This window comes from Bubalus kerabau, chromosome 11 (assembly GCF_029407905.1).
Source record: "Bubalus kerabau isolate K-KA32 ecotype Philippines breed swamp buffalo chromosome 11, PCC_UOA_SB_1v2, whole genome shotgun sequence".
NCBI lineage: Eukaryota > Metazoa > Chordata > Mammalia > Artiodactyla > Bovidae > Bubalus > Bubalus kerabau.
In genome coordinates this window covers 101,497,183-101,608,070 of record NC_073634.1, presented here as the reverse complement: position 1 = coordinate 101,608,070, position 110,888 = coordinate 101,497,183, and the positions used below count along the sequence as shown (strand labels likewise).

General features: G+C 50.8%; 4 protein-coding genes and 2 long non-coding RNA genes across 15 annotated transcripts; 3 read left to right on the top strand and 3 right to left on the bottom strand.

The window, feature by feature from the left end:
• Window positions 1-1,674: 1,674 nt before the first annotated feature.
• Window positions 1,675-5,688, bottom strand: LCN2 (lipocalin 2). 2 transcript variants are annotated; one of them, XM_055541275.1, is made up of 7 exons: window positions 5,512-5,688; window positions 4,845-4,981; window positions 3,372-3,451; window positions 3,048-3,167; window positions 2,720-2,821; window positions 1,978-2,007; window positions 1,675-1,810 (listed from the first exon to the last, which is right to left on the bottom strand). In XM_055541275.1, exons 1-6 carry the CDS (start codon window positions 5,647-5,649, stop codon window positions 1,985-1,987), a joined length of 600 nt encoding a protein of 199 aa, XP_055397250.1. In that variant the 5' UTR covers window positions 5,650-5,688; the 3' UTR covers window positions 1,675-1,810; window positions 1,978-1,984. The 2 variants fall into 2 exon arrangements, with proteins under 2 accessions (XP_055397250.1, XP_055397249.1); XM_055541274.1 differs by having other exon boundaries at window positions 1,679-1,851.
• Window positions 5,689-13,207: 7,519 nt separating this feature from the next.
• On the bottom strand, window positions 13,208-22,791 carry LOC129622620 (uncharacterized). Of its 2 annotated transcripts, XR_008700083.1 has the most exons (5): window positions 18,499-18,513; window positions 17,880-17,915; window positions 14,644-14,736; window positions 13,556-13,639; window positions 13,208-13,468 (listed from the first exon to the last, which is right to left on the bottom strand). It is a non-coding gene; the product is annotated as an uncharacterized LOC129622620 (long non-coding RNA). The 2 variants fall into 2 exon arrangements; XR_008700082.1 differs by lacking the exons at window positions 17,880-17,915; window positions 18,499-18,513 and adding an exon at window positions 22,646-22,791.
• A 1,181-nt stretch (window positions 22,792-23,972) lies between these two features.
• PTGES2 (prostaglandin E synthase 2) lies at window positions 23,973-30,480 on the top strand. Its single transcript, XM_055541266.1, has 7 exons — window positions 23,973-24,274; window positions 25,573-25,770; window positions 26,451-26,509; window positions 26,876-27,025; window positions 27,291-27,491; window positions 27,784-27,901; window positions 28,895-30,480. The coding sequence occupies exons 1-7, from the start codon at window positions 24,005-24,007 to the stop codon at window positions 29,015-29,017; spliced, it is 1,119 nt and encodes a 372-aa protein (XP_055397241.1). The 5' UTR covers window positions 23,973-24,004; the 3' UTR covers window positions 29,018-30,480.
• Window positions 30,481-39,067: 8,587 nt separating this feature from the next.
• On the bottom strand, window positions 39,068-75,614 carry SLC25A25 (solute carrier family 25 member 25). Of its 6 annotated transcripts, none has more exons than XM_055541259.1 (11): window positions 75,280-75,614; window positions 46,836-46,962; window positions 46,659-46,746; window positions 45,942-45,977; window positions 45,558-45,669; window positions 44,102-44,260; window positions 42,700-42,852; window positions 42,245-42,352; window positions 41,978-42,145; window positions 41,238-41,388; window positions 39,068-41,134 (listed from the first exon to the last, which is right to left on the bottom strand). In XM_055541259.1, exons 1-11 carry the CDS (start codon window positions 75,532-75,534, stop codon window positions 40,950-40,952), a joined length of 1,542 nt encoding a protein of 513 aa, XP_055397234.1. In that variant the 5' UTR covers window positions 75,535-75,614; the 3' UTR covers window positions 39,068-40,949. The 6 variants fall into 6 exon arrangements, with proteins under 6 accessions (XP_055397234.1, XP_055397238.1, XP_055397236.1 ...); XM_055541263.1 differs by lacking the exon at window positions 75,280-75,614 and adding an exon at window positions 56,073-56,339; XM_055541261.1 differs by lacking the exon at window positions 75,280-75,614 and adding an exon at window positions 49,283-49,539.
• An 876-nt stretch (window positions 75,615-76,490) lies between these two features.
• NAIF1 (nuclear apoptosis inducing factor 1) lies at window positions 76,491-82,185 on the top strand. 3 transcript variants are annotated; one of them, XM_055541257.1, is made up of 4 exons: window positions 76,491-77,238; window positions 79,185-79,711; window positions 80,638-80,868; window positions 80,953-82,185. In XM_055541257.1, exons 1-2 carry the CDS (start codon window positions 76,728-76,730, stop codon window positions 79,655-79,657), a joined length of 984 nt encoding a protein of 327 aa, XP_055397232.1. In that variant the 5' UTR covers window positions 76,491-76,727; the 3' UTR covers window positions 79,658-79,711; window positions 80,638-80,868; window positions 80,953-82,185. The 3 variants fall into 3 exon arrangements, with proteins under 3 accessions (XP_055397232.1, XP_055397233.1, XP_055397231.1); XM_055541258.1 differs by lacking the exon at window positions 80,638-80,868; XM_055541256.1 differs by having other exon boundaries at window positions 80,638-82,184.
• Window positions 82,186-91,572: 9,387 nt separating this feature from the next.
• On the top strand, window positions 91,573-108,085 carry LOC129622619 (uncharacterized). Its single transcript, XR_008700081.1, has 3 exons — window positions 91,573-91,716; window positions 106,847-107,187; window positions 107,321-108,085. It is a non-coding gene; the product is annotated as an uncharacterized LOC129622619 (long non-coding RNA).
• Window positions 108,086-110,888: the final 2,803 nt, after the last annotated feature.

Here is a 110,888-nt window from a genome sequence, read left to right as displayed (position 1 = left end):
ATCCCGTCAGGGGAACCAGGCAGGGGAGGCCCTTGGCCTGTCCTCTTAGAAGCTGGACTCCATGGAGAACTGGGCATGGCCCCCACCATAGTATTCAAGGAGTGGCCTTTCTTCTGGACCTGAGTGTATGCCTGGGGCCTGGGGCTAGAGATCTGGGAAGAGGGAGGCAGGTGGGAGGAAAGGAGAGGAGAGCCCAGCCAAAGCCTCACCCCCAGGCAGCTGAGTGAGGGTGGGAGGATGGGGAGCTGGGTAGTGCAGGTGATGAAGCCAAGTACCTGGCAGGCCCCTTCTCTACTCCCAGAAGCCAAAGCGAACCTGGACCCTGCCCACGCCACTCCTGTGGTCAAGGTCCACAAACCAGACCACAGGACAATGCAGCCGCTACCCCAGCCAGCCTCGATCAGAGGTGGGGACCTGTCTCTAGGGTCCCCGTTCATCTCTCACTCCCCATCTCACAAAGTCTGTCATCATTCTGTCCCAAGCCCAGTGTGGCAGGCTGAATAATAGTCCCCAAAGACAACTGGGTCCTAGTCCTTGGACCTCTAGAGTCCCTTAAACAGCACGGAGATCAAATCAGTCAATCCTAAAGGAAATCAACCCTGAATATTCATTGGAAGGACTGATGCTGAAACTAAAGCTCCAATGCTTTGGCCACCTGATACAAAGTGCCAACTCATTAGAAAACACCCTGATGAAGGGGCCTTTGCAGAGGTGACGACCTTAAGAATTTGAGAAAGAGCTTATCCAGGATTATCACAGTTTCAAAAGGTGACTGGGTAGGTGTGCAAGTCTGAGGGTGGAGAAGCCTGGGTTTCTTCAGAAGCCTGCCTCTCCAGCCTCTGATCTTGCAACTGGAAGAAGAGGCAGGGAGGGGATTCCTGATGCCAATAAGGAGGGGTTCCAGCTCCAGCTTATGGGTGAACAAGGGCTTGTCAGGCCCAGCCAAGTGGTGGGTGCAGGCCTGGAGCCCTTGAGTCTTTAGAATCTGGATTCCTGGTGGCGTATTCGCCTCCCTGTCGCCCCCAGCTCTGCCCCTGGTGGTCTGGAGGTCATTATGGAGGGGAGGTGTGGGTGAGGACAGGATGCTCAATGGGCTCAGCATGGTCACAGCCACCCACCAGTGGGAGCCAGAGAGTGATCCCTGGGCCAACCAGGGGCAGGGAGGTTTGGCTATCAGAGGGGCAGGGGACCATGCCTGGAGACCTTCCTTCCCCTGGCACAGCCTCAGGCTGGACGTGCCTCTGCCCCACCGACTGTGCACCCCTCCTGGCCTAGCTGCCATCTTCCAGCATCCACAGGGGTCCTGAGGAAGTTGGGGGGTGACAGCACCTCAGCCCTTGCAGCCCCCCTCCAGCTCCCCAGCCCTGGCTGAGCCTCTGCGGTGATGCCTATTGCAGGTGGCCGAATGTGGAAATGAGCTGTGGCCCCTTCAGTGTTTCTGCTGGGCCAGTCACTCCTTGAAGTCAGGGTCATGTGAGGCCTGCTGCTGGCCTGGGGTGGGGGGCTAGGAATGGTCCAGCCAAAGCTGGCCATGGGTCCTGGGGCCACCGTCTCTTGTGAGGACCCCAGGGGCTCCGGGAGCCATGCCAATGTGAGCCCACCCTTTGCCTGTCGTCCTCCCATTGGCCCAGGAATCCAGGAACACAGAGTCAAGCAGCACAGACTGGGGACAGGGCACGTGTTTATTTAGCAGGCAAGGCAGGGCTGCATCTTCGGGGCTGCAGGACCCAGAGAAGGGTCTCTGGGCTCTCTCCTGTCACTGGTGTCCAGGCTGGTGCGGGGGTTAACTGGGTGCTGTGCCGGGCAAAGGCTGGCGTGAGGGGGGTGGGAGCAAAGAGAGACAGGAGGCACCTGAGAGGGAGACGGGAAAGTAGAGACAGCAACTGTCCTGGGTGGGGGGCGCAGAGGTAGTTTGAGACCCCGGGCCCACTGCACCCCCCTGGCTCCCATCCTCCTCCAGTCCCCAGCCATACTCACTGCAGGCTCACTGGTCATCGATGCACCGGTCTGTGGGGGAGAGAGTCTGTCAGAATGTGCAGGTGTGTGTGTGTGACTTCTGCCCACTGGGACGCCTGCCCTGCCCCTGGGCACCCCAGGCCCTAGCCTGGCCCAGCAACTGCAGATCTGGGGGATGGGAGCAGGGGTTTGGGAGGAAGGCCTGAGGATGAGCAGCTCGGGGGGACCCCGTTCTCCAGAGCAGGCCAGTGAGGCCCTGCCACACATCTGCTCGGGCACCAGGCTGCCGCCTGTTTACCTGCTGAGCCCTGGCAGTCTCCCAGCTCTGGGGGGCTGCTGGCTCCCTGGGCGGCTGGCTGGAGCCCCCTGCCCAGGCAAGGCCGCCTGAAGACAAGGCTGCCTTTTAAGTCAGTGGTGAGCAGGCCTCAAGGGAGGAGGAAAGGGACCCCAGACAAGAGGGAGGGAGGAGGAAGTGGCCAGATGGTGAGGGCCTGGGTTGTAGGGGGAAGGGGCCCTGGGGCTGAGAGACTGGGAAAATGTGGACCTGGGCCTGAAATCCTCATCTGTCAAGGAGGAACACTTGGGGCCCAGATCCCTGGGTCCCCCACAGATCCCTGGGTTGGGGTAGGGTCTTCCTGACCCAGAGTGGCTCCCAGGGAGGGGCTTCAGTGACTGAGCAGAGGGCCAGGCCCCTCCTCCGCCCCCCTTTCCCCGGGAGGTGGGGGGACAGCAGCAGGCCTGGACAGTCCGCACTGGCCATTACCAATCGGGACAGTGAAGACGATGTGGTCATCGGTGAGGCCCAGGGACTTGGCGAAGTTGATGAAGTTTTCCCTCACTTCAGGGGTCAGCTCCTTGGTCCTCCCTGTGGTCAAGGTGGCCGGCGAGTGGCCAGCAAACACTCTATAAACATTGCTGAACATATGAACAAGGCCTCTGACCCCTTCCTCATGGAGGGTCTGCAGAAGGGCCTCCCTCCCTGGACTCCTGCAGGGGCTTGGAGCTGAACTGGAGAGGACCTCTCCTGAACCAGAGAGGACCTGGGGGGCTAGGTGGGGGTGGGTCCCCAGGGTCACAAGGGAAGGACCCACCATAAAGGGTGGTCTTGAAGTACGTCTTTTTCCTTTGAACCTTCTTGAAGTACACTATGGCAAACTGGTTGTAGTCGGTGTTCACCACCCGCACGGTGTAGCTCCTTATCCCCCGGTAGCCTGCGGGGAAGATGGGAAGGACAGGGAGGGGTCAGCCCTCCCTGGGAGGAGGGAGCTGCTTTGTTCCCCACCTGTCTACAGGGGCTCTCCACGCCGAACAGCATCTGTGTGGAGGGGTGGGCAGGTCTGTGCCCCTTCTAGGAGGACCCTGCCCCCCCACCTCCTGGAAGCCCAACCCCAGGGCCCACCTCCCTCAGGACTCACTCCTAATATTGCCCAGGGTGAACTGGCCAGGCTGGGAGCTTGGGACAAAAGTTCTGATCCGGTAGTCACAGAGGTCATCCCTGTGGGCGAGAGATGGGTAAGTGAGGGCAGAGGGGACAGGGGCTTGCGCTCCTGGCGCTAGACATGGTGGGGGCCAGGGTTGCAGCTGGAGGAGCTGGGATTCTGACGCCCCTGGTCTGGCCCAGCCCAAGACAGCCCATCCCCCACCACAGCAGGAGGTCCCCTCCCCACCAGCTCAGATGGGCCTCTGAGCCTACCCATGTGTGTCCCTGCCTGGTCTGCCCTGGGCCACCTGACCCTGCTCAGGTCCTCCCTTTAGCACCCACTGTCCTTTCCTCTTCAGGGCTGTGTCCCCTTGGTGGTCTTCCCTACCCCCACCCCATTCCTCAGGCATTTATCCCCTACTCCTATCTTCCCTCTGCTGCTTCTCCTGGGGGACTCACCCTCCAAGATTGCAGTCTGTTCCATGCCAAGGACTCCTCTAGCTCCTGGATCAACCCTGACCTGAGTTCCACCCTCTCCCCTGGTATTTCAGAGCGTATCTCCCCAAACCCATTCTCCCTCTGCTTCTTGCTGCACACATGCTCCAGCCTCAGTCTCCCTGGGTGCCAGAGGGGCTGGGTGTTCCTTGGCAGCCACCTTTTCTCTCTCCACCACACCCAGAGGGACCCTGCTCAGACCCACTCCTCCCCAGATCACTTCTGCGCTGGTGTCTGAGGACCCTGGCAGCGTGCGGGCTGCCCCCGCTGCCAAGCCACTCATCAGCTCCTGCTGGGTAGCTGGATGATGACTTGCTGCTTCCTGAAAGAGTGCTTCCCTCTGACTCAGAGTCCACCAGCTCATGCTATGGATGCTCTGTGCCTCCTTCCAAGGCAGAGTGGCTCCTTCAAGGCCCAGTTCTGGAGCCTACCTCCCTGTAAACACTCGATGAAGACTTGGGTAGGTCTCCAGGCTGGATTCAGGGACCCTCTTCTCCATCCAGGAGACCCCTGCTCTCTGTGTCTTGTTTCCTGATGCCTGTGTCCATGTCTGCACTGAAATGACCAATAAATGTTGATCTGATGAAGGAAGAGGGCTTCCCTGGTGGCTCAGCGGTAAAGAATCCACCTGCCAATGCAGGAGATGCGGGTTTGATCCTTGGACTGGGAAGATCCCCTGAAGAAGGACGTGGCAACCCACTCCAGTATTCTTGTCTGGATAATCTCATGGACAGAGGAGCCTGGAGGGCTACAGTTCAAGGGGTCGCAAAGAGCCAGGCACTACGTAGCGACTAAATAACAATAATGCAGGAAGAAATGAACAAATATTAATATCTGAATCCACTGCTGAGCAGAAGGATGAGTGACTGCCTCTCCTCTGGTCAGCCCTTGACTGTGACATGAATCTGCCTCTAGACACTCAAGCAGCCCCTCGAGTCTCCCCCACTTTCCCCAAGGACGTGACAGCTCTCACCTTAACAGGATGGAGGTGACGTTGTAGCTGCCATCTTCCTTCAGCTCGTAGTTGGAGGTGTACATCTTAAGCGGGTCTTGCTCGTCCTTCTTAATTGCATTCCCCGCCACGCCTACGGTGTACCACTTCCCTTGGAACTGTAATAGGGGGGCTGTAATAGGCGGAACCTACAAACCACCCTAGGGCCCCTCTACAGCACTGTCCCTGCAGGAACCCCTGGCAGCTTGCCCCCAAGCCAGGAGCCCCTCTCACTGAGCAGCAGGCCTGGGACTGGGCATTCAGTTCCTGGATTGGTGAAGCCAGTGGGAGCTGGGGGAGGCCAGGCCAGGAGGGAGCCCTGAGGATGGTAGGGATGGGGTGTCCTCCCTGGGCCTCAGTTTCCTCCTCATGCAGAGGACTGAAGGTGTTCCCGTCATCCACTCACTACAGAGATGATGGGAGAGAGTGTGGACCTAGAGAAGGTCTGTCCAGGCGATCTTGCCAGCAAGGTCAGGGTCAATGTGGGGCCATGGAGCCTGGCTTCCATCAGAGGGCCAGAGGGCAGGCTGAGCTGAATGAAGCCTGGGCATCCTGCCCTTGCAGGTTCGCTAAGACCCTTCACCTCCCATCCCCTCTGCTCACACGCTTCCCTGCCCGCCCCCTGCTGCTGTCCCTCCGGGGCCCTTACCTGGTCAGCCTGGAAGTTGGGCTGCAGCGGGATCCTGGACAGAGGTGGGGCCCGCAGCAGTCTGGGGGAGGAACTCCGGGCCTGGGTATGCAGGGCCCCCAGCAGGGTGAAGCCCAGCCACAGGAGACCTACGGACATGGTTTCGGGGCAGAGGAGGCCGGCGGTCCAGGCAGCAGCTAAAGGAGGAAGCGAGTGAGCAGGCTCCCTGGGGGGACCCTATTTATGGCCCATCTGACCCGTGGCCCACCCCAGGGTGGAGTGATTCAAATTTTGCCAAATCCCGGAAGGGTGAGGCAACTGCCAGCACTCCTGCTGAAACACCTGGCAAGATTTCTGCCTCTTTCCCCGCTGGTCAGGATTGGGCAAGACCAGGGGCAGAAGGCCAAGGGGTGGGGAGGGGACCTTCCCCGGAGCTCCGCAACTTCTGGCAGGGACAAGGGCTCCCTGCACACCCGCTCTGTGCCCCTTCCCTTCACTCTGCTTGGCTCTGTCCATGGTTGGTGGTCCCCGATCCAGACGAGCTGTCATCTCTGGCTTCCAGGAGGCCCAGCTCAGCCCTAGCCCAAGTTGGGGTATGTGTGATGAGACTCCTGCTTCCAACCCCCCAGTGAAAATAGAGAATTACTCACCCTCGTAGCCCATGTAGTCAATTAGGCCTGGTTCTCAGAAGGGACAAGGAAGAGTGGGGCAGCTGAGAGAATTCTGACCAGGAAGGACAGAGTGTGCGGTGTGAGCCCTGAGCTCTTGGAGCCCAGATCCTGCCCGCTGACCCCCCACCCAGGGAGCCCCACACCAGGCCAGAGGCTGAAGGACACGCGTCTTCCTCGAGTCGGCCCTTCTTCTCCTCCAGCCCCTAAAGGACTTGGCCCCTGCTGTGGGTCCAGTAGATGAGACCCCCAAGCTGGACACCAGAGCCCCACATGTGGATGCTCAGCAAAGCAGAGCGTGGATGGTACAGCAGTCCAGGCACCATGCTGCTGGGGGTGGGGACAGCACAGGGTGAGTTTCTGCACTGAGTATGGGGGCGGGGGGCTGGGGCCTGAGGGCAGGCTAGCCACTGGGCTGCTCCGGACACCAAGTGCTTTGAGTCACAGGGAGTGCAAGGACTTGGTCTTGTCTTTTTATTTTGGTTAAGATTTTTTTTTTAAGGTGGACCATTTTTAGTCTTTAAAGTCTGTATTGTAACAAACAGTCACTTGTTACAATACTGCTTCTGGTTTATGTTTTGACTTTTTGGCTGAGAGAGGCATGCGGCACATGGGATTCTAGCTCTCCAACCAGGGATCGAACCCCCACCCTCTGCTTTAGAAGGTGAAGATTTTTTTTTTTTCATTTTGGCCACACTGGGTCTTCTTGCTGCTCAGGGACTTTCTCTAGTTGTAGTTAGCGGGGGCTTCTCTTTAGCTCTTTCTGTCACAGTGGCTTTCCTTGTTGCAGAGTGCGGGCTCACAGGCTTCAGAGAGCAGGCTCAGAAGTTGTGGCGCTTCAGCTTGGTTTGGTTGCCCTGTGGCATGTGGGATCTTCCCGGACCAGGGATGGGACCTGTGTCGTCCCCTGCCTTGGCAGGCAGATTCTTAACCATGGGACCACCGAGGAACCTGGAAGGTGAAGTCTTAACCATTGGACCGCCAGGGAAGTCCCCTCAGCCTTGTCTTTGAGACGTCATTGAAGCCATGTGCAGTCTCTGGCCTGGGACCCCAGAAATATCCCTGCCATGGCTGATCCCAGCTTTGTCCTTAGAGGGAGGCAGTTTCCTTCCTGGGGGCCTGGCCATCCTTGGGAGGCAGTGGCAAGTTCCAGCCCCTGGGCAGAGTCACCCATATTGCTCACCGTGAGGGCCAAGGCTGTCTAGAGGCCTGATCTGTGGCTGAAACTGAGGGTCCGCTGGCCCCAAATGAGACTGACAGGGGCCTCATTGACTCTTCCCACCTGCTGCTTGGGCACCAGCTCCCCCGACCTCGGCTCTGGGGTGCCAGGCCCCGAGGGAAGAGGCTTTGGAGGGGTCCTGAGCTGGTGGGTGGCTTGTATCTTCCTGAGGCAGAGAGGCCCCCACAGGACCCCTGCCCCTCAGGCCCTGCCCTGTCCGGTGGTGAAAGCACAGGAAGGAGAGATGAGCAAAGCTTCTTCAGGATGTTACCACCGAAGCCCGCCCGCACCCTCCGGAGGCGAGGCCATCCCACCCTTTTCATCCCTGCTCGCCCCCAGGGCCTCTGCCGCTGCTGCTCTCTTTGACCTTAAAAGGAATCCTCAACTCTGTGGTTGGTCAGTTACTAAGTCTTGTCCAACTCTTTGCAATCCCAGGGACTGCGGCATGTCAGGTTCCTCTGGCCTCCCTGTCTCGTGCAGTGTCCTTAAATTCATGTCCATTGAGTCGTGGTGACTGCTAGATGCTGGGGAGGCTGATGGATGGAGCGCCAAAGAATTTGAGTAGGAGAGGGGCGGTGCCTTGGATTACCAAGGAGCCACTGCAAGGAATATTCTAGTTTCTAAAAACTCAGGTTACTCTTAAAAAAAAAAGGAGTGGGTCCTAAGAAAAAACTAACCGAATGAGACAGAAGGAGGGGTGACCTGTTCTCTTCATTGTTTTAAGATTTACCATTGATGTTGATAACCAGTAAATGAGAAGACCTGATCTGATTGAGTAATCTCCAAAAAAAAAAAAAGTCAGGGTGAGGGAATTCCCTGCTGGTCCAGTGGTTAAGACTGGGTGCTTTCTGGGTGCTGCAGGTCTGGGTTCAATCCCTGGTCTGGGAACTAAGATCCTGCAAGCCTGGCAGCATGGCGAAAAATGAAAAATAAATAAAAGTGAAGGTGGCCAGTGCTCCCTGGGTATAAATTGGGGAGGGGGTTTGGGCTGGGTCTGCCACATGTGAAAACCAGGACCAGCTGCAGGAGTGGGGACGGGCCAGTTGCCCAGCTCAGGGGCCCCTGTTTGAATCCTGACTCCTCCAGGCACTTGCAAATCTCTGTCCACTTACCCTGACACCATCAGTTTCCCTTTCTGGAAAGAGAGCTTCCCAGCAGATCCTGCGAGGTCACGTGGCCAGTGCACATATACGGGGTCACCTCTGAGTTTCTGACCAAACCCTTGCGGGGCCCATCTCTCTGTGCTGGCTATAGGCCTTTTCCAGACCCGCTGGCCTTCTCTGTCTCCCTGTCCTTATTTCTGTGTGGTCTCGGCCTTTGCTGACACCTGGTGATGGCCATCTCATTACCCCTCATCACCTGGCTGCCACTGCCTTCTCCCCTGGCCCAGCCCTGGAGGTTGGCCTGGTCCAGGAGCCAGGGGAAAGGTGAAGTGGGTGAGGCTTGTCCAGAGTCTCAGCAGTGTGCCACAGTGCCAGCCATACCTCGTGGGGGGCCTAAGGATGGTCGTGGCCTTGGCCAGAGCAGAGGTCAGGCCAATCCGAGCCAACAGGAGGTGGGTTTGGGGCTGTGTGGAGCTGAGGGGGCGCAGGGGATCAGCCAGGATGCTTGCTGCAGTTTGACTCGGGAAGGGAAGGGTCCTGCAAGCTGGGCTGGGGATAAAGGCCCTGCCCACCCTATTCGGAGTCCAGCTGGGCTTTGGGGACGGGCCAGCTCAACATGCACACCGCCTCACATGAGCTGCAGACCCAGGTGCTAGGAGGGTTGGGTGAGGATCGTGGTGTAAACCTGCTGTTTAGACTTGGACCCTGGAGGCCTCGTTCCTCACGCAGCCCCCTCCCTCTGAACCTGGGGCTGGCCAAGGAGGGCACTCGCATGTCCACATTGCCCAGAGCCGGGAGCAGTTCTTGAACTCCAGGGCTTCAGAAAGTTCTGCACTGCATGCCTGGTCCCATGTGGGCACCCCAGGTGCTTGCTTGACTTCCCTTGGCCCCTGTCTTGGTTTCCCCCATGGCTCCTGGGCTGGTCCTACAGGGCCACCCTTGCTGGCTTTCCCCACCGTCTCTCTAGGAGCTGCAGATGTCCTGAGTGAGGCCATGACCGGCACACAGGAGTCTCGGGGCCAAGCCCCTCTTGGGAGAAGCCAGGGCTGGACCTGCTCTCTGGACCTGGACCAGGGCTGGGTCTCTTCAGCAAAGGCAGGAACTTAAAAACCACCCACACCTGGCTCTCTGTGGCAAGAGGCCAGGAGAACCGTGGCTGCTCTGAATTTGTTGTGGCAGGCGGCTCTCCCCTCTACATGCCCCAGGGAGAAGCTCCCGGGGGCTGCTGGTGGCCTGACCTTCCAAGGAGCAACCCAGTCTAATCCAATCAGGAAGTCAGTCAAATGCTCTCTGACAGGTTTTGCATCTCAGGAATCCAGTCTAACCCCTTGGACTCGTTTCTGGAAGCTAGGGAGCCCGTGTTCAATCCAATCTGGGATGTTTGGGGGCAAAAACAGCCCTGTCTCCCCGACTTGAAGGGCTGAGCGGTAGGACCCCGGGCAGGGGCCACGAGGCTCCCGAGAGCGGGGCCACACCTGGGAGCAGCTTGCAGGCACGGTGCCCCCAGGAGGCCAGTCGTGGGGGGCAGGAACTCTTGGGGTCCATCAATGGACCCTCCTTTGCCACTGCGGGTCCAAGATGGAGGAAGGGCTGTTCAACGTGAGGGGCCTGCTCCTCCCAGGACTTGACTGGAGTCTCGAGATTCCAGAAGCAGCTTTCCAACCCCCGTCACTCATCTCTCAGCCAGGGCTCACTGGAGGATCTCCTGGTTCCTGCCCTCTCCACCTACCAGAGATCCTACCTGTGGCAAAGCTCAGAAAGGCAGCCCATACTGACACCCCCCACCATACGCCCCCAGATTCCTCCCTCTGGGGAAGTCCGTGGGGTCTACGAGCAGCAGTGAGGTCTGGGCCCAGGCCCTTCTGCTTCTGGTCCTCAGGCGCCTGGCCCACGCATGCGCCTTAGATGGGTGGTCTTGCTCTTCAGTGCAGGGCCTGGACTCTCATGCGGGCAAGAGGGACTACGATGACCACTAGGGGGCCAGTGGACTAGAGGCCACCGCTCTGAGCTTCCCTGGTGGCTCAGTGGTAAAGAATCCGCCTGCAATGCAGGAGATGTGGGTTCGATCCCTGGGTCGGGAAGATACCCTGGAGGAGGGCATGGCAACCCACTCCAGTATTCTTGCCTGGGGAATCTCCATGGACAGAGGAGCCTGGTGGGCTGCAGTCCATGGGGTAGCAAAGAGTCAGACACGACTGAGTGACAGAGCACACACAGACACTCGCAGGGGACTGGTGGACTGAGCCACTGCTCCGAGCAGGATCTGCAGGAAGTAGCAAGCATCCCACAGGTGGTGGGTGGATTCTGGGCTCCCATGGAGCTGGGCAGGGGCACCTCTATTCATAGGCCTGGCTTGATCCTGACAGCGGACAAGATCTGCTGTCCCCAGCTCAGGACCCCTCCAGCCATGAGCAAGACTGAGTGAGGACAAAGTCAGGCTCCAAAGGGGTGGCGTGTCCACTCTTATAAGGACAAGGGGCCAGTGGACAGTGGGGTGAGGGGCCAGGGAGGATGGTACAGGGAGCAGAGGAGAATAAAACCCTGAGAACACCCACTAAGGCCTTGGCCTGGCCACTGCCCCTCTGTAGTCTGATTCTCAGGGAGACCAGGTAGGGATCTGGGAGAGGTGTGAATTTCTGGGGACCTCAGCTGGAGGGAGGACCCTACCCTTCCCCCTTCTCATGACTCTCAGAATCATCTCAGGAGTGGGAACCCTCCATAGAGGCATGCTGGGCAGGCAGAGGATGCAGGGCACAGGTGTGGGTGCTCCCTCTGGGCACAGAGTCCCTCAAGCCTCAGATGGATACTAGCCTCTCCAGGGTCAGTGCAGCCTAACTGCCCTCCTAGGAGCCAGCCTGGGTCTGTCAGGATTGAGTGAACTATGACTCCTTGATCTCTATCCACACCCCTGGGAACCCCTGTCCTGAGACACTGTTATGAACTGAATGTTCATGTCCCCCCTGAAATTCATGTTGAAATCCTAATGCCCAGTATGATGGTATTAGGAGGGGACACCATTGGGAAGTGATTAGATCATGAGGGTGGAGCCTTCATGAAAGGGATTACTGCCCTTATAAGAGACCCCAGAGAACTCCATTGCCCCTTCCACCATGTGCAGACCCAGGGAGAAGATGGCCATCTGCAAACCAGGAAATGGGTGGAAACGGGCCCTCATCAGATACCAAATGGGCCCTCATCAGATACCAAATCTGCTACTCCCATGATCTTGGACTTCCCAGACTCCAAAACCATAAGAATTAAATTTCTATTATTTTGAAGCCACGTAGTCTATGGTATTCTGTTACAGGCTGATTCATCCTCCTGTCCACACCGCTGGGTCTCCCTGTCCTGGGCCCCCTTTCCCCTACATCAGGGGTCTCCTGCCCAGACACACCTTGGGCCTTCTCTCCAGAGCAAGGCTTCCTGATAGTGAATTTCATACTTTCAGCATCTTCTGCAATCTGGATAGGCTGCATACATGTGTGATTAGTCACTCAGTCATGTCTGACTCTCTGTGCGACCCAATGGACGGTAGCCTGCCAGGTTCCTCTGTCCATGGGATCTCCCAGGGAAGAGTACTGGTTCAATTCAGTCACTCAGTCATGTCCGGCTCTTTGTGACCCCATGGACTGCAGCACACCAGGTCTCCCAGTCTATCAACAACTCCTGGAGTTTACCCAAACTCATCTCCATTGAGTTGGTGATGCCACCCAACCATCTCATCCTCTGTCATCCCCTTTTCCTCCTGCCTTCAATCTTTCCCAGCATCGGGGTCTTTTCCAATGAGTCAGCTCTTCACATCAGGTGGCCAAAGTATTGGAATTTCAGCTTCAACATCAGTCCTTCCAATGAACACTCAGGACTCATCTCCTTTAGGATGGACTGGTTGGATCTCCTTGCAGTTCAAGGGACTCTCAAGAGTCTTCTCCAATACCACAGTTCAAAAGCATCAATTCTTTGTCGCTCAGCTTTCTTTATAGTCCAACTCTCACATCCATACATGAGTACTAGAAAAACCATAGCCTTGACTAGATGGACCTTTGTTGGCAAAGTAATGTCTCTGCTTTTGAATATGCTATCTAGGTTGGTCATAGCTTTTCTTCCAAGAAGCAAGCATCTTTTCATTTCATGGCTGCAGTTACCATCTGCAGTGATTTTGGAGCCCCCGAAAATAAAGTCTGCCACTGTTTCCACTGTTTCTCCATCTATTTGCCATGAAATGATGGGACCAGATCCATGATCTTCATTTTCTGAATGTTGAGCTTTAAGCCAACTTTTTAACTCTCCTCTTTCACTTTCTTCAAGAGGCTCTTTAGTTCTTCTTCACTTTCTGCCATAAGGGTGTCTTCATCTGCGTATATAAGGTTATTGATATTTCTCCTGGCAATCTTGATTCCAGCTTGTGCTTCATCCAGCCCAGCATTTCTGATGATGTATTCTGCATATAAATTAAATAAGCAGGGTGACAATATATAGCCTTGACGTACTCCTTTCCTGATTTGGAACCAGTCTGTTGTTCCTTGTCCAGTTCTAACTGTTGCTTCCTGACCTGCATACAGATTTCTCAAGAGGCAGGTCAAGAGTACTGGAGTGGTTGCCATTTCCTTCTCCAGGGGATCTTCCTGACCCAGGGATCAAACCCAGGTCTCCTGCATTGGCACGAGGATTTACAGTCTCAGCCACCAGAGAAGCCCCTAGATAGGCTGAGAATTTCTCAAATCATTGAGTTACTACAACAAACAATCATTTATTGGCTTAAAACAACACATTCCGAAGGCCAGAAGCCCCAAATCAGAGGTTCACTGTGCTGACTCTAAGGTGTGGGCAGCCACACGCCCTCGGGAGTCTCCAGGGGACTGGTCCTTGCCTCTCCAGCACTCATGCATGGGTGGCCTCACTACTCCAGTATCTGCTTGTCTTCTCATCGCCTTCTCCTTTGTGCATAATCTCCCTCTGTTTGTTTTTTTTTTTAACAAAACATTTTATTGCTAAAAAAAAAAAGAATAAATTATCTAAGTCTTCAGTGAGTCATAATGTTTTTGCTGTTGAAGGATTTGAAATATTTCAAAAATTACCAAAACCTGACGGAGACATGACGTAAGCAAATGCTGTTGGAAAAACGCCTACAGGCTCGCTTGATGTAGGGTTGCCAGAAGCCTCTGTAAAAAAATAAAGATAAATGCACTATGCCTGTTATTACTTTTTAAGCGAGGCCTTCCCTCCGGCAACCTATTTAAATTGCAACCACACTTGTTCCCCACCCAGCAAGCACTCTATCCCCTTTTTCTTTGTCGCCCTTTTATTGTTTATCATCTGTATCTGTCCGGAAGAAGGTAAACTCCAGGAGGGCGGGGATTTTTGGCTATTTGGTTTTTCACTGCTCTATCCAGAGCCCTGTTAACAGTGCCTAAATGTAATGTTGGCACTCAAAAATGGCTGTTGTCCCCGGTGGTCCAGTGGCTAAGACTCTGTGTTCCCAGTGTAGCGGGGCCCGGTTCTATCCCTGGTCATGGAACTAGATCCCACATGCCGCAACTAAGAGTTCAAATGCCAGAACTGTTAATAAGAGATCCCTCATGCTGTAATGAAGGTTGAAGATCTCACGTACCATAACTAAAGGCCTGGTGCAGCCAAATAAATAATTTTATTTATTTTTAGGTTGCACTGGGTCTTCACTGCTGCATGAAGGGGCCAATCTCTGGTTGTGGTGCCCATGCGTAGCTGCCCTGAGGCATGTGGAATCTTCCCAGACCAGGGATGGAACCGGTGTCCCCTGCATTGACAGGTGAATTCTTAACCACCCAGGAAGTCCAATAAATACATTTTTTAAATGGCCGTTGAATGAATGGAGATGTGTATACCTAGGACCCTCTGGATGCTGCAGCCCTTAACATGGTACTGCCTCCGAGTCATATTCTATATTTTAAAACCCTTGAACCTGCAACAGATATTGCAGTCACCGTCTATTGTTTGTTTGTTCAGTCACCAAGTCGTGTCCGACTCTTCAAGACCCCATGGACCGAAGCAGTCCAGGCTTCCATGTCCCTCCCCACCTCCTGGAGTTTGCCCAAGCTCGTGTCCTGTCTATAGGAGGACCTTTGGGAGATGTTAGTCCTGTGCTACCTGGGCATGACATCCTGTAATATAACCATCCTTTACTTACCTTAAAAACAGTTACGGGACTTCCCTGGTGGTCCACTGGTCAGGACTCTGTGTTTCCACTGCAGGGGCACAGGGTCAATTCACAGTCTGGGAACTAAGATCCACATGCCACGTGGCGCAGCCAAAAAAAAACAAAATAAAACACTGTTCTCATTCACTAAAGGGATCAAATCAGAATGTATCTCTTGAGTGGAAGCCGGGACTGCTCACACAGTTGCCAAATAAAATATGAGATGCACTGAATGCCTAATTAAATTTTGATTCCGGATAAACAACAAGTAATTTCTTAGTATAAGTACAACCCATGCAGTTATTAAGTGGGTGTCTTGTGTTTTTATTTGCTAAACATGGCAATGCTATACTGGCGACCGTCTTGTCCGAAAAGTTCTAGATTGGCTTCTCATGGCCTTTCTACAAGTTATTATCCTCGGGGAAGGTGATGGCAGCCCACTCCAGTGCTCCTGCCTGGAAAATCCCACGGACGGAGGAGCCTGGTGGGCTGCAGTCCATGGGGTTGCGAAGAGTCGGGCACAACTGAGCGCCTTCACTTTCACTTTTCACTTTCATGAGTTGGAGAAGGAAATGGCAACCCACTCCATTGTTCTTGCCTGGAAAATCCCACGGACGGAGGAGCCTGGTGGGCTGCCGTCTATGGGGTCGGACAGAGTCGGACATGACTGAAGTGACTTAGCAGCAGCAGAAATGGAGGCAGGGAAAGAGGAGGAGGAGACGGCCAAAAGAAATTAGCGAGAATGCGACTCATTCTCATGGCCTCTGCTCATCTTATGAGAACACTCATGATGACATTTGGGCTTCCCTCATAGCTCAGTTGGTAAAGAATCTCCCTGCAGTGCAGGAGAGCTGGGTTTGATTCCTGGGTCAGGAAGATCCCCTGGAGAAGGAAATGGCAACCCACTCCAGTGTTCTTGCCTGGGAAATCCCATGGACAGAGCAGCCTGGCAGGCTACAGTCCATGGGGTCACAAGAGTTGGACACGACTTACCAACTAAACCACCACCACCACCACCACCATGATGACATTTAGGGCCACCTGGATAATTTGAAAAACTTTCATATCAAATCCCATTTAATTAAAAATTTTGAATTGCAATATTCACTTTATTGAGGTGGTCTGGGAAGACCCCAATTTATTTAAAAAGCAAAGAAGTAAGGAAAGATGGAAAGAAGGAAGAGGCTGATCACCAGGTTAGGACACCTGTCTTCTACTATTCAAATATTGGTGAATTGTGAAAATAATTTTATTCTTTTAGAAATCTGAAAATAGAATGCAATTGATCATATTATGAATCAGGAATTAGGATATTGTCAATCTGCATGAAAGCAAACAAACAAACAAACAAATAAAACTGGGCCATACCAAGCAAAAAAACAGCTTGTTTTGTTTGTTTTTGAAGAGAGTAACACATTTTATTTATAAACTGTAACAATCAGACATTGCTGCTACTGCTAAGTCGCTTCAGTTGTGTCCAACTCTGTGCAACCTCATAGAGGCAGCCCACCAGGCTCCCCCGTCCCTGGGATTCTCCAGGCAAGAACACTGGAGTGGGGTGCCATTTCCTTCTCCAATGCATGAAAGTGAAAAGTGAAAGTGAAGTCGTTCAGTCATGTCCAACTGTTAGCGACCCCATGGACTGCAGCCTACCAGGCTCCTCCGTCCATGGGATTTTCCAGGCAAGAATACTGGAGTGGGTTGCCATTGCCTTCTCCTACTAGATAAAAAATTTTTAAGTAGTAATAAAGAAAAAAATATTTAACTTAGTCACATCTGCAAAGCCTTTTTTCCAAATAAAGTTACATTTACATTTGCAGGAATTTAGACATAAATACCTTTGCGGGCGGCAGTGGGGGAGAGGGGGGGTGGTAGTTTTCAGCCTATCAGAGTCCCATGATCCATATAGATCTCTTTTCCCCACAACCCAGTCCTCATCTGTCCTGAGCCATCCACACCCCAGACTTGCTCACAAAGAGACTTGGGTTCATCTCAGGCCCTGGCAGCCTAGTCTGTGTAGCTGCAGCTGGACTGCTGAGGAGCTCCAGGACTCAGCTCTGTCCAGGCAGGGTTCCTGGATGCCCTGGCAGGTGCTGTGGACCTGTGGCTGGAGCTTGGAAGCCCTGTCCTTCTGCCACTGTCTGCGCCTCCTTCTGCCTCCCGATGTTCCCTTTCCTGCATGGCTGAGAGTTCTCACAGGCCCCTGGGGCACACCAAGTGTTTCCTCCCAGTGTGTGCTGCATTAGGAGAGGTAGGATAGGCTCCTCTGCAGACGACCTTAAAGTCCCCCCTTTCCCGATCAGACCCCTCCCATTTTTATCTATGAATTATCCCTCCCAGGGGCAGGGAGGGGAAGGGGCTGTTTCCACCAGCTCCTGCCCAGTGAGGGCTATTTTGGAGAATCACTGGAGAAGGTGCAGGGCCGATTTCTGATCTTGGAGCTTGTGGACTGGAGTTGGGCTACTGCCATGAAAAGTCAAAAGGCAAGGATGGACAGGATCAGACACTGCTGGAGAGCAGAGAAGGGGAGGCTATTAAGGGCAGGCAGGGAGGGGTGCCTGGTTCTCCTGTGGCCCGAGTGGACGTTGGGGTGTGCACCTTGGGGGAGGGTCCATTTGAAAAGCAAACCTGGTGAACGGCAATCTGTACACAGTGAAGGGCCCTCACTGCCAGACAACCAGATCTAGTGTGAAATAGACTCTTAATGCCCTGCTGGGCTCACAAAAATCAAGGAACATTCATGGCCTTAAGGATGTGTTTTAGAATAATTAGAAAGGCCCCAACATCATGAGCAAATTGTCCAGAATAAAAATGTATGAAAGAAACCACATAATAAATCCAAAGAAAACAGAAGGAAGGAGAAAGTAAAGTTAAGAGAAGAAGTTAATAAAATATAAAGATACAATAGGAATATCAAAGCTAAAAAGTTGATTCTTGGAAAAGACTAATAACGGACTTCCTGGTTAAGACTGCTCTACTACTGCAGGAGGTGTGGGTTTGATCCCTGGCTGGGGGGGTAAGATTCCACATGCCTCACGGCATGGCCAAAAAACAGGAAAAAGACTAATAACAGAAATTTAGAAAAATTTCTCAAGACAGAAAGATATAAGGCACAGATAAACAGAAATAAAAGAAGGATATAACTATAGATTCTATACAAATTATAAAAGAACAGGCAAATGCTACAGATAATGAAATGGGAAATTTCCCACTAAATTGTAACTTACCAAAATGGATTCAAGAAGAAGAAAATCTGAGTTGCCCTATAGCCATCACAGAAATCAAATCAATCATTAACAGATCTTCCCACAAATATCAGACAAGCAATATAAACTATGCATGTTCAAAGTGCACAATTTGACAAGTTTTTAAAAATAAAATTTTAAAATAGTTTGATTTACAGAAAAATTGTAAAGAGTTCTCATATATCCTGCACCTAGTTTTCCATATTATTAACCTCTTATATTGATATGATACATTTGTTACAGTTAACAAACCACCAATTATACATTATTAACTGAAGTCCATGCTTTATTCAGACTTCCCTTGGTTTGTCCATAATGCCTTTTTTCCTATTTCATGATCCCATAGTACATTTAGTTGTTATGACGCCTTAGGTTTCTTTCTGCTCTGACACTCTCTCAGATTTCCCTTGGTCTTGATGACCTTGATAGGTTGGAGGAGAACTGCTCAGGTAGTGTTGAATGTCCCTCCACTGGGATTTCTCATGTGTTATCCTCATGGTTAGATCGAGTTTAGGGAGGAAGAGCAGAGAGGTCAAGTGCCATTTTTGAATCACATTCTATCAAGGGTACATACTATCAACATGATCACCTTGATGCTGACCTTGGTCACCTGGCTGGGGGTGAGTGTCGGGCTTCTTTTCTGCAGCTGCCCTTCATGCTCCTTCCCACGCCGTCCTCATGGGAAGGAGTCAACCCGCACAGCCCGCACCTAAGGAGGGCGGAGTTTTTCTCCACCTTCTTGAGGGCAGGATGTCTACACAAATTATTTGGAATTCTGCACAAGGGATTTTTCTCTTCTCCTCTATTTATTAATTCAATCATTTATTTATATCAGAATGGATTCATGGATATTTATTTTGTATTTTGGGTTATAATCCAATACTACTTAATTTTGTTTATCAAATTGTTCAAACTTTGGCCATTGGGAGCTCTGAAGTCCTCCTGCCATACCCCATTCATTGTGGTTTTTGAGCAGTTTGTTAAGTTATGATATATATATATATATAAATACCCCATAGAACCACTGCGGAGGGCATGGCAACCCTCTCCAGTATTCTTGCCTAGAGAATCCCATAGACAGAGGAGCCTGGTGGGCTACAGTCCATGGGGTCACAAAGAGTCGGACACGACTGAAGCAACTGAGCGTGCATGGAACCACCACCAGAATCAACAGTGAACGTATTCGTCACCCCCCAAAGATTCCTCATGCTCTTTCCCTCCCGCCCTTCATCACACACTCCATACCCCACCCCCAGGCAGCCCTCAATATGTTTTCTGTCACCAGAGATTAGCTGGCATTTTCTAGTTGTATATAAAAGTGGAATCAAACAGCATATATACCCTATTGCCTGGCCTCTTTCATTCAGCATAATTATTTTGAAATTCATCTCTTTCCTAGGTTTTGGGTGAGATGAAGGGGCAGTGGGACACATGGGTAGAACCCACTGGGGTGGCAGAGAAGGGTAACTGGCAGGGTCAGAGGAGGTGGCAGAACAGAGGCTTGGCAGTCATGGAGGGTGAAGAGGTTGGCAGGACTCTTGCATTTTCCCTTGATGATAGAGGCAGGAACAGAAGAGGAAAAAATGGTTAGGTGGGAGAGATAGCCCGTTGGGTGCTTGTGCCAGGATGAAGGTGGGGTTCCTGGGGGACATCCTGGCTGTCCCAGAAGCAGGGACAGGATAGGACTGCCCTGAAACCCCAGGCTGGGCATTCACAACACAGATGGTAACAGAAACCAGGGGAGCAAAGAAGTGGCCGAGTCCATATGCCTGGGACCTAGAGAAGCCAGCACAGAACCCTGAAGAACCAAACTCTTGGGGGAGGGTGCTGCAGAAGAGAGGGTGAAGAAAAACAAAAAGGGGTGGGGTCTCAGACCCACAGAGGGGCATGTGTCCGTCCAGAAGACTGGTCACTAGGGCCAGATACCAATGTGCCGGGAGCCACCACGGGAGATCCCACCCATGACAAGGTCATGTGGAAGAGATCTGATGAGCAAGGCTGATCAGAACTCAAGGGACCCCCTGAATCTGCTTGAGTATCTACCCCAAAACCAAAATCTGTCTGTCTTACTATTTTGTGCCTTTCACCAACTCTTCTGACATTAACAGGGGGCAATCCCCGACCACCTTTCTCTGGAAAAAGTCAACTTAGGGGTTTAGTTAATAAGTCTCCTGGACATGAAAGGAATATTTCTATTTTAACCCCTCTGTTGGCATTCTAGCTTGCCTGACAGGTTTATCCATACTCTTGCAATTAACACACAAGATTGTTCACAACTCCCCAAACTTGAAAGGCATGGTAAGCCAAAACATTCTAAAAGTCCTAATGAGCATAGAGTCCTTTAAGGGATGAAAAATTATTAGAATAGATAGTACTGGTAAAGGGCTTCATTATTGGGCCAATGCTTGCTGCCAAGTTCCCATATCCCTTTTCCATTGTGCACCTGGGAGTGCATTAGTTAACATAGTTGGAATATAAGAAAAACAAGCAGTAGCCTTGGAATTAACCACATCAGACCTTTGAGCTAATTGGTTCTTTCTTTGTTGTGACCCACTGCACCTTTGCTCCGTGAGAATGTAACTCTGTTTAGTACTTTCTGAGGCTGGGAGAAATAAAGAAAAAACACTTCAAAGGAAAATAAGTTTTCTGGCTGAGCAGCCCTTATCAAAAAAGGGTCATAAAATGTTCACAGGCCTCCAAGGCCAGAAGATAATGTACACAACATTGTTTATGGGAAAGGTACGCAGAAAAAATCCTGGTTTCGATAAAGACAAAACAGATGTAATGTTTGGGCTGACTCTGTATGACTTTGCATCTTTCATTTCCCTCTATGTACAAGTCAAGGTATAAAAGTTCCTTTTGAAAATAAAATTATGGGCCTCGCTCACTGAAGCTTGGTCTCCCCGTGTCGTTCTTTTTTTCCTTTTCTCTCTTTTTCTCTCTCTGTTCTTCTTTCAGGATGACTCCTTGGAACACAGTAGCTTTATTGGCTTTCTGTGTTAATCAAGGAAGATCAAGCCTCTGATCTCTCCGCTTTGCTATCCTTATCGCCTAAGCCATCATCCTGAGGGTACCCCTGATTCCTGCTGGGGCAGGACCCTGGCACCAATGGGAGGTCATGAAGGCTGGATCCTGGAATGGGGCTCCTGGACTGGCAGGATCTGGGCTCTGCCTGAACAGAGGCTCTGTCTTCTCTGCATGAGAGGCCTGGGTCTTGGCTACCTGTCCCCAGATGTTCCACAGCAACAAGGAAGAGTATGGCCATCCCCGGGACTTGCTCAGACTTGGGCTTAAGGATCCATCCAAATAAGTGACAGAGAGGAAGCTTTTGGCTGGAATGAGGTAAGGAAGAGGCAGTGTAGGGACCCAGGGCAGACAGCACTGGAAGACGGGCCATGAGATGTGGGTCTGCCCTTACGTCCTGCCCAATCTTGGCCAGGAGAACAAAAGGCGAATTTGCCAAGTATTTTGGTGGAGGACTGGGTTACTGGGTTTCCTTCTTATATTTGGCAAAGGTGGAACAAACTGCCAGGTGGGCAAAAAATGCTGCTACTGCTAAGTCACTTCAGTCGTGTCCGACTCTGTGCGACCCCATAGATGGCAGCCCACCAGGCTCCCCTGTTCCTGGGATTCTCCAGGCAAGAACACTGGAGTGGGGTGCCATTTCCTTCTCCAATGCATGAAAGTGAAAAGTGAAAGGGAAGTCGCTCAGTGGTGTCTGACTCTTCGCGACCCCATGGACTGCAGCCTACCAGGCTCCTCTGTCCATGGGATTTTCCAGGCAGAGTACTGGAGTGGGTTGCCATTGCCAGGGGTCTCTAAAACACTGGCCTCTCAAGCTTCCAGACTCTTCCCATTCATTTCCCCATCTCAATGCAGGAGACACTAACCATTATCCTTATTTTACAGATGGGGGAACCGAGACTCCAGAAGGTGAGAAGGGAGCTGATAGTTCTCTCTCCTGACCCTCCCTCCTTCCTTTCCCCTGCAGTGCTGTGCAGGCAACAGGATGTTTTGTAAGCAAGTCACATTTGCCAGGGCTCCAGACCACTACCAGCAAAGGTGGCTAGGAATGCTGACGCCCACCCAGATAGACGCTCTGGCCGAGCAAAGAGGGTCCACGCCCAGCCCCGTCCCCTCAGGAGCCTCCGTCTCCACCGGGGCTGAAAAAAATGGCTGAAGCAAATCCCAATCCCAAAGGGCGAGTGACCCTGTAGCGGCCTCAGTATCCCCAGCGGTAAAACGGGGCCGGTTCTCCCATGCTGCGGTTTCCAGGGACCTACTCGCAGGTGCTCGCCCCAGAAACTCCAAAAGGGCGGAGGCAGCCCCAGACCCACCCTGGGGCGGGGGATGGGAGGGCTCTGGGGTTCTTTCCCAGCCTCGATTCCCCTTCCCAGGAGGGCATCCCCGAAAAAGCAAAAGTCGCTTCAGCAGCACCCAACCCCCCGCATCGAGTCACCGGCTTCCCTGAAGCCGTCGTCCTCGCCTTGCGCGCCCGCCTCCACCGGCGTGCCCAGGTCCCGACACTGTAGACACGGACGCCACAAGGGCCCCGCGAAGATGGGACACGGCGACTGTCGCACAGAAAGGCCGGCACGGGGCAGAAGGTGGGGGCTGTGGACCGAACGCTGGACCAGAGGGGCGGGACGCCGTAGAGGGGCCCCCGGCCTCACCCCCACACGCTGGCAGACTCTGCCCCGGGTCGCCACCCCACTCAGAGCCGCGTCCCTGTCCCTCCAGCGCTTTACCCAGTTAGCCGAGCTCTCTGCGCAGGCCGGGTCTTCAACTCCGCCTTGCCCCGCCCACAAGCAGTTCAAGCCCCGCCCCTCATCGAGTCCCGCCCCTTTCCCGGTCCCCGGGAGGGGCCAGCCCTGGGCTGCCTGCTGAGAATTCTACCTGGTGGAGGCTCCAGCCCTCAGCTTGGGTGAAAGAGCCCGACAGAGGGGCGGGACAGCTTGGAACCCCCCATTCCGCCCCATCTTGCCCCTGGGGACCTGGGCAAATCGGCGACTCAGCACCTCCGGCTGGGCGAAATCCGAGACACTGGGTTTCTAAGGCCCCACTTGTGTATGGAAATTTTTATGGTTCGGATCACAGAAGAAACAGTGCATCGGCGCGGGAGGGCAGAAAAAAAATCCTAGAGGCGGGGGAGGAGGTGGTGCGGAAATCCCGAGTCAAGGGAGTTCACCTACTACTTGTCGGGCTGGGCAGTTTCTGCCGCTCTCAGGGACCGGATGCCATGACGCTTTCCCTGATACTGTGAAGGGTTCAGTCTCTTTCGATTGGGTGCCTGTTATGGGTGACACTAAGGGCCACATATTAAAAAGCAGAGACATTACTTTGCCAACAAAAGTCCGTCTAGTCAAAGCTATGGTTTTCCCAGTAGTCACGTATGGATGTAACAGTTGGACTATAAAGGAAGCTAACCGCCGAAGAATTGATGCTTTTGAACTGTGGTATTGGAGAAGACTCTTGAGAGTCCCTTGAACTGCAAGGAGATCCAGCCAGTCCATCCTAAAGGAAATCAGTCCTGAATATTCATTGGAAGGACTGATGCTGAAGCTGAAGCTCCAATACTTTGGTCCCCTGATGCGAAGAGCTGACTCATTTGAAAAGACCCTGATGCTGGGAAAGATTGAAGGTGGGAGGAGAAGGGGACGACAGAGGATGAGACGGTTGGATGGCATCACCGACTCAATGGAGATGAGTTTGAGTAAACTCCGGGAGTTGGCGATGGACAGGGAGGCCTGGCGTGCTGCAGTCCATGGGGTTGCAGAGTCGGACGTGACTGAACTGAACTGAGGGCTACATGGCGAGCTGCATGCCTTAGTTCCTGCATTCGGCTCCGGGTCACCACCGAGACCAGTTACGTCTACACTCTAGAAGCCGGGGGCAGTTAGCAGATATCCTCAGGTGTTTCTTCGGCTCTGATGGGTGTTTTAAAAGTTGGGCGCCGGGGACTCAAGCTCAGTCCCACGAGGGCTGCCCCCGCCCCGCTCGGCGTCACCGTCACCCCTGGCAACCGGCTGGCCCCGCCCCTTCAAGGGGAGCCAGAGCCAAGGCAGTCTTTGTTTCTCGCGCCCTTCCGCGGCGCTGGAGGAGCAAACATGGCCCACGCTGTACGGGCTCTGTGGCCCCACGGGCGCGCTCTGGCCTGGAGGCTGGGCGATCGGCCGGCGCTGGGACTCCACGCGCAGAGCCGGGCCGGCTTCACCGGGGCAGCGGGAGGCTCGGGCCCCGCCGCTACGGCCCGCAAGGGGGGTCCACGGCTTCTGGGGGCGGCGGCGCTGGCCCTGGGTGGCGCCCTGGGACTATACCACACGGCGCGGTGGCACCTGCGCGCCCAGAACCTCCGCGCAGAGCGCTCGGCCACACAGGTAAGCCCGAGGTAAGGGCTTGGGTAGCAAGCCGCACAGGTAAGGACCGAGCCTTGGGTAGGGGCCCTGGGGTGAGCGCGGAACCTCGGGACTTCTGGGAACCGGCGGCGTCAGAAATCACCTCCTCTGTCGCCTCTTGACCTTGAGCCAGTGACCTGGTTTTAAGCCCTCCAGCCCTCAATGTCCTCATCTGTGAAATGGAGCCTTAATGATGCCGCTAACTGGAACTGCCTCTGTTTTAAAGTCGTTTTACAAACGTGTTTTAAGACTTTTTAATGGGAAGATTTGTAAATCACTGAAAAGGGCAAGTCTCTTGCACGGTTTATCACTTTCCAAACATTTTTCGCCTCCCTACCCCTGTCTCCAAATCCTGAGGTTGTGTATTTATTAGTATTATTAGTGTTCTATTTTTACGAAACTGATGATGGTAGATTCCAGGCCCTGAGACAAGGAACAAGGGTATGTCCCCCCAGGCAAGGGGATGATCCAGCTGCCCTTTGCTATGCTTTGTGCACAGTGCCAGCCCCCACCCCCACCACACATCCACAGGTGCCTCTTTCCTGAACCCCTGGGAACAGGATCAGGTAGATGGGGAGTGGAGTTCTCTGTGTCTCCCTGCCCACCCACCTCCATGGCCCAGCCTCAGTCTCCCATCTCTGAACAATGGGGGAGGGGGACCGCAGCTGTGACTTTCAAACATGAGTATGCGGCAAGCTCATCTGGGGCTCTCCTGCTCTATGAAGGCCAGGGGCCCAGATACCACCCTCTCCTGTTGGGCCTTTGTACATGAGTTTGTGCAAACTCTGGGAGATAGTGAAGGACTGGGAAGCCCAGCATGCTGCAATCCATGGGGTCACGAAGAGTCTGACACGACTGAGCGACTGAACGACCACCACCACCACTCGGAAACGCTGGGCTCTGCCCCCTCATCCAGATATGCCTTGGGTCGAGGGAGTAGGGGTGGGCACTTCCGAGTTGAAACAGTTGCATCTGGAGGCACACACCTGCCGTGTCTGACATTCCCCTGGGACCGGAAGGAGCAGAGCGATGTCTGTCTAGCATTGGACAAAGATGAGAAGATCCCTCCTACACAGAACAGACTTTCTGCCCGGGGACCCCCCTGGACGGGCTTGAGCCTGAACTGTCTGCTGCAAGAGCCCTTCCCCACCTCCCTGCCACCCATCCCCCATTCCTCCCGAAGTTCTCAGAGACTCTGGAAAACTCCCCTGGGAAAGGTTTGCTTGGGGGCGGGGCCTGGGCACCCGGCTTCAGAAGTTCCTTCTCTGCTCCTTGTCCAGCTCTCCCTGTCCAGCCGCCTGCAGCTGACGCTGTACCAGTACAAAACGTGTCCGTTCTGCAGCAAGGTCCGCGCCTTCCTCGACTTCCACGCCCTGCCCTACCAGGTGGTGGAGGTGAACCCTGTGCGCCGGGCCGAGATCAAGTTCTCCTCCTACAGGAAGGTGCCCATCGTTATGGCCCAGGAAGGAGAGAGTTTGGTGAGCCTTGGGGAGCTGCCCCCTGCCCCAGTGTCCTGGGTTGTCCTGGGACACCCCTGAGTCGGGCCCTGCTCTGCAGCCCTGGGAGGAACGTGGGCTCTTTGAATTTCCGCTGAGGATTATAAACCAGTGAGTCTAAGGGAGGCAGAGTGCCACAGAGCTTCAGTGGGTTCTGAAGTCTGGGTGGACTGGATTCAAGGAGGGGCTCTGCCACTCCCTGGCTGTGTGACTTAGGACCAGTCACTTAGCCTCTCTGACTTGGCTTCATTGATCAACAGAGAACCGTACCCTCCGGGGTGTAGGACTTGGCTCCTAGTCTGTAGCTTCTGAGTCTACCCAGCCCCTCAGAGCCCAGGAGGTCATGTGGGTGAGGGCAGGGCTCAGATGCTGGGTCCTTCCCACCTCCTCCTGTCCATTAGCCACACTTGGGTCTCCCTTACACAGGACAGGCTTCCCTGATAGTGGGGACTGTGACCTGGGGGGAGGTAGAACTCAGTGAGCATCAGTTTTCAGGGCAAACCCCCAGGGACAGGGACACAACACCCAGGATCCCCTGACCAGTTCCTGCAGAATGTCTGGGTGTCAGGATTGTAGAAGAGCCCCTGGTGATCCGGCCAGTGGCCAGTCAGCCAGTCTCCACCGCCCCTCCCAGCCCTGATCTAAACCATTCTCTTCTCCAGCAACAACTGAACGACTCTTCTGTCATCATCAGTGCTCTCAAGACCTATCTGGTGTCAGGGTAAGGAGCCCCTGCGGCCAAGGCTGGCACTGTGTCTCATGGCCTCTCCTGTCTCAGGGAGGCCTCCCCTGGGCTCCTCCATGGGAGTGGGGGTGGGGCTGCAGCTTAGATTTCCAGAATGGGTTGTGGGTGTCACTCTGAGATCCCCCCTTCCTCTCCTACGCACATCTCCCTCTGTCCGGGAGGTGCTTCCGGAGTCTGCCCCAAATCCCTCTTGCTGCAGGATCTCCTGTGTCACCCACAAGAGAGTGGGAAGCTTCTGCAGGTTGACTCAGGTCAGGGAGGTATTATTCATCCAGAGGAGGTGAGGGCTTAGGCTCCGTGAGGAAAAGGGAGTCGGGGTAAAACTCTAGATGTCTCCCAAAGGCAACCCCTGGCGGACATCATCACCTACTATCCACCCATGAAGGCGGTGAACGACCAGGGCAAGGAGGTGACTGAATTCTGCAACAAGTACTGGCTCATGCTGGATGAGAAGGAAGCCCAGCGGATGTATGGGGGGAAGGAGGCCAGGACGTGAGTGGGGCCGGGGCTGGCCCTGGGGATGTGGGGAGGGGGTGGTCTCCCCTCCGAGGGGACCAGGCTGAGCAAGATGCTGTAATCTGTGAGGGCTGGGGCTGGGCCACAGGTAGGACTAAGTCCCCTTGTGCCTCCCCCCATCCTGGGCGCTCGTACAGGAAGCCCACCAAGCCTGCCCTCTGCCCCCCTTGCCTGCAGGGAGGAGAGGAGATGCTGGCTCAGGAAGCCCACCTGGCCTGCCCTCTGTCCCCCTCGCCTGCAGGGAGGAGATGAAGTGGCGGCAGTGGGTGGATGACTGGTTGGTACACCTCATCTCCCCCAACGTGTACCGCACGCCGGCCGAGGCCTTGGCCTCCTTTGACTACATTGTCAAGGAGGGCAATTTTGGGACCGTGGAGGGCGCCATGGCCAAGTACATGGGCGCAGCTGCCATGTACTTCATCAGCAAGCGGCTCAAGCGCAGGTGATGGTGCATGCGTGAGTGTGTGGGTGGGTACGCGTGCATGCACCTGGGGGCTTCCCATCCCCCAGCATTAGCCCATCTGAGACTCAAACCCCAAAACTCCTGATTGCCTCCCCCACCCCAGGAGAAGCAGGGCTGGCCTTGGAGTCCAGTTCTGGGTCCCTGTCTTGTACCTTCCTCGGTCCCCCTCACTGGCCCCGAGAGCTGCGCTGGTCCCCAGGCCTTCCCGCGCTCCCCACCCATGCCAGAGTTTGGAATCCCCCTGATGGACTTCTTCTCCATCCCTGCCCAGGCACCACCTCCGGGATGACGTGCGGGAGGATCTCTACGAGGCTGCCAACAAGTGGGTGGCAGCTGTGGGCAAAGACCGGCCCTTCATGGGGGGCCAGAAGCCGAACCTGGCAGATCTGGTGAGTGTGGTGGTGGCAGGGGGTGCACATATTAGAGGGTCTCTCCCTGGGGGCCCAGGCTGGGAAAACCCAGGTGTGGGCAATACCTGCATCTCACAGCTCCTCCATCCCAGGGGCACCTGGCTCTACTGATTGTCAACGGCCTAAGGAAAACGAGTGCTCCAGGCTTCTACCTAGCAAAAAGTACTGCGACAGGGTCTTGTTAGCCTGACCTTAGTGCCAATCCTTGAAGTAGTTCTGCCAGGGTAGAATATGTGGCTTGCAAGGTTCAGGTCTTGGAGTAGGTGATGGGGTCCCCTCTTCTAAAATCTCAGGAACTGAGGGTGGGGGAAGGGCATTTTCTCAAAGGAAACTCTGAATCGGGGGAGGGGGGTTGGTTTGTTGCCCAGAAAAGGGGATGTAGGTGCAGGACAGGCAAAACCTGCAACCAGCCCACACACTTCATTCAAAGCCCCACATGCAAAGCTGGCCCATTAGCGGGTGTCTCGCTAATCCTGCTGACTACGCCAATTGTATCGCTGATCCTGTTTGTGATGCCAATTGTCTTGCTGTTCACACTGCACTGTTTGCTGAGCCCAGGGGAGACAAGGCACGAGCTGAGAGGCTGGAAGAAAGCTCAGAGAGCCGTAGGAACTACAGACGCGTTTATTCTCTCCTGGCTGGCACAGCAGCCGTAGCCGCAGACATAACATAAGCTCACATAACACAACACAACCTCTGGGGCGTTCCAGGTGGAGCTTATATATGCTTACAGAACAAAAGTAGCCCGTGGCCCAGCGAGTACCTCGTGAGGCTCACGCGCAGTGCTGTAAGTGATCTCGGCCATTACATATTGATTATTCACAAAACATGGGGCAAAGGCGAGAGAGTGCGGGGCAAGAGAGCCTGACCACCCATCTTGGCTAATTTGCTGTTTCCCTAGAGTAAGTCATGGGGCTCTCAGAGAGGGGAGGTGATGGGCCGGTGTTGACACCCCTCTGTACCCACCCCCAGGCAGTCTACGGCGTGCTGCGTGTGATGGAGGGTCTGGAGGCCTTCGACGACCTCATGCGTCACACTCACATCCAGCCCTGGTACCTGCGGGTGGAGAAGGCCATCGCCGAGGCCCCCCAGTGAGCTGAGCCTCGTGATCCCTGCCGGGGGGCGGGGGCAGAAACAGCAGAAGATGCCAGCTGTGAAGGACCAGGGCCGCTGGGGCAGCACTTGGCGACGCTGAGGCACTGTGCAGTGGGGGACAGGATCATTTGGCCTCTTGCGCACCCCGCCCTGCCAGCCCCCTTGCTTCTAACACTGGACGTCTGCTGCGGCCCTGGGGGACAAAGCCCAGACTTGGTTTCCATCCATGGGGCATGGAAGGCTACCTCCCTCCACACCAACCCCAGGGGCTGACCCTCCCCGACTCCCTCCTGGGCCTCCCTACTCTCAGCCTTCTCTGGGGCTCTCGAGGCTGCCCTGTCTGTGCTGCGTGGCGGGAGTCAGGTTGGGCTCCTGCCCTGAGCAAGGGAAGCGGGGACCCTTTGGTTTTGGGAGACCCCCGTCCTTGGCTCCCTCTGGGTCCTGCAGTTCCCAGGTACCCCACCCCCACACTGGGACTGTATATCATATTTGCAATAAAGAAAAGGTTTGCGGCTCCCCACATGGTGGCACTGTAGTGGAGGTCAGTGCAGGTTAGGGAAGGCCGCCCTGGCCGTTAATACTGTTTGTCCAGGGCTTAGCAAGGGTCAGGCCTGGGTGAAAGGCTCAGTGGGCTTTGTGTCCTGGAATCCCTGGGTTCGTGGCCACGGAATGCTCAGCAGGGAGGTGCAGAGATGGCCTGGGGCATGGGTCCGGTTTTGCTCCCCACTGACTGTGGGACTCTGGGCAGGGCAGCAGCACCCCTCTCTGAGCCCGAGCCTCCCCCTCTGTCAAGGGGGCTCAAGGATGGCCCCCACCTCCAGGGACAGTTGTAACGGCTCAACCGCAAGATGCAGGTCAGTGTGTGGAAGGATGCCCGGCTTAGCGGGGGCTGGAGTTGTTCCAGTCCTGCTCTACAGACCAGGAGACCAGGGATCAGAGGACACGGGGCCCTCCTGGCCACCCAGGGCTTCAGTCCCAGGCCTGGGACTTCACGGGATGGACGGTAGGACAGGAGTCTATAGAGAGAAGCAGCTCTGGGAATAAGGAGGGGCTGTGGGGTCCCTGCTCTCCTGGTTTCAGCAGATGATGGGCATGCTGGTCCGCCGAGGTTGCCCTCCAGAGGCTGGACAGACAGCCAGTGAGCTGATCACTATGTGCTGTGCCCTCCCTGTCGGGGAGTGACGGGCCAACTCCCTCAGATCCCCCCAGGAGAGTTGAACCTTTTTCTTTAATTTTTTTTAAAACATAGAAATAATTCATGGTCTTTGTATTAGCACATGTTCAAATAAGGTTGGTGATGGACAGGGAGGCCTGGCATGCTGCAGTCCATGGGGTCGCAAAGAGTCAGACAAGACTGAGTGACTGAACTGAACAGATAAGGCAGCACGGACCTTAAGCCCTCCGGAGGCAGACAGTGCCATGTGGGGAGGCAGCGGCCTCAGCTTCTGCAGGGCTGTCCGCCACCTGCTTGGTTTGGTTCCCGTTATGAGCATCTGCCTTCGTCACCCTGTCACATGGGCTGGGTCTTCGCGTCTGCTCCTGTGGGAGGAAGGAGGGAAGCTGAGGCCTGACGTCACACCGCACGTCTGAGGGATGAGGAGCCGTGGAAGCCACCTCTGAGGGGCCAACAGGTGTTCGGGTCTCCAGTCACTGCTGGCCGGGATGCTGCTCCCCCTTCACCGATAGGCTTTTAAGTCCCCAAGGGGCCGGTGATGGCTGTAGAGCCTCCCGCAGCAGGGCAGGAACTAGGCCAGTAGCTCCATGATGCGCTGGGGGAGGCCTTCCTATATCCCTTCCCCTCCCTGCTTTCCTTCTCTTCACAGACGGCCTTTTCCATGTCGCCCGCCCGGAGTTACTTGGTATTTTTCCAGCTGTTCTAGGAGGCTGGCTGGCCTTTCTCTGTCTCAATCCCAGAATCCCCAAAGGGAGCATTGGATGTGACCCGCTCGGGATAAGGCGGCCACCTTCAGTCCATGATACTGTGGCCTGGGGAGGGTCTCACGTCTCACAACCCCACCCTGTGCCCCTTACCTTTTCTGCTCCTGCTGAATCCGGTGATTGGGTCTCCCAGCCTTGGCTTCCTCGGGAGGCCTGGCCTAGTTAAGGAGACCCCGTGGTGCAGGCCAGACCCCAGCTGCTCATCGCCACACCTCTCCTCGTGTTCGCAGAGATGTTTTCTTCTGACTTTGCGATTCTCAGAGGAAGATCCGGTTAACGACAGAGCAGCCATCCTGGGGAAAGGGGCCTGACTCCTCACTGCGGCTTCATCCCTGAGGTTGCTGCAGGCGGAGAGGAGCCTGTCCATACCTCCTAACCTCACCCACCTCCTCTAAATGGTCACCTTGATGAAAAGTCCAAGTTCCTTGGACTTTTAGAACCACTAATTAGAAGTTCCCTGTGACAGGGACTTCCCTGTGACAGGGCCTGGATAATGGCCAGTCAACGCAAGGCCACCAATGCAAGGGGCCCCGAGTCCTGCTTCTGTCAGAGTATTCTCCCCAGAGGCGACAACCTTGCCTCAGTCGCCTTTTCCCATAATCGCCAGAGGGCGGTAAGAGGACGCAAAGCCCAGAGGAGCAGGTCGTAAGGCCTGGTGCTGCCACCTTGCGGCCAATCCTGGGATCGCATCTTTGGGCCATCTTCCTTCTCCAAGGACTCTTACTTGCCCATCTGGAAAATGGGCTTCCTGGGGAGCTCAAATGGTAAAGAATCTGCCTGCAATGCAGGAGACCTGGGTTTGACCCCTGGGTCAGGAAGATTCCCTGAAGAAGGGCGTGGCAACACACTCCAGTATTCTTGCTGGGAGAATTCCATGGACAGAGGAGCCTGATGGGCTGCAGTCCATGGGGTCACAAAGGGTCGGACAGGACTGAACGACTAACGCAACAAAAGTGGGGTTAACATGCAAGGGTCTGAAGATGAGTGGGTAGGGAGAGTCACGCGTCTCAGGGGAAAGAACTGCAAGCCAGGAACCCTTGCCCCATTTTGCTCAAGCTCAGGTAATGGTGAGTGCCCTGTGGCGGTGGTGGCAGCAGCGGGTTTGAGGTGGGAACTCTGTACTCTGTGACCTTGGGCAAGCCCTTGGAGGTCAATTACCCTTCATGAGGTTGTAATCGGGGATGGGAAGGTTGCACAAAGTTGATGTGCACTGTTGATGGGTGAGGGGTGTTTTTCTGCAGCCAGTGAGGTACTGTTTCTTCTCAGAACACACTCCAGCTCTGTTTCCATCTGGGCTCCTGCAGTTCACAGCTGAGAGCTACTGTTTCCAGACAAGAGCTCCAGGAAGTAAGAAGGGGAGAGTCCTGAGACTCTGCAGATCAGGAAGGCTCCCAGGGGAGAGTGAGCCACAGCAGAGGCTTTAAGGATTAGGATTCTGGGTTGCTTTTTTTGTTAGATGGTTAAATTTTAAAATTTCATTTTTATTATACAAATAATTGTGTATTGTGCATAAACAGATCTTGCAGAGAAGCAAAAAGATGATACCAATTATTTATAGACCCATCACTGAGATTTAAAATTTTTAAAAACAATTTAAAAATTCAGGGTGCTTCCTTGGTGGTCCAGTGGCTAAGACTCCTCACTCCCAATTAAGGAGGCCCAAGGTCAGTCCCTGGTCAGGGAGCTAGAGCCCACATGCTGCAACTAAGAGTTCAAAGATCCTGCATGCCACAGTGAGGATCCTGTGTGCTGTAACTAAGACACAGCAAAGCCAAATAAATACATATTTAAAAAACAAATACAATAAGAAGAACTTAAAAACATGTTTTTTGGAGAATAGCCTTCTAGTATCTTTTTGTAGGCAGCATTTAGTGTGTGTGTGTATATATATATATATAGACATAAAATATCTTACATTTTTACATATATTTATATTTTACATATAAGTATTTATATGTATCCAACATATAAATGTTGGAGAAGATTCTTGAGAATCCCTTTGACTGCAAGGAGATCAAACCAGTCAATCCTAAAGGAAATCAAGCCTGAATATTCATTGGAAGGACTGATGCTGATGCTGAAACTCCACTACTTCGACCACATGATGTGAAGGGTCAACTCATTAGAAAAAACCCCGATTCTGGGAAAGATTGAAGTCAGGAAGAGAAGGGGATGACAGAGGATGAGGTGGTTGGATGGCATCATTGACTCAATGGACCTGAGTTTGCATAAGCTCCGGGAGATGGTGAAGGACAGGAAAGCCTGGCGTGTTGCAGTCAATAGGGTCTCAGAGTTGGACATGACTGAGCAACTGAGCAACAACAACAAATGTATCCCACAGTTGGTGGAGGTTTAGTTGCTCAGTCTTGTCTGACTCTTGTGACCCCATAGACTATAGCCCGCCAGGCTCCTCTGTCCATGGGATTCTCCAGGCAAGAATACTGGAGTGGGCTGCCATGTCCTTCTCCAGGGGATCTTCCCAACCCAGGAATCAAACCTGGGTCTCCTGCCTTGCAGGGTTTCTTTACTGACTGAGCTACAAGGGAAAACCCTCCAAGAGTTAAATAGGGCCTATTTTGTGGCAAGCACTGTTTTAAGCACTTTACACAGCCTTTTAATATCCCTCTGAGGTAAGTACAAGTATTCCCATTTTACAGATGAAGAAACTGAGGCATCCGATTAAGTGAATTGCTTGGTGTCACACAGTAAAGAGCACAGGAAGGATTTGCATCTAGATTTTCAGGACCCAGAAACAGTGACCTTAATCAGAATATTATGATATTCCTCTCTCTAGAAATATTTTTTTAAATAAAAATTCAGATCACAATGTATTCCAGATCAGCAAGCATTCTCCCTCACTGTTTCTAATGATTGCTCCGCTGTATGCCACGGCTGCCGAATTTATTTAACCAGTTGGATGGGAAGGATTTGGACGGGCAGAAGTGTCTAACAGAGAACAGGGCTGATAGTGGTGGGGGGATGGGGTAGTGGGCTAAATAACGACCCCCAAATATATCCAGGACCTAATCCCTGGAAGCTGGGAACATTACCTTATGTGGCAAAAAGACTCTGTTGATGTGATTAAATTAATGATTTTGAGATGGAGAGATTTTCCTGGATTATCCAGCTGGGCCCTAAATGTAATCACAGTCTGCTTATCAGATGGAGGCAGAGGGAGCTTTGACTGAAGAGATCTGAGAACAGAAGTGAGAGGCTGGAATGATGCCAGGAGGAGGTCACAAGTCAAGGAGAGCAGCCGGTCTCCAGAGGCCGGAAGAGGCAAGAGATGAATTCTCCCTGAGAGCCTCCGGAAGGAAGCACCCTGTGGGACACCTAGATTTCAGTCCATTGAGATAGATTTTGGACTTCCGGCCTCTAGGTCTATTGGGAATAAATACGTGCCGTTTTAAGATGCCGCGTTGATGGCGATTTGTAACAGCAGTCTTTGTTGTTGCTCAGTCGCTGTGTCCAACACTCTGCACCCCACAGCCTGCAGCACACCAAGCTCCTCTGTCCTTTAGAATCTTCCAGAGTTTGCTTAAACTCATGTCCATTGAGTTGGTGATGCCATCTAACCATCTCATCCTCTGCCTCCCCCTTCTCCTTTTGCCTTCAATCTTTCCCAGCATCAGGGTCTTTTCCAGTGAGTCGGCTCTTTGCATCAGGTGGCCCAAATACTGGAACGTCAGCATCAGTCCTTCCAGTGAATATTCAGAGTTGATTCCCTCTAGCATTGAGTGGTTTGATCTCCTTGCAGTCCAGGGGACTCTCAAGAGTCTTCTCCAGCACCACAATTGGAAAGCATTAATTTTTTGACACTCAGCCTTCTTTAAGGTCTAACTCTCACATCTGTACATGACTACTGGAAAAACCATAGTATCGACTATATGGACCTTTGTCAGCAAAATGATATCTCTGCTTTTGAATATGCTGTCTAGATTTGTCATAGCTTTTCTTCCAAGGAGGAAGTGTCTTATTAATTTCCTGGCTGCACTCACTGTTTGCAGTGATTTTCGAACTTAGGAAAATAAAATCTGTCATTAGGACACTAATACAAACAGTACAGTCAGGCAAGACTAAATCTTACTACAGTATAGTCAGGGAAGAGAACCAGTTACAGGGAGCCAAGTGCCAGAGGCAAGTCCTGGCTCTGTGTCAGTGTATTCTCAATAAGTTGTATTCCCAGCAATCAATAAATGGACACACGTAAAAAAAAAAAATGCAGGGCAGGGGTTGGGCTCTTTGATGCAGTCAGGGGCCCCCAGCAAACTGGCGGGTGTGGGTGGAGCCAGCTCAGGGCCTTCACAGCTGCTGTGGAGAGATAGTCGTTCCTCCTGGGCCACAGGGACCATGCGGAGTGGTGATGGGAAAAGGCCCAGAGAGCCCATTCCTTTGTACTCCCCATGCCCCCTCTCCGGCGCCAACCTCGGTGTTATGGAAACTGAGATTTGGAGAGGCCTGGGGGCCTGGGGCAGCCCTCTGGCCCACCTCTGGCCTCAGTCTCCTCACTCCTGGTTCCTCCCTGCCCTCCCACTGGCCTTCTTCCCACCCAGCACTGGCAGCCTCTCCAGTCCCTCTGATGGGGCCTCGCTGGTCCGCTCCTGCTTCCTTGCTGGCCCTGGGCGGCAGAGACCAAGGTCCATGCTTGGGCAGTGGGGCCCGGCGTGCAGGCTGCTGCTCCTCTCACCCTTCCCCTACATTCCAGTCCGCTGGGACTGCTGAGAGGGGGCCTGGGGGCAGCCTGGCTGCGAACCAAGGTGAGAACCGGGCTTGGGGCTTCCGAGTCAGCAAAGCTGTTTTGAATCTTGGTTCAACCTATGCCCTTTAAAAAGAAAAAGAATATATGTATGTTTTAGCTGAGTTGTGGTTTGCAGGATCTTTGTTTCCCGACCAGGGATTGAACCCTGGACCCTCCACATATGAGAATGCAGAGCCCTAACCCCTGGACCACCAGGGAATTCCTAACATTTGCCCTTTGGATGAATCTGGTGTTCCTCCTGGCCCTGAGCTGTAAGGCAAATACCGTGCCCATCTTCCTCATGAGGAAACTGAGGCTCAGAGAGGCATGAGACTTGCCTAAGATCACACTGCCAGGTGCCAGGATTCAAGCACAGCCCTGCCTCACTTTCCCCCAGCTCTCTGGGGCCTCCTGGCCGGGAGAGTGGCCAGGGACCAGGTGTCACCTACCTGAGGTCAGGCAAGGAGCCCCTGCCCCTCAGTGAAAGTTCCCTGCAGGTGAGTCGTGGTGTGGGTCCAAGGCTGCCAGGCCTGGTGTCGGGGCAGGGACCAGCCATATCTTCACCCCCAAGCACACAGCCAGAGTGGGTCACTCTCATCTGCTTCAAGGTCTTGTCACCTGTTCCCAGGGAGGCCCTGGGCAAGCCCCTGCCCCTTCTGGGGTCTTAGTTTCCACGTCTGTAAAATGGGGACATGGCAGCAGCCCTTGTCCCGTGTGCACAGAGCTGCAGCTCAGCGATGGCACTCCCGGGACTGAGATGAAAATGTCTCGCTCCAGGAAGGAAGCGCACAGAATATGGGCCAGGTCTCCCCACCCTCCCACACCACCCAACAAAGCCAGAGATCCCAGGCCTCCTCAGTGGGGGCGGGGGGTGGGGGCGGGGGAGGCAGGGGAGGAGTGGAATGAAAGAGCATTTAGGGGAAATTACTCTGTGTTTGGAATCCAGGATGGGGCCAGGGCACTGCAAGTGTTTAAGGACCAGCCATTTCCATTTCCTGTCTCGTTTCAACTTCCCAACAGCCCTCCCAAGGCGCGTCTGGAGGTCGGAGGTCTGGAGTGTGTCTCACTGGGCTAAAGTCAAGGTCGTCCTCAAGGCAGCGATCCTTCTGGAGGTTTTCTGGGAGACTCGACCTTGCCTTTTCCAGTTTCTAGAGGCCACAAGAATCTTTAACTCAGGGCTCCTTCCTCCATCTTCAAAGCAAGCGGCCCGGGCTGAGTCCTTTGTCCAGTCTCCCTGGCTCTCTCCCTGCCTTCCTCTCCCACAAGGAAGCATCTTGTTATCTTGGGTCCACCTGGATAATCCAGGCTACTCTCTCTCCCTGTTTGAAGGTCAGCTGATTGGCAAACTTAATTCCATCTGTTACCTTAATTAGCCTTTGCTTGCCTTGCCACCTAATGCACTGGTTCTGGGGATTAGGACGCGCATGTCTTTGGGAGGGGATGTAATTCTGCCTCCCACATGACAGGACGTGTGCATGGATTTTATCCAATGACGAACTACTCGTTAAGCCTGTAGTGGGTGCCGGGCACGTACTGGGAACAGCATATGAGAAAGTCGATCCTCTAGTTGGTGGTGAGAAGTATGAGGGAGAGAAACAAACGGGGTGGTGAATGAACTGGGCTGTGGAGGGAACAGGGCTGCTCCTGTAAGATGGCCAGGGAAAGCCTCCGTAAGAAGGTGACATGTGATTAAAGACTGGATGGAGGAGACTCCCCTGGTCCAGGGGCTGAGGCTGTGCTCTCAAAGCAAGGGCACTAGGTTCGATTCCAGGTCAGGGAACTAGCTCTCGCATGCTGCAACTAAAAGATCCTGCATGCTGCAACTAAGACCCGGGGCAGCCAACTAAATAATTAATAAGATTGGAAGGAGGGGGGAAGGAACAAAGGCGGTAACCACAGAAAGGTTGGCTTGGTGACCAATATTGTCACCCACCTCCCAAATCGAACTTCTGTGCTGGAGGAGCCGCTCTCCCAGTGAGTGGGACCGAGCACCTGGGAACGTGGGACCCGGCCACCGTCCCAAGAAGCCTGGATGGGGCGGCTGGGGGGACCCAATGCTTGGGAAACGGTTTATGCCCGTTGCCCTGGTAACAAGGTGACGCACATGGCGTGTTACTTTCCTAGCTGTAACAAACCACCCTGAACTTGGATGGCGGAAAACAATGGAATGGAATTCTCTCAGTGCAGGAGGCCAGAAGCCAGAAACCCCGGTGCCGGCGGTTTGGCTCCTTCTGGAGGGTCTGAGGCAGAAAGCGTGGCTGCCTCTCCCCTTGCCTCAGACACCCTTGGTGTCTTGACGTGTGGATTCATCATGCTCTTCATTCACACGGTGCTCCTCCGTGTCCAGATTTCCCTCTTCTTGTCTTTGGACTTAGGGCCCACCCTCACCCAGGACGACCCCATCTTGACTTGAACACTTCTGCAAAAACCCTGTCTCCAAATTAAGCGACATCTGAAGTTCCCAAAGGACATAAATTTGGGGGGTGTGGAGTGGCCCCTGTTGGGCCCAGCACAAGTGGCATATGCATTTCACACACGAGGCACACTCTTGTGCCCCCTTACGGCCTCTGAAAGCCAGAGCCCCCTGGCACGTTCCCTAAGCTGCTTCATAGTGCACCGCTCCACCCCACCCCTACAGTGGCACCCAGGGCTTGTTGGGGGACTGGGGTGTGGACTTATTTAATGAACACTTCTTTGCACTGGGAACGGTCTTAGGTGCTGGAGGTACGGCTGCAAACATTCCGTTTCCACAAAGCAAAAGAGTGTTGGGGGGCCCCCCAGAGGGATGGGGAGGAACCAACTCTGCGGCTGGAGAGGGGCAGCCAGCAAGTTTGAGAGAGGGAGTCAGGAGGGGCTTCCGGCAGCACTGAGAGATCAGCTCTGCCCTGGATAGGCTGAATCAGGTGAGGGCCGAGGAAGGACCTCCGGATGCAGCAACTCCCGGGGCACTGGCGACCTGTTGGAGCACCCCAAAGCCAACAAACATCCATTCTAAAGAGGGGGTGCCTTGAGAAGCCTGAAACGGGGAGCTGCTCTGAGTAAGGGGGAGGGGGAAGTTTTCTCATGTCCTCTGATGAGACAAATGGATTTGCACTCTAACACGTAGGCTTCCCTGGTGGCTCAGTGGTAAAGAATCCGCCTGCCAGGGCAGGAGATGGGGGTTTGATCCCTGGTCCAGGAAGATCCCCTGAAGGAAATGCCAACCCATTCCAGTATTCCTGCCTGGAGAATCCCATGGACAAAGGAGCCTGGAGGGCTACAGCCCATGGGGTCAGAGTCGGACACGACCGAAGGGACTTGAGTGACACAACATTCTAACGTGGCGACAGCCCCGTGCCACCCAAGCCCAGGTCAGCAAAACCATGACTCTGTCATCAGCTCTTAAACAACTTTATTAGAAGGCTGTTTTAAATGACAACTCCCAATTCTTTCTTAATTTGCTTTGTCACCAATTCCAGTTACAACTCTATTTATATATAACAGTAATTTTTGCATTGATCTTTGCATCCTATTTGAATTGTCCTCATCGGGCCATTCTGGTGAATGGAAGTGTGGCCGTGCACCTGCACGGAGACCAGCATTATTGAGCAGGGGGAGCGGGTTGAGGGGGTGGTGGCCAGGACAGAGGGAGCCCGCTTCACAGGGGATGGCGGGGGGAGCTGGTGGCCTCCTCCGGCCTTCACCCCCAAACTCAGTGATACGTACCTCACTGCCCTATCCTTCAAAAAGGGGGGGAAATAAAGAAATCCCTCCCCAGTCCAAGAAATGATTTGGACTTCCATCTTCAACGGAGTGGGAGTTTCCCTCCCTCTTCCCACCCCCTGATCAAACCCTCAGCTCCTAAGGCTTCCTGGGTGCTGGCCCCCTCGCCCCCCAACCTGCCAAGGGCCCGTCTCTCTGTGGTCAGGGCCTTTCTGCCTTCTTTGCCTTTCTTCTGTCACCAGTTCAGAGAGGAATTTCTTTGGACAGGCACGAGGGTCACGCCCACAGCCCCCTGGTTCCGCCCCCCACCCCACTTCACGGGGGCCGGGAAGGTACAATCCACCAGGAACATAAATATGAATAAAAAATGAACTTGAAAATGACAGGCTATTAATTAAACAAATCTATAAAAATAGTTAGGACGTAACTCTGTTCAAATAAATACAAAATAAATAGGCTCCAAGCAGTGTGACACATTGCGTCAGCGGAATGTGAAGTGGTCCCACTTGGCCCCCGTGGGGAGCAGACGCGAGTCCCCAGGGGCGTCAGAAACAGACTTAAATGCGGTCAGCCAAGCCGTCGGCTCTCTGTCTTCCTTCTGGAAGACCAGAACCTGCACGTTTGTTCAGCTTCTCTTTCTGAACAAAACCCTTCTTCCAATGATACGTAAGTATTAAGGCCTTGAACACCTTTTCCTTCTCTTGCCAGGGCCTGCAGATGCAGGGCAGACATGGCCCGTCCTGCTTTGACACGATCCCCACTGCCCTCATGCCAGTGGGGCAGAGGGACTTGGTTCTGAGCTGGTGCCAGTGCTGACAGAGTCCGGGCCCAGCTCAGAGCCTCATGAGCCCCCCTCAGCGGCGGGGAGCAGAGGCCCTCTGGGTTCCAGGACCTGTGAAGCCATGCGCCAGGCAGCCTGGCCCCCGTCATGCACACATGCATCCAGGTGCCTGCCTGCTGGGCAGCTTGGAAGCCCTCTTCCCTGCACCAGCCAGCCAGCGGCAGGGCGGCCAGTTGGGAATCTGGGCTCAGGTTTCAGGTACAACTACCCTTCCCCACTGACTGAGGAGAGAGGGGCAGCGTGGGGAGAGGGCCGGGGGCCCTCCTCCTACCATTGAAAACAGCAGCGAGGAAGGAAGCGAGGTGGGCCCCCCGGGGAAGACGCTCAGCAGGCCAGAAGACAGCCCAGGCCAATGGTCCAGCTGCGAGGATGCGACGGGAGGATGAAACCGGCCTCCCAGCCCTGCTCTTCCGCAGGTGCCCCTGGGCAGCGTTCAGCCCCCAAGCGCTTGGGCCCATGTCCTGCTGAGCCCTGGGCCCTGAGGAACACTCACAGGTCCTCCCTGGAATGGACACGTGGGTTGGCCGGGGTCAGCAGGGCGCACCTGGTGGCCTGCCAGCTCTGTCCCCCCCATTTGCGGGCGCACCCCAGGGTTTTCACAGCTTGGCTTCAGTCAGCGTAGTGTTGGTACATTCACAGAATGAGATGGCTACACATCCCAGGGCTGGGAGCCCGGGATCAGCGAGTCTGCGCGGGCGGCTGGCCCCCGCCTGTCACCGCGACTGCACGCCCAGGGTGATCTTCAGGTTCTCATACACCACGTAGCTGATGCTCACGGCCGGGATCACCTTCATGAAGTTGGGGGCCAGCCCCCGGTACAGGCCGAAGGCCCCCTCGGTCCGCAGAATCTGTTTGAAGAGGCTGCTCATGGTCACCTCGGGGGCGCCCTCCATGGAGGCTGCAGTGAGAGACGCCACCCGTCAGGGGCCTTTCGCCGGCTCCTCCCTATATCCCAACCTGCCCCCAGGGGAGATGGGGCCCTGGGGACCGACTAGCCTTACCTTGGGCCTGCATCCGGGTCCTGACCAGCGCCAGTGGGTAGCTGGCCAGCTGGCCACAGGTGCTGGACATGGTGCCACAGGCCAGGAGCACAAACACACCAGGGTCTGCACTGTTTACTGCATAGCGCTGCAGCCAGGCATTCTTGAGTGTCTGCAAGGGTACAGAGGGGCGGGATGAGCCGAAGCGCCTGCAGGCCCCAGGAGGGAAAAGCCTGAGAGGCAGTGAGAGACGAGGGGGTTGGGGGCAGATATCGGATCCACATAGGAGGCGCTGCCCGGTCACACGGATGGGATCCGCAAGGCCACAGTAACCCAACTCGCTTGGCCTGGGCTGGCCCTGGGGGCTGGCTGCGCTCCTGAACGGCCTGCCCTTTGTTTCTGCTGTCACTGGGGATTCCCAGATAGGATGGGGCGGCGGTGGGGGGCTGGGGGGGGCAGGAAGCAGGGACAGCAACCCCTTCTTCTCCTCAGAGGGCTGGACCCCTGTGCTCTGGAGCCTGCAGGGGCCCAGGGAGCCCCCAGGGCACCGCGCTCTCCAGATCTGTCGGCCAAGCCCCTAGGGTACAGAACCTGGGGGCTGCCATGGGCAGGCAGTGTGACAGGAGACCCCTTGCAAGGGACAAAGGAATTTGGAAGGAGAGAGTGGGGGGAGGTGGCTGGGGGGGACGACACATGGCCAGGAGGGCGTTTCTGAATCTCTCCTGCCGCTCAAGGGGCCTGAGTCCTCCAGGGGGCCTCACCTCGTAGACGGCCAGGTCTATGCCAGCGTAGGGGATGATGCCCAGCATGTTGGGGACATAGCCTTTGTAGAAGGCGGCCATGCCCTCTCGGGCCAGGATCTTCCTGGCACAGTCCAGCATGCCCGAGTACTGGCCTGTCTTGCGCAGGGCCATCCGGGTCTTCAGGACCTGCAGAGCCCAGGGCGGGTGATGGAAGCGTGAGCACGGCCCAGTCCGCCCGCCCACCCCAACACGGGCTGCCCGCCCCGGCACTGACATGGCCCTCACCTCCATCGGGTAGATACTACTCTGGGCGATGGCCCCTGCCAAGGACCCTGCCACAAGCCTCTCGTGAATCCTCAGAGTCTCCTGGTCACTCCCAATGAGACGTTTGATCTGGAATAAGGAGCCAACAAACTCAAACCCCTCTGCTGGAGACCAGCACACCTGTTGCCGCCCCGCCCGTCCTCCCGGAGCCGATCAGGTTTAACCGAGACCTGGTGTCCCTGGGACTTTCGATGCTGCCCAGAGAAGGCAGGCGCTGGCCCCCAGTGGAACAGGCTAGTGGGGGCAGTGCAGGGGTCAGACCCAGGCCTCTCCATCCCCCGCCTGGCCTGGCTGTCCCTCAGGTTCAAGGCCTGGCTCCGGGTTCCAGGGGATCAGCAGGGCAGGGACCTTGTCCCAGGGGGCGCTCAGGATGCAGCTGCCGAGGGGCAACTGTCCCTGGAGAGCCGGGTCCTCACCTGCTCGTAGGCCATGAATTTGATGGCCGACTCGGGGGCGATTTTGAGGACGTTGATGCCGTTGCCCCGCCAGAGTGATCGGGCCCCTCCTTCTCGAATCATCTGGGTGAACCCACCCACGATGCACATGTTGTTGCTGCGGGAGGCGTGGACCTGGGGGGAAGGACAAGAGGTCGGGAGGAGCCACAGCGAGCCACCATCGTCTGACCAAGAACCAAGGTGGGAGGTTGGCAGGCACGGCCCTGCCCTCTTGTGCCTGAGACCGACTCAGCACCCTGAGAGTCAAACGTGGCTGTGAGTCCAACCAGACTTTTTGCCGTGCACCCAACGTTTATATGCCAACACCGTGCTAAACACCTCTTACACCTCCATGAGGACTACTTAAAAAAAAAATTGGACTTTTTATTACGGAAAAACTTTCAAGCATACATACAAGTACAGAGGAGCTTCCATGAACCCATAATAAGGTTCAACCATCATCAGACCAGCCAATCTATGTGCTCCCTACCCATGACCCCTCTCCTACTTCCATTAACTGAACGCATTCCCAGCCTTAGTCATTTCATCCAAGGACAGCCTTTCATCTCTACAGCATTCCTGGGGATTTGGGGAAGAAAAACAAACTCATATGGCAATTGGTTCGAGCCTCTTAGTTTCCAGAGGAATAGAAGTCCTGGGAGTGAAGGGAAGTGCTCATGGTCACTCAGATGGGAGGGTGGGACCCCGGATTGGGTCCCAGGCCCAGAGCTCCTCTGCCCAAACCACTCCATCTCCCTGATTTGGCACCTTCTTCTGTCCATAGGCCTTGAACCAAGGCAGGGAAAGGAGGGCAGGGAAAGGCTGACACCTTTTCTGAGCAGGGTTCCTGGCATTAAAAAATGCCAGAACACCAGTCAGGGAACAAGAGGGTGACTGGCCACTGTTCAGATGACACTGAAATCCAATGGTGTGTCCTCAGGCAGGTCGATTTCACAACCCTGCCCCTGACGTGCGTTCAGCTTATCTCTGCCCTGTGGACTTGGAATCGGGCACTCGGCCAGGGGACTAGCGTCTGGGCCAGGTGAGGATCAGCTTGCACAGCCCCTCAAGCAGTGGTCTACATAAGATGTACATAAGGCGACAGGTTCCTGCCACACCCCAGTTCTCACCGGGGTCAGCTGCCCACATTACAGCCCTGTAATGTGACTCCTGGCTTAAGAGCCTCAGATAAAATTAGATCAGCAATGCGCAAAAGGTCACCTGGGCCAGGATCTAATGTCACCCTGGTCTGAGCAGTAACTCCAATCTGACTTAAGAAAGGTATGGGCCCAGAGTAGGGCCCCAGACAAGGGCAGGGAAGCCACCGACCAAAGAACCCAAGGAGAAAACAGGCGGCTCAGGGCCTGTCTTCCTGCGTACATACCTGCATGAGCACCTTGAGTCTGTCCAGGGGGGCCGTGCAGGTTCTCGATACAGCCCCCGCCCCACCGCCGGCCACCAGGTGCCTCCACCACATCCCCGTCTGCCTCTCCTCCACCGTGAACTCATCGGGGACTGTCAGATTCTCACCCACATCAAAGATCTGTGAGGAACGCCAACACCGATAAATCAAGCAGGCTCCCAAGCTTCTGGCTGAACTACCAGCCGCCAGCTACGTCTACTGCCTTCCACTGTCTAAAATGCAACCACCACCATCTGCACACCCCCACCCCCCACCCCCACTCTGTGGAGGTGGCAAAGCTCTGAACCGTCTGCGGCCTTGAAGAGAGAGGCCGGGGTTAGGGTCTGAACGCAGAGCTGGAAAAATGCGGGTACAAAACCAGGAGGACAGCCCGTCTAGATGCCACTAGGGGCTCCTGCAAGAACAGCTTACAAAGGCATTTCAGCTGAGGATTGCCAGGCTGGCTGTGCTCAAAGGATCAAGTCAGGGGTAAAAATTCTTCTGAAACACGATGTGTAACTGGGGTAAAAATTCTTCTGAAACCCGAAGAGTAACCGGATCGCGCCGGCAGAGAGTTATGCAAGGCTTCTGCAAACACGAGAGGGCTGTGCTGCCTGAGAGGCGCCCTCTCCCCTGGGGCGGCTGGCAGAGCCAGCTCTGCCCCAAGCCCGGGGGGCACAGGCCCAGCCTGGGGGGCAGCCGGCTCCTACCCATGGGGTGTCCGCTTAATTTCACCCCACAAAGATGCCAGGCGTCCCCTGGGGGCACTGAGGGAGACGGAGGAGGAGGGGCGCCTGTGGCCTCCCCTCTTAGAGCTGGTGGCCTGGGATGGTGCTAGGACTGCAACCAGGGGGTACTCAGCAAGGAGCAGCAGAAAGGGATGCTTGTGCATGGAGGGGGCACGCGGACAGGGGGGTCAACGGGGCCACCACCACGAAGGGTGCTGTGTGCTTCTGATCAGAGGTGAAAGAGGCTGTATGTGTGTGGCAGTGGGGAGGTATTCTTTTGCCACAGAGGGAAATGACATAAAAACTGGGGTGGGGGAGGGGGGAGACACTTAACAGCTCGGCTATTTGATCTTTACCGGGCAGCTCCCACTGCCTCCCAGGAGGCTTTGCGAAAACCAGAGGGCTCAGCGAGAGGGGTGGACCCTGAAGACTGGGCAGCAATGGGGGTGACAGGAGGGTACCCTTTCTGGCAGAGGGAATCTGTGGGGAATGGGCGGGGCCGTTTAGGTTGGCTGGCACGTGGGAGACGGAGGGAGCACCTGGAGGGCTGGCAGAGGAGTGAACAGCCCTGCTGCGGAAGAGGCGGCAGGCCGGGAACCCCCAGCAGGATGGGGGCTGATGCTGGGCAGATGGGACCCACTGGACGGGGGAGGGGGGAGGGCGGCGCGGGGAGAAGAGACCACCTTCCGGCCAGGGGAGGCGGGACTCACCGTGGAGTGCTTCCAGTAGAGGATGATCTCAGGGATGTTCTCCACAGGGTGCAGGAGGTGATAGTCTCGCCACTCGTTCCAGTCGATGGTCATCGTGCCGTTTTTGTCCATGCTGTAAGACACGTGCCCAGTCACCCACGTGGACACAGGCCCCATCTATCAGCCACAACCCACCCCCACCGACCTCCAGGGGAGCCGAGGGCAGGCGTGTGGCCACCAGGAGACCACGGAAGGTGCCCCTGCCCCGGAGGAGAAGGGGCCAGGTGGCTCCACATCCCACTTGGCACAGACATGGGGATGTAATGGCCCACGAGCACCCCGATCTGATCAGGCACAGAAGTTAAGGAGGCAGGAAGAGGTCCCCAGGGTGACACGGATACTTACTAGGTGACAGGGCCCCAGAAGTGGCCCGTTCGTATTCTGACAGACAGACAAAAGGAGAATGCAGAGGAGAGAGGAAAAACAACACCAATAAGTGCTCTGAGCGGAGGTTAGTGAGGCAAGCACACGGCACAGCATGGCGTGAGGAGGTGCTCTGCATGTGAGGGGAGCGAGGGCCAGGGGCCGCCATCCCTACCTGCCTGCCAGCTGGCTTTGGGCCCTCCGGGACTTAAGGAGGGTGGGGAGGACAGGAAGCGACTGAGGGGCTGCTCTGGTGGGAGTTCCCAGCCCCGAGGATCACCATTTGCCTGGGGCTGACTCGGGGCAGTGCATCTGAGCGTGAAGTTAAGAGGAAGTTCCCCTCACTGGAGGGCAGCCCTGTGAGCCCTGCCCCTCCCTGCATGTCCAGGCAGAGAAGAGTGTTCCTTGCTCGCCTTTCACCTACTGAAATCTCCCCACTAGTCTTTTCTCTTCGAGAGTGGCTGGTGTTGGGCACCCTGCCCGGGGATTTGTGATTCTTCCACTGGGAGCTGACCTGGACCCTGGGGAGCGGCTAGTCTCTGGGAGGGGTTACTTATTCATCCCTTCCAACCACCAGGAGCCAAAGTTCATGGAAACAGGGTTAATACAATGAATGGCACTGTGGAGCAAGTCCAAGAATCTTTCTTTCGTCACACTTTTGTTAAAGCAAACCAAGGGACTGGTTACGCATGCACTCACCTCTTGAGGATTTTTTCTGCCTGCTGCTCAGATATCTTGACCCCCAGGTCCCGCAGGGACTGCATGATCTCCTGGGCGTCGATCCGCCCTGGAACAACAAAGGCCATGAACCTGGGGCCAGCCTGGTGCAGAGGCCCAGGACTGCCGGGCAGCTGCTGGCCCCGGGCCAATGCTCACCATCATTCTTTTTGTCCAAACTCTTGAACACCAGCCTCAGTTTCTTCTCGTGATCTTGGAGATAGTGGACGAACTCTTCGAAGTCTAGCTGCCCATCCAGGTCTTTGTCGCCAGCTTGTACGATTTTCTAGAAAAGAAAAGAAAAGAAAAAGAAAGGTTTCATCCCTGGGCTCAAACACCAGCTTCTCCCGCCTATGGCGCCCCGTCCTTGGGAAAACAACTGCTCATCCATGAGGTGGCCCGGTGACCAGAGACACTTCCCCTCCTCCACTCCCAGGGTCACCGCCTGGATGTCCGAGGGCCGGCCATGCTTCCCTCGCGATCGACAAGGGAAAAAATCAGTCCCCGAGAGAAGCCCTTCAGACAGAGGCCAACAGTGGTGGGCTTGAGCCTTTCTGGGTTCACCAGGTTAGCTGCCCAGCTCCCTGCAGCACTGTCCCTGGAGTCTGGCCTCAGCCCCACATGCCCTCTGCCCACATGCAGGGTGGCCCCGGAGCTCCAGATTTCAGCAGAAACTCTGCAGCTGGCGCTTTTATCCTTAAAAGTGGCACTGGCCCAAGAACAGTTGGGGGCGACCCGGGTAAAGGTACAGGGCAGAGCTGGCCCCTGCCAATGCCTGCTTGGTGGAGACGCCGTCAGAGAGAACTGTGGAGGCTGGGGAAGTGCTACCACCCACAGGAACTATTTTTGGGCCTGAGCTCGAAGGCGCTGACTGTCTCAGATCTCGGGGGAGCCAGATGCTATAACCAACCTCAGCTTCCTTATTAACCAGGCCCTGGAAAGCAGGGCAGCTTGACTCAGGAATAGTTCGGTAACCCAAGGGGCCTTTAAGAGACCCTTTCCTTGGCAGTGAGGGTCCAGAAGTCTGCACCTGCGCTTAGAGATGAGCTTGGTTCAAGCACTGCAGCCCGTTCTGGATGCTCAGCAACTGGAAGTTCTCCACAAAAGCACAAGCACGTGGCTTGTGCCCCAGGTCCTGCTAAATGCTTTACCTTGAGTAACCCGGTGAATCCTTGCAAATAGCTCTAAGAGGTGGGGGTCTAGCACTCCCCTCACTTTCAGAGTTGGAAACAGAAGTTCTGAGGGCTAAGTAATTTATCCAAGGTCATGCAGCTAGGGAAGTGGGAGGCGGCATTCAAGCCAGGCCTGCTGGATTCCAGTCACCTCCCCATTGAGAGAGCCTGCTGCCATTGTAAAGGTTAATCTCAAGAAGGTGGGGAACATACATGAGTCACTCCAACCCAGCAACACCCCAAAACTAGGACCGAAAAATCTTCTAAGGAAAATGGCTATAGTCTCCTCATGTTGCCCAATTCTCTCAGCGAGAAATAACATCCTCTATCCACAAACCACTGTGGGTTTCCAAGTCTTCTGAGCTGGTGGATTTGGAAATTGATGGATCATTGGCTAGCTGGTCCTCTCCAGATACTGTGTCACTTAACATGATCCAAAAACCAGCTCGGGGGTGTGGCTGGAATGTGAGACAGACGCTGGTACATGTTCCATCAACTCTCTGGACTCGGGTTAACTTCCTGCAGGCATTTCTGCTCTCCACCAAGAATGACACAGATTACGTACAGGTAATCATCCTAGCTTTATGAGAGGAGTGGAAGTAGAACCTGCATGTCATTTAGGGAGGAGGTGAATGCGAGGAACGAAGCTTGCTGGAATCTGCGTTGCTCTGGCACCAATGTGATCCATGTGCCTTGTTGGGTGGGTGCCGGGGTACAGACAACCCAAGCACATGTTCATGCGGCTGGTTTCAAACAGTCTAAACCCTTGCTTCTACCCTAGTCTGGTCTCTTTCCTAGGATAAGCACGTCATCACCCCCTGCACACTCTCTGACCTCCACAGGGGTCTGATGACCGGCGAAGCTGGGGTGTCCCAGTAGGAGGAGGTGACCCTCTCAGATGCTGTAGCTGTTTCCCCATATTTAAAATGGTAATGATCTCTGCTGCCTCTGGCTCCAAAGAGACCCCCTAGGAAGGTCCCCTCACCCCTGCCTGTTGTTCTGTTTCACCCAGAGCACAGTCCTGTCACCTCCAGCCTCTGCAGTCACAGTTCCAACTCCTGTGCCTCCAACGAGGGGCCTCTGCCCTCCCCCTCTCTGCCCCCCCGCTCAGAGAAATACCCCCGCAGCAGCCAGACCGTGCCCCCACTTTCTGGCCCTGCACTGCCCTGCACCCACTCTCCGCAAGAAAAGTCCTTTCCCTCTTCCACAAGTGCCTCCTCTATAATTCCAGCCTCCCTTGGAAGTCACATGAGAGCTAGTCTCTCCCGTGACGCAGCCCTGTAGCCGGCTACAGCCACGCGCCTGCTGGGGAAAAACTGGCATGGCTGGAAATCAAGTGAGCCGGAGGCATGGGACCCTCTACCAGCTCGGGCCTTCACTGAGTCAACGCTGATGAAATGCCTGCCTGCCTGCCTTCTGCATCCCAGTACAGACCTGCTTCCACTGGCGGTAGGTGGAGAACTCCTGGGAGGGGATAAAGACGCTGAGTTTGAAGATGGACTTCAGCTCGGCAGGAAGCCCCTTGGATTCGAAGTACTGGAATTCGGTCTGGGCCTCCCCGATGAGGGGCACATAGAGGCACAGGCAGAGCATGCCGGCGGGAGCTGCTTCAGGCGGCGTGGACGCCGGGAACGCTGCCTGGCCCCGGCGCACTCGCACAAGATATGCTGGGGCGCAGCTGTCATTGGCTGCCTCAGCCCTGCCCTTTGGCTTAATTGAAAAAAAAAAGTCTGCTCACTGTACTTCCAGCCAACAGCCAATGAGCACACAGCCCCGCGAGGAGGCGGGCACTGCCCCAGTGCCAGGGGATGAAGATCAAGACTGACGTCACCCGCTCCCCGGTTAACCCTTCCGAGACAGGCAGCGCATTTGGCCCTGTCCCCCAAACAAACCTTCACGCACCAGCTGCCAACCCCTCCAAACAAACAAACTGGCTCTGGCCTGTTTTTTTCTACAAGGTCCCCAAACGCGTCACACAATACCGTAGTTTCTCCCCTTAGTAAATCATTTCCAGCAGAAAAATTAGTGGAGGCAGAGATCAAATCAGGGCTTACTGAATGTGTCCAGTTTAGCTGTGAGGGCAGAAAGTCAGGGGTGGTAGGGAGATGCTGGGAGGGGTCCCATGGGATTGTAGGGGGGCTCATTCATCTGTCCCGGAGCTGCTCCTGAGCTGGCTGGCTCCAGGGACCTTTCTTTCCCAGGCCACCTTGCACATGAGCACCCCTTCTGCAGGTTTGGCCTGGAGACCCCACCAAGTGTGGAGAGGCTGACGTGGTGGTGGGGGGGCGGCAGGAAGAGGACACCCTAGGCTAAGGTCACTGTGCTGGGGGGACGCCTTAGCAGCACCAATCTAGGGTCAGCCTGAGCCTCACTCAGGACCCACGGAAGTAGTTTTCAGAGTCCACGTTCACTCAGAACACTCCAAAGTTCAGAGGATTGGAGCTTTTCAGCTTAGAACCGTGCTGCTCAATACAGAAGTTTTGCATTTTTATTTTCATTAATTTATTGCATCGCAACATGTGGGGATCTTAAGTTCCCCAATCAGGGATGGAACCCTTGTCTCCAATGCAGGGGGTCTTAACCACTGGACCACCAAGGAAGTCCTCAATTTTAAATAAGTCAAAATGAAATGAAATTAAAAATTCACTTCCTTCTGCATGGGTTGCATAGCTTGACAGTCACAAGTATTCACCGAGCATTTCCATCACCACAGAAAGTTCTACTGAACAACACTGCCCTAGAACACCCCTTTTAGGTGAGGATGAGAAAAAAAAAAAAATCTCAGGTCCTGGAGAGTCAAGATCTGATCTTTATTTAAGGGCCACCCCGCCACCTCCACCTCATCCCTTCGCACTGAAGTTGTCAGATTCATGCTGCAGAGATGAATTTCATCACAGAGATGAAAAAGGAATCCGTCTCGCCTTGTTCCATCTACAGTGCACCACTTCCTAATATAGACAAAACCTCACTACTAGGATGGGTTAAAAACGGATTTTTATCATTTGTTGATCCACAAAAGTGAAAGGAACTTCTTAAATTCACTAAAAAGCTTTTTGTTAAGAACTTGAAAAAGGTTCTGAAAACAAGATGCTGATGCTTATGTACATCAGTATAAAACAGATTTTAGGAACTTATATTATGGGGTTGGCCAAAAAGTTCGTTTGGCTTTCTTGTGAGAGGTTACAGAAAAACCTGAAAGAACTTCTTGGCTAACCCCATGTTTCAGCCCTTCCAAAGAGATCTCAGGGTAAGTCTGTAAAAACAGGTCTTGGGCTGTTTTATCCATTCACTTGGGTGGATCCAATGGTGTACTCAGAGGCAGCTCAGGATTATTTGGGCAAATGCCTCCTCAGCCTCCACCTAAATCCAAGTCACTCAGATGTCTGTTAAGCCACCCAATCCAGAATGTTCTACTTTAGGGCTATTTTAACATACATCTTATCTCTACTGTTGGGGTCCCCGAAGGCAGGGCCATTGTACCTCCTTGTCTGGAATGAGCCCTTGCCTTGATCACGGAAGGTGCCTGATAGAAGCAGTTTCTGAATGAATGAATCATCCTTGGCAGGGCTCTAAGACCCCAAGTAACAAACATGACCATTCTCAATGAAGACCTTAGGTTTGGTTTCCCAAGTGTCTGCAAATAAAGAGTCCGCAGGGCATTTTGCCTACCTCAACAAGATACTGTATTATTACTTTTATTTTAAAGGAAGTTCACATTTATAAGTAAAAAAGCTGAACTTTAACTGCTGATCTTCCTTTTCAAAATTATTCATGTGTGCTTCTGAAATGAAAACAAATTACACAGATCTGTTGAAGTGTCTCATTTCAATGATGACTGTAATCCTTCCAATACAAAATGGCAAATATTTTGACTGAACGAATAAGTTGTTAAGTTAGAGATGTTCATTTTCTACTAAACTATGTTTTTCAAATAATGGTGGTAAACATAACTGTACCACTGAGGGCTTTTTTTGTTTTGTTTTGGTACCACTGAGTTTTATGACATATTTACAAACCTGAGAAGAGATTTGAAAACAAAGTCATATGAAAGTGAAATCAATATTTAACATATAAGGAATGATCTATATGTAACCTTGTTGTATATTTTCCAAATCTCCTGTAAATGTGTTATCATATTTTCATCAAACAAGGGCAACTATCTTCTACAATAAACAGAATGGAATCTTCCTGATCATAACAGAGCTCATCATCCTACAGACCAATGGTACCACCAGGGTCAGAAATGTTCTCTGAAAAGTTCTACATGTGCTTGTCAAGATGTAATCTTAACAATGCTTATATTAATTCTATTCCAATGTTATTCTTAAAAAAGAGCTCCAACGTATTTCTGTTTTGCAACCGTGTTCACGTCCAACAGAATGTCTTCACTGGACAAACGCACACTGGCATTTGGTTGTTTATTTAAACCATCCACCACCCCCCGCTCTGAGTTGCACAGGTCATGCAGAGTTCTTCTGTCACACAGAAATGGCAGCTTCCTAGTTGAGACCTCCAGGCACCTGGAGTTCCAAGGCAAATGTTCTTTTCCTGGAATGACAGACACTGGGCCCCAGAGGGGCCCTGGGGTGACCTCTTAATCTCTGAGAAGAAGAATCAGACCAGGAGAGGCCACCTGGTTTGCTCAGGCCCGAGAGCCAGCTGGCGGCGGGGCTGAGGCTCACCCGGGGCCTGGCTCTTGTTACAACAGCCACTTAAATCAGCACCCAAGCCTGACACTGCCATAAAGAGATTTTAGAATTCAGTTTCAAAAGAACACTTCCTCAGACTGACCCTGAGCATTACAATGAGCCGGACCTCACATGGGAGGTGGCAGGTGTGGGGGAGCAATTTTAGACTTAGCTTTAAAAAAAAAAAAAAAAAAAAAAGCCACAAGAAACTCTACCTGTTACAGTGCTGAACACATAGGTGGGAAATACAAATAAGGAAGAATAAAGCAGGGCTCGGGACGTGCCTGGCGGTTTGGTGGTTAGGGCTCTGCTTCCACTGCGGGGGGGCACGGGTTCAATCCCTGGTTGGGGCACTAAGATCCCACATGTCACACGAGAGTGAAAGCGTAGTTGCTCGGTTGTGTCTGATTCTTTGTAACCCCATGGACTGCAGCCTGCGGTTTTGTCCTTTGTCCATGGGATTCTCCAGGCAAGAACCCTGGAGGGGGTTGCCATTCAGTTCTCCAGGGGATCTTCCCAGCCCAGGGATTGAAGACGGGTCTCCTGCATTTCAGGCAGATTCTTTACCATCTGAGCCTCCACGGAAACCCATGTCACGTGGCATGGCCAAAAAAAAAAGGTTCATAAAGTAGGATGTTTGACACCAGTTCAGTTCCTGATGTTTGACATCAGCCCCAGGTGTTTCTGGATCCTTGAGTATAATGCACTCTTCCCCCTCCTCTGCTCTCTTTACCTGTTCTAATTTTGTGACCTAGATCCACTTTTGTCTCTTTTCTTCCAAAGTCCATTCCTCTAACAACTAGTCCTGGGAAATGACGACAGTCACTCCCGATCCCTGAGAATTCAGTGGTATTCCACTTCCCTTAATCTGCAGTTCCTCTCACGAGCATTTTCTTACCTTCAGACCTGCCAACGTGCCGACCCCACAGGCTTTCCTTGTTCTACTACTGTTTCATTCCAGAGAAACAGGTGCTTCCCTCAAGAGCTGGAATACCATGAGTAAGAACAGGGCAAGTAGAGTACCTATGGGAGTGTGGCATTAGCTCATAAAGCATTTCCGCCGCCCCCCTCCGATGACTCAGACCAAGTCCAAAATATTAATATGCGAAGGAGCCTTGCCAGCATCCGGCTACTCTAGCCCCGCCCACCCATAAGGCTCTCAGAGCCTCATGTGCTACCGCGGTTGCAGTGTCATTTGATGATCGGGTTGCCATGACAGCCCAGTGGAGCCGGTTTCCACTGGAGCTGCACTTGGCAATTAGACACACAATGAGCAAAAATTCTCTGAGCTTCTGAGGAGACGGCCCCTCAGGATTTGAAAGCTTGAATGCAGCTTGGGGTACCTCCCACTCCAGACTAAAGGATTTCTTCTCCAACTGCAGATCAACTGGAAGACAAAGATAAAGGGTGGAAACTGGAACAGTTCCTAGAATAAAAACTTGCAGGAACCTGACTCACTAGCAGACATATTTAAAAGAGGGAAGTGAGAATTAAACAGAGAAGCAATGCTGGGAAACTGAGAAGCCTGAGAACCAAAGTGAATGTTTCCACCAGGTTCCCATGCAGTTGCGGCAGCCTCTGCCTGAGAGAAATGGCAGAGAAACAGCGAGCCAGGCCCCACCAGCCAATGATCACAACCCCTAACCCTCTACTTTCAAGAGCAGCTGCGCTGGAAGAGGACACACTGCTGAACCACTATTCCAGTTCTTCGTTATCTGCCTTTAAAGGGTCCACACTGCCCAGCTGTGCTTTCCTGCTTGCTTCAAATCAAACCGGCTGATCCACCTCCCTCTTGGGGCTCCCCCGAGCCCCAGCCAGCTGATTCATGTCCCTTTTGGGGAGAAGTGCCAGTGAGAGGTGTGGGTCTTACGTTCCAGCCCGCCTTGCTCCCAATTCTGTAGGTCAGGAAAGAAGCTGTTCAGAACAGAGAGTTCTAATGCCAGCCAGCCCAGGCAGAGGGGGGAGGACTGGCAAGGGGTGCCAGTTAGTATGAGTCTGGGAAATGGAGCAGTTAATTATTAAAGTAAAAAGTAGTGAATTTAAAAGGGAGCCAGCCAGTCCCATAATCCCTTGACTGTAAGCAAGCAGGTCTGGAGATAAAAGTTCCTTCCAACAGATAACCCTGCAGCCATTTCCAGGCGCCTCTAAAATGATTGAAAGGTCGACAGCGACACCTGCCATGCCTCAGGCACAGTACAGACGCTCAGACCCCCGCTGCCAGTGGTTGAACACAGACTAAAGATTTTTCTCATTGCTTAACCTGCAACCACGGCAAAAGTTGTGTCATCAAAAGTCCCTCCTGGGACTTCCCTGGTGGTCCAGGGGCTAAGACTTCATATTCCAACGTAGGAGGCCTGGGTTTGATCCCTGGTCAGGGAACTAGATCCCACATACCTCAACTGAAGATACTGCATGCCGCAACTAAGCCCCAGGGCAGGCAAAGAAATAATTTTTTTTTTTAAAAAGGTCCCTCCCACTGAGCAAAGTAAACATGAACATCTGTTTCATAAACGCAGCAGTTCAACCCAGCAGAGCCTTTTCTGGACTCTGCAGTGTGCCGCACATAGGGCAGACTCTCCTTCCTTTTTCCAGTTGATTTTTACCTTGAGAAAGGAGAAAAAATTCAGAGTAACCAAGGCTCGGGAGGTAAACACGGCATTGCTACCTTGGGCGGGAGAAATCCAGCCAAGCAGCCTTTCGGTTCTAATCCTGAACAGAACCGGAGTAGTCCCTGTGGCTTTCTTAAGGGAAGGTGAGGCAGTACAGGGCAAAGTTCCAGGTAGACTAGAGTGAAATCTCACCCCTTCCCTTCCTTTATTGTTTAATCCTGGGAAAATTACTTAACCTTTCTCCACCTCAGTTTCCTCATCTGTGAAATGGGGATGCTACCACTTACCCTGGCTCTTGAGGGGATCAGATGACATAACCCATACTCATGGCGTGAGATGGATGGAAGACCCCCGCACTCAGCAGACCTTAGGACTCCAGAGGACTACCGGCCTCTGCGCCCTGAGCCTTCAGCCTCAATTCTGCCCCCCTGCTCCCCTCCTCTCCAATGGAATGGTAAGACGGGTCCTCTGCCCACCAAGGCAGAGGGTCTGACCTTTGGGATGCAGGACAGGCTGGTCCTCCCTAGTTCCCAGCACCTGGGTTCACCTTTGAAGGTTTGCTCTGTGGCCCACTTGAGGTCTGTCCTCCCTGAGCTGTTTAAAATGCTAATACCTAAGACACACTGTAACTGCCCCTTCCTTTCAAATGGCTTTCTGGGGCCACAGTGATACATCCTAGGGTTTATCTCCCATTGCATTCCACCTTCCTTCCTCAAATGGCCACTGAAGTGGTCACATAAGGTAATCAAGCTGGTGCAGCAGCCACAGGAAAACCGGACTAAAGTTGGGCTTCTTTACTGTCTAACACTTCTCCCCAGGCCCCTGGTACCACATGAATTCATTCATAAGTTTTCTCTTCCTTCCCCACTCTCCAGCTTTCTCCAGGTCAGCCCCTCACCTAGGAGGTCCTCTCGACATTGCCATTACCTTAGGAAATTGCTCTGCAGGTCCGACCACCAGCAAGATGGTGGGTCTCTTTTCCGTGGCCTCAGCCCTTCCGTCCTGCTTCCCCAAAAAGCTTGGCATCTGGTCTCTCTGAGCCGGGGCCGGGGTGCCTCTGACTTCATTCCCGCTGCCCTCTCTGGAGCCTTGGCACCCGGCCCTGGGGAAAAAGCTAGACAGAAAACGCCACAGCATCTGAAACATTCCGGCTTACTCCCCACGTTGCCGCCAGTGACCGCTCACTTTTGAGGGCTGTGACCACAACACCGAAGGTCTCTGGCTACACAGCTGCTTGGATGACTAGCCTGAGAAGTTGGGAGGGCTGGCAGCTCTGCCTGTCGTGGCTGCGTCCTGCCTTCTCACTGCTGTCGTGCCTGGCCTGCAAAGCAGCTCACTGACAGCCCCGTCGGGGGGGTTGCTGGCCACGAGAGAGCCGCTGGAGCTTCTTCCAATCAAAATTCACTTTTGCAGGTGGACTGTGATCAAAGGTTTGGCTTTTTGGCAAAAAAAAAAAAAAAAAAAAAAAAAAAGACAGACAGACAGAAAAGGCTGACGGCCCGAGAGACCTCTCCTGAGGCAGAAGCCAACTTCTTCTAGCTTCCGATCAGTCAGCTTGTCCTCTCTGAACTAAGGAGCAGCATCACACCGGTGAGCACCCGAGCATCCAAGCCTGCATTCTCACTGCAGCAGGGTGCGGCCAATCGCCTCTGCCGACACTACCGGGTTCATTATCCCCACCAGCAACGTCCCTCCAATCACAGCCCGCCGATTTCCCGCATGCAGCCGGCAGTTCTGCAGGGAGGTGCCCGCGGCAACCTCCAGAAAGGCTTCCAGTGGCCCGGAATCCACATGGAGGAGCCTGGCTTCCTCCTCTCCAACTGGCTGCTTCCGGGATGACACTCCCCCTCAAGTTTAACACGATCAAGAGATCCTGGCAACGCTTCCTAAGACATCCAGCAACCCTTCCCCTGTTCAGTTATTCCATTCTCTGCAATTGTGCGGAACACAAACGGCGCCCCCCACTATCACGGTCGTTTCTCCTCTGCGGCTCCCTCTACACGGTGAGCTGCCTGGGGACAGGGATCAAGTCACAGATCTTTCTAGCCCTCATACCCAGGACTAGGCATAGGTGAAGGCTGTGGACTCAACTGAGTAAACGATCATGAATAAAAGGGAATTAATCTTTGGTCATTTGTTTCATTTACTAAGACAAACTGCAGTGTCACCCTATCTCTTGAAAAGGCAACTCTCTGATAGGGTGTTCATAACCATTATTTTAAAAATAAACATAGCATGGAAAAAGTTTAATAGACTGTTGGAGAAACATATATTCTGATGTGCTGTTACAAGAGTGTGAACCACTGCAGTCTTGCTGGAGGACAATTTAGTCACTGCTACCAGCATATCCTAACAGAGGTAGAAGATATTAAGAGGTGGCAAGAATACACAGAACTGTACAAAAAAGATCTTCACGACCAAGATAATCACGATGGTGTAATCACTCACCTAGAGCCAGACATCCTGGAATGTGAAGTCATGTGGGCCTTAGAAAGCATCATCACTACGAACAAAGCTAGTGGAGGTGATGGAATTCCAGTTGAGCTATTCCAAATCCTGAAAGATGATGCTGTGAAAGTGCTGCACTCAATATGCCAGCAAATTTGGAAAACTCAGCAGTGGCCACAGGACTGGAAAAGGTCAGTTTTCATTCCAATCCCAAAGAAAGGCAATGCCAAAGAATGCTCAAACTACTGCACAATTGCACTCATCTCACACGCTAGTAAAGTAATGCTCAAAATTCTCCAAGCCAGACTTCAGCAATACGTGAACCGTGAACTTCCTGACGTTCAAGCTGGTTTTAGAAAAGGCAGAGGAACCAGAGATCAAATTGCCAACATCCGCTGGATCATGGAAAAAGCAAGAGAGTTCCAGAAAAATATCGATTTCTGCTTTATTGACTATGCCAAAGCCTTTGACTGTGTGGATCACAAGAAACTGTGGGAAATTCTGAAAGAGATGGGAATACCAGACCATCTGACCTGCCTCTTGAGAAACCTATATGCAGGTCAGGAAGCAACAGTTAGAACTGGACATGGAACAACAGACTGGTTCCAAATAGGAAAAGGAGTACGTCAAGGCTGTATATTGTCACCCTGCTTATTTAACTTATATGCAGAGTACATCATGAGAAACCCTGGGCTGGAAGAAGCACAAGCTGGAATCAAGACTGCCAGGAGAAATAGCAATAACCTCAGATATGCAGATGACACCACCCTTATGGCAGAAAGTGAAGAGGAACTAAAAAGCCTCTTGATGAAAGTGAAAGAGGAGAGTGAAAAAGTTGGCTTAAAGCTCAACATTCAGAAAAGGAAGATCATGGCATCTGGTCCCATCATTTCATGGGAAATAGATGGGAAAACAGTGGAAACAGTGTCAGACTTTATTTTTTTGGGCTCCAAAATCACTGCAGATGGTGACTGCAGCCATGAAATTAAAAGACGCTTACTCCTTGGAAGGAAAGTTATGACCAACCTAGATAGCATATTCAAAAGCAGAGATATTACTTTGCCAACAAAGGTCCGTCTAGTCAAGGCTATGGTTTTTCCAGTGGTCATGTATGGATGCGAGAGTTGGACTGTGAAGAAAGCTGAGCGCCGAAGAATTGATGCTTTTGAACTGTGGTGTTGGAGAAGACTCTTGAGAGTCCCTTGCACTGCAAGGAGATCCAACCAGTCCATTCTGAAGGAGATAGCCCTGGGTGTTCATTGGAAGGAATGATGCTAAAGCTGAAACTCCAGTACTTTGGCCACCTCATGCAAAGAGTTGACTCACTGGAAAAGACTCTGATGCTGGGAGGGATTGGGGGCAGGAGGAGAAGGGGACCACAGAGGATGAGATGGCTGGATGGTATCACTGACTCGATGGACATGAGTCTGGGTGAACTCCGGGAGTTGGTGATGGAGCACGCCAGGGAGGCTTGGCGTGCTGCGGTTCATGGGGTCGAAAAGAGTCGGACACGACTGAGCGACTGAACTGAACTGAACTGAACCAGCATATCAAACTTCCCTGGTGGTTCAGACGGTTAAGCATCTATCTACACTGTGGGAGACCTGGGTTCGATCCCTGGCTTGGGAAGATCCCCTGGAGAAGGAAATGGCAATCCACTCCAGTACTACTGCCTGGAAAATCCCATGGACAGAGGAGCCTGGTAGGCTACAGTCCATGGGGTCACAAAGAGTCGGACACGACTGAGCGACTTCACTTCACTTCACTTCACCAGCATATCAAAAGCACAAACCCTCTGACAGCAACTCCACTTTCAGTGAATTAACCTGCAGATATGTTTGCACATGTAGGAAATCACATATACATATGTTAACATATATGGGATGCATACATGTGATAAAATATAAGGATATTTTTTGCAGCCTGATTTACAATAGCACAGGTTAGACACAGGAGAATGCAGGTTCAATCCCTGGGTCGGGAAGATCCCCTGCAGAAGGAAATGGCAACCCACTCCAGTATTCTTGCCTGGAGAACACCATGGACAGAGGAGCCTGGCAGCCTATGGTCCATGGGGTCACAAAGAGTCCGACACAACTGAATGACTGAGCACAAATGGAAACATTTTAAAGTTCTTTAAAAAGGGAGCAGGTCTAAATTAATGCACACCCACACAATGGAGCCCTAGGCAGCTTCAAAAAGAGGAAGGCAGGGACTTCCCTGGTGGTCCAGTGGCTAAGACTTCACCTTCCCGTGCAGGGGGTGTGGGGTCAAGCCGTGGGCTAGGATCCCACATGCCTCATGGCCAAAAAACCAAAACATAAAACAGAAGCAATATTGTAACAGATTCAATAAAGACTTTAAAAATGGTCTACATCAAACCCCCCCCCCCCAAAAAAAAAGAGTAAGGCAGCACTACACCTACGATTATGGAACGACTTGAAAATGTCTTGTTAGATGAAAAGAGCAATGTGCAGAAAGAAGGGGATAGTATGCCGCTGCTTATTTCTATGTTTGTATACATGAAGAATCTCCCTGGAAGGACATACTAAAACTGAAGAGATGGTCTGGGGTGGGGATGGAGGGGACTTGGGAGTTTCAGGTGAGAAAGGCAGATGGGAGATTTATTTTCACCGAGTATGCTCTTATATCTTGCGAAACCAGATCATGAGCATGTATGACCCGGCACGCATGTGTGCATACATACAGCCATTATTTAAAAAGAAAACACAAGAAGCGAAAGCAAGACTGCCATGCTTGTTTGAGAGCTCAGGAGCCCATGTCAGTTGCCCTCTCTCTGGATACACAGAACAACTTTACCTAGAAGGAGTTTTGTGTGTTGATTACATGTCTAGTCTTTGGAGCCAGACCCCAGGTTCAATCCTGGCTATCACTTACTGGCTATGTGATCAGGGTCAAGTTACTTTACCTCTCTGTTTTAACAGCCTCATGAGCAAAATGGGGACAGTAACAGGACTATACTTCATGGAGTTGGTTGAAGGCTAAATTAAATAATAAATGAAAGCTCTTAGAACGGTACATAATTAGCTATTTTAATCTAGAAAATGACTGTGAGTTCATAGAACTAAATAGTTTTACTACAAAAGAAGGGCCAGTCTAGGGTAAAAATCCCTAAATAAAGATCCACTAAAAATTAATCCTTTTTTTTTTAAGGCACTGACAATCTGGTGAATTGGGGCAGCTGGTGATCTTTTGGGCCCTCATCTACAAATAAAAGATAAATCCCGTATTGAGTAAGTAACTGGTTTTTCCTTTAATAAACTCCTCTGTACCACAGAACTGAGCTATGAACTCAGGGCAGGCTCCAGCCAAGACAGAGTAAGAGGAACCAATTCACACTCCCGACTATAACAACTAATGTACAGACAAAATGTGAGACGATGGTTTCCAAGACATTGGGCAACAAAGGACAGGAGGCCTTAGATTTCCAAACAAATGAGACCTGCAATTGCCCAGGTTTCCTGCCTAGAGTTTCCAGGCTATTGTGCAGAGAGTGGACACCCAGCAGAGCCCAGCAGTCTCCCCACACTGAAGAGCAGGATCTGGGAGGCCAGGACAGCTGGAGTTTGCAGGGCAGAGAACCAGAGAAGACAGAGCTGCAGAGAGAGTGAGGTCTGGAGCTCTGCTGAGGGCCCCTGGGAGTCAGAGCATGTGAGTATGAGGAAACTGCCTGTGGATGGGGAAAGAACTGGCCAAGGGCATCACAGGGCTAAGAGCAGTTCCTGTTCCCACCAGCTGGAGTGGAAAACCTCATAACATAGGTAAGTTCAGGAAGGGTACTCAGAAGGGTTTCCCTCCATAGCGGGGGCAAAATGGCCCTAGACTAAAGGCTGTTCTTGTTGATCTAACAAAGCTATAAAAAGCTGGCCCAAGGGAGTCGAACTGTTTCTAAATAACTGCACCCTGGAATAAAGCTCAAGAATATTAATAGGAATACAAAAATATCCAAGATAAAAATCCCATAAAAAAATTAACAGCCATGCAAAGAAGCAAGAGAAGATGACCCACAATGAGAAATCAATCCATTGAAACTGACCCAGAAAGGACATGTATGATGGAATAAGGACAGAAGGATATTACAAGTCATAACTGTATTCCACGTGCTCAAGAAAGAAACAGCACGTGAGAGACACTACAGATACTCTAGATGAAAATTACAATGTCTGAGATGAAAATCACACCTGGATGGTTTTAACAGCACATGAGGCAATGCAGAAGAAAAGATTAAGGAACTTGAAGACACAGCAATAGAAACTTTCCAAAAGGAAACACTCGTAGAAAAAATAAAGCCATTAAAAAAAAAAGAGAGAGAGAGAGAAATGCATTAGTGACCCGTGGGAGAACTGCTAATATACTAATATCCACCCATCTGAAACTCATGGAGGTGGGAACAGAAAAGATATTTAAATAAATAACAGCCAGGTTTTATCCAAATTTATTAAAACCTACAGACCGAAGACCTCAACAAACCTGAAGCATAAGGAACGTCAAAACAAAACAAAACAAAGTTACACTCAGGCACATCACAATTATTTCTGAAAACCAGTGATAAAGAGGAAAATCTAAAAAGCACCTTGAGAAAAACACCCATTACTTACAGAACAAAAACAAGAATGACAGGGGATTTCCATCAGAAACTGCTAACCCAGAATTTTATACCTAGAAAAATACCATCCAGAAGGAGGGCAAAACACTTTCCAGATGCATGAAAACTTAAAGAATTTACTGACAGCAGTAGTGTATTACAAGAAATGTTAAAGAAGTCCTTCAGACAGAAGGAAAATGATACCAGATGAAGAATGGAATGAAAAGAATGAAAAGCACTAGAAATGGTAATTGTGTGGGTAGAAAGAAATTCTTCTTATTGTTTAAATCTCTTTCAAATATAAGTGAAAATTTAAAGCAAAAATAAAACAACATATTGTGGGTTTATAACATGCATCCTTCTCTTTAGTCGTGTCCAACTATTTGCGACTCTTTAGACTGTAGCCTCCCAGGCTCCTCTGTCCATGGGATTCTCCAGGCATGAATACTGGAGCGGGTTGCCATGCCCTCCTTCAGGGGACCTTTCAGACCCAGGGATCAAATCCACGTCCCTGTGTCTCCTGCATTGGTAGGCAGGTTCTTTACCACCAGCGTCACCTGGGAAGCCCATAAAAAGACAAGCCATAGAGGCAGCCTGCGTGGTTTATAACATATGTAGAAGTAAAAATGTGTGAGAACCATTGCACAAAGGCTGGGAAGAAAGAAATGAAAGCATAATGTTTAATAGTCTTAAACTAGGACTTCCCTGGTGGTGGTACAGTGGATAAGAATCCTCCTGCCAATGCAGGGAACACAGGTTTGATCCCCAGTTTGGGAAGATTCCACATGCTGAAAGAAACAAAGATAGCGCTAAGTTGTGTCTGACTCTTGCGACCTATGGACCTATGGACCTATAGCCCGCAGGCTCCTCTGTCCATGGGAATTTCCAAGCAAGAATACTGGAGTGGGTTGCCATTTCCTTCTCCAGGGGATCTTCCTGACCCAGGAACCGAACCCAGGTCTCCAGCATTGCAGGCAGATTCTTTACCGACCAAGCTAGGTGGGAAGCCCCACATGCAGAGGAGCAACTAAGCCCGGGTGCTGCTGCAACTACGAAGCCTGTGCTCTAGAGCCTGAGAGCCGCAACGACTGCGCCCACACACCGCAACTACTGAAGCCCGAGCTCCTAGAGCCCGTGCTCCGCAACGAGAGGAGCCGCGGCGGCGAGAGGCCCGTGCGCCACATCCACAGGGCAGCTCCCAGCTGACCTCAACCAGAGAAAGCCCGCGCCCTAACAAAGATCCAAGACAGCCAAACAAACAAACAAAATGTAAAGCAGAATCTTAAACTGCCTATGAAGGGGTATAATATCAGTTGAGGTTGGTTGTGATAAGTTAAAGATGTATACTATAATTCCAAAAGCTACCATTGAAGAGAGAGAGGTGGGGCAGGGAAAGAGAGACAGAAAGTTATAACGAATAAGCTAACAAAAGAGATAAAGTGAAATTATAAATACTCTTCAACCCAAAAGAAGGCAGAAAGAGAAAGGAACATAGAATGGGTGGTACAAATAGAAAACAAACAGTGAGATGGCAGATTTATACTCAACCGTTATCAGTAACAATAGTAGATATAAATGGTTTAAACATCTCAGTGCAAAGGTAGAGATCGTCAGGCTGGTCTAAAAAGCAAGATCTAGCTAGATGTTGCCTATAAGAAACACACTTTAAATATAAAGATACACGTAGGTTAAAAGTAAAAGAATAGACATAACAATCCTAAATGTTTTAGGACCACATTGCTACTGCTGCTGCTAAGTCTCTTCAGGCGTGTCCGACTCTGTGTGACTCCATAGACGTCAGCTCACCAGGCTCCCCTGTCCCTGGGATTCTCCAGGCAAGAACACTGGAGTGGGTTGCCACTTCCTTCTCTAATGCATGAAAGTGAAAAGTGAAAGTGAAGTTGCTCAGTCGTGTTCGACTCTTAGCGACCCCATGGACTGCAGCCTACCAGGCTCCTCCATCCATGGGATTTTCCAGGCAAGAGTACTGGAGTGGGGTGCCATTGCCTTCTCTGAGGACCACATTACAGAGCTTCAAAAGACAGAAAGTAAAAACCCAACAGAACTGCAAGGAAAAGAGAGTCAAATCCACTATTATAGTCAGGTCTTAACACCCTCGTCTCAGTAAACGGTGGAGCAAGTAGACAGAAAATCAGCAAGCACATAGAAGACTTGAGCAACACTACAGCTTACCTACTGACGTGACCTAACGCCTTTATAAAACACTCCGCTGGACAAGACTAGCATGCACATTCTTCTCAAGTACACACAGAACATATTCTGGCTCATAAAACAAGACTCATTAAATTAAATATAAATGGATTCAACCTGTACAAAATGTTTTTTTGACCACAGTGGAATTAAGTGAGAAATCAATGATAGAGGGGTACCTGGGAAATATTTACATGTTTAGAAATGAAATTTGTTGTTGTTTAGTCGCCATGTCTGACTCTTTTGTGACCCCATGGACTGTAGTCCACCAGGCTCCTCTGTCCATGGGATTTCCCAGGCAAGAATACTGGAGTGGGTTGCCCTTTCCTTCTTCAGGGGATATTCCTGACTCAGGGATTGAGCCTGTGTTTCCTGCATTGGCAGGTGGATTCTTTACCACAGAGCCACCAGGGAAACAGAAATGAAATGCAACTGTAAATAATCTATGTGTCAAAGAAGAAACCAAAGGAGAAATGAAAAAGTATTTTGAATGGTATGAAACCACAACACAGCAAAACTTGTGGGATGTAGCCAGAGCAGGACTCAGAAGGGAAAGCCTACATCCTATGGTCTTAAATCCATGAGCTGTTTCTACTTACCAGAAAAGAACAAATTACACCCAAAGTCAGCAGAAGAAAAGAAATAATAACTAGGCAAGGAGGAGACCAGGCCTATTTATCCTAAAATCTCCTTTGACCAGCACCTGAGACAGCAATCAATGAAAACATATTCAATTTGCATACTTTGCCAATATTTTGACTGTAAAGCAACCTTTCTAGTGCCTTTGATTTCCTTGTGGGTTAATGCAGCGCCTCTCTTATATGACAGCGTCACCAGAATCTGGTCGATCACTAGTTTCTTTCAGAGTCACTATAACACAACTCCACCTCGCTTAACTTTCTTGGGGGACCCCTGATATCCAGAGAAAGGAATGGAGAGTATAACCCTCCTGCAACTGTAGATTTATAAACATCAACAGAGCCTGGTTAAACTGAGGGTAATCACCTGCAGAAGGAACCCATTCTTCAAGAATCTAGAAAACAGACTTAGGGATAAAAGTGTGTCTCAGGATCTCCTATACTTTTCAGAGAAAACAACAAATTCTAATGGAATGGATTCCCAATGGGAACCCATTCTAAAGTATCCTGATGAATTGCCCTGGGTATAGAAGCCCCTGGGACATCACACAGAAGGACAATTGGAGGCTCCTGAGGGAGTCTTATAACAGGGCGGAGAGCTCTCCCATGACTGACTCCAGGGTAATGTCCCTCGTCTGCTGGTTACCAGTTTCACTACCTACAAACCATCTATCTTAGAATTATAATTAGCATTAGGAAGAGATGTAGTCAAAGGGACGACTACTAACACTTTTAACCAAAAAAAAAAAAAAAAAAGAAGCCAGATTTTATTTGAATCAAAGCCAAAATGATTTGATTTGAAAATGAGGACTGCCTTGGCCAATGGGCTATATGGAGGGTAACACATGAACGCTCAAACTACTGCACAATTGCACTCATGTCACACGCTAGTAAAGTAATGCTCAAAATTCTCCAAACCAGGCTTCAGCAATATGTGAACCATGAACTTCCAGATGTTCAAGGTGGTTTTAGAAAAGGCAGAGGAACCAGAGATCAAATTGCCAACATCTGCTGGATCATCGAAAAAGCAAGAGAGTTCCAGAAAAACATCTATTTCTGCTTTATTGACTATGCCAAAGCCTTTGACTGTGTGGATCACAAGAAACTGTGGGAAATTCTGAAAGAGATGGGAATACCAGACCACCTGACCTACCTCTCGAGAAACCTGTATGCAGGTCAGGAAGCAACAGTTAGAACTGGACATGGAACAACAGACTGGTTCCAAATAGGAAAAGGAGTAGGTCAAGGCTGTATATTGTCACCCTGCTTATTTAACTTCTATGCAGAGTACATCATGAGAAACCCTGGGCTGGAAGAAGCACAAACTGGAATCAAGATTGCTGGGAAAAATAGCAATAACCTCAGATATGCAGATGACACCACCCTTATGGCAGAAAGTGAAGAGGAACTAAAAAGCCTCTTGATGAAAGTGAAAGAAGAGAATGAAAAAGTTGGCTTAAAGCTCAACATTCAGAAAACGAAGATCATGGCATCTGGTCCCATCACTTCATGGCAAATAGATGGGAAACAGGGGAAACAGTGTCAGACTTTATTTTTGGGGGCTCCAAAATCACTGCAGATGGTGACTGCAGCCATGAAATTAAAAGACGCTTACTCCTTGGAAGAAAAGTTATGACCGACCTAGATAGCATATTCAAAAGCAGAGACATTACTTTGCCAACAAAGGTCCATCTAGTCAAGGCTATGGTTTTTCCAGTGGTCATGTATGGATGTGAGAGTTGGACTGTGAAGAAAGCTGAGCGCCGAAGAATTGATGCTTTTGAACTGTGGTGTTGGAGAAGACTCTTGAGAGTCCCTTGGACTGCAAGGAGATCCCACCAGTCCATCCTAAAGGAGATCAGTCCTGGGTGTTCATTGGAAGGAATGATGCTAAAGCTGAAACTCCAGTACTTTGGCCACCTCATGCGAAGAGTTGACTCATTGGAAAAGACTCTGATGCTGGGAGGGATTGGGGGCAAGAGGAGAAGGGGACGACAGAGGATGGGATGGCTGGATGGCATCACCAACTCGATGGACATGAGTTTGAGTGAACTCCGGGAGTTGGAGATGGACAGGTAGGCCTGGCGTGCTGTGATTCATGGGGTTGCAAAGAGTCAGACACAACTGAGCGACTGAACTGAACTGAACTGAACACATGAATGGGTCAAATCTGTAAAACACTCTAAGGTTTTGACCAAAACTGAAACCCACAAACTAAAACACTTAAACCAGATATACAGAAATTACATCCTCTGCAGCTACCAAACTTAGGACAAAAATTTTAGATGCCAACTTAATATGCAATGGGGTACATCTTTTTTTATATATCCTTTTGAATGGTGCAGGAGCAAAAGACTGTGAAGGCTCTCTTTATACACCAGTAGTAACGATTTGCTGTTTCAAAGGCACCACTGTGGCAGGTGACTTATCCTTCTCTGAAATCAGTTAACTGGAGAATTTAAATGCTTAGATCTCGGGTGTTGTCCCATGCCGTCCCATGGCAGAAGGGGTCTTAGGATGTCAGGCAGGACTGTTAAACAGCTTCCTGCCCTCGACTCAGCCCCCAATTAGATGACGAAGAGGAGCCGGGCACTGGCCTCCTTCGGCACTGAAGGTGACAAAACTACAATAATGAAGAAGGTGAAAGCCCTCATCCATTTCCATTTTAGGAAGGAAAACCAGAAAACCTAGCTTTGGCCAAAACTCCCTGAAGGGGACTCCTGTGACTGTGGGAAAGAGAAGTGGCCCACAGAAGAAATAGTTTTTTGGACGCTTATTTACTCCTGGTGAAAAGCCAGTCTCCACTGAGGTCCCAAGTTCAAGGTCAATGCCTGGGAACAAAGATGTCTTTTTCTTTTCTCTAAAAGAAAGTCAGGGGTGTGCAAAACTAACCAGATTTTACGTGTAGGGTTTTGCGATATAGAATGTAAATTAAAGAGCTGGAGAAACAAGAGACAGAATAGAAATGCAGCATAATTTTTCATCTTTTTCTGCTCTGATAGGAGCCTGATTCTCCTTTCAGATTCCATAGATGTCAAGTATAAAGGGGGGGATGGGGGTGGTGGGGAGAATATGGTATTAAGGCTGGCCATATAAACACCCTAAGTCACCTAAAGTCATCAGAAATTTCTCAACCAACCCAAATTGACCAGTGGGAGCCAAACCACGGGCACAAGTTCAGCTTACTCGTGGAAGCCACACTTTACTAGTCCTTCTTCGCTCCCACATGAAATGGCAAGCCAGCAGATAAAGCAACAGTAGATGTTTGCAGTTTCTTAAAGCTGATTCCAGAACTGCCCTCTAAAACCGATATCATCTGAATGAGTGTGAATGCACATGCGTTTGTGCTAAATCGCTTCAGTTGTGTCCAACTCTTTGCGACCCTTTGGACTCTTTGGAGCCCACCAGGCTCCTCCGTCCATGGGACTCTCCAGGCAAGAATACTGGAGTAGGTTGCCATGCCCTCCTCCAGGGGATCTTCCCGACACACTGAGCCTGCATCTCTTACGTCTCCTGCATTGGTAGGTGGGTTCTTCACCACCAGCGCTACCTGGGAGTCCAGGTAATGTGGAGTGTGAATGTAGCTGTCGCCAGTCTCTTCCTCTGTCCTGGGGGAGGACCTCACACAGAGGAGCTCACACAAGGCGTGTGAAACCCACCAGATGGACGGCTGCTTTCTTCAGCAAATACACATCAGGGCTGCTCAGGGTGTGAAGGGCAGATGGGAGACCTTCATGTAAGAATGACTGGTTTATCTCAAGTCAGCACTTTAGAAACAATTCAGAAAAGGAAGTTTTTAGCTACAGAACCGTTTACCAGATCCTATTTTATATTGCTTATATAGGCTTAAAGAAAAGCCTCTAGCCAAAACAAACAAACAAACAAAAAAAAAAACACACCACCCAAGCTGTAAAGGAAGAAAGGAAAAAAGTTAACCATGTCCATAAATGTATCACTAAAGGCTTCTATGGGGATGTAATCTCTCCCATAGAAGAGGCCCTACATGACCGCATAAAGTGTTTCAGTAAGACCCTGGACAAGTTATTTAATGTCTCTGACCTAGACAAACCTCAAAGCCTTTCCGTTTCTAACATCCCAGGGGTCCAAACTCAATCCAAGGCCATCAACTAGAAGCAACAGGAGGGATGGTAAAAAGGCCAGGTGAGGATGGTGAAGGCTGGCACGGTAGTGGGCTGGGTTTAACCAGCAGGACTCTTCAACTGCATCAAACCAAAGACAAGGGGGCAACACTCTGTGCTCATTCTGGGTGATCCAAACCATCCCCTGCTCTTTATTTTACCACTGGCATTTCAAAATTCTTTTCTTTTCTTTTTTTTTTTTTTTTGCAAGTTTTCTCACACAATGGAGGTGGTTTTTCCTTGTATTTGGTAAGAAGACTCCAGCTCAGGAGGAGGGAGGGCTGCAAGAAAGGAGGCAGGAAGCCAGGGGTGGCTGGAATGTGGGAACCTTCACAGACCAGCAGCAGGAACAGGGAGAGCCACCGGGCAACCCTCCCACCCCACTCCACCCCCAACTCGGACTCTGAGAACGTAAGCAAGCCGTTAGTCACCTTCTTTTCAAGCTTCCCGGCCTGGAGTTTAAAGCAGATAAGCGCCTTCCGTCCTACCTTTGTTATTCATTTACTTTAAAGAAAGGTGCATCTTAAGTGAACGGCTTCTTTTTTTAGATGCTCTGTTGAGTCTTTTAGAGTCCAGAACGGACCTATTGCTTCCTGAACACCATAGGGGTAGGTCTTAAGACACTCAGCTGGTGTCAGGGAACAGATATGCGCCTGTCACAAACTGCGAAAATAAAGGCTGCAAAGTGTTAAGGGCTACTTAAGTACCGCCAGCCATGGAAGGACAGAGGCCGTATAAGCTGGGCCGAGAACAAATACCCTGGGTTTTGCCACTGACTGCCTTCAACCAGCCCGACCTCGGAACCTCAGTCCCACTTCTACAAACTAATGAGGTGAGTGAGACCATCTCCAAAGGTAGTTAAGCTCTACTCGTGAAAGCACAACAGGCTGACAAGAATGGTGCTCACGGGGGCCCACGTCCACCCAGGGAAACATCTGGGCCGAAGACATCATTGTCTGTAGAGTAACACGACTGCTTTTTGGAAATCTCTTGCTAACAGGGTTTCTTTCTCTTTTTTCTGTTTCAATCTTTGGAGAAGGCAATGGCACCCCACTCCAGTACTCTTACCTGGAAAGTCCCATGGATGGAGGAGCCTGGTAGGCTGCAGTCCATGGGGTCGCTAAGAGTTGGACACGACTGAGCGACTTCACTTTCACTTTTCACTTTCATGCATTGGAGAAGGAAATGGCAACCCACTCCAGTGTTCTTGCCTGGAGAATCCCAGGGACGGGGGAGCCTGGTGGACTCTATGGGGTCGCACAGAGTCAGACACGACTGAAGGGATTTAGCAAAGGCTGTAGGGCCCAGGTTTTCTGCAGCCCCATCAGCTGGCAGGAGACTCTGCTGCACACCCTTTATTACCAACACTCTTTACAACCACATCCCCTAGGCTTTCTCCTTCTTTCGAGTCCACTTTTCACCTCAGTTACCTAAGAAAAAAATGTAGATGATTACCCCCAACTCTGGGCATCGTATTTTCAAAGACTCCCTGGGAAAAGGTCATTTTGGGTTGAACACTGTCGCAGGTTCTTTATGAACTTCTTTTAATTCAATCCCACAACAAGCCCACTGAACTAGGTATTCCTCCCACCAGGATAAGGAGACTGAACCTCCTACTCAGCCTGGAGAGGTCGAGTAACTTGCTCAAGGTCACAGAGCTCGCAAGCAGCTAGGACAATACCCGAACCCAGGTTTACACTGTAAAACCTGTGCTGGGTTATTCAAAAGTTTGATTGAGATATTATTTGCATACCAAGGAAATCACCCATTTGAGTGTATAGTTCAGTGGCTTTTAGTATATTCAGGGATATTTGCAATCATCATCAGTTTTAGGCCACTTTCATCACCTCACAAAGAACCCTCGCCACCCCACCCCTCAAAAGAAATGCCAGACTTATTATTAGTTATCACCGTCCTAGCTCTCCATTGCCCTCCACTCCCCGGCCCAGGCAACCACTAGTCTATTTTCCGTCTCCACAGCTTTCCCTGTTTTGGACTCCCAAGGAAAATCTGTAGTCTTAACTCCAGGGCAGACTGCCTCAGAGAAGGGTGCAGGGAAGTGTGGACACCTGAGAAGGGCAAAACTACCGAGCAGCAGCAGAGATTACAGGAAGACAGCTGCCTTCCGGTAAGACAGCTGTTTCCAAGGACCCTTAGATCCTGTTTCTAGGTTGTTCCTGAAGGTACACCTGGGGCAAATGGGTAATAGACTTAAGGAGACAGGCTTCAGTCTGATCTGAGAATGAACTCAGATGGTCCCCAACTCAGTCCGCAAAGGAAAGGGCTGGATGGTCCTCTGCAAAGGAGGATGTCACAGGAGGAATGCTGGGTGGGAGGCTGGTCTCCGATGGCCAGTGACCGTCGAAGACTAAATTCTTTGGCTCTGCCAAATTCACATTAGTGAAAGAAGAAACAGTTAAAAATGAAAAGTCAGCTCAGATTTAATGAGACTAGTCCCCTGGGAGTGCAGTTTTATTCACTGAATTCATCCTGCGGCTATGTACTCAGCTGGACTAGAAATGAATACTAGCAAAATATTGTTTCCCTCATTCCCCTGTGGTTTCTGTGAGGCTTCAACAATTGATGGCTCTTTGAACATCAAAGGAATTCACCCACTGAAGCTCCAGGTCAGGCCCACTCTGGTATGTTCTTATTTAATACTTGGTCTAAGGATCAGGGTACCGGGCTCCACCTTTCCAGATATCAACTAATTAAAAACAAAAATCTTCTAACCACGTTGATGATAATTCCTCCAACCCAGGAACCAATTTTACAATATAACATAATCAGTTAACATAATCGGTTAAATATGTACAGTCAATCTAGTCTGCGAATGGCATTTTTCTAATGTGTCATTCTATTATACCAAGTTATGTCTCCGCCCTTTCCAGGGAAAAGGGTCTTTGTTCTGTAGAGTTTCTTACCTAAGTGTGACTCTTTAGGCAAATACCTGTCCCACAAATGGCCAGACACTGAAAAGGCATAGAGTCCAACAGTAGCATATGATCAAGCAATGCCAACTTGACATTATTCCAGGTCAACAGAGATTGCTTCCTATACACTGCTCAGGTCAAGGAGAGAATTAGCAGAGGGCAGGCTCTCATGTTTGATAGGATAATCTCTGAATAATCCTGAAACCTATTTTGGGAATAAAAGATGTGGTTCTAAAAAGATGGGGACTTCCCTGGTGATCCAGTGGTTCAGAATCTGCCTTGCAATGCAGGGGATGAGGGTTCGATTCCTGGTCAGGGAACTAAGATCCCACGTGCCAAATAAAGATCCTGTAAGCCAAATAAAAGGATCATTCTTCAAGTTCTCCCCCAAGCCCAGCTTGTGAGGTTCAAACTAGATGGACCACACGCAAGTCTCTTGAGTCAGCAAACTTGACCATACCATCATCCAGAATCCTCACTTGTATCAAACACCAGCTGCTGAGGAGAGTCTCTCAAGCCTCAGCTAGAGGAACAACAGCTGACACGTCACCCAGCTTGGGTTCTTTCCCTAATTGGCTGCCTGAGTTCCAGCCTATGTTTTAAATTTGTTTTCAGACAGAGACTTTGTTTGGTCACATGAAAATGCCTTAAATAGGCAATGCTATAATTAGCTCTCCCCGGAGTCTCATCTCCCAAAGCTGCTACTGTGGTCGTCATCTTCTTTCTGTCTTTAATAAACTCTTCCCTTCTTTTGTCCCGGGACAGGCTTCCTGCTCACATGCCCTTTACAAAGAAAATTTCTCTGGCTGGCTGTCACTGGTGTCTCTGGCCCACTGCCATGTTAAGTAAATTTTCCTCGACTGTTCCAATTTCTTCTGAAACCAAGGGAGATGCCAAAAACTGCTGGCTCATTTCTAAAGAAAGCTCAATCCAGTGGTGGTAAGCTAGTGGGAGGCTCTGTGTAGTCACAAGGCCTGGGTTCACCAGCCACCCACTGATAAACCCTCACGGCTGATTCCTGTGCAAACCCGCGCACCTCAGACTGGTCCTGTGGGTTATATGGGGCAGCTGCCAGAGTTGGATGTTGTGTTTGTCAGTGCCTAGTCCCACGGCAGGTAACCCATTTTGAATTGAAGGGCATCCCCCCCCCCTCAATTCTCTCTTGCCTTTGCTACTACTGCAAAACTGCAGCGCTACTTTTTCTGTCTGTAGCTAATACTGGTAACTACTGCAGCAGGAAGTGGTAAGGGCATCCATGAGGCAGGGTGTCTTCCTGTGGCCCAGCTATTCACAAGAAGGGAGGTTCTCTCTCTCATACTTAAAACCATTCGCTTGCAGGACTAGCCCGTGCTCCTCCACAGGTAATAAATGAGTAAAATGAATCATTTCCAACCTTGCAAAGCTGTATAATTTCACATTCATCAGCTGAAAGAGTTGGTAGAAGTAGTCAGAGTCCATAAGAAAAGCCATACACTGAAAGGAAACTTACTCCCTAAGTTAGAGATTGTAGAGCCAGTGTGACTCCAATGGGCTAGGCTCCTTTTGGTTAATCAAAAAAGTTTCAACACTGGAAAGAAAATGATCACTTTCTCCTTGTTTGCCCTTAAAATTTACAATTACTACCAAAAAAAAAAAAAAGATTTGGATCCATGTCAGATGTGCCATGAATCATAAAAACACTGACTCCAGTTGAGGTGTAAACATTGAATACACTCCTGCAGCCCAAGGCCCTCCATGTAACCTGGTGGCTAGGTTCACAGAAGCAGAAAGGCTCACCTAGGCCCACACCTCCCTGAGCCCATAAGTCACAGACCCTCTGAGTTCAGCCATTTCATCTTTCCAAGTGATTTATTCATCAGTTATGGATTAGAAAATATTCAGCTCAGTTCTGTGTAACACTCCACTTGAAAAGACTTTAAAAAAAATCTTGCTTCTAAGCCTGTTGGACTTAACCCAATGATTCTATCTTGCATAGTGTTACCCTTGGTCTCCCTAGGCTGATCCTAAGTAGGTGAAATAGCTTGGATGTTGAGCCAAGATACTCTGGACATGAGTTTAAAACTTTATGTACACCTACCTGAAAAACAAATTGCTTAAATTCACTGGCGTTTTACCAAAAACTTTTTTCACACTTAGCTATGAGATTCTCTAATTGCGGTATGTACAAATGGACCAAAGGAACTAACTTACAAGAGAAACAGGTTGCTAGGTAAAGTAGTCTTCCTCCAGGTTATAAATCAGGCTAAGCCACAATAAACAAAATACTTGGAAAAGGGCAGCTACAGCTACAAAGTCAGATAGGAAAACATACCATGAGAGACAGAAGAAGAAGAAACAGCCTCTGCTTGAGGGTTTCATACAGAAAGGACAGCACATCTCTGTCCCTCCTTCCCCCTTGGCCAGGCGGCCACTCCAGAACAAGAGTAACAAAGTCTCCTCCTAGGTGGGCCAGGCTTTCACTTTTAGGAAAAAAATTTCCCCTGGATTCTTTCACTCTAATCTGCAAGCTTGTAAGAGATCTTGGTCCCATTTTCTGGATAAGCATGTCAACGGGGATTGAGCCTCACCCAGAAGAACTGTCATTTCTTACCACCCACATGGCACGATCTGCCTGAAACCCCAGTTCCCATTTTTTCCAACTCCCACATGTTTCTGAGAGGAACCCGATCAGGGCCCACCGCTGGCATGGAAACGTGGGGCCACTGGAAGAGGATGGATGAAACCATTAATGATGGGTAGAAGGGAGCATCAAAGCTTAAGTCTTGAGGTCAGAAGGTGACATACAGCAGACTCTGGAGACCTGGCCATCTACTTTGGGGAAAGCCCCGGCAGAAAGGGGATTTTCGGCCATCAGAATATCCAAAGGGTACCCACCTGTACCCAGGGAGAGCCTATACCCGCACCCCCGTCCCCAGCCCAAGCGCCCACAGAGGCCAAGAAGGAGGTCTACTCCCACTAGGGCATAAATGGGGGTGTCCAAGTCTGTCATCCAGGGGGTCTCAGCCAGCCCGAGAGGCCTCCACCAAGCCTGTCAAGCTCCAAAGGGCTGCCAGAGAAGCCGGTCGCACAGACCAGACCTGTCACCTGGACCTCCCTGAGGTGCTGGGGCGCGAAGAGGGGTCCCTACCCCGCCCGCGCGGAGGGCTGCGCGTTGCCTACCCGGAGCTCGCCCTCGGTGCGGTGTAGTCCCAGGCGCCGAAGTCCCACGGCCAGGTCGTTGACGCACAGCCCGCCGTCGCGGTTGACGTCAAGAGTCTGGAAGAGGCTCCAGAGGCGCAGCCGGTGGTCCGGGCCCCCGCAGACGGCGCCGCCGCACGGGTCCACGGACGCCGGCGATGAGGCGGACGACGAGGCGGAGGCGGCGGAGTCTGGCGGCGGGGAGGCCACGCAGCGGCACAACACACTGCTCACCATCGGGCGCGAGGCTGGGGAGACGGGCCGGCGGGGACAGCGCGGACGACACGCCGGGGTTCTCGGTCGACTAGCGCGGGCTCTGCGATGCCGGCAAGCAGGCGGGATGGGGAGCTTCCGGGAGCTACGCCCCGCTGCGCGCCGCCTGGATGGCCACGCCCCGGGCACGACGCCGGCCAATCACAGGCCAGAACGGGCACCGGGGGGGCGGAGCCACCCCGAGGACTGCCCACGCAGCCCTAGGCTACCCGGATCAATGGAGAGGGAGGGGCAATCCTGGCTCAACCTGGGGCCGATTCAAACGGAGGGAGGCGGGGATTGGCTGAGTCGGGCCGGCGAGAAGAAATCACGCTGCGATAGGCAGGAGTCCCGTGATTGGCAGGCGGAAAGCCCCGTGTCCTACTTCCATTGAGCAACGCCGTTTATCCGCAGAATCCTAAAGACGCGAGGAGCCGTCGTGTACAGAGAGATCATCATCTCCAATGGGAAATAGGATTTGCTTGAGGAGCGATTGTGATCTGCGGTTGCCAAGACAAAGTTTGCACCCTGGGTAGAATTAAAAAAAAGTTAACTGGTCAACGGCTCAAGGCCGAAAGCACTAGGGATCCTCAAGGAAACCGGGTTTTGGTAATCTAACTCCCTAAATCACCAATAAAATAGCTGAATTTAACGGCGTAAAAGTCGTAATCATGTGATTGAACGACAGGACGACTTTCCAATAGGGGTGAGTAAAGACTAGATTGGGTGGGACGCTCTGTAGCGACAGACACACCTTTAGACCAATGATCAGGCGAATTCCAGTAAGTAGGCGTGCCCTTTGGCTGAGCGACAGGTCGAAAGAACCAGTGATCGATGTGATGTCTGAACCGCGACCAACCGGGAGGGCAGGTCTCCCTAGAGAAGCTCTGGGAGGCGGGAAGAGGGGAAGTGGGCGGATCTCCGCACACCCCGGCGGAAGAGGCAGATTCAGGAAGCCATTACGCAGCTGGCTGGCAGCGGCTGGGCAGGTCGGGGCTGGGCCCTACGCACTTTGCGTAGCGAGGGGGGTTACCAAAGGCCTGGTACTTGGCCTTGGACCAGCCCAGCCTATACCCTGTAGGGGGAGTGGGTGAGTAGCGAGGCTAAGGAAGACAGAAGGCGAATTGGGGCAGTTTAGGGGATTATAGTTTCTTTAAAAAGCCGGGTGGGGAGAGGCCATGGCCGTTCCCGCCAAGAAAAGGAAGATGAACTTCTCTGAGCGTGAGGTGGAGATCATCGTGGAGGAGCTGGAACTGAAGAAGCACCTGCTGGTGAACCACTTCAACGCCGGCGTCCCTCTGGCTGCCAAGAGTGCGGCGTGGCACGGCATTCTGAGAAGGGTCAATGCCGTGGCCACCTGCCGCCGGGAGCTGCCCGAGGTCAAGAAGAAATGGTCCGACCTCAAGACCGAGGTCCGTCGCAAGGTTGCCCAGGTCCGGGCGGCCGTAGAGGGTGGCGAGGCCCCAGGGCCCACTGAGGAAGATGGAGCAGGTGGGCCCGGGACAGGCGGTGGCAGTGGCGCTGGTGGCCCCGCTGTAGCCCCTGTACTGCTCACCCCCATGCAACAGCGCATCTGCAACCTGCTGGGTGAGGCCACCATTATCAGCTTGCCCAGTACCGCAGAGATTCACCCCGTGGCCCTTGGACCCACAGCCACTGCAGCCGCCGCCACAGTCACCCTGACACAGAGTGAGTGACCTCTCCCACCCAGTCCGGCGTTCCTAAATGGGAAGGGCCAGCAAGAGCTAGGTCAGCCCAGGGAAGGTTGGCTGCCAAGGGTCAAAGGTCAGATGGGAGTCTTGGACAACCAGGAGGCCTTCCAAGGGCTCCCCAGACAGAAGTGATGTTGTTTTCTCTCTGAGACTTCCTCAGCACGCAGTCTGGACTTTCGAGGGGCTGGCTTGCCCTCCACTGTTTTGCCACCATTTGCGTCCGTGACTGAACTGTTTGGTCCTTGAAGACAGAGACCATGTTTATATCCCCACAGGACTTATCCCAGAGCCTGGCGCCTAGTAGGCAGTCAGGAGGTATTTACTGAATGAGTAGGCAGGTGGACATTGACTCTGGACAAAGACATTGTGGTTTTCAGTGTGAACATTCATCTGGCACTGCTGAGGAACCTTCCAGTTCCTGGTGTTAATCTACCCCTCCATTCACTCATCAACAATTAGTGCAATTCTGGGCCAAACCCTGGGCTCGGTGCTGGGACTCCCAAGGTGTCTTAAGAGATAGGCCAGTTATATTCTCCAAGGACAGATAGAGGGACACATATATGAATAACTCCACTGTCAGTCGGGATCACCTAAGGACTCAGAAGAGAAAGGGGACTTCCTGGCGGGGGTGGGACACACAGTTGATTTGGGCATTAAAGGGTGGGGAAGAACTGATCTTTCCGACATGCTTGGAGGCCCAAACAGCCCAGCCAGAGCACCTTCAAAGGTTCTCAAGCTAGGAATGACAATGAAACTAGTTGGTTGGACTTTTTAGTTCAGATAAGGTTTGCACCAATGACTGTTAAGTGATCTTTGTGATGGGCTGGGAACAGAATCGATCAGTGGTTTCTCAACCGGGCTTCGGAGAATTGGGTGTGTGTGTGTGTGTGTGTGTGTGAGTGCCATACCCCAGCAGTGTCATATTTCTCAAGGATATGGAGGTGGGAAACACTGGTCTAAATCAGCTGCTGTTCTGTAAGAGGAAGGACCTTTAGGTATTCCATTGATTAAGGTGATCAAGGAGACAGGGAGGCATTTATTGGGCACTTTAACTGCTGCCTTCCCACTCCTGCCTCCTTTTCTGCTTGGCCATAAAAGACATGGAAACCAAGAAAGCACTGAAGGAGACAGGACCAGTGGAGTTGCAAACCCTCACCCAGGATGCCTGCTGTGTGCTGGTACTTCCGGGAGCATGTAGCCCTGCTTTTATTAGCCAGAAGCAGCCCAGTGGGGTGAATGTGAACACCTTGGGCACTAGTATTGGGGGAGACCTGGCTTCCTATACCTGCTGAATAAGCTGTATGACCTTAGGCAAGTCATACCATGGTGTCTGTGTCTGTCTTATCATCTCTGAAAATGCAGGTGACAGTATCTGCCTCTTGGTGTCATTATGAGGGTTCATGGAGCTAAGGAGGGCAAAGGGTTAGCACCATCCATGCCTAGCACATAGTAGGTGCTGGTCTTAACTGTTAGCATCTTTGCTTTTGCCTGATCAGGGGCTGACCCTTTGGTTATTAAGTAGATTAAGATTCTAAATCCTTTAGAGTCTAGATTTATACATGTGTGCTAAGTCGCTTCAGTCATGGTTGACTCTCTGCAACCCATAGACTGTAGCCCACCAGGCTTCTCTGTCCATGGGATTCTCCAGGCAAGAATACTGCAGTGGGTTGCTATGCCCTTCTCCAGGGGATCTTCCTGACCCAGGGATCGAGCCCGCGTCTCTTATACCTCCTGCATTGGTGGGCAGGTTCTTTACCACTAGCGCCACCCAGGAAGCCCCAGATTTATAAATAAAAGGCTATAAAGCCAGGGGAGGCTGAATTCTCCAGAACAAGGCTTATTGACCTCCCCCCTACCCCATACGGCCAGCCTCGCTCTTTCTAGAAAGTGACCTGCCACTGATTTGCTCTTTCTTCCCCACAGTCCCCACAGAGACCACCTATCACACGCTGGAGGAGGGAGTGGTAGAGTACTGCACAGCTGAGGCCCCCCAACCCCTGCCGGCCGAGGCCCCCGTGGAGATGATGGCCCAGCACGCTGACACCTCGGTCAAGCCGCAGGCGCTCAAGAGCCGCATAGCCCTCAACTCAGCCAAGCTGATCCAGGAGCAGCGGGTCACCAACCTACACGTGAAGGAGATCGCCCAGCACCTGGAGCAGCAGAACGACCTGCTACAGATGATCCGTCGCTCCCAGGAGGTGCAGGCCTGTGCCCAGGAGCGCCAGGCTCAGGCCATGGAGGGCACCCAGGCGGCCCTGAGTGTCCTCATCCAGGTCCTCCGGCCCATGATCAAAGATTTCCGCCGCTACCTCCAGAGCAACATGCCCAACCCCGCCACCGCCTCGGAGCCTGGACAGGTGGCCCAGAACGGGCAGCCAGACAGCATCATCCAATGAGAGCAGGGGTCAGGCCAGCCTTCTGCTGCGAACGGATGACACCGCGGAGGTCTTGTAAGTGGCTTGTGTGGTTGGCCTTAGGCTAGGCCCGGCCACCTGAACAGCTCCCAGTTTGACAGACATTTAGGGGTCCACTGTTTCTGGGAGGTGAAGGAGACTGGGAAGAAGAATTTGTTGGGTTCCTGGGACCCAAAACTCTTGTTACCCACCCCACCCCTTGAGCTGTCCTGCTAAGAACCTGAAGACTGGATGGGTGGGGGTCAGATGCTGGTGAGGGGACCCATGTTGTCATGAGCCAGGGCTTGTGACATGACCCAGACTCAGACTAGGACCACCATAAGGAGGGCTCTCACTGCAGGGGGGGTGGGGGTGGGTGGTACATTTCACAGCTGGGGGCCGGCGCTGAAATACGCGCCCCCCACCGAGGTGCCGTCCTTTGGAGTAAAATAACGTCAGTGGTGCTGGCAGGAGCACAATATCTTCCTCCCTTGGGAGGCAGAGTGACCGGTGGGCTTGAGGAGGAAGCCTCGCCCTTTTCTCCTGCTCACTGTGTCTCAGTTCTCAGGGGACACTGGTTAGGGCCGTGCACTCGCCCCCACCCCCACCGCACCCGGGCACACCGTGGTAGTGCTCTGGACTGCCCCTGCAGTATACCCAGGCTGCAGCCGGCCTGGCTCAGGAATGCTGTGTGTGGTGGGGACCAGCCTGACTTCCATCTGGTCTTCCACTGCGTTCCCCGGGCAGCCCTTTGGTGGTTTGTCCCGACGCCTTTGACTCAGGTCAAGCATCAGGCTTTGGGTGCTGTAAATGTTACTCGTTGCCCCCACTTGCAGTGGCCACTGAGGCCACGGCTTCTTCCAGAAGGCTTTGCTGCGAGCCAGTGGTATTTATGGTACACGAACCCCTCTGGGAAGGCCTCCGGGGCCTCCGAGGCAGCTCTGGCCACGCCCTTCCTCCTTTCCCCTCTACTGATCGCGCAGTTCCAAAACTCGGTGCAGAAAACAGCCTCCATCACATCACGCCCTGGGCTGCCTTCTCACAGTTCTCTGTGCCACGTGTTCTCATGAGAGCCTCACTGACTGGTTGGGTGAATCCGAAGGCCTAATTGGCCCTGAACGTCTGCGGTGGGAGAACTGAAACTGACCCAAGAAGTGGGACCTCGGACGTCTGTCCTCGAAGGAGAGCCAACCGACCTCGGAGTGCTGGAGGAGGTGGTATTCCCTGTTCTGTCTTGACGCTTTCTCCCCATTTGTAAGGACTTTACCCAGCTGGCATCTGTCTTGTTTCATTTACAGAATCGCCATCAGTTACTGAGACCCTTGCACCTTCCCCGGTCCTCTCCCAAGTTTGCCATTTTGCTGCCGAGGAGGCCTTGGCCACACGTTGACCGCTGGTTACAACTCAAGGCTCCAGAGCTCAGCTAAACAAAGAAGGTGCTGCCCTTCTGGTGTACGTCTAGAATCGCCCAGCTCCACTGTGGCAGTTACAGGAAGATGCCTCCAAGGACGGTTGGGAGGTGACTCTTTTAGCATCATCCTCACAATGGGGGACGAGGGAGGTGCCAGCTACAGAGTGAAGGAAAACTCTTCTCAGTGACTGGAAAGCAGCAGCTTCTGGCCACTTGGGCGTCCTTCATTCGTGGAGCCTGATGGCCCCTGAACTTAGGAAGTTCGGGAAATTCCTGAGGGGTTTGCAGCTTGGTTTGGTTTTTCTCTGGGGTTGGCAATCTGAGCCAATATTGTGTCTGTTCCAATTGGGTATAAAGAGAAAGTTTGGATCGCTTTGAGTGACTGGGTCTTTCCAGGTCATAATTTTAAATTAAAGAAATATCACTTAAAAAAAAAAGACATATCTGTGTCTTCATTGGTTATATGTAGAGGAGATAGGGGCTGGCAGAGAGCAGGGCCTCACGGGTCAAATCTGGCCCCCCGCGTGCCTTTGTAAATCAGGTTTTACTGGAACACAGCCACATCCCTTCATTTCCTTAATGTCTGGCTGTTTTGCTGCCACAACAGCAGAGTTGAGTGGTTGTGACAGATATCTGGCCCACAAGCCAAAAATATTTACTCTCTGGCTCTTTCCAGAAAAGCCTGCCTGCCTATCCCTGGTTTACAGCAATGTCTCAGACTATGGATGAGAATTACTTGGGAGTGTTTGTTAAATATAACCAATCCCTGGCCCCACGTCAAACCTAGACGAGACTCCTGGAGGGAGAGCTCTAAGAATATGCATTATAAACAAGTTCTTTGGGTATTCTCATCTTTTCTGAAGAACTGTGGCTCATACATAGACTAGAAGAATTCAGTCTATGAATTCTAAATTCAGCTGGAATCAAGATAATGTCCCAGGAAGGACTGGTTCTCAGGAGTTTCTGCTGAACAGTTGAGAAGTCCTGCTAAGCAGTAATTCTCACTTGAGACTGGCCCTCATTCTGGAGGGAGCCCAGCCTTTCTGAGCACAGTTAACACTCTCTCCAATATTTAGTGAGAATAAAAACTGACAAGTTATGGAGCCCAGGTCTTGTAAGCATTACTTTATAGACTTCTTGCAACAGCCTCATGAACTAGGTAGTAATGCTGTTTTCAGTTTACAGATGAGGCCACTGAGTATCAGAGAGGTTAAACAATTTGCCCTAAGCCACACAGCTGCCTTATACACTGGGGTAGCCTATAATCTTTAACTGCTGTTCTTTAACTTTTACTGCTCTGATCTGGCTGCTGGTGAGATGTGAAATCACTTAGAGATGATTTGAGCCTGATCTTGAGTTTTTAGGTCAGGTGAGAGGCCCAGGAGGCAACTTGTGTTGTTCTTCCTGGCACTTGAAAGGGAACACAGTGACTTCTATTCTTTGTAGGCTTTGAACTTATTCTTGTAATAGGAAAAAGGGTGGTTTTAACAGAATTAAATCCACTGCACCTTGGGACTCCCCTGGTGGTCCAGTGGTTTAAGACTCCACGCTCCCAGTGCAGGGGGCCCGGGTTTGCTCCCTGGCTGGGGAACTAAGATCCTGCATGTTACATGGCATGGCCTAAAAATGAAATAAAAAAAATAAACCCACTGCACCTTGATGGTGCTGGTGAAGAATGGTCACATATATGAGGGTGATTCATTTGGAAACCTTCCCTGAAACGTGGAGTTTTGTGAAAGTGACATCTTCCAAGCCACTGAAGCTTACTTACTACTTCAAGTATTGAAACTTTTAACTTTTTTTTTTTTTTTTGACCCTGCCACATGCCGGATCTTAGTTCCCTAACCAGGGATTGAACCCACACTCCCTGCCGTGCAAGCTGGAAGTCTTAACCACTGAAGCACAAGGAAGTCCCAAAACCTTTTACATTTTAAATCATTCCGATAGAAGTCTCTCATAAAGATTCTCTTTGTGAGCTATATCTTACCCAGATGTTTCCTGTTCAATAGAAATTGCACAACAGATCCGGAGAGGCAGTGCTTCCATGTGGAAAGTCCCTGGGACTCGGCAGGTTTGGGCTTGAGATCACCTCCACCCCTTCTTCACTGGGTCTCTGAAGTTTTCTGAGCCTCAGTCTTCTCAGTTCTAAAATGATTATGATGAATAATAATCCCTACTTGACTGGGGTGTTACCAGATATTGTACATTGATTGAGCACTGACCATATCTAGACCCTGTTCTAAGCCCTGTGCGTATTAACTCATTTCATGAGATCATGTATGTACACGTCCTTGACGTGTGCCTGGGACGGACATAGCATGTGCCAGTAAATGCTGGCTGCTGCCATTTTAGTATCACAAGTCTGATGTTCCAGCTAACTCGTGCATCTTTTCCTGAGATCACAATGGGGGCTTGATGGCTTCATGGACTTCTGGGCCTTCCCAGGTGGACTTCTGGGCCTTCCCAGGTGGCTCAGTGGTAAAGAGTCCCCCTGCCAATGCAGGAGACGTGGGTTCCATCCCTGGGTCAGGAAGATCCCCTGGAGGAGGGCATGGCAGCCTACTCCAGTATTCTTGCCTGTAAAATCCCATGGACAGAGGAGCCTGGTGAGCTACAGTCCATAGGGTCGCAAAGAGTCAGACATGACTGAGTAACTGAGCTCAACAACTCAAGGACTTCCCAGATGGTCCAGGGGTCAAGACTGCGCCTTCAGCAGACCCTGATGCTGGGAAAGATTGAAGGTAGGAGAGGGGGCAACAGAGGATGAGATGGTTGAATGGCAGCACCGATTCAATGGACCTGAGTTTGAGCAAACTCTGGGAGATGGTGAAGGACAGGGAAGCCTGGCGTGCTGCAGTCCATGGGGTTTCAGAGAGTCTGACATGACTTAGCGACTGAACTGAGGTTTATCCTGGTTGGGGTGCTAAGATCCTGTGTGCCTCACAGCCAAAACACCAAAACATAGAAGCAATACTGTAACATATTCAGTAAACATAAAAACAAAATTATCTACATCAAAAAAGTAAAAAAAAGTGGCTTGAGTAAGATCAGAAAAGATGTACAAGGAGCAAAGAGTAGGAAGGATTGAAGGGAGAGTGGGGGATGGGAACCAAGGCCAGGATGGGGAAGAGCTGCACATAGTGGTTCTATCGTGGTGTCAAGTGCCGAGATGTGGGAATCCCCTGGCGATCTAGTGGTTAGGACTCTGTGCTTTCCCAGCCAAGGACTCAGGTTCAATCCCTGGTTGGAGAAGTAAGATCCCACAAGCCATACAGTGCAGCCAAAAAAAAAAAAACCCAAAACACACACATAAAAGAGCTGAAATGCATGAGTCACAGTAGACAACCCGCCTGAATGAGAGGAACAGACACGGCTTTGATCACTGGCCATGATGACGTAAGCAAGAAGGGAAAGTGACAGCGCTTCCAGGGTCACGTTTTTGCCACAGCACAGGGCCGGGCAGGGGCAGATGAGGTGCAGGTGGGAATCATTTCACTGTTGAGAGAAGCCCCTGCTTCACGGACTTGTGTGTATGTTGGGGGAACGAGAGCAGGAAGGCCAGGAGTGCGAAAGCGCTGAGTCAGAGCAAAACGTCTCCCCACTCCTCCTGATAAGAAGGCGACACTTGACAGAAGCGTTGGAGGCCTCTGAATGGAAGCACCTAGGCTAGGAATGCAACTTTGCCTAAGAGCATGTAAGGCCTGCCATACAAAGCTTTCGAAATGGCCTACAGTTGTGCCTGGAAGATCACACGTTGGTTTGTGGCCAGGAGCTGGACTCCTCATAAGTTTGTCTCAGGTCTTTGGAGTCAGCCTGCGTCTTATTGGCTGTGTGCCCTGGCATGAGGTCATTTACTTTCTCCAAGCCTTGGCTTCCTCATCTAAAAATCCTCGGGACTTCCCTGGTGATAGAGTGGTTAGGACTCCATGCTTCCAATGCAGGGGCTCAGGGTTCCATCCCTGGGTGGGGAACTAAGATCCCACACACTGGGGGTGGCAGGGAGGTTCAAGAGGGAGGGGATATGTGTATACATATAGCTGATTCACTTTGTTGTACAGCAGAAGCTAACACAACACTGTAAAGCAATTATATTCCAATAAAAAAATTAAAAAGTTCCCAAGTAAAAGAAAAACAGAGATTCCAAAAACTTAGAAAAAAGTTCTCATTCTTGTGTATTTGAATCTGTGGAATGAAATTTTTTATCAATGGCAATTATATAAAGGTATATGTATATTTGGGTATTAATTATGTTATATCAAATTAATAAATGTAAGCTATCAAATTAAAAGATCCCACATGCCTCATGGTACAGCCAAATAAAAAAAAAATCCTTCTCTAATGAGATTGGTATCAAAAGTTAACAAGCTAATGCTCATATTTGACATATATGCAGAGTACATCATGCAAAATGACAGGCTGGATGAAACACAAGTTGGAATCAAGATGCCGGGAGAAATATCAGTAACCTCAGGTACACAGATGATACCACCCTTATGACAGAAAGTGAAGAACTAAAGAGTCTCTTGATGAAAGTGAAGGAGAGTGAAAAAGTTGGCTTCAAATTCAATGTTCAGAAAACTAAGATCATGACATCTGGTCCCATTCAGTTCAGTTCAGTTCAGTTCAGTCGCTCAGTCGTGTCCGACTCTTTGCAACCCCATGAATCGCAGCACGCCAGGCCTCCCTGTCCATCACCAACTCCCGGAGTTCACTCAAACTCACATCCATTGAGTTGGTGATGCCATCCAGCCATCTCATCCTCTGTCGTCCCCTTCTCCTCCTGCCCCCAATCCCTCCCAGCATCAGAGTCTTTTCCAATGAGTCAACTCTTCGCATGAGGTGGCCAAAGTACTGGAGTTTCGGCTTTAGCATCATTCCTTCCAAAGAACACCCAGAACACCCCAAAAAATAAAGTCCAACACTGTTTCCCCATCTATTTCCCATGAAGTGATGGGACCAGTTGCCATGATCTTCATTTTCTGAATGTTGAGCTTTAAGCCAACTTTTTCATTCTCTTCTTTCACTTTCATCAAGAGGCTTTTTAGTTCCTCTTCACTTTCTGCCATAAGGGTGGTGTCATCTGCATATCTGAGGTTATTGATATTTCTCCCAGCAATCTTGATTCCAGCTTGTGCTTCTTCCAGTCCAGCATTTCTCATGATGTACTCTGGTCCCATTACTTCATGGCAAATAGATGGGGAAACAATAGAAACAGTGACAGACTTTATTTTCTTGGGCTCCAAAATCACTGCGATGGTGATTGTAGCCATGAAATTAAAAGTCATTTGCTCATTAGAAGAAAAACTATGACCAACCTAGACAGCATACTAAAAAGCAGAGACAGTACTTTGCTGACAAAGGTCCATCTAGTCAAAGCTATGGTTTTTCCAGTGGTCATTTATGGATGTGAGAGTTGGACTATCAAGAAAGCTGAGCACCAAAGAATTGATGCTTTTGAACTGTGGTGTTGGAAAAGACTCTTGAGAGTCCCTTGGACTGCAAGGAGATGCAACCAGTCCATTCTAAAGGAGATCAGTCCTGAATATTCATTGGAAGGACTGATGCTGAAGCTGAAACTCCAATACTTTGGCCACCTGATGGAAGAACTGACTCCTTAGAAAAGACCTGATGCTGGGAAAGATTGAAGGCAGGAGGAGAAGGGGATGACAGAGGGTGAGATGGTTGGATGGCATCACTGACTCGATGGACATGAGTTTGAGCAAGCTCCGGGAGTTGATGGACAGGGAAGACTAGCGAGCTGCAGTCCATGGGGTCTCAGAGTCAACACGACTGAGCAACTGAACAGCAACATCTCTCTCTCCTCTCAACCAACCCCACCTTCTCTCTCACCTGGATTACCCAAAGCAGCCTCTTCACTGGCCTCCCTGCCTCCAGACCCTTCAGGGGATGGTATTTTGCAGTAAATCTAGCCAGGCTCCTCCCTGTTCCACCCCTTCAATGACTTTCCTTAACTCTTAAAAGTGAAGTTTAAGCTCCTGAATGTAACCTACAGATCTGAGCTGATGCTGCTTCCTACCCTGTACTACATTCCAGCCACACTGAACGTTTACTTCCTGGTCATTTATATCTCAATAAAACTGGAGGTCAGGGAGAGAAAGTTAACTTCCTTAAAAATGCCAGGCTCTTTCAGCCCTCCAAACCTTTATCTTTGCTGTTCTTTTGCTCAGAACAACTTTCTTGCTCATCCCTTTCCCAATTCCTAGTCATCCTTCACATTCAGCTTGGGTGTCACTTCCTCCAGGGAGCCTTCTTTGGTCACACCCTGTGTTTCTTCCCTCAAACTGTGCTATGATTGCACTTTTTTTTAAATTTTATTTTTAAAATGAATTTTTATTGTGGTATAGTGGAAGGAGTGGTGCTAAAGCTGAAACTCCAGTACTTGGCCACCTCATGCGAAGAGTTGACTCATTGGAAAAGACTCTAATGCTGGGAGGGATGGGGGGCAGGAGGAGAAGGGGACGACAGAGGATGAGATGGCTGGATGGCATCACCGACTCATGGTGATGGACAGGGAGGCCTGGCATGCTGCGATTCATGGGGTCGCAAAGAGTCGGACACGACTGAACGATTGAACTGAACTGATAGTTGATTTACAATGTTATGTTAGTTTCTGCTGTACAACAAAATGGATCAGTTATACATATACATATAACCAGTCTTTAGATTCTTTCTCCATGTAGATCATTACTGGTAGCTCAGTTGATAAAGAATCTTCCTGTAGTGACAATATACAGCCTTGACGTACTCCTTTTCCTATTTGGAACCAGTCTGTTGTTCCATGTCCAGTTCTAACTGTTGCTTCCTGATCCGCATACAAATTTCTCAAGAGGCAGATCAGGTGGTCTGGTATTCCCACCTCTTTCAGAATTTTCCACAGTTTATTGTGATCCACACAGTCAAAGGCTTTGGCATAGTCAATAAAGCAGAAATAGATGTTTTTCTGGAACTCTCTTGCTTTTTCCATGATCCAGCGGATGTTGGCAATTTGATCTCTGGTTCCTCTGCCTTTTCTATAGTAGAGTGTATATATATGGGCTTCCCAGGTGGCTCAGCAGTAAAGAATTTGCCTGCCAATGCAAGAGATGTGGGTTCGATTCCTGGATTGGGAAGATCCCGTGGAGAAGGAAATGGCAACCCACTCCAGTATTCTTGCCTGGAAAATCCTATGGACAAAGGAGCCTGGCAGGCTACAGTCCATTGGGTCGCAGGAGTCAGACACGATTTAGAGACTAAACCACCACCACCACTCTTCTTTAGATTCTTTCCCCATGTAGGTCATTACAGAGTATTGAGTAGAGTTCCCTGTGCTATACAATAGGCTCTTATTAGTAACCTATTTTATACATAGCAGTGTCTATATGTCAGTCCCAATCTCCCAATTCATTCCTCCCCTTTTTTGAAAAAAAATTTTTTTTCAATTTTTCATTTGAAAGTTTCATATGAAAATTTCAGTTTTCATAGTTCGGGTCCTGCTAGAAATAGAGACACAGATGTAAAGAAGAAACTTATGGATCCTGAGGTGGGGAAGGAGGGTAAGATGAATTAGGAGGTTGGGATTGACACATATACACTGTGTGCTCAGTCTTTGTGACCCCATGGACTATAACTCTCCAGACTCCTCTCTCCATGGAATTTTCCAGGCAAGAAAACTGGAGTGGGCTGCCATTTCCTCCTCCAAGGGAATCTTCCCAACCCAGGGATCAAGCCCACATCTCTTGCATTGGCAGGTGAATTCTTTACTGCTGAGCCACCTGGGAAGCCCATATATATACACTCTACTATAGAAAAGGCAGAGGAACCAGAGATCAAATTGCCAACATCCACTGGATCATGGAAAAAGCAAGAGAGTTCCAGAAAAACATCTATTTCTGCTTTATTGACTATGCCAAAGCCTTTGACTGTGTGGATCACAATAAACTGTGGAAAATTCTGAAAGAGGTGGGAATACCAGACCACCTGATCTGCCTCTTGAGAAATTTGTATGCGGGTCAGGAAGCAACAGTTAGAACTGGACATGGAACAACAGACTGGTTTCAAATAGGAAAAGGAGTACGTCAAGGCTGTATATTGTCACCCTGCTTATTTAACTTATCTGCAGAGTACATCATGAGAAACGCTGGACTGGAAGAAACACAAGCTGGAATCAAGATTGCTGGGAGAAATATCAATAACCTCAGATATGCAGATGACACCACCCTTATGGCAGCAAGTGAAGAGGAACTAAAAAGCCTCTTGATGAAAGTGAAAGTAGAGAGTGAAAAAGTTGGCTTAAAGCTCAACATTCAGAAAACGAAGATCATGGCATCCGGTCCCATCACTTCATGGGAAATAGATGGGGAAACAGTGGAAACAGTGTCAGACTTTATTTTTCTGGGCTCCAAAATCACTGCAGATGGTGACTGCAGCCATGAAATTAAAAGACACTTACTCCTTGGAAGGAAAGTTATGACCAACCTAGATAGCATACTCAAAAGCAGAAACATTACTTTGCCAACAAAGGTCCATCTAGTCAAGGCTATGGTTTTTCCTGTGGTCATGTATGGATGTGAGAGTTGGACTGTGAAGAAGGCTGAGCGCCGAAGCATTGATGCTTTTGAACTGTGGTGTTGGAGAAGACTCTTGAGAGTCCCTTGGACTGCAAGGAGATCCAACCAGTCCATTCTGAAGGAGATCAGCCCTGGGATTTCTTTGGAAGGAATGATGCTAAAGCTGAAACTCCAGTACTTTGGCCACCTCATGCAAAGAGTTGACTCATTGGAAAAGACTCTGATGCTGGGAGGGATTGGGGGCAAGATGAGAAGGGGACGACAGAGGATGAGATGGCTGGATGGCATCACTGACTCGATGGATGTGAGTTTGAGTGAATTCCGGGAGTTGGTGATGGACAGGGAGGCCTGGCGTGCTGCGATTCATGGGGTCACAAAGAGTCGGACACGACTGAGCGACTGATCTGATCTGATCTGATGTATGAAATAGACAACTGGGACTTCCCTGGTGGTCCAGTAGCTAAGACTCTGCGTTCCCAATGCAGGGGGCCTGGGTTAGTTTCCTGGTCAGGGAACTAGATCCCACATGCCACAACTAAGACCCGTTGTGGCCAAATAAATAAATAAAAATAGACAACTAATGAGAAACTACTGTATAGTTCAGGGACCTCTATTCAATGCTCTGTGGTGACCTGCATGGGAAGGAAATCTAAAGGGGAGATATATATATGTGATTCACTTTCCTGAATAGTAGAAACTAACATGACATTGTAAAGCAACTGTACCCCAGTAAAAATTAACATAAATAAATGTTTGGGTCCAGCTATAGAAGGGTTTCTCAACCTCAACACAATTGTCATTTTAGTCTGCATCTTTCTGTGTTGTGGAGGGCTGTTCCATGTCCTGTAAGATGTTTAGTAGCATCTTCATCTCTGAACACTGGATACCAGCAGCATATCCGCCTCCAGTTGTGACAATCAGAAATGTATCCAGATATCACCAGTGTCCCTGGGGTGGGAGGTGTTCTTAAAACCTCTGGTTAAGGACCACTGTCCTGGGAATTCCCTGATGGTCCAGTGATCATGTTAGGGGAAGCTTACTGACTGAAACCACCCAACCTGACCACACACCATAGTAACCATTGCTGTGAGTTATTTTATGACATGAGGTCCTAGTAAGGAACATGGAACTAATAAGCCACCACCAACCAGAAGAATTCAGGAAAGGTCAAAAGGAGACACCGCGTGTCCAACTGCCTCCCAGAATCCTTCTCAGTGGCGTCCATCTTGGCTGAGCAATGTGTGCGCCCCTAGGAAGGACTCTGAGTCAGAATGATGGGCCAAAGACAACCCAGAAACGAATCCCATCACCATGATACCCGAGACTGAGCCATGTGGCAGAGCAGTTCTCCTGGTTCCCTTACCCGGCTGCTGTCCGCCCAGGTGCTCTCCCAACAGTCTCCTGCTTTGTCGGCATGTGCGTCTCCTCAGATAATTCATTTCCGAGTGTTAGACAAGAGCCCCCTCTTGGGCCCTTAAGGGGTTCCCCTTTCTGCAACAGTCAGGACTTGACACTTTCACTGCTGTGGCCCGAGTTCACTCCCTGTTCTGGGAACTAAGATCCCGCAAGCCACTGGATGTGGCCAAAGAATAAAAATAAAAAAGAACAACGGTCCTCCAGCAATACCATCTGTCTTATACTTCCTTGTCTAGAGCATAGCACAATCCCTGGATGTCTATTTAATCCACTTTTCATTGCGGTCTCGGTTGCCTGACCGTCAACGGCATTCCTGTCAGATGTCTTGCGTTTCTCCCACTCAGGAGATGAAAGCATTAACGCCAGGACTTTCCCGGTGGCACATCATTTGTAAGTGGCGGAGCTGGGAGTCTATCCCAGGCGTGTCTGGCTACACAGTCTCCTCCTTATGAGTCAGCCTCCTGTGAGAGGCTGAGCATGAGTCACCTTCTGGACCTGTGGCCTGGACTCTGGACCTGTGACAGGTGTGTCAGGAATCCCACCTGGAGTGGCCCTGCCCCACCTGAGTGCTATGACGTTGGGGCAGGTCACACTCCCCACTGGGCTGCAGGGTTTCCCCTGCTATGCCACCCCTCTTGCTGAGAGCTGATGGAAGATACATAGAGTAGGTGAGTGATGGGAGGGCTGTCTGGGCATGGGGGCTCTGCACAGGACCTGGCCTATAAAAGGTAAGGGGTGTGAAGAGAGGAGGGGGCCCACCTGAGGCCCCCACCCCCGCCCCCTGACAGCACATTCTCCAAGGATTCTGCTGATGCTGAGGTCTACAGCCACTCAGTTAAGAAGCCCTTGGGTCAGATAACAAGTTCCTGCCTGCATCTGCAGGAGGTCAGATAGAGGCCTAACTGTAGGCTTCAGGCAATCCTGACAGGCAGGAATGTGGGCCCACCTGCCCAATAGTCCTTTTTTTTTTTTTTTTTTTAACAAAAGCAGCCAGAAATCTGGGGCTTTTATTAAAAATTTCCTAGTTGAAATATTTCAAGTACTAAATATTTGTAAACTCTGTGCAAGGCAAACCAAGCGCACCCATTGCCTAGAGTCATGGAAGTCAGCTTGCAAGCTGTATGTCACCCTCTGGGGGCCAGTCTGTACCACTCAGGAGGAGCCAGAGGAAGGCAGAGGTTGGTAGGTAGGAGGCCTTGGCCCCAGATCCCTCATTCTCTGTGCCTCAGTCTCGCCATCCCTATGATGGGTGTTGGCTGGCCTAACTGGAATGGTTCCTAGGAAGGGGCCCCTCCTGGACACCCTTCCTTTGCCCAGGCTGGGCCTGACTCACTGGGAGGATCTGGGCTGGGCTCTTCATTTGGCTCCAAGGTGAGTCAGTCTGGACATACGTGGTAATGGTACTCACATGCCCCCTGCCTGTTAGGAACCTAGCACAAGCAGGGACAGGCCACGGAAGGGGATACCCACTGGGGTTGAGGCTGGCAACACCACGGTCTTCAGGCAACCCTCCAACATGGTCCTGTCCAGGTGGGAGGTTGGACCAGAAGACCTCCATGATCTCCTCTGGGTGGTTTGTTATTTATTTATTTGGCTGCATTGGGTCACAGTTGCAGCATGTGGGATCTACTGTTGCGGGGCATGGACTCTCTAGTTGTGGCGTGTGGGCTATCTAGTTGTGGGCTATCAGTAGTTCCTGCACACAGACTTAGTTGCTCCATGGCATGTGGGATCTTAGTTCCCCAACCAGGGATCGAACTCGCATCCCCTGTATTGCAGGGCGGATTCTTAACCCCTGGATCACCAGGGAAGTCCCACCTCTGGCTGTTTTTAGGGTCCGCTCAGCACCCAGGGCTCCTCCTGGCTGTGGCACTCTGGTTTTCCTTTGAGGAACCATTCCTCCTCCATGCTCAGTCCTTGCAGTTTGAGGCAGAGATCCCAATTCTGGCTGTACTGGTAAGGATGTGGCCCAGGGCTGGTCCTTGGGGAGTACAACATTCCTCTCTCCATAGTGACTGGTTAAGGGTGAGCATGTGACTCAACTGGACCAATGAGAGTCTGCCCTAGGACTTTTGCTCTTGCCATTGATATGTCTAAGCTGGCGGGATGAAAACTTACCTGAGGCTCTGAGAAGGTCACCTGCTGCTGCTGCTAAGTCACTTCAGTCTGCCTAATAATGAAACCAATGCAGGAAAGTCTAAGCAGAGGGTGGAGAAAGATTTCAGCTGGGGTCTGGGCTTCCCTAGTGGCTCAGACAGTAAAGAATCTGCCTGCAGTGGAAGAGACCCGGGTTCGATCCCTGGTTTGGGAAAATCCCCTGGAGAAAGGAATGGCTACCCACTCCAGTTTTCTTGCCTGGAGAATCCCATGGACAAAGGAGCCTGGCAGGCTACAATCCATGGGATCCCAAAGAGTTGGACACGACTGAGTGACTAACACTTTGAGTACTTGAATCCAGCAATTTCCTTCTTTTTAATGGTTTTTTAAAAATTATTTATTCATTTGGCTGCATTGGGTCTTAGTTGCGGTAGGTGGGCTGACCAAGGATTGAATGAACTGTATCCCCTGCTTTACAGAGCAGGTTCTTAACTGCTGAACCAACAGGGAAGTCCTAAATCCAGGAATTTCTGAAGCTAGATCCACCCTCCTGGATGCACCAGCTGCAACATCTACAAATCTGCAGTTTTTCGTCTGTCATTTTAAGCAGGTATTTGCCATCAGTGTGACTTTCCTGGTGGCTCAGTTGGTAAAGAATCTTCCTGGAAGGTGGGAGACCCAGGTTCAATCCCTGGGTCGGGAAAGTCCCCTGGAGAAGGAACTGGAAACCCACTCCAGTATTCTTGCCTGGAGAATCCCATGGACAGAGGAGCCTGGTGGGCTACAGTCTGTGGACAGAGGAGCCTGGCAGGCTACAGTCCATGGGGTCACAAAGAATCAGACTCGACTGAACAACTAATACTTCCACTTTCACTTCGCCATTAGCAGCTGGAAGAGTCCAAATACTGTTTCCAACCAACCCTAAGGGTCTACTATTCAGATTCCAGGTCAAAGTATCTTCAGCGTGCTGGCCTAGACTAGCTGTTTCTCATGCTGTACTCTGAGAAGATTTAGCTTTAGCGGTTCATGTACATTTTTGAGCCCTGCCTCGGAGCAACTGAAACAGATACTGGCGATGTTGAGTTGTGGGTGTGGGTTTTCTACAAGCTCCCATGTGATTCTGACTAAACCTCAAGGCAGAGAACACGGGTGGCCTCTGCCCCTCGCCACTTCCCATCCTCCTCCCTGTACGTTTCAACCACGTGAGTCTGCCCATCTGGCCACAGCTGATGGGCCAGGAGGGCAAACCTGGTCCAAACTGAGTCATTGGTTCTCTTTCCCCGAAATATGGAATTGGGATCCAGGGACCTGCTCTGTCTTTGTGGCTGTGTGAACCTTCTTCCACCTCACACTCCAGGAAGTAGGAAAGTTTGTTCAGAGACTTCCCTGGCTGGCCAGGGGTTAGGGCTCCGAGCTTCTGTTGCAGGGGCCATGGGCTTAATTCCTGGGTAGGTAAGTAAGATCCAGCATGCTGCGTGGTATAGCCAAAAAAATTAAAGGAAAAACAAACAAACAAATGAAAAAAGATTGCTCAAAAGAGGAAGGAGGGAACACGGGAGGGGAGGCAGGGCTGAGAGAGTCCAGTGGAAATGACCACGTTTCCATAAGTTTCCCAGCCTGACCACCCAACACAGTTCCCCTTCCCCACTACCTATAGAACCGCATAGTTTCACAGCCCCTCCACTTTCTGACATAACTAACTTGGGTGATTTCTGCTGCTTGTAACCAGGAGACCTTGATCTAAGATGTCATTTATTTCTCAAGGTCTCAGTCTTCTTATCTGTAAAATGCCCAGTGCAGCGAGTCGTGATGCCCTCCCCCGTATGCCACAAGTCCTCAGATAGGAGGCCCTGCTTAAACCACTCCTTCTATCAGGAGAGGTCTTGGTGACATGGGGTATAGGGAGCTGAAGGATTTTACTACAACAGTGCTTCTCAAAGTCTGATGTGCATTGAAATTGCCTGTGTTATGCTTAGTTGATCAGTCGTGTCCGACTCTTTGCAAACCCACGGACTGTAGCCCGCCAGGCTCCTCTGTCTATGGGGATTCTCCAGGCAAGAATACTGGAGTTGGTTGCCACACTCTCCTCCAAGGGACCTTCCTAACCCAGGGATCAAACCCAGGTCTTCCACATTGCAGGTGCATTCTTTACCATCTGAGCCACCAGGGAAGTCCAAGAATACTGGAGTGGGTAGCCTATCCTTTCTCCAGGGAAACTTCCAGACCCAGAAATCGAACCGCGGTCTCCTGAATTGCAGGCGAATTCTTTACCAGCTGAGGTACCCAGGAAGCCCTGAAATTGTCTGAGATCTGTTTAAAATGCAGGTTCCTGGACCCTACATGGGGAAGTTATGATCATTAGGTGGGTGTAGGGGGGCCCAATTGTCTGTATAGCGTACAGCTTTATTGATGTATAGTCAACTATAATAACTCCATATATTTAACAATTTGATGAGTACGCATGTATATCTGTGAAACCATCACCACAATTAAGATGGGGAAGATTGTCTTGAAAATCTCCACTTAGTTTCTTGGTGCCTCTTTATAATCATCCCTCCCTCCCTCTCCCCAGGCAATCACAGGTCTCTTTTTTCTCACTATAGATGAGTTTGCATTTTCCAGAATTTAATCTGAATGAAATCATACAGCATGTAAGCTTCCTTGGTCTGGCTTTTTTTTTTCACTCAGCCCAATTATTTTGAGAGGCACCCATGTTGATGTGTTTATCAGTGGTTCACTTTTTATTGCTAAGTAGGATACATTATAACTTGTTTATCTATTGGTTCTTTTTCGCCCATGCCGTGCAGCATGCGGGATCTTAGTTCCCTGATCAGGGATCGAGTCCAGGCCCCCTGCACTGGAAGTGCAGAATCTTAACGACTGGACCACCAGGGAAGTCCCTGTTTATTTAATCACACCATGATGGATACTTCCGTTGTTTCAATATTTAGCTTTGACAGATCTAGCTGCTGTGAACCTTGTGTTGTCCTGGTGTATCAGTCTTGGTGGTTATCAAAGTTTGTGCTGTGCTTTGTCGCTCAGTCATGTCTGATTCTTTGCGACCTTGTGGACTGTAGCCCGTCAGGCACCTCTGTCCATGGGGATTCTCCAGGCAATAATACTGGAGTGGATTGCCATGCCCTGCTCCAGGGGATCTTCCCAAACCAGGGATCGAACCCAGGTCTCCCTCATTGAGGGTGGATTCTTTACCATCTGAGCTACAGGGGAAGCCCAAGAATACTGGAATGGGTAGCCTATCCCTTCTCCAGGGGATCTTCCCGACCCGAGAATCAAACCGGGGTCTCCTGCATTGCAGGTGGATTCTTTACCAGCTGAGCTACCAGGGAAGCTTACATTCAATAAATACCTAGGAGTGGATGACTAGATTATATGGCTGGTGTATGCTCAACATTTTAAGAACCTGCCAAACTGTTTTTCAAAATGATTGCACCATTTTAAATTACCACGAACGGTGCATGAGATCTCTGGTGGCTCCATAGTCTTGTCAATATTTGGTGGGGTTTTCATTTTAACCATTCTCGTAGGTGGGAAGTAGGACCTCACTGTGGTTTTAATTTGCATTTCCCTAAGACTAATGGTGTGGTTATTTGTCATCTGTAGATTTTCTTTGATGAGGTGTCTATTCTACTTAAATTGTCTTCTTATCAATAAATTCTACATATATCTAAGTACAAGTCCTTTGTCAGCTATATTTTTAAAGCATAAATTTATTCACTTATTTTTGGCTGTGCTGGGCCTCTGTTGCTGTGTGGTTTTATCTCTGGTTGTGGCAGGCACGGGCTGCTCTCCAGTTGCGGTGCATGGGCTTCTCATGGCCGTGGCTTCTCTTCTTGCAGAGCACCGCTCTCTAGGGCGCACCGGCTTCAGTGGTTGTGGTTCCCAGACCCTGGAGCACAGGCTCAATCGCTGTGGTACATGGGTTTAGTTGCTCTGAGGCATGTGGGATCTTCCTGGGCCAGGGATCAAACCTGTGTGTCCTGCATCGGCAGGCAGATTCTTTACCACTGAGCCATCAGGGAAGCCCTCAGCTGTATTTTTGTAATTATTTTCTCCAAGTCTGTGCATGCCTTTTCATTTTTGTAACAAATGCCTTGGATGACTTTCATACACTTGGAATCTGAGAACCTCTCCTTAATGACCAACAGTGCAAATTCAAACAGCAGAAAGCAATGCTGGCCCATCTGACTGACAAAAATGAAAAAGAGGGTCCTCGGGTGTCATTGGTGATGGGGAGTCAGGGGGACACTCCAGATACTCTTAGGTGGAGGGGAAGTTGGGGCAAAATCCTAGGAGGACGATTTTGCTGATTGTTCATCAAAATCTTTAAAGGCGGATTCCTTTGACTCAGCAAGTTCTCTTCTAGGATTTTTTTTTTTTTCCTGAAAAAGGAATAAGCAATAGCAGTAAGTTTGTCCTGGGATCTTTGGTCCCGGGGTTGTGCTGACAGGAGTGAGTTGCAGACATGCCTGGCTGGCTGAGCTGGGATCTTGGTACTCTGCTGTGTGCTCAGACCCCCAAGTGAAAGGCTCAGAGGGGCCGGGAGGTCAGTGAGGCTGATTTGACTGGCCCCCAGCAGGGAGGCTGGAGGAAAGTCCTATGCAGGTCTCACCCGACTGCGTCAGGAGTCTGGGTCCACCCTGAGCCTGGCCTGGCCAGGTTCTAACAAGCCACCACCAGTTCAGACGGGGAACAAGGGATACTTGGCTGACACAGCTACCTGGGACCTAAGAAAGGACACCCTTTGCTCCAAATACCAGTAGTTTCCCTGGGACAGAGGGAGGTGGGGCCTTGGCCAAGGCCAGCCAGGACCTGCTGGAGCCGGGCAGAAGGGAGTTGGGAGCCTGAAGACCTGGGCAGTAGATCAGCCCCTGTCCTTCTGTGTCACTTGGCCCAAGCCTGTTCCCCTACTGAGGCCTCAGTCTCCTGAGTTGGGCAGTGAACGTGTGGATCAGGTACTCAGTCCCCTTCTGGCCCCACCAGAGAGGGCTGAAAGCATGGGTATTGGAATCTTCCAAACTTGAGTTCCATCTCTGTCTCCATCACTTTCTGTGACTTGGCGTGTTATTTAGCCTCTCTATTCTGAAGGAGATCAGCCCTGGGATTTCTTTGGAAGGAATGATGCTAAAGCTGAAACTCCAGTACTTTGGCCACCTCATGCAAAGAGTTGACTCATTGGAAAAGACTCTGATGCTGGGAGGGATGGGGGGCAGGAGGAGAAGGGGACGACAGAGGATGAGATGGCTGGATGGCATCACTGACTCGATGGACATGAGTTTGAGTGAACTCCAGGAGTTGGTGACGGACAGGGAGGCCTGGCGTGCTGCGAATCATGGGGTTGCAAAGAGTCGGACATGACTGAGCGACTGAACTAAACTGAACAGAACTGATACCTCAATTTCTTTTTTAAATTTTTTATTGACATATAGTTGATTTACAGTGTTGTGTTTCAGGTGTATAGCAAAGTGATTCATGTGTGTGTATATATATATATATATATAGTATTATTTTCCCATATAGGTCATTACAAGATACTGACTAGAGTTCCCTGTGCTATATAGTAGGTCTTTGTTGTTTATATATTTTGTATATAGTAGTGTGTATATTTTAATTCCAAACTCCTAATTTATCCCTTTCCCCTCTTCTCCTTTGGTTCCATAAGTTTATTTTCTGCATCTGTGAGTCTCCTTCTATTTGGAAATAAGTTCGTTTGGAACATTTCTTAAGATTCCGCATACAAACACTATCATCTGGTGTTTGCCTTTGGCTTCCTTCACTTAGTATGATCATCTCTAGGTCCATCTATGCTGCTGCATTGTTCATTCACGCACCTCAGCTTCTGTTTCCAAGTAGAACCCTGCAGTGGCTCCTCAATTTGCTTTGGAAAAGGGCCCTCATGATCTGCCCCTTCCCTCTTCTCCAGGTCCTGCCTCTCCACCCTCGTCATCACACTGCAATTACGCTGTAGCCCCTACACTCTTACGCCCACCCCAGGGCCTTTACATATGCTTTTGCCTTGTAAGTCTGTGCCTGTCTCCCCAGCTCAGTCCTACTCATTCATCAGGGCTCAGATGCCATTTTTTCAGGGTCAGACTGCCCTGATCCCAGACACAATCACTCCTGCTACTGACCCCATCACACAGCCGTGATCATTAAACAATGCTATCTGTGATTATTTGTTTGATGTCTGTCTCCACTTGTTTGGTGTCTCTCCCTGAGAGCAGGGACAAGACAGTCTTGTTGGGGACTGTGTCTCCTGCCCTTTACACAGGCTTGGCAGGGAGTAGGCACCCCAGCAGCTTTGTTGAACAAGTAGTGTTAACACCCTATGCCATCCATTCTAAGACGTTTTCACCTCACATTTTAACATCTCTGAAGTCAGGACATATATAACTACAGTGACTGGGCAGCAGCTGTGACATATTCTCCAGTACCCGCCGGTTTGCATTAAAACTTCCAGCTTGGAGGGACACCCCCAAGACAGCAGGGGCATTGTTGTTGCTTAGTCACTATGTGGTGTCTGGCTCTTTGCAACCTAATGGACTGCAGCCCGCCAGGCTCCTGTGTCCATGGGATTTCCCAGGCAAGAATATTGGAGTGGGATGCCCTTTCCTTCTTCCAGATCTGCCTGACCCAGGGACTGAACCCACGTCTTCTGCATTGGCAGGCGGATTCTTTATCACTGAGCCATCAGAGAAGCCTCAAGAAGTGGCATACTCTGAAGAAAAGCTACTTTACCCAAGCTCTTGATGATATAGGACAATATTACCTGGGACAACACAGACTTCAGTGACTCCCAATGAAAAAGTGACATAGAAAATTCAGATTCCAAGACTTCCCTAGGGATCCAGTGGTTAAAACTTCGCACTCCTGATGCAGGGCACCTGGGTTCTATCCCTGGTCAGGGAACTAGATCCCACATACTGCAAATAAAGATCCCACGTGCTGCAACTAAGACCTAATAGAGCCAAATATATTAAAAAAACAAAACAAAACAAAGAATCAGAGTCTAAATCAACTGTACTCCTCCAGGGGATCTTCCCGACCCAGGGATTGAACTCGTGTCTCATGTGTCCTGCATTGGCAGGCGGATTCTCCTCGCCACCTGGGAAGCCCATACTTCAAAGAAAAAGAAATAAATAACATGAAGTTTAAAAAAAAAAAAAAATAGATTCTGCATGTGAAAACGTTTCAGGAATATCTTCACGAAATTATTTTGATCATAGTTTCCTTTTTATGTGTGCACATAGTGGTATATGATTAAAATGTCTGTTTAAAAGAGTGCGTTCAATAAGCATAAAAATAATCCAGTTTCTAAGTGTTAAGGAAGTGTGTGTGTCCTGTTTTACTTGTTAGTGCTGGAGACCCGCATAGGGCGCAGAGCTCTAGGAGGCCACAGGGGGGCGCGCTATCCACCTGCGCCTTCCCAGCCCCGAGTTTCGGGAATCGGGGCTGGGCGACTTGTGGCATGTCGTTCTCTGTGTGTCCTGTAGGTGGCGCTGTAAAGCCACAGTCAGGCGTAGCCCTGGGAGTCCCAGGCTGGAGGGGTGGGGATGGTGAGGTAGGAAGCGAGGCCTCAGGAGTGTCCTGTCCTGGAAGGGAGCAGTCTCTTCCACTACCCCAGGGAGAAGCCGTGGACAGTTCTACCAGCGTGGCTATCCCAGAGGCAGCTCAGGGTGTGGACTGAGCTTAGAAACCAAAGTCGGCAGCGCTAACCCCACCTGGGCCGGCTGTGTGATTCTGGCTCCCCTTACTTTTCTGGCCCCAGTCTCCCTCCCACTGCAGTGAGGGTATGAGAGCCTCATCTGACCCCTGACAAAAGGCCCGGTGGGCCACTCACAGGCTCACCTGCAGAGCCCCAAGTCCCGTGACAGCTTGTCTGACCTTGCCCCCTGCCCCTGAGGTCAAGATGTTGCCCTGACTTCCCAGGTTGGGAAAGAGGGGCCCAAGGAAATTGAATGACTTCCCCAAGGCTGCAGGCCTGTGAGCGGTTGGAGCCAGGTGTGTGTGAAAAGGAACTCTGTTTGCCCCTTCCACCATACCTGTCTGACCTCTTGTGGAGGAAGGGGACACAGAGCAGGGTGGGAGGAATTTCCCATTGAAGAAAAGGAGCTAACCCATCCTTGGTAAAATGACGGATTAGTCATACATGCCTGGGACTTCCCTCGAAGTCCGGTGGTTAATTTAGATTCTGCCTTCCAGTGCAGGGGGTGTGTGTTCTGCCCCTGGTTGGGGAACTAAGATCCCACATGTCACACAGTGAAGAAGAAGAAGAAGAAAAAAAAAAAAAGCATAATTTATCTCCCTCCTAAAACTAGAGTAAAGAGACTTTTTAAGACATTGTTTTTTTCGGAAAAGACACGAAAGGCACAAATTATATGAGAAAAACTTGATGAATTAGACTCAAATGTTTAAATCTTTGCCCTTCAAAAGTTGTCACTAAGAGAATCAAGAAGCAAGCTGCAGATTACGATAAAAATATTTGCAATACATACCCCTGAAAAGGACTTGTATCCAGAATGTACAATGTCTACAACTCAATAATAAGACAATCAGCTCAACTTAAAAGTGGGCAAAATATTTGAAAAATTACTTCACTAAAGACTATACATGCATAGCCAATAAACATATGAAAAGATACTGAACATCATTATTTGTAAGGAAAGTACAAATTAAAACCACAATGAGATACACCTGCCTGCCCACTGGAATGGCTAAATTTAAAAAAGGCCAATAATCCCAAGGATTGGTGAGGGAATGACTGGAACTCTCCTATCCTGCTGGTAGAATTGTAAAATGGGAAAAGCACTTTAGAAAAGAATTTTTAAGCTCTCATAAAATTAAACCTATATTTACTGCTTCTGCTGCTGCTAAGTCGCTTCAGTCGTGTCCGACTCGGTGCGACCCTACAGACAGCAGCACCCGCAAATCCACTCTTAGATATTTACCCCAAAGGAATGAAAACTTCAGTTCAGTCACTCAGTCGTGTCCGACTCGTTGCGACACTATGGACTGCAGCACGCCAGGCCTCCCTGTCCAACACCAATTCCCGGAGTTTACTCAAACTCATGTCCACTGAGTCGGTGATGCCATCCAACCATCTCATCCTCTGTCGTCCCCTTCTCCTCCTGCCCTCAATCTTGCCCAGCATCAGGGTCTTTTCAAACGAGTCAGCTCTTCACATCAGGTGGCCAAAGTAGTGGAGCTTCAGCTTCAACATCAGTCCTTCCAATGAACCCGCAGGACTGATCTCCTTTAGGATGGACTGGTTGGATCTCCTTGCAGTCCCAGGGACCCTCAAGAGACTTCTCCAACACCACATTCAAAAGCATCACACTTATGCCCTCCTAAAGTCTTGGGTTTCCCAGGTGACACTAGAGGTAAAGAACCTGCCTGCTGATGCAGGAGACGTAAGAGACCCAGGTTCTTTCCCTGGGTTAAGAAGATCCCCTGGAGAAGGAGAGGGTAACCCACTCCAGTATTCTTGCCTGGAGAATCTCATGGGCAGAGGAACCTGGCGGGCTACAGACCATGGAGTCTCAAAGAGTCGGACACGACTGAAGTGACTTAGCACCAAAGTCTTTTGCAGGATGTTCACAGCAGCTTTACTCACAATAGGCAAAAATGGTTCACGTGACCGTGTGGCCATCCATACCACAATACTTGGCAATAAAAAGGGGTGAATCAGGCACTTCCCTGGTGGTCCAGGGGTTAAGAATCTTCCTTCCAATGCAGGGGTCACAAGTTGGCTCCCTGGTCAGAGAACTAAGATCCCATATGCCATGGGCCAACTGAGCCCACGAATGAAGACTCTGCTCAGCCAAAAAAAAAAAAAAAAAAAAAAGAGTGACTCGCTGACAATCACAGCAACAATATGGATGAATCTCAAAATAATGATGCTGAGTGACAGAAGCCAGACAAAAAGCGTCCGCACTGTGTGAATCCGTTTAAGTCCCAGAAAGTGCAGACTACAGTGACAGAAGAGGGGTGGGTGTCGGGGAGGGTGGGGAGATCAGGATTACAAAGGCATGTGAGGGACTCATGGAGGTAACGGATCTGGTCACCATCTGGATTGTGGTGATGAAATCACTGGCGGTCACATACTGAAACGTGTACTTTTTATGCCTTTTGTGCATGTGTGTGTGGCCACAGGGCATGTGGAATCTCAGTTCCCTGACCAGGGATCGAACCCACACCCTCTGCACTGGAAACGTGGAGTCTTAGCCATTGGATCGCCAGGGAAGTCTGGTACTTGCACCTTTTAAATATGTGCATTTTATTGTTCATCAATTATAGCTCAATAAAAGTAATTATTAGCTTCAGGAAAACAGAAAAAAAACAATGCTTAGCTATATAATATATGCAGAAGAAAAATCACGTAAACACTGAACAGCGATTTTTAAATTGAGATGTTAAATATATTCAGTGAGTTGCATAAAAAAGTGTGTAAATCTTAAGTGTGACTAGTGATTTAACACCAAACCGCGACGGTAGTTCCGCAGTAGAAGATGGAGTACAGGAAATGGGGGTGGGGGTGATGCAGGAAAGCAAAATCTTCCCTTCTCACAACAGGTAGTGGGTAGAGAGCATACAGAAGACAAGTAAACAGAGCAGGGAGGAAAGAATGGCTGGAAGGTATGTATCACAAGATAGCAGTATGTGCTTATTGCTTAGAAGCATGAAACCCTGTTAAGTGCTAGAAAAAAAAATAAACCCAAAGACTCAAAAGTGGTTGCCTCTGGGGGAGGGGGGTGGCATGGGGAGACGGGGAGGGACAGACAGGAAACCAACGCATGTTGTTATCTTCCTTTTCGCGTTAAGTTGGTTTTGTTTCCCATACCTGCACTGTATTGCATCAATTCTAAGATGCCCATTTATTCACATGCTTAAAAACTGAAGTATAGCTGATTTTCAATATTGTGTTCATTGGGTGTACAGCACAGTGATTCATATGATGCTGGGAAAGACTGAGGACAGGAGGAAAAGGGGATGACAGAGGATGAAATGGTTGGATGGCATCACCGACTTAATGGACATGAGTTTGAGCAAGCTCCAGGAAATAGTGAAGGGGAGGGAAATATGGCGTGCTGCTGTCCATGGGATTGCAACGAGTCGAACACGACTTAGTGATTGAACAACAATATATATATATCTTGTATTGATCACTTCCTGGCTGGGTGACATTAAGGAAGTCACTTAGCCTCTCTGAGCCCCGAATTCTTCATCTAACAAATTTGGTAATACTCCAGAATTGTAATACTAAGTAAGCACATGGGCAGGAAGCCCAGTGCTTGATCTACAGTAGGAGTGCAATAAACAGCAGCTGCTCCAATTAGCTCTTTTTTAATTTAAAATAATTGTTATTTTGCCAAAATAATGCCACACTTCAGTGAATCTAAGACATCACCAACTATAACACGCACCATTACTTATGCACCGTGGAAAAATAAGCACTGCCAATTATACCCGTCAGGTGCGCTGCTGACTAAAAATACGCATCTTGATTTTAAAGATGTTAAAATGTGAATCGATGCCTAGAGACGATCATGCTGAGTGAAGTAAGCCAGCCAGACACAGAAAGATAAATATGATATCGCTTATATGTGGAATCGGAAAAAAAAAATAAAGAGATACAAATGAACTTATTTCCAAAACAGAAGGAGACTCACAGACATAGAAAACAAACTTATGGTTACCAAAGGGGAAAGGTGGGGAGAGGGGGGATAAATAAGGAGTTTGGGATTAATACATACACACTGAAATAGACAAACAACGAGGACCTATTGTACAGCACAGGGAATTATATTCAGTATCTTGTAATAACCTATAATGGAAAAGAATCTGAAAAAGTATATATATATATATGTATATTATAAAACTGAATCACTTTACATCTGAAACTAACACAACATTGTAAATCGACTATACGTCAATTAAAAAAAAAAACTAGGGGGTGACTGACTCCTGAGTATTACCTCTATTTTGATTAGTTTGAAAGAGAGAGGGACCATCTACGGTCCCTTCGGTTGTAAGGCCCAGAGAGAAACAGAGACTTGCTCAAAATTACACAGCCTGACAAAGGTCAAGTTGGGCCTAGCCTGGGCCTTTAGCTGCCAGTCCAGTGTCCTCCAAAAACTTGTCTCTCCGTTACTGTTACCCCGAAACTCAGGACACCACTGAGAGCTTGGATTGCAGTTCCCAAGTGGAGGCAACGTTTCTGGGGCCCAGGTGGGGCCCTAGGAGGTGGACTCTGGGAAGGCAGGGCCAGGCCTGGTACCTGGAGGGGCTCAACAAACTTGTCACAGGAACACAGCAGGGAGTTCTGGGTTGGCAGCAGGTCGACCTCAGGACTGGGCAACCCCACAGGAGGAGCCTGGGGGCACCAGTGTGGCGGGGCCCAGGGGCTTGTCTGGAAGCTGTACTTGTGCAGCGAGCTCACTGTTTTTAGGCAAAAGTGTCCATGAACAGAGGATCCTGGTGCTCTACAGTCCATGGGTTGCAAAGAGTCGGACGTGACTGAAGCGACTTAGCACGTACGAAAGGGCTTGTTCAAGGTCCCTGGGGCACTGGGCAGTGGTTAGCACAATGGGGAGGGGGATAACAATGGCCAAGCAGTCCTTCAGCTCTGCTTCCTCTTTTGGCAAAAAATTGCTCCCACCTCCCAACACTGAAAAGAGCCCTGGGCACTATTTACTGAGTGTCTCACCGGTCCTCTGAACAAAGGCCCAGAGAGGTCAAGCCAGGCATCTGCAGTCACACAGCCAGCAAGGAGCCCGTCTGACTCTAGAACCTGCACTCTAACGCTCAGCAGCACTGCTCTCACACGGTGTTTCTGTGTATCTGATGGTACATGGCCATTTGGGGCACCTGCCCCCTAAAGGGAAATCTACATCCTGTTTCCGGTTCCGCCTCAAAGATAAGAATTGTCAACAGCAGTGACTCAGGAGCTAATCGCTCAGGTGAAGCCCTGCCTCCTCTTCCTCTCTCCTCTGGCCCTCTGCAGAGCTCCCAGCAGCCCCCAGTCTGCACGTGACCATAGCCTGCCTGTGGCCTTTGCAGCATTTTCACACCTTGTGTCTCAGAGCCACATTGCCCTCTTCTGCCAAATGGGAGGGAGGGTAAAACTGACCTCGTGGGTCTCCTTTGGAGACTGCAGGAGTTAATGCATGTTCTGTGCGGTGCACTCCACCTGATTGGGGATCTGGGAGGAGGGTCGAGGAGTCAGGGGACACAGGTGTGACCCTTGGGCCTGTCACTGACCAGCTGTGCAGCCGGAGGCAAGTCTCCGCCTCTCTGAGCCTCGGTTTCCTCATCTGTATGATGGGGGGTGGCAGCCTTGCCCCACCTGTCACTTACCTACAGCAGGTTGAGGGGTGAGACTGATGTCACTGTGGTTCTCGGTCATCTTCACTGCTCCGCTCCCTTGACGCTCTTTTCCCATCAAAAGAGCCCATCTAGGGATTTCCCTGGTAGTCCAATGGCTAAGACTCTTTGCTCCCAATGCAGGGGGCCTGGGTTTGATCCCCAGTCAGGGAACTAGATCCTATATGCCGCAACTAAGAGTTTGTATGCCACAACAAAGATCAAACATCCCTAACGCCACAACTAAGATCCGGCACAGACAAAAAAAAAAAAAAAAAAGCCCACCTAGGAACCTTATCCCAAGACTCCTCTGTTCCCTAGGGTGCTGGGAATCCCCACAGGACTGAACTGAGGGACTGCCAGGATCATCGAATCCTTCATCTGTGAGGTGGGCACAAGGACTGTGTCTGCCTCACTGCAGTGTGGGGAGAACCACGTGAGTTGATGCATGTAAATTGCCCAGGGGATCTTCTCTGATGGAGGGAAACAAGCAAGGAGGCTCACGGCAGCAGGATTTGGGATGAAGAGAAGGGCAAATCTCCACAATCCGTCTCCCACGCAGCCCCAGAGTGCCTGGATCGCTGGGATTCCTCCTTGGGAAGCCCCTCCCACATGTACGAGAGATGCTCTGCGTGACAGTGACAGAGTGGCCCACACTTGCAGTATGATACCACTTCTTTATTTTTTTTAAGTTTTTTTGTGTGTGTGTGTGTACCATTGTAAAGCATTTATTGAATCTGTTACAATATTGCTTCTGTTTTATGTTTTTTTTTTTTTTTTTTTTTTGGTCGTGAGGCCTGTGGGGTCTCAGCTCCCTGACCAGGGATCAGACTCTCACCCCTTCCATTGGGAAGCAAAGTCTAAACTGCTAGACCACCAGGGACGTCCCCATATAACCACTTCTGAGGTGAGGCTGTGAAAGACTGTGGCCTCCACCTGGGGCTGTCTCCGGAACAAGCAATTGTCACATCCTGGGGACACTGAGACGGCCTATGGGGAGGCCAAGGAACTGAAATGTCCGGTCAAAGCCAGCAAGGAACGGACGCCAGCAGCAATCACAGAAGTGAACCTGGAAGCGGATTCTCCAGCCGCTGCAGCCTGACTGCTGAGTGACCCAGAGCCAGAACAATCCAGCTGAGCCACTCCCAGATTCCTGACCCCCAGGACCTCTAAGACAGTCGGTGTTTGTCTTTTCTTTGGCCGCACGCAAGCACGCAATGCATGTAAGATCCTAGTTCCCCTGACCAGGGATGGAACTCGCACCTCCTGCAGTCAAAGTGCAGATTCTTAACCCCTGGACTGCCAAGGAAGTCTCTAAATGTTTATTTCTCTAAGCTGCTGAATTTTGGGGTAGTTTGTTTTACAGCAGCAGTTACTGTTATACAGCAGTAAATAACTGATACTATTAAATCCGTTTTCATGTACACTTGTTATGGAATGCTGTGGTTGTTTGGTCATTAAGTCCTGTCCGACTCTTTTACGACTCCATAGACTGCAGCCCGCCAGGCTGCTCTGTGCATGGGATTCTCCAAGCAAGAATAATGGAGAGGGTTGCTATTTCCTTCTCCAGGGGATTTTTTGGACCCCGGGATCCAACCTGAGTCTCCTACTTCCAGGTGGATTCTTTGCTACTGAGCCACCAGGGAAGCCTATGGAATGCCGTGTGCTCAGCCTCTCAGTAGTAGCTGACTCTTTGTAACCCCATGGACTATGTAGCCTGCCAGGTTCCTCTGTCTGTGGAATTTTCCAGGCAGGAATACCAGAGAGGGTTGCCATTTCTTACTCCAGGGGATCTTCCCAACCCAAGGATCGAATCAGAGTCTCCTGCATCTACTGCATTGGCAGGCAGATTCTTTATCACTGCACCACTATGAGATACTAGAAAGGGAAGTCATTCAGTCGTGTCCAACTCTTTGTGACACCATGGACTGTAGCCTACCAGGCTCCACAGTCCGTGGAATTTTCCAGGCAAGAGTACTGGAGTGGGTTGCCATTTCCTTCTCCAAGGGATCTTCCCAACCCAGGGATTGAACCCAGGTCTCCCGCACTGCAGGCAGACGCTTTACTATTTGAGCGACCAGGGAAGCCACCATGAAATACTAGACCAATGTTTAAAAAATGAAATGGATTCCTGTGTCCAAACATGGAAAGATATCCACGGTATGCTGCTAAGTGAAAAGAAATCTTGCAGAACAATATGTATGGTGTGATACTTTTTGTCTAAAAATATGCTGTCATGGCCTAGCCAAAAAATCTAGGGGAATTTATCCAAACTATTAATAGTGGTTTTCTCTTTCATTGCAAAAGCAGGGAGGGTACACAGAAGACCATCACTCATTATTCCTGTCCTGTTTGAACATTTTACGACATAACTGTCTTAGTTTGGTAAACTGGTGGGGGAAAAAAGATAAAAATTTTAAACAGATTTGCCTAAAATGAGCCTGGTAGAAAAACAAAGTACACCGGTTTCAATAACCAACAACACTTGCAATCTCAGTGTTGAACAGATTGGGAATTAATTTCTTCATCTTGTGAAGTTCAGTCCCCAGCAGGGAGGGGTGGGTCAGCAGGGCTTTGTTTCACAGAGCTCTCCTGGGATCCGGCTGCATGAGGGGGCTCTGCGTGTTCACACGTGGCTTCTCAGGTGGCCCTGGGCACAGACACCCAGCTGGCAGATGGGGAAAGAGAGGGCAGAGGATGAAGGGCGAGATTTTTTCATGGGTCAGATCAAGAAATGATGCTAGGTCACTTCTGCCCATGTTCTTCTTAGCCAGGACTCAGTCCTCCTCTGGCTATGGCTCCGAGGGCATGACCTCAGGACCATCTACCCCTTCAGCTCCCCAAGGTGACTGTCCACATCCCTCACAGTGTCCCATCCAAGCACCTCGGCCACAGGAATATCAGGGCAAGGCCCTCCTGCTGCCCCCGGATGCTACTGGCCACCCGGAGGAAGGAAGCGCTGATGCTGCACATTCTAGAACTTGAACTCTCCGCTGAGGGAGGCCCAGACTGTCCGGTGTGGTCCGGTCCGTCCATCAGGAACACAGTCTTCTGACCTGGTGCCCCCGCCGCTCCCCCCACCACCTCCTCCTTCCAGGGTCAGGGCCCATCTTCTAGGGTGGGGCTGTTCGAGGATGAACTTGGGGTCACAGAGCCCCAGGAATTGCCGGCAAACTGCTGCGTGCATCCATGTGTATCTGAACGGCAGCACCAGACTCGCCAAGGTCAAGAAGCACGTGGCGGCTGCTCTCCATGCCCTCCCGCACACCAGGCCTGCCCCTGTGTGCAGGACCCTCCCAGCAGCTCTCTGAGAGACCCAGGTGGGCAAACTGAGGCTCAGAGAGGGGACGTCACTCACCCAGTCACACAGCTCCTGAAGGGTAAGGCTGAGAAGAGAATGCAAGCAGGTCTGCCGACTCCAAACCCAGTGTTCCTCATCCTTACTCCACATCATTCATTCATTCATTCATTCACACATCCCTCTACTGTGTGCCAGGCTCTGTGTGTGTATTTTTTTTTCTAATATTTATTCATTTATTTGGCTGCTCTGGACCTCTGTTGTGGCACTCGAACTCTTAATTGTGGCATGTAAGATCTAGTTCCCTGACCAGAGATTGAACCCAGGCCCTCAGCAGTAAGAGAACAGCATCCTAATCCCTGAACTGCCGGAGAATTCCCATTTTGTTAATACCCTTAAAATTTTTTGGAATAGGGACTTCCCTGGTGGTCCAGTGGCTAAGACTCCTAGCTCCCAATGCAGGGGGCCCAGCTTTGACCTGTGGTCCTAGGGAACTGGATCCCATACATGGCAACTAAAGATCCCATAAACCGTAAGACCTAAGACCTGGCACAGCTAAATAAATAAATAATTTTTTGAAATGATATTCGATTTACAGAAAAATGGCCAAGATAATACAGAGAGTTTCTGTAAACCCCTCACCCAGATTCCCCTAATGTTAGCATCCTAAATTTACCACGTAGTGTTTGTCAAGAGGAAACAACGTTGGCGCATTGCTATGAAGGAAATTCCAGCCTTTACTCACATTTCGCTCCAGTTCACACTGACGTCCTGTTCCAGGAGCCCATCCAGAACGCTGCCTTGCATTTTGGCGCGTCTGCTCGACTTCTGCTCCATCTCTTGTGTCTTTCCTTGCTTTTCATGACCTGGAGTTTTGAGGAGATCTGGCCAAGTATTTTGTAGAATGTCTCTCTATTCAAGTTTGGTGTCTTCCCCTTTGATCATGTTGGAGTTTTGGATTTGGGAGTAGGAAACGACAGAAGTGGATGCAGCGCCCTCCTCGTTACGTTATATTAGCGGGTGCGTGATACCCACATGACATCACCTAGGAGATAAACCTTCGCC

What these genes read in the sequence shown, in the direction of transcription:
- PTGES2 (XM_055541266.1), top strand. Translation starts at nt 24,005, where the DNA reads ATGGCCCACGCTGTACGGGCTCTGTGGCCCCACGGGCGCGCTCTGGCC. An exon ending in GGGGGGAAGGAGGCCAGGAC is followed by an intron (nt 27,026 to 27,290) that starts GTGAGTGGGGCC and finishes CCTCGCCTGCAG; the next exon opens with GGAGGAGATGAAGTGGCGGC. An exon ending in AGCAAGCGGCTCAAGCGCAG is followed by an intron (nt 27,492 to 27,783) that starts GTGATGGTGCAT and finishes ATCCCTGCCCAG; the next exon opens with GCACCACCTCCGGGATGACG.
- SLC25A25 (XM_055541259.1), bottom strand. Translation starts at nt 75,534, where the DNA reads ATGGTGAGCAGTGTGTTGTGCCGCTGCGTGGCCTCCCCGCCGCCAGAC. An exon ending in GCAGAAAAAATCCTCAAGAG is followed by an intron (nt 45,978 to 46,658) that starts GTGAGTGCATGC and finishes TCTGTCTGTCAG; the next exon opens with AATACGAACGGGCCACTTCT. An exon ending in GTAGTATCTACCCGATGGAG is followed by an intron (nt 42,146 to 42,244) that starts GTGAGGGCCATG and finishes TGGGCTCTGCAG; the next exon opens with GTCCTGAAGACCCGGATGGC.
- LCN2 (XM_055541275.1), bottom strand. Translation starts at nt 5,649, where the DNA reads ATGTCCGTAGGTCTCCTGTGGCTGGGCTTCACCCTGCTGGGGGCCCTG. An exon ending in CACCCTGGGCAATATTAGGA is followed by an intron (nt 3,168 to 3,371) that starts GTGAGTCCTGAG and finishes TCTTCCCCGCAG; the next exon opens with GCTACCGGGGGATAAGGAGC. An exon ending in CTTCAAGACCACCCTTTATG is followed by an intron (nt 2,822 to 3,047) that starts GTGGGTCCTTCC and finishes CCTTGACCACAG; the next exon opens with GGAGGACCAAGGAGCTGACC.
- NAIF1 (XM_055541258.1), top strand. Translation starts at nt 76,728, where the DNA reads ATGGCCGTTCCCGCCAAGAAAAGGAAGATGAACTTCTCTGAGCGTGAG. An exon ending in CACAGTCACCCTGACACAGA is followed by an intron (nt 77,239 to 79,184) that starts GTGAGTGACCTC and finishes TCTTCCCCACAG; the next exon opens with TCCCCACAGAGACCACCTAT.